The sequence below is a fragment of the Lepus europaeus genome, chromosome 20 (assembly GCF_033115175.1).
Source record: "Lepus europaeus isolate LE1 chromosome 20, mLepTim1.pri, whole genome shotgun sequence".
Taxonomy (NCBI): Eukaryota; Metazoa; Chordata; class Mammalia; order Lagomorpha; family Leporidae; genus Lepus; species Lepus europaeus.
The window spans coordinates 37,542,183-37,676,703 of record NC_084846.1 but is presented as its reverse complement, the minus strand read 5'-3'; the positions used below and the strand labels follow the sequence as shown (position 1 = coordinate 37,676,703).

Below are 134,521 nucleotides of genomic sequence, written 5' to 3'. Positions count from 1 at the left end.
CTTCCATACACTGGTTCATTCCTCAAATGCCTTTATCAGCTGGGGCTGGAATAGACTGAAACCAGGAGCCCAGAGCCCAATCCCAGTCTCCCACATGGGTGTTAGAGATCCAAGTAACTGAGCCATCTCAGGGAGCACACTAGCAGGCAGCTGGATCAGAAGAAGAGATGGGACTTGAACCAAGGAACTCTAGTATGAAATGTAGGCATTCCAAACAGTGGCTTAATTGCTGTGCTATGGTGCTCCATGGAGTTAATGTATTTTAACTTTAATGTATTATAGATAAAATGTATTTTAATTTTAATGTATTGAAGATAAAAAATATTATGACCTTCCAGGAATAATGCAGCTTTTCAAAAATTACTGACCAGATCATGCCTAGGACTTTAAAGAAAGATTTCATTCATAGATATTGTATGCTAATTCACAATACTTTTTTTTAATAATTCAAGATAAACAAAATCATATGGCTTCATCATTGCCTTAAAATAGCCTCTCGGTGGTGAGAATTCTGTTTTTGCAACCCAAGCCATCAGTGCATTTGATAGCCTTTGTATATTTCAGATGGACGTGTTCTACCAAGGGAATCCCCGTGAGGCCACAGCACAGTTGAGAGAGGGGCCTTCCTTATCCATGCCACACCCATCCCACCTCCATTTGCAGCCTCATCAAGCGTGTGGTCTAGAATGGAGACAAGTCCTTTGAGAACGGACTTAAGAAATAGCAACAATGCATCTCACACTTCTACGAAAATTCAAACACTGAAATTTGCTCACAATATTACTCCAGGCAAAGTTGTTACTTAACTATTGAAGATATTAGATTTTCATTGCAGACTTGTGGAAAACAAAACTGTCTTCATCTGAACTATACCTCTGTTCTCTTCCCCAGACTGAAGCAAATGACTTACTGTATTTTAAAACCTGGAATGATTCCTTTTAAGATACATGGGAGGAAGCCCACTAAAAACTATTACTGGGTGCAAAATATTTATTTTATGTCTACTTAGTGCCATCTGCTGGCTAGGAATTATTATAACATTTGTCATGAAATGACCTACAAAAAGTGCTAAGGCCCTGGGTGGCACCCGTTTTCACACAAAAATGCAAGACACCAAGAGAACACTTCCGGGTAGTTGTGCCGGCTGTCAGTGGAGAGGACCTCTCCTGGCTCTGCCTCCCTCCCCCACCCCAACTGCCGGCCCTGCAGCCCATCTCCCTCTTGTGCCCCCCCGCTGCACTCTTGCTTTGGTGCCTGCCTCCTCCAGGATCACTGACTCCAAGCACCAGACCCTCAACTTCAGCAACAAGGGATGACTCCAAATTGCCAGCCACTCTTTCCCCAGACTGTGCTCACACTGTCCCCACCTGGGCCTGTTGCAATCTCTGATAATGTTCCTCCCACTTCCTCCCCTTTCCTCCTTGGCATCTCTCCTCCAGAGGCCCCTCTTCCTGGAGGGCGGGTTCTGGCCATGCCCTCTGTGCTAATGCCACCCCATGTGTCCTATTTTTGATCATCTAAAAATGATCTGTTAACCTTTGGAAGTCTCTTACCGAGCTGTGAACTACTGAAACCCAGGGTTTGTGTCTTGTTTTCCACCCAGAATAGTATCTGGCACATTGTATGTGCTCAGTAAATGTTTCACAAAGGAATAACATGGAAAATAACTGGCTGGTGATTCCATTGGGACACTTTTACTGTTTGCCGTCCCTAAAACACGACTGAGTTATCCCCAAAATGGACCAGCATTTTCTTAATTCTTTTTTAAGTATCCAACAGTGTACTGACCGCTCTGGGGACCAAGTTCATATATTAGCATGTAAATGAAGATGACTTTAATCCTTGCTTTACCATTTACTGACTTAGCAATGAATTTGATATTTTAAAATTTCAGCATCTGCAAAATGGAGATATTAAAAATGCCTCCCTCAAAATGTTGTTTTTAAGGAAAATAGGTTATAGAAAGGGCCTTCAAAAGCTCATGGAGAGGGGCATGGGACTAGGCCGCACGTCCCCAAAGCTAAGCGCCTGGATCTGAAATGGCAGAGGTGGAGGAGACACTGAAGCGTCTTCAGAGCCAGAAGGGGGTGCAAGGGATCATGGTGGTGGACATGGGAGGCATTCCCATCCACAGCACCATGGACAACCCTACCACCGAACAGCACGCCACCCTCACGCACAACTTCATCTTGAAGGCCCACAGCACCGTGCGTGAAATGACTTTCCTTCGAATTCTCTCCAAGAAAAATGAAGTTATGGTTGCACCAGATGAAGACTACTTCCTGACTGCAATTCAGAATCCAACTGAACAAGCCATTCTCTTGGATCCACATCATTCCTTAGTTTAATGCCCCCCCCCCCAAGTAATAGTGTTAACCATGTCAACCAGCTGGAATGTGGAAATCGCCTTGCAGCCCACTCAAACCAATCCATGGCCAAGGGGGGGCCGGCCAGCCCTGTGCCCCCCCACCCCACCCCAGGGGCCCCTCTACTGTGCCAGCCACTTCTAGAGTTCCTGGAGTCGGCTTGCTTTGCTCACTTCCGGTTTTGGAACAAGAACTTGTAAGAAGCCCACACGCAGCTTCCTTCTGACCTTCACATCATCTTGTTGTCCTTGAAAAAAAAAAAAGGCTGTTTTTCTTTAACAAAAAATAACCAAAATGCTAAGAAAAAAAAGCTCATTGGAGAATGTGTATTATGAAAATAATATGTATAGATTTCAAAATTTCGGAAGTTAATATATAGAGTATAAAATTTTTGCAGATTTCATATTATTTGGTATAATATATAAATATATAAAGTCTTCACTGAATTATACTATGTACATGACCATATAACCTTCTTTCTTGTTATGATCATTGTAATGAATTCCACATTCTGTGACTTTTTTTTAAAGATTTATTTTATTTATTTGAAAGTCACAGTTACATAGAGAAAGGAGAGGCAGAGAGAAAGAGAGAGAGAGAAAGGTCTTCCATCCCCTGTTTCACTCCCCAATTGGCTGCAACAGCCAGAGCTGCACTGATCCGAAGTCAGGAGCCAGGAGCTTTCTCTGGGTCTCCCACGCGGATGCAGGGGCCCAAGGACTTGGGCTATCTTCTACTTCCCCTAGGCCATAGCAGAGAGCTGTATTGGAAGAGGAGCAGCCGGGACTAGAACTGGTGCCTGCCTATATGGGATGCCGGTGCTTTAGGCCAGGGTGCTAACCTGCTGCACCACAGCGCCGGCCCCCATTTTGTGACATTAATATCTCTCTTTTCAGGAAAAAAACAATATAAAAGTACCACATATGAAGTGAAGATAGAAAATGTTAAAAATTATTTGTATGTACTGTTTATATATATATATATATATTTTCTGAATAAGGTATCTCTTTTGAATTTATCTTTAAAAATTGTAAGTGTATAGGTACCTGTATGTATGTGTAAAGAGTGTGTATGACATTCCATAAATTTAGCAAGAGAGGAAGAAAGGTAGGTGTGTGGTATGTAGTCAATAAAACAAACGGGATTAAAATGTTCCAATATTTGAAAATAAAAACCCTATCTTGTATTTTCACTTTTCCATAAAGTTTTTGAGGTCCTCTTCTACGCGGAAAGCATGGGAGGTCAGTGGGAGCTCACTGAGTCCCTGCTTCTTGTTGCTGTTGCTAACGTGCAGGAATTTAAAGATCCACCCGAGCAATTACTCTGGGTGGGATTTCTTCCTCCACTCAGCCATTTGCTTATTCCTCCAGGGCTGTGTGTCCCCTCTGGATTCTAGGATCAGTATTTCACTGTGCCAACGTGGGGTGGGGAAGCGTGCTTCATTATGGCGCTCTCTCTCTAACAAGGGCTAATTCATACTGTAATTTTAAGCAGCCATTACACTGGGAAAAATGCACATGGCCTAAATGCATGAATGCATAGCTTCTACTGCAAGAGAACTGGTTGCTACAGTGTCCTGGCATCTTGTGTAGCTCTAAGATTTAAAGTCACTTTGTGATTACTGGGGTGGGCTAATTCTCCAGGTATAACACAGGAAACAGCAGTCCCGGGAGCCTGGCTGCTAACCGACTTCTCACCAGCACAGACACAGCCAATCAGAAAAGGCAAGTAACTGCTTCTCAACTGGAAAGCAGTCCAAGCACCATCAAGCATGTTGATGTTGGTGTATAAATGTCGCACAGGTGCAGAGGATGGGCCAGGGTTTATTTTAGAGGTAGACTGTTCATGTTTTCCCAGATTCTTACTTTTGTAGCACACGATTTGCCTTGTCAGAAGACAAACAGGCAAACAAGGGCAAAGGTCGTGGCTCGGCCCTGATACATGGTCCGATGGCTCTTTTTCCCACCTCCCACGGCCAGCACTGAAACACGGTGAATAGAAGGGGAGGGGTGGTGACAGACGGAGATGTGGAAGTCTGGGTTAGGAGGATGACCGTGTGTGCAGCCCCATGTTGGAACGGTTCTCAGAACTTCTCACCCAAGTGACTGGCTGGAACTCTGATGTGGATGGTTACAGCAGGGCATGTGGGTTACAAGACCAAGCTCTCAGAGCGTCCAGGTTGGGGGTTCAATTCCACCCAATCTAGCTTTTCCACACTCTGCTCCCTGTATAGATCAGAGTTTTACCAAGTTTTACCACAGCAGAACAGGAGATTTTCCCTGGGCATTCTTTTCCCAACTACCCCACAACTGAAGAAAACAGTGAACTTCAGCTTCAACTTCAGAATACTTTAGCCAATGCCATTTTCTCACATTAGATGGTTTGTAATTGTGGATTACTAGCTTATATGAAATAATATCTCATCACAGACTTCTGTACTTTTAAATCTTTGGACACACACAGTGTCACAGAGGCATGAAGAGACTCTCAATGGGAGACATTTTTTTCTTCAGAACCACTTCCCCCTACAGGAAAGCTAATAAAATTCACCATGGCAATGACAAGAAATCAGGTGTTGTGACAACTGTCTTTACTGTTTGAGACTACAGTGATATCATATTGAAGATCAATATGAAAGTATAGCAAAAGTATGCAAAGATTTTTTTTTTTTTTTTTTTTTTTTACAAAGGTGACTGTTTCATTCTTCAGATCAGAAATATAAGCAGGCATGGAATTTCTGCTTTGTGGATTAAGTCTCCACCACACTAACACGGGCTCCCATTCCAGCATCTATGACATTTTAGTGCCTTTCACTCTCTGCTCTCTTCACTTTCCTTAGGACTAAGGGGAAGCAATATCTTTGCATGCTCAAGGCCTGGCTCTTTATACACAACTCGGCAAATGCTTTCAGAGTAAACGGATACAAATAGAGCCCACATGCCTGAGGACTCGAGACTAGGCAAACAGAGAAATCAAGGGGGCCTTGAAGTGGAAAGGTGAAAAGGAACTGAACATCTCACACCATTGCTTTGATGGAGTCGGCTCCTTCAGGCCCAGGTTCGTCTTTCCTGTCCGCAGCTACTTCTGCCTCGCCTGACCAGCAGGAGGCTGCTCTCACCGACAACCTTTCTGGCTGGAGGAGCTCTCAGGGTCTTTGGACTCTGAAAAGCCTGTGATCCGGGTATGACTCATGGGCACCAACACGTTTATTTCAGGAGAAGGTGAAAGGAGGAGCGGTTTAAAATAGACGGGAGGAAACCGGTCAAATCAACGGAAGCTTTTCAATGCAGGTGCAAAATATGTGTGCTCCGTCCCCACGGGACGCCTTAGAAAATAGATGAAATCACAAAAACACTTATTGCTGGGAAACACGAGTAGTTTAAAATGGATGGGGAACAACTGTACAGCAACATAGCATCTTTCAAAAATTAAGATGTCCATTCAAGCTTTTTCAAGCAAGGCCCTCCAAAAGCTCATTACTGATTCAGTTTTCCTCTTTTTAATGACACACTTAGGTCCTGCATCCAATCCAGCTGGACTCAGGTAGGTACCGTGTAAGCCCCTCTTCAGTGGCTGAGAACAGAGAGGAACATTGTTAGAGGAAAATGGTGGACACAGGGAACTAAGCCTCAAAACCATGGCACCACTGTGCTCCCAGAAACGGTGGCACCAGCTGTGGAAAAACATGGGTTTGGGATGAGCTACCTGGGCTGTGGGAAACAGGTAGGCAGACACTGCTAGAATGCAAAGCTCTTTATACATCATATGCTTTAATCTTCAGAACATCTTTGTGAAGTCATTCTAGAGATGAGAACATTGGGTCTTAAGAGATGTCAGGTGCCTTTTTTTTTTTTTTTTTTTTTTTTTTGACAGGCAGAGTGGATAGTGAGAGAGAGAGAGAGAAAGGTCTTCCTTTTTCTGTTGGTTCACCCTCCAATGGCTGCCACAGCTGGCACACCGCACTGATCCGAAGGCAGGAGACAGGTGCTTCTCCTGGTCTCCCATGCGGGTGCAGGGCCCAAGGAGTTGGGCCATCCTCCACTGCACTTCCAGGCCATAGCAGAGAGCTGGCCTGGAAGAGGGGCAACCGGGACAGAATCCGGCGCCCTGACCGGGACTAGAACCTGGTGTGCCAGCGCCGCTAGGTGGAGGATTAGCCTAGTGAACCACAGAGCTGGCCTAGATGCCTTTTTAAAAGATACCCCTGGAGTGGAGGATGGCCCAAGTGGTTGGGTCCTGCACCCCATGGGAGACCAGGATAAGCACCTGCTCCTGCCTTCGGAACAGCAAGGTGCGCCGGCTACAGCGCACCAGCCGCGGCGGCCATTGGAGGGTGAACCAATGGCAAAAGGAAGACCTTTCTCTCTGCCTCTCTCTCTCACTAGCCACTCTGCCTGTCAAAAAAAAAAAAAAAAAAAAAAAAAAAGATACCCCTGGAAAAGGGCAAGACTTGGCAATCAAGTCAGCTGTGGGTCTATCCTATCCTATCCTATCCTAACCTATCCTAACCAAACGGAAATCAGGGGAGGGGACTGGACCTAGCTTTAAGATGCCCACATCTTAAATGTGTTTCATTCACAGCTCTGGCTCCCGAGTCCAGCGTCCGGTTATTGCAGACCTTGGGAGGCAGCAGACGACGGATGGCTCCAGATGATCCCCTTCCACCCATGTGGGAGATCTTGGCTGAGTTCTGAGCTCCTGGCGTCAGCCTGGCCAAGCTCTAGCCATTTCAAACGTTTGGAGAGTGAATCAATGCGTGGGGGCACTCTTTCTCTCTCTAATAAATAAATACACTGAAGAGTCCTAGATGGAAATCATTTAAGAGGACACAGAATTGGATGACTGACTCCTCACCCCAAACCTGAAAGGAGGAGAGCTGACACAGGAGGAAATTGTAGCTCAGCATCCATGGAACAGGGGAGTGGTGTGGAGGAGCAGGGAAATGGGACCAACTCGCTCACAACAGGTTCTCTTCCTGCCAGGGGCTCCCCTCTGTCCTGGACAGGCAAGTCTGGGCTTAACATGAGCCTCTTGTCCCCAGGAGGAAGCTGGGGCATTTCTGGAACTCTCCTTTCTGACTTGAGCATCTCTTTTTAAAGGAATCAGAAATTAGCCATGGGAGGCAAGCAAAGGCCTGTGAAAATGGAATGGGAGTTTGAGGAAGATCAAGGATAGGTTAGGCAGCCAGCCTGAGGCAATACAGGCACGGGACCTCTGGTATGCGATACGCCAGGGTTCCCAGGACTTGAGTGCAGGGGGAAAGTGATGTTCAACTCAGACTCTATCTCAAAGGTTTTCTTCCTGTCAAAAAGCAGCACTGTTTGCTGTAGAAGACCTCTGTCTACCACGGTGAGAATCGTGCTGCCCTTGGCCTAACAGGGAACCTGCGGAGTGCACCCCACAGCTCCCAGCTCTTGCTGGACCTGAGGGTTTCTCCACATTGGGTCATGGGCTCTGCTCATGCCTTTGGTTTGGTCTCCTCTGGCTTCTACCGGAGGACTTTGCAGGGCCTCCAACGTGTGAACACAAATTGTGAATCACGGAGGGTAGTGGGCAAAGGGGGAGATGCAGCTTTCCTAAACCTACCTGAAAAATAAGTCTGTTTAGAAAGCGTGAGTTACCGTCTTAGGGAACTGCTGTTCTGTGAAAGATGCTTTAGGAAGATCTGCTCCATGTGTGTCTCTGCCTGCCTCAGGACTGCGCAGTGGCTAATGCGCTGAGATTGTCATTTCTTTCAACCGTAAGCCAGATAATAAACCAGATGCAGCATCTGGGCAGCCTTCCCCTACTCCCAACACGCGGACTGTCCTCTCCTACTCCTCCCCACCCCATCGCTCTCCTCTTCTCCCCGTCCTCTTTCTCTCTCCTCCTCCTTCCCTTTACTATATAGGTATCCTGGGAACAAAGGAAACCTGGAGAACAGAAATACACATTTGGCAATGATTGTTTTCATTGGACTGTGACTTCATAACAGGCAAAAATAAGAAAAAAAGGAAACTTAATAAATCAATATTTGGGATAAATGTGTTGATTTAATTCATGAAGCATGTAGCTGTTAAATGGGAGTACCAGGAATGAAAAAGATGACTTTTTAAAAAGATTTCTTTATTTAAAAAAGTTACAGAGAGAGATAGAGGGAGGGGAGAGACAGACAGAGACAGAGACAGGACCATAGGATGCCGAGGTTCCATCCCCTGGTTCACTTTCCAAATGGCCGCAACGGCGAGGGCTGGGCAAGGCTAAAGCCAGGAGCCAAGAGCTACACCCGGGTCTCCCACATGGGTATAAGGGCCCAAGTACTTGAGTCATCTTCTGCTGCTTTCCCAGGCATTTTAGCAGGGAGCTGGATGGGAAGTGCAACAGCCAGAACACAAAGCTGCACTCATACGGGATGCTGGTGCTACTGACAGCAACTTAACCCATTATGGCCCCAGTAACTTGTTTCTGCCCAGGGCACAGAACCTCAGTGCTCCTGTACCCCAGGAGGTGCCACTTGTGTGTTGTCCTATGTAAGTGGCCCAGGATAGGGCAGCCCTGAGTTCATCCTTCATAAAAATGACTCTTTTTCTCAACTTTATACCTCTATACCAACCTCTGTGGAAGAAGTAGATGAAACGTAGAATTTTTACAGGGAATGTTTACCTTAGCACAGAAGCGAGAAGAGAAGATCAGCTGGCACTCAGAGCACACGTGTTTTTCCTATGGAGCCAGGCAGTGTGAGTCCAGGGCCGGGGCATGATCCATCAGGCCCAAGCAGCACTCAGCAGGCAGGTGCACGGCACCCAGCTACTTCTGCAGTGCTGCTTGTACGCAGTTCCAACACTGCCTACCAACTCCTCGAGGACTGGCAAGAAAGCCAAGGCTGGCAGCCGGTGTGGTGCCACCTTTCCATGCCAGAGCCACCTGCACACAGCACGGTGCAGAGGAAAAGACAGAAAACCTGGCTACTGTAGCCTGGAAACCGGCAGCAGTGGTGCCCATCCATCGCACTTAGCCCTGGCAACGGGGAGTTACAATGGGAGGAAGGCAGAAAGAGGGGGCCCAGGTCAGCAGATGGGCTTGGGTGGGGGGGTACTCCACTGTTCTCTGCTCCCCAGGGCCTACCACAATTGTCTGCATGGTACTGCCTTGAATGGTTGAGTTTATCCTTTCCCTAGCATCACTGAAAAATCCCTGAGTGGCCTTGGAAAGTTACTGCCTTTGGGTTTTGCAGCACAATGATCCACTCCAAAACACAAGTACTAGTATCGATTGCTACTGTCTTTCGCTGATTTGGGGGTTGACTGTATTCCACAAGGTACTTTTTGGTCTTCACGCCATGACAGGTGAGATAGTATCTGGGACTTGAGTTCGCCTGAAGGCCACCTTCCTGTTCATAGGGTCTGTGCCCAGCTCGGGAACACCTGCACAGCTGGCAGCTGGGACATGCAGGGCTTGGGCTCTTCCCCCATCACAGTGTGGCCCCTCCCTGTGGATTCCTCAGGGTAGCTGATTCTAACAGAGGCCCAGGCTCTGAAGGCACCTGTCCCAGAGAGAGGCAGGTGAAAGTCAATCACCCTTTGTGATCCAGTCTCAGGCACTCAGACAGTATCACTTTTCCCACACCAGATTCACAGAGGAGGTTAAAAGTGTGCCCATTCTCCAGTAGATGGAACATGGATCCCATTATTGATGGGAAGAGTACCAAAGACTTTATGGACATTCTTTGAAACAGCCACAGAATCTCAGTTTCTCTATATGTTAAATGGGAATAACAACACTTCCTGGATTGGATTTTTCAAGGGTACTAGGGAAAAATTGGGGCTAACAGAGTAATTTATGTTTTTTGAAAAGTCAGGTGCGGTCAAAACACAAGAGACAGAAAAAGTTGTGGGTGCCAGTTCGAGTCCCAACTGCTCCACTTCTGATCCAGCTCCCTGCTAATGGCCTGGGAAAGCAGCAGAAGATGGCCCAAGTCCTTGAGCCCCTGCACCATGTGGGAGACCTGGAAGAAGCTCCTGGTTCCTGTCTTTGGATCGGCCCAGATGGCTACTGCAGCCACCTGGGGAGTGAGCCAGTGGATGGAAGACCTGTCTGTCTCTCTGTCTTTTAACTGTGCTTCTCAAATCAATCAATTGATCTTTTCAAAAAAAGTTGTATTACAATTCTCAAATGGCACCATATTATAATATTTCATTGTCTCAGACACAGTTTCTTCACTGGCATCCTTCTCTTCAATATACAAATCACCTGAATTGTAAAAGTATACTTTCCCCAAAGGAGCAACAATAAAGCTACCTTGAATGAAAGAGAATTATAGCCTGAAGCATTTTTTTGTTTTTCCTGAAACTTCCCTTGATCTAAATAAGGCTGCCCACCACTATTTGTTATACCCATTCCCAAAGCTCAGTGACTTGCAAATATTGTTGCATGTTGCTGTGTGTTTATAGTGGAAAGAACTTAAGAACAAAAATGAGTTGTCACTGGCTTATTCATCATTGCATATAAAGGTTACCTTTACTGAATTGGCATAAATAAGATAGGTTAAAATTTTTTTGCTGTACTCATTTAAACTGTTTCACCAAAAATAATTAATTGTACTCATCTATTAGTTAAGGGTTTTTGTTGCAAACATTAAGCACACACACACCCTAGTCTGAGGAAGCTTAAACAGAAGAGAGAAATGCAGGATGTCTCTAGCACTTGAGTGCTGAAACGTGGCTCACCCTAGGGAGGGTTGGAAAGAGTAGTAGGGGGGAATCTGCATTCTCCAAGATTCTTGCATCCTCTCCCCCTCCTGTTTCACTGTGTCTGCTCCACCATTCTTTGTGCAGACTGATTTTCTTTTTCCTACCTTTCCACTGCCCTGACAAGCTGGCAAGCAGAAGTGGCTGCCTCATAATTTTCTAGTTTGAGTCTTCCGTTCACAGGCTTGCTCACACCTCGTTAGCTGCAGGTACAGACTCTTGAGAGACACAGTATGTGTGGCCCTGCAGGGGTCAACATTCATTCAGGGGCAAGTCGCAGAACACAATTCTGCTTTAGGCTGCTGGGCTTAGGTGGAGACATGGGGGCTAGTGGGGAGAGTGTCAGGAATTCTTTGGGAAATGAGTGACATTCCAGAAGGTGCCTGCTACAACTAATCTACTCACATTTTCCTGCTCTACTAGGCTGAAGGGAGGCATTTATGTTTTATTTGTCTTTAACCTCAATATCAAGTCCACTGGGTTGTTCTTAGGTCCTTTGGGTTCCTAGGAAGTCCTGCACAGTGCGCTTATGAATCAAAGTGTTTACAGTCACACTGCCTAAATAAAACCACCTAGAGTTTGGGTGCAGACTTTGAGATACTTGTGATAATTAGCACAGTAAATGGGATTTAAGTCCATCTTGATTATCTAAATTGTAACCAAAAGGCATATATTGATGTTTGAAAACAAACTTCCATAACATAACTTCTTCTCTTTGATGAAATAACACAAAATGCATTTTAGGTGGGAACGGACTGGGAAAAGAAAGAGGGCATACTAACCAAGGGAAATTTGTGGACCTAGCATTTAGATATATAGTTGTGTCTTAGGTTTTAATCTAAATAATGCTTTTATGGGTTGAATCCAAACAATGTATGTCCTGGTATCTGTAGGTCAGAGACACAGTAGGGCTTTTTGAAAAAACAAATTCATTTGAAATGAAAAATAAAACAACGTGGAGGTGGACAGCTGGAGGAAGATTGAAGGCAGGAAGAAAACAGGTGATGGACGTCTAGTAATCAGAGCTAGCCTTCCTCCACGGGAATCAAAATCACAACCAGCCACTTTTTTTTTTTTTTTTTTTTTTTTTTTTTTTTTTTTTTTTTTATTAAACTTTTATTTAATGAATATAAATTTCCAAAGTATAGTTTATGGGTTACAATGGCTTCCCCCCTCGCATAACTTCCCTCCCGCCCGCAACCCTCCCCCCTCCCGCTCCCCCTCTCCCTCCATTCGTGTAAGGATTCATTTTCAATTCTCTTTATATACAGAAGATCAGTTTAGTATACATTAGGTAAAGATTTCAACATTTTGCCCACATAGCAACATCAAGTGAAAAAACTACCATTGGATTACTAATTATAGCATTAAATCGCAATGTACAGCACATTAAAGACAGAGATCCTACAAAAATTTTTTTCAAATTAATTAATTTTCTATGCCATTTCCATTTTAACACCAGGTTGTTTTTTTTTTTTTTTTTTTTTTCCTTCCTTTTTTTTTTTTTTTTCGTTTCCAATTCTCTTTATATACAGAAGATCACTTCAGTCTATAATTAGCAAAGACCTCATCAGTCTGCGCCCACACAGAAACGCAAAGTATAAAAATACTGTTTCAGTACCAGTCATAGCATCACTTGGCTTTAAACGACACATTAGGGACAGATCCCACATGGGGTGTAAGTACACAGTGACTCCTGTTGCTGACTTAACAATTTGACACTCCTGTTCATGGCATCAGTAATCTCCCTAGGCTCTAGTCATGAGTTGCCAGGGCTATGGAAGCCTTTAGAGTTCGCTGACTTTGATCTTATTCCGATAGGGTCATAGTCAAAGTGGAGGTTCTCTCCTCCCTTCGGAGAAGGGTACCTCCTTCTTTGATGGCCCTGTTCTTTCCACTGGGATCTCACTCACAGAGATCATTCATTTAGGTCTTTTTTTTTTTTTTTTTCCATGGTATCTTGGCTTTCCATGCCTGCTATACTCTCATGGGCTCTTCAGCCAGATCTGAATGCCTTGAGGGCTGATTCTGAGGCCAGAGTCACAACCAGCCACTTTTAATCAAAGCATCCCAGGCTTTCTGAACGGGGTGGCACTTCAGGAGTCACATACTTCATCCCTCCTGGTGTCATTAAGTGATCTGACCAGGGCCATACAGCTGACCTGGAGGGCCGGCAGGAAACACGCAGAAGTCCTGGGAAAAGTGGGCCTGTCGTTTGCTCCTTCAAAGAGGGACAATCTCGGCCAGGGCTGAGTTCATCTTCTGTAATGCCACGGCTTCAGGGACGTACATCCTGTGATCTTGCCAGGCAGCACGCATCCCAGAGCTTCACTCTGCCGGGCCATCTGCACCTCTGTGATGCGTTTGCTTTCCCGCCAGCTCCTCTTCCTGCCTGCTTTTCCAGGGAAGCTCTAAGCTGGGAGGCCTGACATGTACTGTGGATGCCTAGTTTCATGCACTTTCCAGCTGCCTTTTCCAACACAATTATATAAAGACCTTTCTGCTCAGGTTTATTTTCCAAGCCAATGGTTCCCCACCCTGGTGGTGTCACAACACACTGAGGTACTGCAGTGGGCTGTCAGCAGCGGTGCAAGTCATTTGTTACTAACAACAGAGTTCCAAAGGCTGCAAAAGAGTTATTTTTAAATGTATAAATTAAAGAGAATTCACAGTAATCCTATGATACGCCACACTCCATTGCACTGAATGTACTTTCTTCGGAAAGCTTGTGATTGTAGGATGAGCTCTTGTGACCTTCATTTTTAATAAGCAATTTTTAGGGGATAGGCACTGTGGCATGAGCGCTAAGCATCCTATTTCAGAGTGCCTGGGACCAAGTCCCATCTCTGCTTCCATTCTAGCTTCCTGATAATGCACGCGGAAGGCAGCAGAAATGGTCCAAGTACTTGAGTCCCTGTCACCCAGGTAGGAGACCCAGAGGAGTTCTGGCTCCTGGCTTTGGCCTGGCCCAGCCCATGATGTTGTGGCCACTGGGGAATAAACTAGCGATTGGAAGATCTCTCCCTATTTTTCTTTTCCTCTCTGTCACTCTGCCTTTTTTTTTTTTTTTTTTAGAAACTTTATTTTATTTTATTTTATTTTTTGACAGGCAGAGTGGATAGTGAGAGAGAGAGAGACAGAGAGAAAGGTCTTCCTTTTTGCCATTGGTTCACCAATGGCCACTGCGGCCGGCGCATCTCGCTGATCCGAAGCCAGGAGCCAGGTGCTTCTCCTGGTATCCCATGCGGGTGCAGGGCCCAAGCACTTGGGCCATCCTCCACTGCCTTCCCAGGCCATAGCAGAGAGCTGGCCTGGAAGAGGGGCAACCGGGACAGAATCCAGCGCCCCGACCGGGACTAGAACCCGGTGTGCTGGCGCTGCAAGGCGGAGGATTAGCCTGTTAAGCCATGGCGCTGGCCCACTCTGCCTTTTGAATCAATCAATCAGTTATTTAATTAAAGACTTTTAGGTCCTATGCCTGTCTCTTATGAATTTTCCATCTCACAAAATAGTGTATAATAATGGCCATGGCTGCTCATACCCCAGCGTCATCCCTGACCATACAAACCCTGAGCAAATCACCCAGCCTCTCTGTAAACTGTGAATAATGAAAGTTACACATTGCAGGTTGTTGCGATAATTAAACAATTAACATATGTGAAAGATTTCAAATGATACCCAGAACTTGGGAAAGACAAGTTTTGTAGAAGCTGTTATATTCGCTATGATAAAGCTTTTCCCTTTCCTTGACGTTCTATCAGTCTTGTCTTTGGGCACAAAGAATGAAACGTCTCATTACTGTATTGAATCACACCCATACATAAATATGTAGGTGGCCTACGCCTGGATTTCTTTTGTTTTCATGATGCTTAAAATTCCATGAGGCTTCTTCCTTGGCTGGGTCCCCAGATGTGTCTTGTGCTCCGGTAACCCCAGGAAAAATGGGATTTGGCACAAGGAGCTATCTCCAGAATATTTCGATTCTTCACTGGCTCTCAGACTTGCACCTTGATTCATTTCTCCCTCCCTGCATCCATCATTTTCAGGCTCTTTATGTTTCTGGCTAGTTCAGAGACAAGAGGAGGGGAGATTCCTGTTCAGATTGCCAGAGCTACAGCTGAGCTGGGGCCTTGGAAATGACTCCCTGGCACCCCAGCTGGAAGTTCCAAACTACTTTCCAACTGCTCACGGGCACCTTCTGTGCCCTGCATAAATTACACTAGCATTCATGACCTGATCTACGCGGCTACAAGGAGGAGCCAAAAGGGCCAATGCCAGGGACAAGGTCCTACCTTTGTTATGTAAAACCCACTTCCACATTTTGCTTTGTAATCTGAGACACAATAGAGTCTGTGTAAAGATAAATTAGCATATGTCAAACCTGTTATATTCTAAAGAGTAAGAACAGAGGTCATTTCTTCTTTCTCCAAGCTGAGGGTCTCAGCCTCTACACTTAGCAGACTTGCTGGCGGAACTTCTGAAAACACAGATGGAGTGAGGGCTGAGCATCGGCATTCTCCAAGGCCTCCCAGGCAGGGTTAATGTTGTCAGCACTCAAGGATGAGAGGTGGCAGGCCTGCGGGAATCCACTGATCAGTCACGGGTAACCCCCTCACCCCTCTTCAGGTTCCAAGAAATGGCCGAGTGATGCCAAGCCTCTAACAGCTCTGAAATAATGCAGTTCCACAAATCCCAAAATAACATGCTTGCGTAACCTTTCAACAAAATCTTAGAACTAGCACATGGCGTATTGTTACCTGTTTCATTTTCTTGGCAGTATTTTATGATCTATTTCCCAGATACATCCTTGTTTTAAGATTTATAGGCCAGCGCCATGGCTCAACAGGCTAATCCTCCACCTAGCGGCGCCGGCTCCCTGGGTTCTAGTCCTGGTTGGGGCACCGGATTCTGTCCCGATTGCCCCTCTTCCAGGCCAGCTCTCTGCTGTGGCCCGGGAGTGCAGTGGAGGATGGCCCCAAGTGCTTGGGCCCTACACCCACATGGGAGACCAGGAGGAAGCACCTGGCTCCTGGCTTCAGATCAGCGCGGTGTGCCGGCCACAGCGTGCTGGCCGCAGCGGCCATTGGAGGGTGAACCAACGAAAAAGGAAGACCTTTCTCTCTGTCTCTCTCTCTCACTGTCCACTCTGCCTGTCAAAAAAAAAAGATTTATTTATTTGAAAGGCAGAGTGATGGGGGTAGGGGGTGAAAGGGGAATAGCTTTCATCTGCAAATAGCCACAACAGCTAAGTCTGGACCAGGCTAAAGCTAGCAGCCAGGGGCTCCATCCTGGTCTCCCATATGGCTGGCAAGGGACCCAAGTACCTGGGCCATCTTCTGCTGCCTTCTCAGGTGTATCAGCAGGAAGCTGGGTCAGAAGCAGAGCAGCTGGCACTTGAACTGGCACTTTGATATGGGATGCCAGCCCCTCACAGATACATCTTAAAGCACTAAACAAGAGTTATTATGGGCCAGCGCCTTGGCTCACTAGGCTAATCCTCCGCCTGCAGTGCCGGCACACCGGGTTCTAGTCCTGATCAGGGCGCCGGATTCTGTCCCGGTTGCCCCCCCTTCCAGGCCAGCTCTCTGCTATGGCCCGGGAGTGCAGTGGAGGATGGCCCAAGTGCTTGGGCCCTGCACCCCACGGGATACCAGGAGAAGCACTTGGCTCCTCCCTTCGGATCAGCGAGATGTGCCGGTCGCAGCGGCCATTGGAGGGTGAACCAACGAAAAAGGAAGACCTTTCTCTCTCTCTCTCACTGTCCACTCTGCCTGTCAAAAAATAAAATAAAATAAAAAAAGAGTTATTATGGATGTTCAGTAGGTATTCCTTCAAAAAATAAGTTGGAAAATGGAGGAAGGTAAGCACTGTGAAGGTAAGTATTGTTTTCTCCATAACTGCTACAATCAAGATTTGTTTACTTTTCTTGAATGTGCCTGTAAGTGTATAATTATTAAATATTAGTAATGGAAGAATTTGAGAAAACATTTATTTGCCCAAAGAATACAAAACAGGAGCAAAACTTAAAAATTAACTTACTGAAGAGGGGTATGACTTTCAAATGCTCTGAATTGATTCTTTAGAGTAAGTCTCGAACTGCTGTCCAGGTGAGCAATTTGTAAGGTGTGATCAGGAGCAACATGCATCACAAGCCCTTGGCTAGGCCCACCTCCCCAGACTCCTCCGTCTCCAGGCACAGGAGCCAGTAATCTACATTTTAAATTTCCAAGGTATTTTGCTTGAAAAAAAAAATTTTTTTTTTTTTTTACAGCAGCAGTGTTGTCTTTAAAATACAATTGTACAGGGTCAGCATTGTGGCATAGCAGGAAAAGCCACTGCCTATGAAACCAGCATCCCATACTGGCACCAGATCGAGTCCCAGTTGCTTCACTCCTGATCTAGCTCCCTGCTAATGGCCCAGGAAAAGAAGCTCTTGGCTCCTGGCTTTGGCTTGGCCTGGTGCCATCTGGGGAGTAAACCAGCAAATGGAAGATCTCTGTGTCTGTCCCTTTCACTCTGTAACTCTGACATTCAAATAAAGAAATAAATCTTTAAAAAAAAAGAAAAGGAAGAAAAGAAATTCACAACATGTAAGCTTGCAGAAAGGCAAACAAGTTTTTTTTTTGTTTTGACAGGCAGAGTGGTCAGTAGAGAGAGACAGAGAGAAAGGTCTTCCTTTTTGCCGTTGGTTCACCCTCCAATGGCCGCCGCGGTAGGCGCGCTGCGGCCAGTGCACCACGCTGTTCCAATGGCAGGAGCCAGGTGCTTATCCTGGTCTCCCATGGGGTGCAGGGCCCAAGAACTTGGGCCATCCTCCACTGCACTCCCTGGCCACAGCAGAGAGCTGGCCTGGAAGAGGGGCAACTGGGACAGAATCCGGTGCCCCGACCGGGACTAGAACCTGGTGTGCCGGCGCCGCAAGGTGGAGGATTAGCCTATTGAGCTGCGGCGCCGGCGCAAACAAGTTTTTTTTTTTTTAAAAGATTTATTTACTTATTTGAAAGGCAGAGTTAGAGAGGAGAGTTGGGGGGTAGGGGAGAGATAGAGATCTTTCATCTGCTGGTTCACTCCCTAAATGGTCACAACAGCCATGGTTGGGCAAGGAGCCTTGAACTCCATCTGGGTCTCCTACGTGAGTGGCAGAGGCCCAAGAACTTGGGCCATTTTCCACTGCCTTCTCAAGTACATTAGCAGGGACTGGATCAGAAGTGGGGCAGCAAGACTTCAACTAGTGCCCATATGAGATACCTGTGTCCAAGCAGCAGCTTAACCCGCTGCACCATGCCAGTCCCTAATATTTTAAACATTTGCACAGAACTTGCTGAAGAGTAGAAGGAAAGCAACCTGCCAATCAGTGTCTTTCATTTGCTTGGCTGGAATGAGTTTCTAAGATGGCCAAGTGCCCCGGTTGTCCGGGATGACCTCAGAGGGCTGCCTTCAGGTGTTCTCTATGTTATATCAGGAGACTCGCAGCAGATTCTCCAAGCAAGTCTAACTCCCTTGAACAAAATAATATCACAGGTTAAAATTCTGAGACTGACAATGAAGAAATTGTGTGTGCTCCATAAATGACTTTTTTTTTTAAAGGTTTATTTATTTATTTGAAAGAGTTACACAGAGGGGAAAGGCAGAGAGAGTCTTCCATCCAATGGTTCACTCCCCAGATGGCTGCAACGGCTGGAGCTGTGCCGATCCGAAGCCAGGAGCCAGGAGCTTCTTCCAGGTCTCTCACGTGGGTGCAGGGGCCCAAGGACTTGGGCCAGCTTCTACTGCCTTCCCAGGGTACAGCAGAGAGCTAGACTGGAAGAAGAGCAGCCGGGACTAGATCCGGCGCCCATATGGGATGCCGGAGCTTCAAGCCAGGTCATTAACCCACTGCGCCACAGCGCCGGCCCCCATAAATGACTTCTTAAAGTCCCAGTCCTATTTATTTCATCATGGTTGATGAAAAAAAGAACAAACCCAAGCCTGAAAGCCTGAGTGTGAAGGGCAGTGCTATGACAAGCTGCCGGAGAACCCTCTGGTGGGTCAGTGCCAACTTGGCCACGAGACTGTTTTAGGTCCAAGTGTGACTCAACTCTGCACAAGGCAAGACACAGCATTTGGACCAATCTCTGGGTGGGATTGCTGTGGCTTCTCTTGTCAGAATGTGGAAATTCTGACTTCATTCTCTGAACAAGTGAGTATTGAGAGAGGCTTGGCATCCCAAACACCACTGGGCCTAAAGCATCATTAACATCCCCAGTCACCCCACACAGAGGCAGAGATACCAAAGGCATGGGTGGGAGCCCATGATGTGTGCAGTAACAGGACCAAGAATGGGCTGTGTGCTCACTTAATACCTCTTCTCCCTCCTTTGTCCATGGCACCCAACCATCCGTTTTGAGCCGGTCACAAAAGAGGGAGATAACTTTTATTTTTCTCTGACTCCCAATCCTCTCATGAGCTCAGGAGCACTGGCAATTGGGTCATCGCTCCTTCAGAGGCTGCCCAGAACCCACCAGCACATCCCTCCCAGAGCTCCTAGGAACTTGTGTGGTGCACACTGCTCTGCAACAAGATGCCACGGCGAGTGCACGAAGGATTTCACTGCACTTTGCACGGGGCTCTTGCTGGAGCAGCCTGGGCTCCTCCAGACACAAGGGCCACTGAGTTTAGCTGCAGAATCAGCTGCTGGAACTCATGCCAGTCAGTTTTCTCAGGAGAGCCAAAGATGCCTTACCTGTTGCTCCGCCCGAATCGGTCACCTGCTGCAAATGAGCACCTTAGCAACATAACGCTTCTTGGCAGGTAAAAGTGAGAAACCCACTCACTGCAGCAGTGCTGAGCAGTGTGTGTGATTTGGGTCCTCTGGAGATGGCAATGAATCATCTCCAGCTTTTCCCTTAAGCTTAGTTTCCTGAGACCAGAGTAAGATATGTGGCATTAACCAAAGGGAACTGAATTAATACCTGTGTGGTAAGCAAAACAACTAAACCTCATAGTTTTTAAATGTCTGCAAGATGAATGTAAAATAACTATATTTTAGCAATATATAGTGGAGGGGCCAGCACTGTGGTACAGTGGGTTAAGCCACTGCCTGCCATGCCTGCATCCCATATGAGCGCTGGTTCATGTCCCAGCTGCTCCACTTCTGATCCAGCTCACTGCTAATGTGCCTGGGGAAACAGCAGAAGATGGGCTGGGTACTTGGGCCCCTGCCAAACATGTAGGAGACCCAGATAGAGTTATAGGCTCCTGACTTTGGTCTGTCCCAGTCCCAGCTGTTTTGGCCATTTGAGGAGTTAATCAGTGGATGGAACACCTCTCTCTCTCTCTCTCTTCCTGTAACTCTTTCAAATAAATCAATCTTTAAAAAAATATATAGTGGATACTTTGAAAGGTTATACTTAAACTATTCATTAAGAATTTGTATTAGAGTTGCATCAAACAAGGTGTGATTCACTTATTTATTCAAATTGTTATGGACTATGCATTGGGGTTACAGCATTGCCTTCGTGGAACTTATGGCTAATTCATAGTCCATGTATTTCAAATGGCAAATGTTTGCTTGAAATTGATAAACGAGGTGCAGTACACTAATCACACCTTCCTTCCAAGGAGCTCAGTTAACCTTTCAGCTGCCATGCTCTCAAGCCATCACACCTTCCCTCTCCTGGTTAGAGGAGAAGCCACCAAGTCCCTGGGCTTTCCCCCATGCTGCCCCGTGGCTGCCCGCACCATTTGCTGGGAGTTCCTGTCCTCAGAGCACATCCTCTGGCACAGTGTTCCTCAAGGCCTGTTGAAAATCCATCAGCCTCTTGCTCAGGAAATGTCGCTAGTTTACTACTTCCAAGTTGAAAGTCTATCATTCATTAAGGCTCAGAATCTCAATCAGCGTTTGCTTCCTACGTACTGCAGAGGGCGCTGTGGTGTGTCACCCAGACGCCCCCTCGGGTCTGAAGTCTGTCTTTCAGATGTGGGGGGGTGTGGTGGCTGCCGGCTCCCTGGAGTCCCTCTTGGTGAACTGCTATTGGCGGAAGGGACGTGCCCTGCAAGGTCTTCCCCGTTCACCAGAGGCAGCAGCGTCAGCTCGGCTACGTGGCTGTCCTTGTCGGAGACCCCTGCTGCAGGCTGCACGCTCCTGAAGAGCAGTCTACTTACAGAGCTCCCTGTGGGCTGGGCTGAAGTTCTGCTTCTCTCACCCCTATTCCAGCTTCCTCATTCCCTCACGGGCTCAGAGATCCGCAGTCCAACAGAGAAGTCAACTAAACAGGCACTGAAACAGCATAGTAAGCAATGTGACAGGAGGAGTCCCCGTTACTAGATGTGGGCCCAGGGAGGCCAGGGAAGTTCCTGCCAGACTTGAGTTCTCAGCTAGAGCTTCCAGGAGTGGCAGGGGGTGGGCAGGACGGCAGTGTGGCCGAGCTTAAGGACAGTGCATGACTGATGTGCAGGGCACCAGACCCTGGGGATGGTGGTGATGGGGCTGGAGAAGCAGGAGCAGGGGTGTGGCAGAGTGCACGATGGCCCAGGAAGCCATGTCCAAGAAGCTGGCAGTGCTGAATGGTTTGTAAAACACATGCTCACAGCATCAGCTCTGCAAGTTAGAAATGGTTCTCAGCAAGACCGACTGGCAGCCAGAAAGATCCAAGGGCACAGTGAGCAGATGCTGAAGGCCATGGGGAAAACCGCATGGATAACAGCAGAGGGTGCGAAGGAATGAAGTGACCTGAGGGCAATCTGTGAGAATCACCAAGATTTTGAGAGTGAACCGGTGCTGGGCATAAGGTAAGGAATAAGGTCCCTCTTGGATGAGGGACCAGGGGAATGGTGATGCCATTTAGTGGGACAGGAGACTGGAGAAGTAGGTATGGGTTTTTGGGTTAGAGGTGCCAAAAGGACATCCCAGTCTAAGTGCAGAATGGACAGTTGGGTATGGGAGTCTGAGGCTCAGGGAGGAGAGCTGGGCTGGGGACACAGGTTTGGAAGGCTCCAACAAAAAGACAGTAATGAGACTGCCCAGGGAACGTAGAGTAGAAAGAAAAGAGGCCAGCTTTTGAACTCCAAGGGACATCAACATTTGTGAACAAGAGGAGTCTTTGAGGGAGACTGGAATAAAGCAGCCAAAGAGATCACAAAACCCAAGTGTTCAGGTCAAAGAGACCAAAGGACATGAGTGGTCAGAAGACAAGACAGGTAGGGACTAGTGTGTCCTGTGAACCTAGCAACATGGGGGGGCATCAGTGATCTGGTCAAGAGCAGTGCTGTGGTGTGTGTGTCGAGATGCAGACATCAAACTTCTGTGAGCCCAAGAATGACTGAGAAATCAGTCTGGAGACAGCAAAGTGACTCCAGGAAATCTCTGAGCCAACAGACACAGCAGGTATAAGGAGCTTGATCAAGAATGTCTAGGAGGGGCTGGTGCTGTGGCGTAGCACGTAAAGCCACTGCCAGCAGTGCCGGCATCCCATATGGGCGCTGGTTCGAGTCCTGGCTGTTCCACTTCAGATTCAGCTCTCTGCTCTGGCCTGGTAAAGCAGTGGAAGATGGCCCAAGTCCTTGGGCCCCTGCACCCACATGGGAGACTGTGAAGAAGCTCCTGGCTCCTGGCTTCGGATGGGCATAACTCTGGCCATTGCAACTAACTGGGGAGTGACCCAGTGGATGGAAGACCTCTCTCTCTGCCTCTCCTTCTCTCTCTGTGTAACTTTCAAATAAATAAATAAATCTATCTCTATATAAAGAATGTCTAGGAAGGAAGGAAGGGAGTGATAGGTGGCTGCCTTGGGAAGATGTTTGTGTGGGGGAGGGGTCTTACTTAGATTGCTTTGGCCATGCTTAAAACTGTTGGAAGACAGCCAAAGAGTGGAGAGGGGAGAAACAGTTAGTTTGTAGGAAAAGGTACCAAGATGGCAGGATGGGGTGGGCCAGTCCCTGTGACAGAGGTTGGCTGGGGATGGAAGAGGGGCTCCTGCTATCATGGGAAGGCAAGGAAATGGTTGGATGAGTTTGTAGTACGGAGCAGCTCCTGATGATGATGTCCAGTTCCTCCTTGGAGTAGGAGGAAAAGCCTGTTCCTGGAAGTGCGCAGGTGAGTGACAGGATGGTAGGTTTAAAAGACTAGTGGCCCAGCTGGGGTGCCAGATTCTGTCTCGGTTGCTCCTCTTCCAGGCCAGCTCTCTGCTGTGGCCCAGGAGTGCAGTGGAGGATGGCCCAAGTGCTTGGGCCCTGCACCTGCATGGGAGACGGAGGAAGAGCCTGGCTCCTGGCTTTGGATCCGTGCAACGCGCTGGCCGTAGCTGCCACTTGGGGGGTGAACCAACAGAAAAAGGAAGACCTTTCTCTCTGTCTCTCTCTAACTCTGTCAAAAAAAAAAAAAAAAAAGACTAGTGGGCAAACACTATAACTGCTGTAGAAAATGGGGCCAGAACATGGAAGGCAGCATTCAGGGTCCAGCTGCTGACAGAAGCTAATGCCCCAAGGTTTCCTGCCTTCAAGTGGTAGGGCTTCCCCAGCTGTGTGGGTGTAGACCCAAAGTTGGATGATGAGATTTTGCCACGCGGGTGAGACAGAAGGATTTTGCAGGAATGTGAGGTGGGTTCCTGGCACAGAGGCTGTGGTGATGAGTAACACAGAGACTTGCAGGCACTGGAAGTTGGGGTGTTTGAAGTGTAAAATGCAGAGGCAAAGCCAGATTGGGGTGATGGCAAACTGTAGGACGAGGCAGCAAGAGTGGGTGGATGGCATGGAGTTCAGGTCCCTAGAGATGAGCATGCCAAGGAGCTGAGAGGCCCAGTACTGAATCCATTCCCAGCACTGGCCAGAACTGGCAGGTTTGGGCGTTAGTGCGAATAAATGATGGGGGAGGGGAGGCTGATGGGCAAGGTTTGAGGACACCAATGAGGAAGAGTACGTGACTCGGAGTTCAGAGGACCTTTCTTTTTTTTTTCTGGGCCCACGTTTATCAAAACCCTGAAGCCCACCCCAGACCAATCTTCCTACTACGGGAGGTGGGGCTGCCAGTAACTGGCCTCTCTCCATAGCAAACAGCCCAGGGGCACCTCCCAGCCAAAGCAAACAAAACTGAAACATCTTTGCAGCAGGTGCAGGTGCTGGGCATCCATCCCTAACTCACTGACATCCACTCCAGTCCCATGCAAATCCCCCCAGGCTTCCACCAGAGGACTAAGGAAGCAGAAAGTAGCTCTAAGGTGGGAGGGGGTGGAGCTGGGGGGAAAGGAGCCTCTGGGAAGAGTCAAGAGGTGGAAATGACAGGGAAGAGCTGAGCACATCAGGTGAAAGCCACTGACCTTGGGGAGGAAAAGTCGGATGGAGGGAGCAGCTGAGGGGGAATGGGTAAACTGTGTGATATGTGCAGGTGCTACTCTGGCTCCTGGGGAGAGCCGACTGATCAGGCGACGTCTGAGGGAATGAGTCCAGAGTCCTGCTCTGCACCTAGGGGTGAGGGAGAGGAAGTCTAGGGCTTCTGGCAAGGAGGCGGCAGAGGCACGAGGGATGCACACACAGTCTGGCCCCAATGAGAGGTTGGAGGTGGGCTCTTGCCTCCCAGTATTCCCAAGGCCACCTTCTACTTGGTGGACTCAGCACCCTCGGGGTAGAGGTCCGCTCCAGGCCGGGGCACCAGGCACTCCGCGTTCTACTCATTAGTTACGTCATGCATTCACTCCTTAACCCATGCCTTCATTCTTCAGATGTACATTAGGTATTTAGTCCCTCCCTCAGCTGCTCTCCATTCACACTTGCACATTCTATGCATCAGACCTACCATATGCTGTTCCCTGTCTATAGTGCCCTTTCCACTTCCCTTTTAACAAAACCTATCCTCACAAAAATGCCCAGGTGAAATCTCACCCCCTCCCAGTGAACTGTTCAACCACGTCAACCATCATCTGGTCTAGAGCATTCTTTTACTACTGCTCTGAGTCATGTATTTTGTGCTGGCATGGCCTGCCTCTCCAACAAAACTGTAAGCCATGGGGGAAGGGGACTTGGTACATCGATTTTTTTTTTTTTCCAAATGTTTCTCCTACCTCTTAAGGCACTTAAGGACGTAGAATGTCCCCAGTAACAGAAATTGCATTTTTAAAGAGCCATGCTGCTGCACAGCAGGGTGGTTCCTGATGGTGCACGCTAACTAGGACTAATAACAAAGTCCTGAGTTTCTCAGGAACACCCATTGGAGCATGAACAGTTTAAATTACAAGGTCAGCTGCGAGTAGACAGAAGATAAAATGTGAAGCGCAATAACGCAGCAATTTGCATTTGTTCTCACCAGACTACAGAAATATATTGGAACACAGTGACAAGTTAATGCTGCAGCTCTGCGGCAAGTTGAATGTTCCTCAGATAAACTTTGCTGTACCCATTTTAGGCTTCTATGAAATGAGCTGGGTTCAGTAGGTTCCTCCTTTGCAGTTGAGCAATTGCTTAGGGAGACAATTGTTAGAATCTTGAATTTGACCCTAAGACACTTCTCCAATACAATAATCAAGTGCCCTAGTTCAACAAAATGAGAAATGCCAGATTTCTCATTTAGCTGTCACTCTATAGGTAGAGAGGAAAAGGAGAGCATTTAGACATTCCAAATGGGCCCTTTAAAATGCCAGTGTAGAGAAATAAGGAAACTGGCTCCCAGCATAGTCTTTTTTTTTTTTTTTTTTTTTTTGGACAGGCAGAGTTAGACAGCGAGTGAGAGACAAAGAGAAAAAGGTCTTCCTTTTTCCATTGGTTCACCCCCGAAGTGGCCTCTATGGCAGGCGCGTTGGGCCAATCCAAAGCCAGGAGCCAGGTGCTTCTCCTGGTCTCCCATGCGGGTGCAGGGCCCAAGGACTTGGGCCATCCTCCATTGCACTCCTGGGCCACAGCAGAGAGCTGGACTGGAAGAGGGGCAACCGGGACAGAATCCAGCGCCCGGACAGGGGCTAGAACCCGGGGTGCTGGCGCTGCAGGCGGAGGATTAGCCTAGTGAGCTGCGGTGCCGGCCCCAGCATAGTCTTTCCTTGACCCAATTTACTTTTTTTCACTGCCAATCTGACAATGTTTCTCTGGTTTCTATACCTCAAATCACTAAGTTCTATTTTTCAACATTTACTTTTTTTTTTTTTAATCATTTTACCCACTTACTTACTTTGTGCAATCTCCTCCTTGTAAATCTTGTCTCCATCCCCAAAGCTTTTGTAGAATTGTTTTTTAACTTTTATTGTTAATCTGAAAAAGGGAGAAGGACTGGTTCACTTCCCAAATTCCCTCAACAGCCAAGGCTGAGCCAGGCTGAAGCCAGGAGCCAGGTACTCAGCTCAGGTCTCCCACATGTGTAGCAGCGAGACAAGTGCTAGAGCCATCACCTGCTGAGTGCACCTTAGCGGACGCTGGGTAAGAACTGGAGCTGGGACTTGAACTCAGGGATTAGTACAAGGGATGTGGTGTCCCCAGAGGAGATGTGACTGCCGTGCCAAATATCCACCCCTAAAGTAAAACAAAACCACTTTTTTTTTTTTTTTTAGCTAACAGCTTTTTATTTCAGTGCCCAAAGCACAGCGTATACTGAGAGAACAGTGGGCTTCTGCCCCAGGGTGAGACCAGTGATTCTTCCCGAGTGCCTGTTCTTTCAGGTTCCTTGGCTCAGCATCTACCTGCCTCGTCCCAGAGATGCTGTGATGTCACACAACCAAGTGTGCTCCTGGTACGTTTGCAACTCTCAGGAAGCAACACCCACTAGAGGCAAGTAGTTACATTCATTGTAACCTTGGATTGATTCACAGGATCATCCATGCACAGCAATCTTTGAAAACACAGCTTTCAATTTCGCCAACTTGTTTTTGTTTTTTAGCAGGCACCACTATGTGGCGTTTTTTAGCATCCACCACTACTGGCCCAGGGATACAGAGAGGATTCTGCTGCATTCCTTGTTCTTGTGATCTCACAAAGATGAAACTTGGCAGACAACCTTCCACGACTCTTCCAGACTCTACCGCACCACTCCCGCCGTGTGAAACACCTGCTTTTGGGGGCTTGCTTTTTTACCCCGGTTTAGTGACTTACCTCTTGGCAGCATTTATAAATCACCTGTGGGAGGCGGGGAACACTCAGGGGCATGGACAGCTCAGACGGCTGAGAACAGTGCGGCTGCTCCAAGGATCACGGGCTGTCGGTCCTCTGCTCACCTGTGTCCGTGGCTCTAAGGGGCAGCTGAATGGGAAAGACATCTCGTCCGGAAACTTGAGCCGGCGGGATAAGACACAGGACTGGAATTCCATGACTTTAAGGATGCGACAGCGCAGTGCTATGAACGACCATTCGATCACGTTACTTCTTGCAACACTTCACTTCTCTATTAACCAACAAGCATTTTCTCTGGCAAAACGGTGTAGCTTTAGGGAGGCAGTTCCTGAATGCAGGTCCTATCACATAGAGGGGATAACAGACAAGCAACCAACATTTCAAGTGCTGAACCGTTTTCTCCATGTCTTCATAACTTAAAAAACCAAAAACTAACGAACAAATTATTTGTATAAATAATGAATTAATTAAAAACACTTTTTACTATGAAGGGGGGGAGACAGAGAGAGACAAAGAATCTCCCATTTGCTGGTTCATTCCCCAGATGTTTGCAATGGTCCAGGCCAGGAGCTGCGTCTCCCTTGTGGGTTGCACAAACTCAACGCCTTGAGGTGTAGTTTTTGTTTTTAACTTATACTCCACATTAATCCACTGGACGCAGTGTTTCAGAATCCAAACAAAAAGATATACTAAGAAGGCTCTGAATCAGCAACGCAAACACCTTTTCTTTTATAGCAGAACCCACAGTCCCTTAAAAAAGTCTAGCGAGTGAACGAACGCCAGTGTTAATAAGCTCACCTGGCGGAGAAACACGGTGGGAGCCCCAGTCACGTGGACGCCCTGGACGCACAACGGAGGCGACCAGAACAGCGCGCTCCGGCTCACACCAGCGGGACCTTCGGCGGGCGCTGCCCCGGGCTGCGTTCGCCCACGCACGACCGCGCGGCCGCGGTCCCGCCACGCCGAGTTTCTCCTGCTGGCTGTTAGGCAACAAGGCTACCACGGGTGAAACTCGCAGCGCGCACTTGTTGCTGCCTTCCCCGCTCGGGCCCACGTGCCGCGGGACCCCGGGTCAGGGCTCCCAGCGCGGCGTGCACCGGGCTTCGATCCCTGCGGCCCTGAGGGCGCGACCCTCGGCCGCGCGCGGTGGGGGGACACGCAGCCCGTGGCCCACGCACAGCGCCCCTCCGCGGCCGCAGGCGGCGTCTCCTCCCGGCCTCCGCCTTCCGCGCGCTCCACGCGCAGCCTTCCCCGGCTCTCAAACTTCGACCCGCGCCGCCCGCCCCGAGAGGGCGCGGGTTTTTTCCCCGCCGCCGCCAGGCTGCTTCCGGAGAGCCGTCGGCACCCCAGCCGCGACGGAACCCAGCTCTCGCCCCGAGGCAGGCGAGGGTCGCCGGGCGGCCGGGAGGTCGGGCCCCGCCCGCGCTGGGAGTCTGCGCGTGCGCGCTGGCCGTCTCCGCGCGCGCGCGCGTCCGGCGCGGAGGCCCGGGGGGCGGGGCCGCGGCCGCTCGCAGGGAGTCCCCGCCCCCGCCCCCCGGCGTTCCGCGGTCGCCGTGACAACCCGAGCGGCGGCAACGGCGGCGGGCGCGCGAGTCCGGCGCCGCCTCCCGGCCGCCCCGCCAGCCAGGCAGGCAGCCGCCGCCCGGCCTTCGTGCTCTCCCCGCCTCCCCGCCCGCGCGGAGGGCCGGCCCGCCTTCCGCCCGCCCGCCAGAGAGTGAGCGGCGCCCGGCCGCCCCGCCAGCCCCGCTGTCCCCCGGCCGCCGTCCGGGCGCGCGCAGGAGCGGGCGCGACTATGCCAAGATGGTCCTACAGGCGCGGAACAAGCACCGGGAGGCGGCTCCCAAGCCGCCCCAGCCGCCCCGAGCCTCGCAGTCGCCGCTGAGGGGAGCTCCGGACCTCGGCGCCGGGGAGCCCGGGCCCGAGCGCGCGCCGCCGTCCCCGGGGCGCAAGGGCGCCGCGGGCAGGAAGGGGCCCCGCGCCGAGCCCGCCGCGCCGCCCGCCGGGGGCGGCCTCGGGGGGCGCCTGGTGGCCGGACTGCGCGGGGCGCTGGGCCTGCGGCGCGCGGGGCGCGGCCGGACCTGGACCACGCTCCTGCTAGGTGAGCAGCCCGGAGCGCGCGGCGCCGCCGGGACGCGCAACTTTGAGGCTCGGGCCCCGCGCTCTGCGCCCCAGCCCGGAGCCCCGCGGGTCGGCGCCCGCCAGTTTGCCGGCGTCTCCGACTTTTTCCCTGGGACCGGCTCACCCCCCTCTCCCCGTCTTCCCCTCCCCCTCCCCCGCGCCGGCTGTCCGAAGCTGGCCCCGGGATCCGCAGCCGCCCGGCCCTGGCGGCGACCCCCCGGGCGGCTCTGGGCCGGGACCCGCGGCGCGGCGGATGGGCGCGGGCCTCGGCCCCCCGGTCGCGGGATGCTCTCCTTGCCTTGGCGGGGGTGGGGGTGGGGTGGGGGCGGGAGCGATTCGGCGGAGCTCGGGGCCGGCGCTCGTTCCCGGTCCTGCAAAGTTGCTCAACTCGCGGTGAAACTGTAGCGGGCCTTTTGCGTGCCGGCCGCAGCCCCAGCCGCTGGCGCTTTGCGTGCGGTTCCCGACGGCACGGCACTTGGCAGGCTGTGCGGCTCCCCGCCGGGCTGCGGGCGTCTGACCGGGTCCCTGCCCTCCCGGAGCCTAACGCCGACGGGGCGGTGGGGCCGAAGGACCGAAGGGAAAGAAAGTTGGAGCGACCGCAGGCCGGGGGCCCATCCGGTTTCCATTGTTCCCGGACTGACCTTCGAGGAGGCAAGGTGTACCAGTTTGGATAACAGGCCCCATTTTTCTAAGTCAGCCGCTGAGCTGCTGCTGCGCTCTCTCTGTGTTGCCACAATGGGTTTGGCCGCTGAATTAGTTTAATTGCTTGTGATTTATCACTTCCTAGCTTTTCACATTCCGTTCGTGACCCGGAGTGCCCTTAGCCAAGAGTTTGGGGGTTCGGTAGGGGTGGAGGAACGGAACACAGCGCGTTGGTTTTCCCTGCGATCACAGCCATTGCTTGAAGCCGCTTAGCCTTCGCGGGGTGTGTGTGTGTGTGTGTGTGTGCGTGCACGCACGTGCACGGGGCAGAAAGTTTGCTGCTGTTATTAGGCGGTGGTGTTTTTCCCCAGTGTGGCTAGACCTGCGCGGTGTTCTCGGCGGCGAGCCTGAGACGCTGGCCGGCGTGCCGGAGCAGTTCACCTTGGGGAGGCAGCACGAGACAGTGGATGAGGCCGAGCCTCCGGAGCCAGTGCGCAGTAGTTCAGTGCGGTTCAAGTTTCAACTTAGCTCCTTTGTGAGCCTCCCTTTCTCTGCTGGTGGGAGTAGCATGTGTGCCTACTCCCTCCTCGGGGATGCCCTGAGGAGCAGAACCCAGCGGGCTGGGTGATGCACTGACTACACTGACACATTGTGTCTAGAGCACTTGACACGTCTTAGTGGTTATTAGAAAAATAAATGCATAATGCCGACTTGAGCGCTCATGACCACGAAGTTGGCATTTTTCTTGAAAGGCTAGTATAAGCACAGTGACCACTTTGCCAGAAATTATGGAATGGCATTGCTTCTTCAGGGAGGTTACACTAGAATGATATACTATCTATTGCCTTGGGTTTTTTTTTTTGGGGGGGGGGCATATTTTCTTTTCCTGTAATTGCATTTCCTGTGGATGACCTTGTATTGCTGGCTCATACTTGGATTTAGTAATGTGTGTGAACCTTCAAACAACTTCGTAGCGCTGTAATACAGTCACTCTGCGTGATTTGCCTCTTGGAGCGTTGCAGGAGGAAGAGTGAATGTAGGCCACCACAGTGGCTGCATCCTGCTCAGTGACCAGGTTGGATGACACACCAAGCCTGGGGACTTCCTCACCATCGACAGGAGTCCCCAGGCTACCTCGAGAGATGTCGGTGCCAGATGATCAGACCTGGAATTGGTTTATCCTCTGGCCCTGGATGTGCTCTTGAGACTGATGTCATGCTTATTTGTTCCCTGTCATCATGCTTTGCCAAAGCATCAAACACCAAAGCAAACAAACAAAGAAAAACCAACTCAGGTCCTGAAGAGAGGAGCAGAATTTAGTGTTTGTGAACGCTGCCTCATTTCTTCTTTTCTTCCCTTCCCAGAATGGGTGAGAGTTGAGCTGACACTGTCCAGTGCTCTAGTGTGGGATTTAAAAATAGCTCTTTGCTTTTCCACACTGAGAGGCATTGGATCTTTTTTTGTTCATGAAGAGTTAACTGATATATGAGCCAAAGAGGTGAAGTATAACAACTAAATATTATGCTACCACAAAAAATGGTTTCATTTCTCTTTAAGAAGAAATTTTGTAGCATGAAGTTATGTGTTAGAAGTACAGATTGTTGGGCTGGCGCCGTGGCTTAACAGGCTAATCCTCCGCCTTGTGTCGCCGGTATACCGGGTTCTAGTCCCGGTTGGGACGCCGGATTCTGTCCCGGTTGCCCCTCTTCCAGGCCAGCTCTCTGCTATGGCCCGGGAGTGCAGTGGAGTCCTTGGGCCCTGCACCCGCATGGGAGACCAGGAGAAGCACCTGGCTCCTGCCTTCGGATCAGCACGATGCGCCGGCCGCAGCAGCCATTGGAGGGTGAACCAATGGCAAAAAGGAAGACCTTTCTGTCTCTCTCTCTCACTGTCCACTCTGCCTGTCCAAAAAAAAAAAAAAAAGTACAGATTGTTAAGGGTTGAGACTGATGAGAGATCTATTCTGTAGGTGCTAAGCCCTGAGAAGGAAGACACTGCCCGCCAAGCTGGCACTTTGCATTGTTGGGCATTGTTAAGAGTTGTGTGATAAATGTGTGTTTTTCTTTATTTGATATCAGCCTCATGGTTGCAGACATAAATAAGGGTTCTTAAATGGTATATTTTAAATATTTTTTATTTTACTTCAAAAGGGATATCTCCCATCTTCTGGTTTATTCCCCAAATACACACTATAGCGCGGACTGAGCCAAGTCTAAGCCCAGAACCAGGAACTCAATCCAGGTCTCCTATGTGAGTGGCTGGGACCCAGGTATTTCAGCCATTGTCTGCTGCTTCCCAGGTTGCAATTAGCAGGAAGCTGGAATCAGGAGTGCAGCTGGGACTTGGACACTAGGCACCGCACTGTGGGTCGTGGTTGTCCCAAGCAGAGTCTTAACTGCTGAGCCAAAATGCCTGCCCAGGAATATTTATTTTTAGAAATTTTAATCCATCAGCTCCCTGTATCAGCCAGAGGAAGTGAAAGTGTAGGAAGAACCTGACAGTGTTTCTCAAACTTATTTTGACCACAGCCCACAGTAAACAATACTGTGTACATTAAACCAGGTCACAGTTCTGAAAATGCAGCCCAGACATCCATGTATGTGCTTGTATGGCTGTTGACCTATTTATGTATGTTCGCATTCAAGCAGGAAATAGATGCAATAAATGGGCTATTTCCAGATGAGTGATCAGGTTTAACACACCCACAGAGGATAGTGAGGCACCCAGGGACCGTCCCCAATGGGAAGGTGCCACCGCCTCTGAGTGGGGAAGGGGTGCTTTGTCAGGAGCTGTGCTGTGCGAGTGAGGTCAGTCAGAGTGACCCCAAACCCCCCATCCACCCTCTGCTCTCCCACTAGTGCCTTGCACTGGTCAGACCTGCTGGAAACCCTTGGGCGAAGGGCACAGTGGGGTACTGTATAGGGTCAGCCTCCTGGGACAGAGAAGGGAGGAGAATGGGTGGAAACCAGCCAGTGCATATGTGCATGTATTAGAAAAAAGTGTCCTGTAAAGTGTGTCCCCATGTCATGTGCAGTATGCTCTGATTTCCTCCTCCTCTTGTTTCTTTCTTTCTTTTTTTTTTTTTTTCCTAAAATGCTGTTTATAAACCATGAAGCTGCTTCATGGTCCAGCGTTGTGATACCAAATTTGAAAACGCTTCCTCGGAAGCACTGTTTTCTGTTTCTATGTCTGTTTCAAACTAGGTGGGTATCTGAGCAAAGTGTATGTGTTTTTTCTGAGCCTCAGTGTGTGTGTATGTAAAATGTGAGCTCTGGGCTAGACCAGTGGGTCTCCATCTCAGTGGTCTGTAGAGTCGCCTGGAAACTTCTAAACACCCCGATCCAAGCTGCTTATCAGGGCAACCCAGCGTGACTGTGGGGTGGAGCGATGATGGCGCTCATGGAGGGCTGCGTGAGGGCTTTTTCATGAGCTGACATTCCTACGGTGGCACTGTGGAAGTCTCTCCCCTCCTTAAATGGGGACCCAGAACAGTTGGCTGCAGTTTCCCCAATCTCTATTGTTTCCCCAGAGCTGGGACTGTCAGTTGCCATTTATCATCTGCTAAGGCCGTTATTTTAGTTGGACTTAAGAATGACATGTTTCTTGTACCATGTCCCTTATCAGCAAAGGGAAGACAGAGGGGTAGCTGGAGAGGGTTCTGTGTTTCAAGGGAAAACGGAAGGGCTGCTTTTCTCTGTGGAAGTGGAAAATGCACATGTTAAACATGCAAACAAAGCACGGCTAGTGAAAGACTAAATTAGTGTGTTTACAAAGCAAACATAAAAAATATAACCAGAGCATGGAACAGATACGTTTTTGTTTTCCCCTCCTCCTCCTGCTCTGTTGGACTCATTCTCATTCCCTGCCTGGTGCAGGGGCACCTGCGCTCCTCCAGCCTGGTCCTTTATTGGCAGGGCTTCATGGCCTCAGCAGTGTGAGTGGAGTGGTTCTTTGTTGTGTGTGTGTGGGGGCTGTCCTGTGTATTGCACTCCTGGTTTAGCGGCATCCCTGGTTCTACCTGATAGATGCTAGCCCTGCCTTCCCAGTGGGACACCCAGAATGCTTCCATATATTGGCATGTGTGCCCTGGGAGGCTTGAACCCCCATGAGAGAGTTTTTTAAGAAATTTATGGAAAGGTGGAATTAAGAGTTTATTTTGCTGTTAAGATGTTTTGTAATCCAGGAAGTTTTTTCATAATACATATCTTTTTTTTTTTTTTAACATAAAGGTTTGTTTATTTACTTGAAAGGCTGAGTTAAAGAGAGACAGAGACAGATAGCTTCCACCCACTGGTTCATTCCCTGAAATGGGTGCAACAGCTGGGGCTGGGGCAGGCCGAAGCCAGGAGCTTCACCTGGGTCTCCCATGGGGCTGGCAGGGGCCCTGGTACTTGGGCCACCTTCCACTGCTTTCCCAGGCACATTAACAGGGGCCTGATGAGAAGTGGAGCAGTGGGGCACTCATGGTATGCCATCACTGCAGGTAACAGCCTAACTCACTGTGTCCCGGGATACATTTCATGATGCACGTGAACCTTCTGAAGATCCCTCATACACTCGTATGGTTGCTTAATGATGCCTTCTGAGAAGTACATCATGAGGGGATTTCATCCTCCTGCAAACTTCATGAAGAGTACTGGCACAAACTAAGATGGCTGTGCCGCGATGTCACGAGGTCCTGTGATCTTATGGGGCCACTATGGTGTGTGTGGTCTGTCCTCGACTAGGCACATGACTGTCATGGAAACATTGTGATTTCTTAGGGGCAGCAGGAGTAAGAAACTAGGTGGAGGCAGAGTCTAGGTATTGGGAAGTAGATGGGGGCAGTGTGGTGTGGTCGGAGCAGCACAGCCATTTCAGGACTGATCTGCATTTTCATCTGGTTTCTGCAATCACTGTTTCTCACCCTTAGCTGTGTCAACTTTAAATGCTTTGCCTGCTTATGCCAAAGAATAAATGAGATACATACAGAATAGCACAACAGGTCGGGGCTGGCGCTGTGGCTCACTTGGCTAGTCCTCCGCCTGCAGGCCCCCCCCCCTTCTAGTCCCGGTTGGGGTGTCGGATTCTGTCCCAGTTGCTCCTCTTCCAGTCCAGCTTTCTGCTGTGGCCCTGTACCGGCATGGGAGACCGGGAAGAAGCTCCTGGCTTCGGATCGGTGCAGCGCCGGCCGTAGCAGCCATTTGGGGAGTGAACCAACGGAAGGAAGACCTTTCTCTCTGTGTCTCTCTCTCACTGTCTAACTCTGTCAAATAAATTAATAAAAAAAATTAGCACAGCAGGTTAATTGCCATCTATTGAATACCTACTGTGACAGGTGCTAGTTTTGGGGGATAAAATGGAGTACATGATTCTACCTTCATGAAACCATATGACAATATATGAGGTCTTCAGAAATTTAATGGAAACTGCATTCCAGAAAGAAGGGGGGCAAATAAATGAGACAACTGCACATTCTAGTAAGTGCTTTGGAGGAAAGAAGCCAGCAGCTGAGATAGAAAAAAAAAAAAAAAAAAAAAGGAAATGTTCACTTTAAATAGGGTCAGGAAATGCCCTAGAGTCCAGTTCTGAAAAACCCTGATGTTTCATGCTCAGTAAGTGTTAGCTTTCATGATTCTTCTTTCTTCAAAGGAAATAAGGAAAGGAGGCATCGTCTGCAGAGATCTGGGGAGAAGTGGAAAGAGCATGTTAGGGCTGGCATAAGGGGCAAGAAAAGCTGAGGACGTGTGGGCTTGCTTTCACACGAACCTCAGACACAGCTGAGCACCAGCTGAGAGTGTGTGTCTGTGTGAACACGCAGGCACTTCCCAAGAAAGTCAATGAGCAGTACGGGAATTGGGGATTTTAGAGAATTTCTTCAGTGTTTGAAACCGTTGTTTCCCTCTCTAAAAGAGACATCTGGTTGACAGTAAAGAATGTTTCAAATGACCTAAACATATTGTATTATTAAAAGATACACTTAGAAGATATCTGGACATGAAATGCTCATGAGCACTCAGATAACAAATGTAATGAGTTTGGTTTGTGTAAATATATTCTTGTGTAAATAATGTAGTCTTAGTTTGTGGTTGTCTGTTGGTCAGTAATATGGCATCAATAGAGAAAGATAAAATTTTGATAACATATATACGTATATTTGGACATTGCTAAAATTCGATAGTTGTTACTAGTTTTAAACACGCTTTTAGATTGTATTAATGCCTCTTAGGTGTAACAGTGTCTCAAAATGTTTGTTAATGAGCTATTTACATTATGCAAGGTGTAAGCCTGTGTACATGGCTTAGCTTCAGGCTTTATTATTTGTTGGTTTACTTGTTTTTATAATGATAGTTTTAGGTTTTGTTATTACTTAAAATTATTTATTTGAGAGGCAGAGGGAGAGAGGGAGGTAGGTAAAGGAGGGGTGTGTGGATATCTCCCATCAGATGTTCACTTACCAGATGACTGCAATAATTGTGGCTGGCCAAAACTAGGAACTAGGAACTCATTCCTGGTCTCTCACACGGGTGGAGGAACCTAGGTACTTGAGCTATCACCTGCTGCCGCCCAGTGTGCACATTAGCAGGTAGTTGGAATCCTGAGCAGAACCAGAACTTGATCCAAGCACTCTGATGTGTGACTTGGGCATCCCAAGTGACGCTTTAATTGCTGTACCAAAGGCCTGTCTCTATGTGATTATTTTTAATTTCTTGTTATATGAGTTCATCTTTTGCCAAAAGCTTATCCTTTATCCTTTATCCTTTAAAGCTTACACTTTACCCTTTGGAACTTCACTCTTCTAGTGGACAGTCTGCTAGTGTTCTCACATCTGTTTCTAGGTCCTGACCTTTATGCTGCTGTCTAATCCCATAAAGAGCAGTCTTGTTTCATAGGGAAGATCACTCTCCATGGGTGACCTTTTATAATGAAGTAAAAATCATTGGATGGAAATAAATTGTAAAAATTAATTTTCAGGATATATAAATTATGACTTACAGCACATTTTTGTGATTTGATACTGTTTCTTTGTTCTCTCTGCATTATTACCATGACTTTTTTTCCCTGAGGGCATTTAAATGAACAGTTTGTCTGGCATCGCTACCCGTTTTTGACTTCCTTCCAGAGTAGCCCATTGTCAGGTGTGTTTTTCTGCACTATCACCGTCACATAATGAGTGTTGGGATGGCATTTTGTAATTTAACTTCTTGTAGTGGTAAATGTTAACATAATAGCATAGCTGTCCCCCGAATCACTCACGGAAGTTCCTGTGTGAATCACTGTACTGACCAAGGATGGAGGTGATTTTTGTCTGTAGAGTACAGCAGCACCAGCTGTGTCTTGAAGACAGTTTATAAATCACTTGATAGATTGCTTTTGAAAGCCTGCTATCATAACAAATCTTTAATTTGGGAATATTGTTGTAATTCAGGAGAGTGAGGCTTTATTTATAACTTTATGCTTAATTTGCCTAAACCTCTACTTGTTCTGCACTGTGTTTTCCTGTTTGCTAACAATAATCATTGTTTTTTGTGCTCTAGTTGTCAAACAGCAGAATCTTATTTTCCTAGGCTTTAATACTAATCATAAAGTACTTACGTAACAAGCAGAGTCCTGCTGTTTCCCACTATGTTTACAAGATTTTTGCTTCTCTTTTTTTCCCACTGTATCTGAGACTTTATTTCTCAGATATTATATATTATAGTATAAATATATATATATATGTTGTTTTTGTCTCTGATTTCCTTAGAAATGTCGATTACAAGGTTACCTCTCAGAATTTTGTTGGTTAGTAAACTAAAGTAGGACCAGGTCAATGGCCAACATCATTATTAATCAGTAGGTGAAGCTTGAAGTTAAGGTCTCTTGGTTTTGTTAATCACATCTGTCAAATTGTAGGTTTCAGAGTTAAAGTCTAAGGAAATTATCAAAGATATAATGGGAAGATAACCTAATAGACCTGATAGCTCCTTAGCTAGAGCACTACTTTGTTGGCTTCTGCTTATTTGGGAATCACTGTGGTTTGTATAACTTTATGGTCCATCTGTCAGTTTTCATTTTATTATTATTTTTTGAAAGCTATTCAATTCTGAAATTTTAAAATTGATCTAGTTGTTCAGCTGTGTTCTAAAAACAGAGCACAATAGGCAAAACAGTATCACAACTTTCTTAATCATTTAAATTAAAAGATAAGCAAGATACTGTGGTATCCAGGGACAGTTTGCATATTGGGGCAAATCCAGACTCTTAAGATTATTACTTAATGAACTTGTTAAAATCTCTTGCAGAGCATGATGGGCCTTAATGTATACTCTGTGTGTGTGTCTGTCCGTCTGTCTGTCTTTGTCACCTAGTGAAAAGATGTAGTTTCTCCGTGTTTCCCATCAAGATTGCTAAAGATCTGCAGATTGCCTGTGCATGGTGCTTCCTCCTGGTCTCCCATGCAGGTGCAGAGCCCAAGCACTTGGGCCTCCTCCACTGCACTCCCGGGCCACAGCAGAGAGCCAGACTGGAAGAGGAACAACTGAGACAGAATCCGGCGCCCCGACCGGGACTAGAACCTGGGGTGCCAGCACCACAGGCGGAGGACTAGCCAAGTGAGCCGTGGTGCCGGCCAAGCCCCTTGTTCTTAAAACTTAGAAATACTTCTTTTCAGTAAGAACATTACTTTATGAAAATTAGCATACTTTGCTGTTTGATTTAGAAATATATGTGTCCCACAACTGAGGGTAAGACTTTTATGGGAAGTTGGAATTTATTGCATTTACATATGTTGGTTAATTGTATTAAATATTTCCTACTTTAATACATGTACATACACGAATATTTAAAATATGTGAAAATTTACTTAGAGTATTTATCTGTTTAGAAGCTTAATGTATTCTCCTTGGGCTGATGATACATGTTTTCCAAATTCTGTTGTTTTCATATATTCACTTTAAAATAAACCATTTGTCCTGAAGTTTTGTGATTTCTAAGGCATTTCATTCTGTGTGCTGATGAATCCTTTTGGTTGAATGAACTTAAGATTTTCGTGCATGAGTTTGGAGTCAGAGAAACCTGGGCTCTCCTCCAGGCCTTGCTGCATTCCAGTCATGTGACCTTGGGCCTCCTGGGAAATAAGAACCATATCTGTCTTAAAAAGACTCCTGGATTCTTTTTGCTTAATGTGTGAAAGCGCTCTGTAATCTGCTGTTAGACATTATCATTCTAATTAAGAACTTCCTAATTTTACTAGACTTGTAAAGCATGATTTTGCTTTGCCAAGTATATGAAGGAGGTCCAGATTAACTAAAACTGACTTTAAAATCGTCCTGTAGACACTGGGGGCTTTAGACCTTGCTAGGGGCAGTGGTTTCTTCAGTCGGTATCTCTGAGAAGCAGTCTTGCTTCTCACTTTGAGACTGATTATCTCTATTAATACATTGAAGGCATTTGTTCTTTTCCTATTTGAAATAGATTCTGCCCTCCCCACCCCCCATTCAAAATAGAAAACCAAAGGGCCAGACCTACTAAGACTTTGTAGTTTGGGGAGCAGAAAGATCAAGACGCAAACAGAAAGTTAAAAAAAAAAAATAGCTGTGTAGTTACCTTTACAAGTGGGAAGTGAGAAACTTACAAGTAGGAAGTGAGAAACGTTAGTGCCCTGGGTGCTATTCAAGGTCATGAAGTACGAGGAATAGAAATCTAAGTAAAACCCTTCATTTAACCTTGGTGAAAATCAGACCCCAATAGAGTAAATAACTTATAAATCATACAAAAAGTTAAGGCATTGTTCTTCTTAAGATCGTCTTTCTTACCAGGTAAGAAAGAATTTGACTTTTAATTCTTTCTCTTTTTAAACCATTATTTTTAGCCATCAAGTTTTGCCCATGCTTCCTTCTGAGAATCTTTTGAGTTCGTATTTGCCCTTTCCTAATTAGGCCTGTTTCGTCACTACTGTACATGTCTCTTCATCTCACACCTGTACTGTTGTCTTATTCTGCTCGCTGGACCTCCTGACATCGTGGTGCTGCTCAGAGTCTGGGCTGTATAAAGTCATGAGAGGGTTTGTTAAGAATGCAGGTTTGTGTCCCAGGACAGAACTATTGAATCAGGATCTCGGAGTGTGGAGGCCCAGGCAGGCAGTGGTCATGTGCTCCTCTTCAGTCAGTGCCCTCAGCCCTGGTAGTGCTCTGGACTCAGCCCCATGCCAGACCTGGTAATGAGGAAAGAGCCCAGGATTCCAGCGTGCTGCCAGTGTTGAAACAGTGTCTTTACAAATGTGTGTGAATCACTTCATGGGGCTTGTTAAAATGTAGATGAGGAGTCAGGGCTGGGATAGGATCTGAGACTCTACATTTCCAAACAGCTCCCAGATGGTAAAATTACTGCTTCATGGAAGGGCACTTGGTTTAGCAAGGAGCCATTTTCTTGTTAAACTTTGTAAACAGCTCCTAGGCTTTGCCATAGTCTCCTTACCAATGATAATTCAACTGGATTGTATATCAGAGTCACTTGTAAAAAAAAAAAAAAAAAAAACAGTTTCAGATTTAGAGGCCCTGGATTAATATTCAGGTATTTCTAGTTTTATTTAGTGTCAATTGTGATTCTAATGCAACACTAGGGCTTGGATCACTGCACTTCTAAATTGTTATATTATGATGTTCTCTGTGAGACTGGCTTGATTTCTTTGTTTACTAGCTCAGTGCTTTCCAACCTTTTCCTATTACAGTGCACAGGCAAAAATGACCCTATTTGTGTGGTGTGTTGTAGGGTAGATGACGGTCTCCTGAATGCCCAGACGTGACTGCCACAGGGATGCTGGCTGTCTTGTTGGCGTTCCAGGGCTCTAGCTAAATGCCCATGCTGACAGTCATGGAGCACTGAGAATTTGACACACTGTCTGTATACTGAGTGACCCTCAAAAATATTAACACTTGTTTCTATTATTTATGTTTTTTATTGTGGATATTATAAAGGGAATGCTTTGGCATGTTGGATCAAGTCCACGCCCAGCTGTATTGTATTTTTGGCTTCCCACTGTAAATCCCTACATCAATTGCATCTGTGTCTTGTGGCTTTTCCCCCACCCCCAAACTCCCACTTTAAAGAAATGCACTCTAGGAAAGTTCCATGTGTCTACATCTCAGATTTCTTACAGTCCTTAGGCTTTGTGCCATTTGCTTGAGTGCTTCGTGTGTTTGTTCCCTTCATGTGTATGTTCTGTGCCCAAATTGTGTGTCTCACAGATTTTTATTATTAAGGGTAGTGATATTGGCTAATATTTCTAGGATGTTCTTGTTTTTTAGGAAGGTGTGTTGTGCCTCTAATAGGCATAGGTACTTGTTGACTTGGAATTGTTCATAATGGTCACAAAAATCTAAGCACCAGAGGAGAGGAAGGCTCTGAGCTTGTGGGATGCTGTGGTGTGTGTGACTCCTTGAATGGAAGAATATCCTCCGGTGTGTCTGTGGAAGGTGGGGTAACCTTTCATGGGGAGCCCAATGGAAGCATTGAGGGTGCTGTCCTCAGAAGAGACCAAGGTCATTCTCCTAGTACCCTGCTTCCTTCCCTGAGGGTGTTTTGGAGCAGGACTGACCCCTCCCTGTCTCAACATGTGACACCCCTCACCCCCCCACCCCCTCCAGCAATCACTCCTGCCATGATGGCATCCACTGTGATGTGATGTGGTGAGGGATACCCGTGCTAGAGCTAGTATTGGGCTATGTGGACTTTGAGCTTGCAGAACTGTGAGCTCAATAATCTTTTTAAAATAAAGTACAAGCCCGAGGTGTTTTGTTATAGCAACAGAAAATAGACTGCAACTTGGGATAAGTGATTCTTCACTTTCTCAAGTTGTATCCTAAAGAATATCTTTCCCTTTTTTAAAGATTTACTTATTCATTTGAAAGTCATAGTTACACAGAGAGAGAAGGAGAGGCAGGGAGAGAGAGGTCTTCATCTGCTGGTTCACTCCCCAGTTGGTCACAATGGCCGGAGCTGTGCTGATCTGAAGCCAGGAGTCAGGAGCTTCCTCCGGGTTTTCCCACGCGGGTGCAGGGGCCCAAGGACTTCTACTGCTTTCCCAGGCCATAGCAGAGAGCTGGATCGGAAGTGAAGCAGCCAGGACAAGAACTGGCACCCATATGGTATGTCGGCATTGCAGTTGGTGGCTTTACCTGCTATGCCACAGCGCTGGCCCTTAAAGAATATCTTTCCACTGGTTAGTTTACAACACCTAAACTGGGCCTTTCATTGTAAGTGCCATGAACTAGAAGTGCGATTTCTTTTTAATATATTAGACATATGTATAAACACATACTATATACGTATATTTGTATTTACATATATGCACACCTTCTTGTAATGGGAACCCACTGAATAATTTGGTTTATTGTGTTTTGGTCTTTATTTCATTGAGTAGCTTCTCTAATTTTTCTTTTTTTACAGATTTATTTATTTGAAAGAGTTACTGAGAGAGGGAGAGACAGAGAAATCTTCCATCTACTGATTCATTCCCCAAGGCCACAATATCTGGGGCTGGACTGGGCCGAAGCCAGGAGCCAGGAGCTTCTTCCACATCCCTCACATGGTTGGCAGAGTGTTAAGCATTTGGGTCATCTTCCATTGATTTCCAAGGCACATTAGCAGGGAGCTGGATTAGAAGTGGAACAGCTTGAACATGAACTAGTGCCCATATAAGATACAGGTGTCGCAGGGGGTAGTTTAACCAACTATGCCTTAACGCTGGCCCCTTTAATTTATCCTACATGTTCTCAGGCTGTAGTAACTTAACAGTTCAGCTGTGGTGCTGGTCAGAGGAAGTGAGGTGCCAATGCACATTGCTAAAGGATGTCGTATGAAGGTGAAGTAAACACAGGCCCTGCCTTGAGGCCCTTGCACTCTGGCAGAGGAGCCTGGAGTGTGCCTGATAGCTGCTGAGCTGCTGTCATAGAGGTATTGCAGCTGAGGTAGCCAGGTAAGCATCCCAGATGCCACATGTGAATTCTTTTGACTTTAAAAGACGAATTGATTTTTTCAGGCAGGAAAAAAGGCACAGAGTCACTAAGACTCTTGGGGTTTCTGGAAATTGTTGCCCAGTGTAACATGGGTCTGAGAGGGGAATCAACTGGAAATTAGGGCAGGGGGTGGGCTCTGGGAAGTTACAGAGCTTTTTGTGCTAGGGAATGATATTCCCAGACATGGGAAACTGACTTCAGCCTCCAGGGTGGATTGTTGGTGTGGTACAGGGAAACCTTTTACTGATGATTTCAGCCTTGGAAGGATACACACATGTATGTGTGGGTGTGTGTCTATCAAAGTATATTCAACTCAGGTTATTATGTGGGCCTGATTTAAGGTTGTTGTGTCCCCTGCTCCCTAATTGTATCAAACTGTAGGCATGAATTCAGCTGTTTCCTCTGCTTCCTACTCATTTAAGTACTGTCACAAGGCTTGGTGACACATTGTTTCTTCCTTCAACCACTTACAATCTATATTGTTTAAGTAAGATTCTAATAACAAGAGAATAATTTTCGGTAAAGAGTCCTTTCAAATCCCTTCAGACTGTAAATTGATATAATGTACATATAATCTGGTACAAAGTTTCTTTAATCAGAAACGGTTAATGCAATATCCGAGAATGTCTAATTCAGTTTTAGAGTGTAGGCAGTCTATGTGCGTCCAGCAAAGTCATGAGAGCCTTTCAGAATTCTCAGTCGTAAGGACTGCACCTTTTGAATTAGATTAACAAAGCAAAATTCTGTCCTTGAATGCTTTTTCTTATTTACAGTTGGTGTTCTGAATTGAAAACAAAAACATACTGTATCTTATTTCCTTAGAATGTAGAAAAATGGCATATATGTTAAAGTAGAAAAAAATGTATTATCAATTTTGTTACACCCCTAAAAGATATAGACAGGGTTGATAATCACTGGAAGAAACCTAGAGAACATCACTGAGAATATTTTTTCCTGTGGGCAAGAAGACAAGCAAAGCTCTCTAGATGTATCTTTAGAAGTTTCTGTCATTTCTGCATCTTCATTCTTAAATTATATGCTTTTACAAAGGTCCAGGCTTTACAGCCACTTCTGTTTTTCAAATGGCATATATAAAATGTATTTTAATTTTGAAACAAAGTATATCTAAATTTTTGTATATAAACGAATAGCCCTGGGACTGGCGCTGTGGCATAGCAGGTAAAGCCACTGCCTGCAGTGCCACCATCCCATATGGGCACTGGTTCCAGTCCCGGCTGCTCCACTTGCAATCCAGCTCTCTGCTATGGCCTGGGAAAGAGTAGAAGATGGCCCAAGTCCTTGGGACCCTGCACCCTTGTGGGAGACCCCAAGGAGACTCTTGGCTCCTGGCTCCTGGCTTTGGATAGGTGCAGTTCCGACTGTTGCGGCCAGTTGGGGAGTGAACCAGTGGATGGAAGACCTCTCTTTCTCTCTGCCTCTCCTCTCTCTATGTAACTCTACCCTTTAAATAATAAGTAAATCTTTAAAAAAAATGGGTAGCCCTATAAAATATCCTCTATACCAATAGACGAATTTCATTTCTTTTATCTTTAAAAGGAAAAAAAGAGGAAGGAAGAATAGGAGTACTTTAGGGTGAGGAGGCCTAGGCCTTTGTCTCATCTCTTTCACACCCTCCATGGTTGTGAGGATTGATTGAACTACTAATTTATAATGAAATACCAATGATTACCAAATTATAATTACCAAAGTATGTGTGACAAGTCTTCGGTAGGAGAATGGTGGCGTTTACATTCAATGGAAGAATGATCTGTTCAGAAAATGATAATTGAATCATTGAGAAAATAAAGCTCAGATTTTTTTTTTTTTTAATGATGGGGTGAAATTGTTCTAGACAAACCAAAAAGTGATAGATGAACAAGAAACATTTTGAAAGGTTAAATAAAAAATGTCAGGTGACTAACCAACTTAAATATCTGTAACTTCATCTAACTCTCTTTGTACTTAGTCAGAAAGCAACTGTTTACTCTTATGTAAAACTGATGTTGTCTTTAGCTTGTTTTCTGTCTTCTTTTTTCTTCCATGTCTTTCTTCCTCGTTTCATTTTGAATTTGTTTAAGAAGATCAGGATTTATTGTACAAATTCAGAAATTGCAGCAGTAAATAAAAATGCAACAGTCTGGTCTTTTTCTCCCAGTCCTGGCCTCCGGGGTCACCATATTTCTTTTAACTGGTTCCGTTCTTCTTTCAGTTCTGTTGTGTGGTTTTCCTGAGTTTTCCTGAATAGAATCTGGCAGACAGTAGGACCTCAGATATTTTGTTCAGTGAGTGAATGAATGAGAGTTGTAGAGATATGTCTCGTTTCCTTATGATCCAATCTGCTGCTATTTAGGCATAGCCCTCCTGGTACTTTCTTCTCAGTCAGTATTCTTTCCCTAATCTCTAAGATTGGACCAACAGTTATATACCCGAAGCATTGACGTGCCTATCTTGGCAATGTTTTTCTGTAAGATAAAACATTTCTTTAAGCTAAAATAGTAATTTAAATTTCTTTTTTTCTTCCAGCTGCCTTTGCAGCAGTGTTGCATTGGTAAGATTGTTATTTTATGATATATTTTAATTGTTTATTTATTTGAAAGAGTGGGTGACACTCCCATCTTCTGGTTTACAAATGGTCCCAATAGCTCAGAATGGGCTAGGCTGAAGCCAGGAGCCAGGAAACTCAATCTGGTCTTTGATGTGGGTGACAGGGACCCAACTACTTGAGCCATCACCTCATGTTTCCCAGAGTATGTTGTGCATTAGCAAGAAGCTAGAATTGGGAGCAGAGCCAAGACTCAAACCCAGGCACTCCGATATAGAATGAGAACATTCCAAGTCGTATCATAACTGCTATACCAAACACCCACCCCTCATAGCATATTTTATATGTATGTTTATAATTAACCATAACCATTCCCAGATCTGCAAAGGAATAATAATAGGATGAATATATATTACATTCGATACAATAACCTGAAAAAGCTTAATTGATAAAATCAGAGTCAAAATATAATTTTAATAAAAAAGATATATATTATTAAAGAGTCTATATTTGAGTCTTGACTTCTCTTAATATAGTGTTCATGTTGAGAGGAAGATTAATTTTTTTAATATTCTGGAAGAGAGACATATGAATTTCATTAATCAGACATTTCTGAAATGGGTATACACTATGACATTTATAATTTAATCTGTACTTTTATTGTATTTCACTTAAAATAGCATTAATCTGATTTATTTTAATTTTAAAATCTAGTTTTAATATATTTTCTTATGAAAAAAATTTAATAGACATGTGAGACATACTGAATGAAAAGAAAATATGAATATCATAGCATTTTAGATTCATTACTAAATCATCTGCACATTTGTGGTACTTCTTTTGCTTTTATAGTTGCTTTAGAAAATATAAGACTTTATGTAAGTTTCAACACAGTTGTTTTGTTGCTGCTTTGTTTTCCCAGGAGCCATATAACACACCTGTTTGAAAATGATCGTCATTTTTCTCACCTCTCAACATTGGAAAGGGAGATGGCTTTTCGCACTGAAATGGTTAGTTTTGTGTGGTATTTTATTGAAGTATTTTAAGGGTCTAAAAAAATTAAGCTTTTTATCAGGAAATTTTAAAAGATGGTGTTCCAAAGTAGAAAAAGTAGACAAGCCTTGCTTCTGAGTCCCAGGTTCAACAGCTGCCAGCACATCCCTCCTCACCATTCTCTTTTTAAAGACATGTATCATTTTATCTGCTAATTCTTTGATAAGTAACTCCAAAGACAAGATTTTTTTAGTTTTGGTTAATCACAACAGCAGTGTCACACTTAAAAACTGTTAACAGCAGTTCTTTCATATCATGAAACATGAATCAGTGTTTAATAATCTGATTGGCTCTTAGAAAAGACACTATTGATGTGTTTGAGTCAGTGTCCAAGCATTGCATTTAGTTGATGTGTGTCTTGAAGGTATTTTTATCCTTAAATTTCTCTTCCTACTTTTGTTCTTTTTTTTTTTTTTTGTCATTTATTCATTGAGGAATTGAGGCCATTTGTCCTATGCAATTACCCAGAGTAATTGATCTTGTTTATTGTGTTTGTCTAAAGCTTCCTATAGATTAATAGATCAGAGTTTTATAGCTGAAGATTTGAATTTATTCTTTCACAGTTCTGGGGCTTAAAAGTGGGAAATGTCTTCATATCTGAAGGATCCTTCCTTGCCTCTCTGAGTTTCTGGTAGTTTTTGGCAGTCTCTGGTGTTCCTTGGCTTGTCAGTGCATGGCTCCAAAGTCGGCCGCCATCTTCACGTGGCTGTGGCTCTGGCTCTGTGCACAATTTACCTTTCCTTATGGGGATGCCAGTTGTATTGGATTTAGAGCCCTTCTTAATCCAGAGTGATCTCATCTTAATTTTATGTCCAGATAAGGGCACCTTCACAGGTTCTGGCTGACATGAAAATTTGGGGGAAATTATTCAATACAGGACAGTAGAAAATATAATATAATATAATATAATAATTAAAAATAGTGATGTGAGAACTAAAACAACATAGATAGCATCAAGGTAGATTTTTCTTTTTAAACAAATGTCTGTGTAGGCAAATTATTTTTGAATACATGAGGCTTAAACCAAGTTTAGAGTTTGCCAGGTAATGGTCCCGGCAATGAGAAAAGCTGTAGGTAAAATTGGATGGAGGGTGGAGTTCGTATTCTGTTTATCTGCCTTTCCTTGTACTGCCGTTTAGTCTCTCACTAGACTTCTGATATGTTCCTGGTTTTTGGTGAATGTCTTATTCTACCCTTGCTATCTTTTCAAGGAGGCATGTCAAGCTAAACAGTTATTTCTGTCCCATCTTTACCTCCGTATCTCCAGTTCTTTAGGGTTCTTAATGCTGAGCTGGTAAGGGTGAAATTGATGCTTAAAATTGTTTGGCATCTGATTGAAATTTATATGTAATGCATATAAATCAATGTATATGATCAACGTGCAGCCTTTTCAGCATATTTGCATTTTTGCCTATAAATCTGCAGGAAGGATGACTAATGCTATTTTGGAAATTCTATGAACAGTTAGGGTGGAAGCATTTTTGGCTTGAAAAGGTTTCTTGATTCATGATAAACTTTAATTCCATAATAAACCATTTACTCTGTATATAAGGTCGTCTTTTCTAACACATTGGTTTGGGTTATAGGATTTTTTTACATGAAGTACATGGAATTTGTCTATTTTTTTTTTTCAGGAAAGTGTTTTTGAAGGTGTTATATTCAGTTATTCCAGTTAAGACTAGATTATGCAAAACTATGTGGTTTTTTGCAGCCTAAGAATTTATCAGTGATCAGAAACGTGTGAAATTAATTGTAGCTATTACCTGCTCGATTGCTTTGCTTTCACAAACAGTATATTTTTAATAGTTTTTTTTTTTAAGCTAAGAGGAGCATAGTAATTATGTACTTCTCATTCTAAGTAGAGCTTGTCCTTATTTCAGGGACTATATTATTCTTACTTTAAGACTATTGTAGAAGCACCCTCATTCTTGAATGGAGTCTGGATGATTATGAATGATAAACTGACTGAATACCCCCTTGTTATTAATACATTGAAAAGGTTCAATCTTTACCCTGAGGTAAGTTCCTTTTTTCAATTGTGATTTTCACTTACAAAAACTGCTTTTTTTTTTTTTTAAATGCTGATTCTAAAGTATAACTTAGTGTTACATTGTATGTTGTTTTTTAAAAGAAAATATCTTGGGAAGGAATGTGGAAAATAGATCACTATTGATTTGAGGAATCAAATGAGATAACTATTGATTCTGTGGAACTATTGTGACATCATTGTTTAGAAAATGTGAAAATGGGACCAGCGTTGTGGCACTGTGGGTAAACATTGCCGCCCGTGGTGCTGGCATTCCGTGGGTGCCCGTTTGTGTTCTGGCTGCTCTGCATCTGGTCTAGCTCCCTGCTAATGACCTGGGAAAGGCAGAGGAAGATGGCCAAAGTGCTTGGGCACCTGCCACTCATGTGGAATGAAGAAGATGAAGCTCCTGGCTCCTGGTTTTGGCCTGGCCAAGCTCTGGCCATTGCAGTCATCTGGGGAGTAAACCAGAGGCTAGAAGCTCGCTCCCTCCATTCTCTCTCTCTCTCTGTAACTCTGACTTTCAAAATAAATAAATGCATCTTAAAAAACAAGAAAACGTTGGCCGGCGCCGTGGCTTAACAGGCTAATCCTCCGCCTTGCGGCACCGGCACCCCGAGTTCTAGTCCCAGTCAGGGCACCGGATTCTGTCCCGGTTGCCCCTCTTCCAGGCCAGCTCTCTGCTATGGCCCGGGAGTGCAGTGAAGGATGGCCCAAGTGCTTGGGTCCTGCACCCCATGGGAGACCAGGATAAGCACCTGGCTCCTGGCTTTGGATCAGCGCGGTGCGCCGGCCGTAGCCCCAGCCGCGGTGGCCATTGGAGGGTGAACCAACGGCAAAGGAAGACCTTTCTCTCTGTCTCTCTCTCACTGTCCACTCTGCCCGTCAAAAAAAAAAAAAAAAGAAAAAAAAAAACAACAAGAAAATGTGAAAATGATCTTGATTTGGTGTGCTTGGCGGAATTATAGCAAGGAAGAATCTTGGGTTTTATTTGCCAAGTTAACCTTTCTTGTCTCTCTGAGGTTTCTCATTTAATTGACTGCGCTTGACTGGGGACTGTGGGTCTACCCAGGAGGTGAAGGCGAAAGGTGGTGGTATCCTTAACTTGAAGGGCCTCTCCTTCCTCCCCCTCCCTCTCTGACTCATCCCCAGCGTTCTCCGGTGCCTGTGTGAGCAGCGACTTCTTCCTAGACTTGACCGGAGGCCCTCCTGCGAGATGCTTTCCTCCATGTGCTCCCTGCCTAATGTACTTTTTTTTTTCTTTTTAAAATCTATTTCACCACTTACAGTTTTATTTTATTAGAGGGGCAGAGAGAGAGGGGCAGGTAGGCAGAGATCTCCCATCTTTGGCTTATTACTCAAATACCCTCGACAGCTGAGGCCAGGCCAGGCTAAAGCCAGGAGTCCGGAACTCATTCTGCATCCACGTGAATGGCAGGGACCCAAGTGCTTGAGCCATCACCTGCTGCCTCCCAGGGTGTGCATTAGCAAGAAGCTGAAATTGGAAGCAGAGCTGGAATAGGAGCCAAGCACTCCAATACCGGAAGCTGGGATGTTAATCATTGCCAGAGGCCTGCTGCTTGATGGTAGGGCCTGCTTCTCAGTGGCTGCTCTAGCACAACCCTTAGTGGGAGGAATGGAGCGTCCAGATCAGTGAGTTAGCCTGAGTAACTTGACGTCTGGGATCACAGGGCATGGAAATTTTTTTGTAAGTGTCTTTTAAGAACATTTATAACCATCTTTCTGTGTCATACTTCTTTTACAATTTCATTTTTAGTGGCTTTATGTATATCATTGTCTATTTATCCTTTAGGGAAATTTTGATTACTTTCAAATTTTTAAATCTTCCAAATGAAGCTGCAGTAAGCATCTTTGAAGCTAAATCTTTCTAGATTTCCTTATTTTTTTAAATTATAAATTTATTGATACAGAACTGTTGGATTCAATGAAATATGTAATTTAATGATTTTGGTACATATTGCCATATGCCTTCCAGATAGGTTATACTAACCGAAATTCTCACCACAGAGTTTTTGAAAATATTTGTTTACCTATATCCTTGCTAATTGGATAGAGAAATTAAAACCACATGATATGTTTAATTCATTAATATGTTTTAAAGCTATATATATATATATGTATGTGTGTATGTAAACTGCATTTTCATTTTTAAAAATAATTACTTGTTCAGGCCCTTTGTATTTCTACTGAAATGTTATGAGCTCATTTATTAAATACAGGATGTTAATAGTAAGCTGTATAAAACATTTTTCTCTGGCTTTTTGTTTGCCTTTTAGTTATATAATGTATGTATATATTAATTTATGGTTTTCATTTATATACATATAAAAGCTTCATTCTTTATATTAATATTTTTATGTTACATTTTAAATTTATCCGGAATTTGTTTTGCTCTGTAGTGTAGGATAGAAATCTAACCTTTTTTGTTTTTCAAAATGGTTGGTTGTGTAACCCAACACTGATGGATGAGCTGTCCTTTGCCCACTGATTGGAAGTATCTTTATTCTTTATTTTACTTTTTAAAGATTTATTTACTTATTTGAGAGACTGAGTGATACACACATACACACATCCTCCATCCACAAGGGGCTGCAGCAACCAGATCCAGGTCAGGCTGAAGCCCGGAGCCAGGAACTCCATCCCGGTCTCCATATGCTCTTCTTCCACTGCCTCCTAGGTGCATTAGCAGGGAACTGAGTTGGAAGTAGAGTAGCCAGGACTCAAATCAGCACTCTGATATGGGATACTTCCTTTGCAAGCAGCAACTTAACCTGCTGTGCCGTAACACTGATGCCAGCTTTCTTTTTATATGCAAAATTACCTGCATATGCTTGTCTTTGCATTTAGACTTTGTGCTCAAGATTGCCTTAGATTGAGGTACTGCTCAGTGGACTTAGGGAGGAGGTTTGCATGCAGGAAGAGTATCAAGGAATGCCCTTGGGATAAGCTCATGAGCAAGAATCAAGGGAAAGGTATTAGGATGCTGCAGAAGAAGTTCAGCGGTGATGCTGTCACAACAAAGACCTCGACAGAGCCTGGGGAGAGCTCTGGGGCTGGGCTGACTGCGGAGGTCCCTGGCCTTTACATCCTTCTTTATCGAATAGCAACCATTGGATGCAGGTTGCCCTTGGATGGGGAATGTCCCCTTGAATGAATTTACTTTCTTCAACCTAGGGCATTTTCTAGAGATGGAGTCGGCTGACTGATGTCAGCCACCAACCCTCCTGGCAGCTGGGGAATGAGTGCCTCAGCTCAAAGTGGGGGTCCGGGTGGCTCCCTGCTGCCACCACCACGGTTGCATTGATCTGTGTGGTTATTCTGTTACCACCACACTGTTTAATTATCATAAGTAATGAGTTTTAAAATGTGTTAGGAGGATATTCCCTTTAGTCATCTCCTTGTAATTTTTCTAGATACATTTTAGACACTTGGAATTTCAATTTGGATTGTATTATGTTTATGAATTAATGTGAGGCAAATTCACATCTTGAAAAATTAAGTCTATTCAAGTCAACATAATGTATCTATTTATTAGCATCTTATATGTCCCTTAGTAGAGTTTTATAGCTTTTGAAAAGCATAAATCTTGGATATTTCTTGTTATGTTTTATTCCTACCAGTGGGTAAACAGATGACTGACCTGTGAGGAATATGTGTGGGAGATTCTGAGCCTCATTTAACAAAATTTAAAGGAAGCTCAGTGAATGGTACAGGAAAGGAAAAGTTGATCATTGTTAAAAGAGCTAAAAAAATTTTGAGTAATGAAAACTGTTTAGGATAATATATTTTCTTATAATGTCTTATATTTTTTAAAAATAGGTAATCTTGGCCAGCTGGTACAGGATTTATACCAAAATAATGGACTTGATTGGCATTCAAACCAAGATATGTTGGACAGTTACCAGAGGAGAAGGACTCAGCCCTATCGAAAGCTGTGAAGGTGAGTTTCTTTCTGTGATGTCACCCATTTACCTGCTGCAACACAGTAAACTTGCTCCACGCTTGCCTGGGGTACTACTAGACTTATCCAAAGGCAGTAGTATAAACAACGGCCGTTTCATTATGCACGGGGATCCTCCAGGTGGGAAATGTGGGTAGGCCACACAGGATGGGTTTGTATGAGCTCAGGAACTTGTGCTTTAAGATTCAGATTGCTTGGAAGCCTGGGCTTAACTCGGGCTAGCGTGACTGCAAAGCTGAGCTCCACCTGGACTGTCACTGGGCTGCTCCTCCAGGGCCTTTCCGTGTGGCTTGGACTTGTGGTAGTGGGGCGCCTCAGAGTAGTCAGACTGCCTGTGGCAGCTCGAAGCACCAAGCTGATCCAGCGCACGGCCTCGTGCGACAGCCTCAGGAGTACATAGTGTGGCCTCTGTCATGCTCTGTCGGGGCAGTCACATATTCTACCAGACTCACAGAAGCCACAGCCCCCTGGCTTGATAGGAGGTGTGTCATCAAATTTGCAGCCTGTTTTAAAACCGCCGCAGTTGCTGCCCTGTTCTCACGGCTCTTGCACTAGTGTCGTGTGTTGGTATGGGAACCAAGGCAATCACTTCATGTATCTGGCAGCCATTTTCAAAATACGCACAGTTTAATGTAAATTGCTAGATGTGTAAAGTAATGTATGGTTAGAACATATGTTTTGTTTATTTTTAAAGGATTGGGAGATCCTGCTTGCTTTTATGTTGCTGTTATTTTTATTTTAAATGGATTAATGATGGCATTATTCTTCATATATGGCACATATTTAAGGTAAGAATATTTTAGTAGGTGTTTGTAAGATTTATTAGAATAATAAGAGTTGATTAGTTATTAGGTAACAGTTAATGACCTTGAAGCTTATGCTTCAGTTTTATAATATCATTTCTAAAACATCTGATTTATAAAATTCTTTCATATTTGCATGAGTTTACTGTTGACATGACCAACCATATTTAAGATTGTTGTTGAGGCCTAACCAGGACCTTGTGAAGATATTTGATACATTTTAAGCATTCACAGGCCTTTGAGTGTCTGCCATATATGTATATTTTTTATGTAAAATGTAAGGGAAAATCCTACATATCACCAATTAATGTTAATGGCTTTTACTTTGCTAATGTTGAAATATGACTATTCTATACAAATATTTAATATCGGATCTGATTTACTTCATAGTTGAGTAGCATTCCTAAAATCAGAAGATGAACAATTTTAAAAGGATTTTAAGGATTTTTATTTTTATGTTCCCTCTTTTGACAGCTTATCACATGGTATGTGTGTTTGAAGTCTTTTACCTTCTGAGTAACTTTAGAATTTTTTTCTTTTCTGCTGACTGATTCTTTGTATTACAGAAGTATGAGCATATGTAAATGGTTTTGACTTGGGATAATGAGTTTGAATCTGCTCTTTTCCCATTATCTTCTTTGCTTTGGAAGTGTGGCATTTTCAGTTTAGTAGCTCAAAGATCTATTGAACTGCTGGCTCAGTGTTTGAGTGAATAGCATTTACTTGATAAATATTTGTCAAATGAGTAAGCTGTTAGAAGATAAATTTCAAGAAAGTTCTTTGAATTATTTAACTGGGGAGACTGAAAATGCATAATTATGAGAAGATGTGAGCAATTTTGTTTTAGAATCCAGACAGAAGGAACTGAAGGAGCTGTGGTGATCAGGAAGGGAGGCTGGTGTGCCCGTACCGTAACAAGCCACGGGGCGGGAAACCTGGTGGGCTAGGTTCACTGCACTCAGTGCTCACCGTCTACCTTAGGGCTACCTTTCTCACATTTGGGTGATTAGATTATAAGTAAGAGAAGTTAAGTATGAAACAAGGAATTAATTGCTGCATTGCTTATCAATAGTTATGCTACTTTTTTAATTGAAAAAAAAATTCAAGTACACATTCATTTTGTTTTCTTATAATGCCGGTTCTAACCATTGTTTCAAAGACCAAAGGGACAATATCTGCTGAAGAGAATGCAAAGTTCTGCTTTCGGTTGTGGGGTTCTTAGTGGTCTGGGCTCTGACCTGAACTTTCCTAGTCTTCAGCCCCAGTGGTCCCTGAAAGGCAGTTTTTTCCCCTTGGGGGGAGATACATATTTAAATCATTCAATCAACACATAAAAGTACACGTTGAAGTAGCTTGTTTTTAAGGAGTGTATGTTTGGGCTATGAGAGCACGAGAGTGGGTCAGGGCTGAAGGTGGGGATGGTGGCTGGGTGTGTGTAAATGCAAGACAGAGAGACAGTGAGGGTCTGTGTTCATTTTGTGTTGCTTTGTGAAAATGCATTATAAAGACGAGGTTTATTTAGCTCATGGTTCTGGAGGATGGGGAGTGTCGTGATCTGGTGGCTGTATCTAGCAAGAACCTCTTGCCGTGTTGTGTTTGAAGATGATGGATGGTATCACACAGTAGGAATGTGCAAGAGAGTGAGCGGGTACATGTTGGAGACATCAAGACAGCAGGAGGAACCTTGTTTCATAGCAGCCCACTCCGGAGGTAACTAGTCCAGTCCTGAGAGACCCAGCTCACTGCCAAGACCCAGTTTGGTCTCCAGAGCTCTACTCCAGTCTCAAGAAAGAGATTAGCCCATTCATGAAAGCACTAGTGACACCTAGTGACCCTACCGCCTCCACTGCCTCATTGAGGGCTTACGCTTCAACAGGAGTTATGGCGGGGACAGCCACATCCAAACCAGAGCAGTAAGGAAGATGAAGTGCTCAGACTTCCACAGGCAGGAGAAATTTGTTCTGCGTGGAGGAGCCACGTTGGCTGGACATTGGGTGTTCAGAGGGATCTGGATAATTGGAAATCAATGAAGAGAAGACACCTTGGGGTGGGCAAGGTGGGCATTCTGGGAAGCAGTGGTTAACTGGAATACGCCTGAGGGGTGTTGTGGGGGATTAAGACTGGGAAGTGGTAGGGCTGGACGATGAGTGGGCTTCACGCTAGGCTGGTTTGAGACATGCTCCAGAGCTCGTAAAGGAGATCAGAAATTGGACCGGTAGAGGGACAAGACTCAAGTTGGGCTGTGATGCCACGGGGCCTTTGACTTTCACTTTCAGCAAAGTCAAGTGGACACTGCTCCATCACAGAGTTTGTCAAACTGCAGGACGCAACCTGTTAGGAGTTTTTAAAATCAGTTTAGTGGATTGAACGCAAACATTATTTTTACATGGAAAAAGAAATAATACAAATGTAAACAACAACATACACTAGTCTTAATAAGGATAGATGTTAGACTTGGTTGTGCATATGTGTGTGTACCGAGTTGTATAAAGTCTTAATTCTTACTGTCGTTGTAGGATAAAAATGCTTATAGATACTGTGGAAGGTGGCACGAAGAAGCAACTGATACCCAAGAGTGTTTGGGTCTTTCCAGATCGCTGTCTCTGGTTCTTCTCCCAGAATCAGGGGCTGTAGCTTGTTTTGTATCTGTCCTCTTCCCTGATTTGTGGACCACCTGGCCCTTATGGTGTTGTCCAACCCTTGCACCCAGCAGTGGTCTGTGATAGCAGCACGTATTCCCATTTTTCCAGCTCCCCTTTTGCTGTTTATGGGCTTTTTCTTCACCCTGATCCATCTCTCTAACCTGATCCAAAGGGTCGTAAGGAAGAACACACTTGATTTTTGCTGGTGCTCTCTGCTCAACGCGGTCGCCACACAGGACTTCTGTGACCGCTGAGCACTGCGAAGCGGATCCCTGCAGCGACCAGCCAGTCAGCTCTGCACCACACCCCAGCTGGCTGTCTTCTGATTCGTTTCAGTTCTGCCACTGTCTATCTGAAAACTGTGTCAGATCCAGAAATTGAGGGCTTAGACTCCCGCTACCCCCGCTTCCAGTGCCAGTCACAAGTCTCAGGTTGTTTTACCTGTACTTCCTGCTGGCATATGCTGGCGTTTCTGTAACCCTCTTCTGAGGTTCAGTTAATTTTCTTTCTTTCTTTTTTTTTGACAGGCAGAGTTAGACAGTGAGAGAGAGAGAGAAAGGTCTTCCTTTTTCCATTGCTTCACCCCCAAATGCTATGCTGGCTTGCTGCGCCGATCTGAAGCCAGGAGCCAAGCGCTTCCTCCTGGCCTCCCATGGGGTGCAGGGCCCAAGCACTTGGGCCATCCTCCACTGCACTCCCGGGCCACAGCAGAGAGCTGGACTGGAAGAGGGGCAACCGGGACAGAATCCAGCGCCCCGACCGGGACTAGAACCCAGGGTGCCGGTGCTGCAGGCAGAGGATTAGCCAAGTGAGCCAAGGCGCCTGCCGGTTGAGTTAGTTTTCAAGTGGTTCACAGAACTCAGGTAGATGGTTGCATTTACTGGATTATTATAAAAGATATTGCGAATGATACATAAGAAGAGATGTGTAGGATAAGGTGTGTGGGAAGACATCAGCCTCCATGCCTGCACTGCGTGCCTCACCCTCCATGACCCTCCCTGTGTTCAGCTCTCCAGAAGTTCTCTGGATCCTTTTCTTTTTTTCCAGATAGTTTGTTTTGTAAGTACAGTTGGTTAAATCGTCGGCCTGTGGTGGTCAAGTTAGCCTTTAGCTCCTTTCCCCTTCTTGAAGTTGGGGGGGTGGGGGAGGCTGAACAATTTAATCCTGCCTTGGTCTTTTCTGTGAGCAGCCACATCCAGAGTCTACCTAAGGACTACTAGTCACCAGTCAGCTCATTAGGACACAAAAGCATTGATTATAGCCCGAGCGCTTGGGTCCCTGCCAACCATGTGAGAGACCCAGGTTGAGCTCCTGGCTTTGGCATGGCTCAGCCTTGACTGTTGTGGGCATATGGAGAGTAACAACTCTGTCTGTCTGACTGTGTTTATCACCCAGCCCTTCAACCAGTAAAATAAATAAATAAATGAAAATTTTAAAAAATCATATCACTTTGGAACTTACAAATATTTTAGGAGTTCCGTAGTCATGCATTGTTAATGATGGGGACATTGCTGAAGAGTGCATGGCCGGGCCTTGTTGTGCATCCTGGAACCACGTGTACTTTCAGGAGGCCTTGATTCTTCCATGCTCCCTGGGGACAGATGTGTAACTTGCACTCTACTGCTGATTCCAGTGATGCTGTGCTGAACAAAGTCTCTTGCCACTTAGGCCCATTTTTTTCCATTACATTTTTTTAAAGATTTATTTATTTATTTGGAAGTCAGAGTTACACAGAAAGAGGAGAAGCAGAGAGAGAGAGAGACAGAGAGAGAGAGAGGTCTTCCATCTGATGGTTTACTCCCCAGATGGCCACAACGGCCGGAGCTGCACTGGTCCGAAGCCAGGAGCCAGGAGCTTCCTCCAAGTCTCCCACGAGGTTGTAGGGGCCCAAGGACTTGGGCCATCTTCCACTGCTTTCCCAGGCCATAGCAGAGAGCTGGATCGGAAGTGGAGCAGCGGGGTCTCGAACTGGCGCCCATATGGGATGCCAGTGCTTTGTGCCAGGGTGTTAACCTGCTGCGCCACAGCACCGGCCCCTCCATTAAATTTTTTTAAGATTTATTTTATTTATTTGAAAGACAGAATTACAGAGAGAGAGAGAGAGAGAGAGAGAGAGAGCGAGCTCTTCTATCTTCTTGTTCACTCCCCAAATGGCTGCAATGGCTGGAGTTGAGCCGATCCAAAGCTAGAGTCAGCAGCTTCCTCAAGGTCTCCCACATGGGTACAGGGGCCCAAGGACTTGAGCCATCTTCTACTGCTTTCCCAAGTGCATTAGCTGGGAATTGGATCCGAAGTGGAGCAGTTGGGACTCGAACCGGCACCCATATGAGATGCCAGCGCTGCAGGTTGAGACTTTAACCTGCTGTGTCATAGTTCCAGCCCCTTTCCATTACATTTTGAACTGTTTTTTTTTTAACTTTTTTTTTTTTTTGACAGGCAGAGTTAGATAGTGAGAGAGAGAGACAGAGAGAACGGTCTGTCTTCTGTTGGTTCACCCCCCAAATGGCCACTAAGGCTGGCGCACTGTGCCGATCCGAAGCCAAGGAGACAAGTGCTTCCTCCTGGTCTCCCATGCAAGTGCAGGGCCCAAGCACTTGGGCCATCTTCCACTGCACTCCCGGGCCGCAGCAGAGAGCTGGACTGGAAGAGGAGCAACCGGCACAGAATCTGGCGCCCTGACCAGGACTAGAACCTGGGGTACCGGCGCCACAGGCGGAGGATTAGCCTAGTGAGCCGAGGCACCGGCCTGAACTGTTTTTGACATCAAGTTTTTTTTTTTAGCAGTATCAAATTACTAGTTTGTTCTTAATGATATCTTCCTTGATGGTTAGTTTAGTCACCCTTCTAATTTTGTGAGTGGGATAAAGCTGTAGACTTCTTGAAGGATGGGTTAAAGAGAAGGCTGTCTAGATTTTTGCTTGGATTTTTTTTTTTTAATAAATTATGTTATAGATTGTAAAATAGAAGCTGCGATTTATCTAGCAGGTTAGAATTATGACATTTTAAAACCCCAAAGTATGCTTGTCTTTAAATACGATAAATTTTCAGAAGTCAGGCATGCCAGTCCCTTCCAGAAATGGAAAGTTGGATAGAAAATAGAAAACAGCCCCGTGGGAAGGGGCGGGCTGCCACACTGTGCTGGGATGAAGTGCGATGTGCTTCTGTAGACATCGCCTACTCATGGTGGACTTCTTTTTCTAGACTCCTAAGTATTTTAGTCTTTCTTTAAAATATCTATTGTTATTTTTAAAGCTGTAATTTTATTTCATAGAATACAGTTATTTATTTTGTTAAGATACCCTAATGTTTCTGAGTCATAGACTGTTTCTGGAGGCTGGTTCTTAAGATCCAGCATGTGAAAGCCTGTTCTGCTGGGAAGTTGAAACACAAGGCAGAGGTGGTCAGGTGGTTAGGGACTTCCCCTAAAGTTTCTTTTGGGGAAAATTCATGTATTCCATGGAAATGAAATTCTCTTATTGATAAATACAAGCCACTCTTGTGGTTAGACCCCAAGGGCAGATACAAGAAGGTAATACTAAACCTTTTATTCTTTGCAGTTTAGTTTGATTTTAATATTTTTCTGGAGTTTGGGGTTACCTCTAGCTAGGCTGTTGTGCATTGCTGAAGAAGAATATATTGGATGGTATATTTAGATATTAATTATTTACCCTTAGTCAGTGGTGCTCCAGTATTTGTTTTACAGTCAGCTCTGGAAAAAAATACATGCATACATACAGTTTATTATAAATTCCACTGATATAAAGAAGGTGTACAAATATAATGAATTTTGTAAATAGGGTGTGTTTCTTTCTCTTTTGGAAGTAGCACACCAAAAATACTCTGACTAGCTTGAATGAAAGAGTGAGTGCAATACTGGGTTCCAGGGGTCTGTGGAAGCAGAATCGTGAAACCAAAGTATGTGGGCCTGCTGAAAACCCTACGTGAGAATGTGAAATCTCCCGTAACCCAGGAGGCCTGCTCTCTCTGTGTCATGCTGTCCTTCACCTTTGGCTTCCTTTCAGTTTCAAGGTCAGATTTGGTTACTAGAACCTAGTAACTGGGGTTGGCAACTAAGAGAGACAGACACACAGAAACCTGGGATCTGAGGCAGAGGGGAAAGTGACACCAAGAAGTCTAGGCTGAGGTCCATAAGAGGACCCTGCCCAAGGCCTCAGCTAGATACCAAGGAGTCACAGTGCAGGGTGAGAGTGCAGATCTGTGAAGCATGGCCAGCATTGGGTGTGCACCAGCTTTGGCATTGGGAAGGGCAGCTTCCTCTGTGGCCTGCCAGCAAAGCCTTGTCTGTGGCTTGGCCTGAGAAATCACATGCAGGGTTTAAACAGCAGCTCCACTTGTTAGGACATCAGTGAACAGGATCGTGAGTCGGTCCTGGGCTAAATGTAATGCAGTCAGTGAGGACATCTGGCAGAAATGTAGAGTGGCCCAGGGACTGCGTGTCCTGCAGGAATGCTGTCAGGGGAAGGCACCACCGTGTCTGAAGTCACACTGTACCCTGGCTCTCAGGAGTACCTCAGCGGAGAACAACTTCTGTGCACGGAATGAGTGTCTTTAGCTGATAGTAGTAGTAAGGCGTGGAGGAGCAAAAATAAGACAAACACAAGAATCTGTGTTTCGTCCAGGCTCCTCTGCATGTTGTCTTGGGCACAAGTTGGCACCTGGTGGGACGGTCTGCCTTCTGGATTTCTGCCTGCATCTGCCGTCTTGGTGGTTTCTTTCACTGTTCCATTTGGATTTGCTCCTTGGCTTCCTGTTGGACCTTCTGTGCCGTGTCTTGTTTATTCCTCTTAATTGGCTATTTTCTCACTTTGACAGAGCATCTTCTAGCAGTTGTTGAGAGTGGATATATGGGAGGCAGATGTTTATGAAACTTTGCATATTTGAAAATGTTTTTATTTTGTCTTTATATCTCATTTTTTTTTTAAAGATGCTATTTATTTACTTGAGAGGTAGAGTTACATACAGTGAGAGAGAGAGACAGCTTCTATCTGCTGGTTCATTCCCCAAATGGCCTCAATGGCTGGAGCTGGGCTAATCCGAAGCCAGGAACCAGAAGCTTCCTCTGGGCCTCCCATGAAGGTGTAGGGGCCCAAATGCTTGGGCCATCTTCCACTGCCTTCCCAGGCCATAGCAGAGAGCTGGATGGAAAGAAGAGCAGTGCCCACATGGGATGCTGGCCCAGAGTGTGGAGAACCCTCATTGCTTGTTTTGCTCTAGATTTGTGACATTGTCCTTGAGAAGTTTGAAAGCATTGTACTATTGTTGACTTGCTTCTAAGTCACTCGGATTCCTAAACTTTTATGTACCCTTTCCTCTCCTTCCTCTCTGTGGATGATTATAGAATCTTCTCTTTGTTTCTGTGATCCTGAAATTTTTTCTTTTTTTTTAAAGATTTATTTTATTTATTTAAAAGACAGAGTTAGAGAGGTGGAGGCAGAGAGAGAGGTCTTCCATCCGCTGGTTCACTCCCCAGATGGTTGCAATGGCTGGAGCTGCGCCCATCTGAAGCCAGGAGCCAGGAGCTTCTTCCAGGTCTCCCACGCGGGTGCAGGGCTCAAGGACTTGGGCCATCTTCTGCTTTCCCAGGCTATAGCAGAGAGCTGGATTGGAAGAGGAGCAGCCTGGACTAGAACTGGCACCCATATGGGATGCTGGCACTTAGGCCAGGGCTTTAATCCACTGTGCCACAGTGCCAGCCCCAGTCCTGAAATTTCACAACAATATGTCATGGTGTACATCTGCTTTCATCTGTTACCTTGGGTATTTGGTGGATTGTTTCATTTTTACAATTTATACCTTTAATTTCTGAGAAATTTTCTTCAGTGATTTCTTTGTCTTTCTCTGTTTTCTCTTTAAAAATTTTTATTATTTGGATGTTCATTTCCCACTGCTTTCGTTTTCACATTTTTTTGTTGTTTCTTTTTAATCTCTTTGGCTTTTTTTACATTTTAAATTTTATCAGTCTTAATTTTCCAAACCCTCTACTACTGTTTTCACTTTTGTTTTCATACTTTGAATTTCTGAGATTTGTTGCCTAATCATTCATTTTTTAAAGTTTTGTCTTATTTCATGCATTTCAGTATATTTTCTTTCTGAGGATTTTAATGGTTTCTTTTTTTTCTCCTTGAATAAGTTCAGCGTCTTGGCTTGCTCCTCTAATATCTTTCATCTCCACCTTCCCTGTTAGAAGCTTTCCTTAGATATCTAGCAATCCTAGGCTGTCAAGATTATGACTCGAGGACAAAAAAGCTGTATGGAAGCTCTGAGGTGTGGATGGAACCTGTTAACGTTGAGTTTTTGTGTAATTTGAATAAATGATGTGAGAAGAGCTTATTAGGGGTGACTGTCAGCTCTTTGGTTTTGCCTTTAGATATAAAAGAAAATATAATGCAGCATATGTCTTTCAGAGTTGTAACAAAAAACATTTTATCAAGTTAACTGACATGGTTATAGCATAATATTTTTATTTTAGTTATTTTAGATTTATTTTATTTATTTGAAAGACAGAGTTACAGAGAGAGGTAGAGGCAGAGAGAGAGGTCTTCCATCCGCTGGTTCACTCCCCAGATGGCCGCAACAGCCGGAGCTGTGCTGATCCAAAGCCAGGAGCCAGGAGCTTCTTCTGTGTCTCCCATGTGGGTGCAGGGTTCCAAGGACTTGAGCCATCCTCTACTGCTATCCTAGGCCACAGCAGAGAGCTGGATTGGAAGAGGAGCAGCCGGGACTAGAACCGGCACCCATATGGCCAGGGCTTTAACCCACTGCACCACAGTGCTGCCTATTGAATAATTTTAAGAAGTTATTTGATGAGGCTGACAGTGTAGCAAAGCAGGTTAAGCCTCTGCCTGCAACTGCAGCATCCCATATGGGTGCTGGTTTGAGTGAGACATGGTTGTTCTGCCTCTGACCCAGCTACCTGCTAATGTGCCTGGGAAAGCAGTGACGATGGCCCAAGTCCTTGAGCCCCAGCACCCCCAAGGGAGACCCAGATGAAGCTTCTAGCTCCTGGCTTAGGCCTGGCCCAGACCCGGCTACTGTGCCTATTTGAGAAGTGAACCAGTGGATGGAAGATTTTTCTCTCCGTCTCCTCCTCTCTCGGTCTCTCCCCTTCTCTCTGTAACTCTTTCAAATAAATAAAAAACTAAGAAAAAAAGTTATTTGGTAAGAGGGAGAAGATGTAAGTTTAGGAGACACTATCTTCTCTATAGATTAGAAAGCACCCAGAAGATTGGTTGCCTTCAACTGTTTTTGATTGAATGAATTCATAATTATTGAAACAAACTTCACTCATGATTGCCAAATAAGAAAGGCATATCAAGGCTGGTGTTCTGGTGTAGCTGGTAAAGGCCTTACCTGAGACACCTCCATCCCATATCTGGTTCAAGCCCTGGCTGCCCTGTTTCCAATCTAGCTCCCTGCTAAAGCGCCTGGGAAAGCATCCCATATGGACACCGGTTCAAGTCCAAGTTGCTCTACGCCCAATCCAACTCTCTGCTATGGCCTGGTAAAGTAGAAGATGGCCCAAGTGCATGGGCCCCTGCACCCACATAGGAAACCCAGAAGAAGCTCCTAGCTTAGGCCTCGCCCAGCCCTGGCCATTGGAGCCATTTGGGGAGTGAACCAGCAAAGGGAAGATACATCTCTCTCTCTCCCCCCTTCTCCACCTTTCCTCCTCTCTCCCAACCCCCTCTCCCCACCTCCCTCTGTAATTCTGCCTTTCAAATTAATTAATTAATTAATTACAAAGCACAACAAAAAACGTTATCTATCATATAAACCTTAGTAGAATTTACCAATTTAGGATATCTTTCCAAGGGGGCTCATGCTGAAGCTTTCGCTCAGCAGATTCCAGTATATACTTAAGTCTATTTTGTATTGAAAAATACGTATTTAACATTTGTGTGTGGAGCTCTAGTGTAAGCTCTTTACAGTCTTAAACTCATTTAATCCTGTGGTAATCCTGTGCAATGCCATCTTATAGATGAGGAAACTGAAGCCCAGGAGCCGGAAATAACTGTCTCACGATCACAGATCGCAGAGCTAGCTCGTCAGCTGCCAGTTGGGATTTGTGGCCGTGGGGTTGGTGGGACTACATTTTAAATGTTCTTTCCATAGTAGTGAAATCAGCTGCAGCTTTATTAATTTCTATTTAGAGACCCTGAGTGAAAAAGGCCCTGTTTATTCCATTTCCAAAGAGAATGGCCATTTATTTTTTAGTAAAAAATGTTTCACGTGAAATAGTTTCAAAATAGTTTCACTTAGGCGGATCCACACTTCCTGCTCTTTTCTGCACTAATTCAGCATCCCAAGGTTCTGAGTTCTGAGAACTGTTCTTAGGCTAATTTGTATTGTCCCTTTCAGGTTGATATGTAGATGTGTATTATTGCCCTTCCTCAGAATCTTATTTTGTTCCAGTTTTAGGTATCCTACATGTGTTTTTATAGCCATTCGAATGTTTTCTCATCAGTAAATTTTTCTTAGAGTCATTTTATTGACATTCTAACTACCGTGCAGATTTGGAAGGAAATGTGACACGCTGTGTGTGACCCTTTTGTTTCCTTTATGTCTGCGTATGCAACTGTACATTTCTCTTGATGATTCATCCCCCATGTATACTTTAGCTCATAACTCCATAGTTTTGGATGGTTCAGCAGTTTTTGGTTGCTTCCATTTGTTTTTTTGGAAAATTTCTCTCTTAATGAGTTCCAAGACAAAGTTCATTGTTTTATTTCTTCTGGTGGTGAAGAACACTTTTTTTAAATATTAGTTGGAATATTTTTATGATTTTCTTTCTCAGAGTCATATGTCTAACAAATATCAGAAAGTCCCCAAATAAGTTTATCGAATATCTTTCTAGTTATGTACTGTACCCCTGGATATGCTATTTATTGCAGGCTGAATTTCCTTTATCTACAGTGCTTGAGAATAGAGGTGTTTTGAATTTCCTTTTTTTGGATTTGGAATACTCATGCTCATGGATTTCAGAATTTTTTGCACTGAGGCAAACTTATTTTTTTTAAAGATTTATTTATTTATTTGAAAGTCAGAGTTACACAGAGAGAGGAGAGGCAGAGAGAGAGAGAGAGAGAGAGGTCTTCCATCCGATGGTTCACTCCCCAATTGGCCGCAACGGCCGGGCCGGAGCTGCGCTGATCTAAAGCCAGAAGCTTCCTCCAGGTCTCCCACGTGGGTGCAGGGGCCCAAGGACTTGGGCCATTTTCTGCTGCTATCCCAGGCCATAGCAGAGAGCTGGATCGGAAGTGGAGCAGCCGGGTCTTGAACTGGTGCCCATATGGGATGTCAGTGCTTCAGGCCAGGGCGTTAACCCACTGCGCCACAGCGCTGGCCCCAAACTTAATTTTTAATTTAATTTTTCATGAACTTGTTGAAGTACCCTCACATTTACATATCATCATGAGATATCTTGGGGATGATACCAAGTCAAAACACAATTTGTTTGTGTTTCATATACCTTATACACATTGACTGAAGATAATTTTCTGCAGTATTTTAAATTTGTGCACAAAACAGTGTGTACATTGAGCCATCAGACTTGTGACATTTGGTGCTAAACACATTTCATATTTTAGAACATTTCAGATTTCAGATTTTCAGATAAGAACATTGAACCCACAGTATTTTTTTTTTTTTTTTTTTGAGTTAATAGTTAAGAGGTAGAGTTACAGACAGAGAGAGGGAGAGAGAGATAGGTCTTCCATCTGCTGGTTCACTTCCCAAGTGGCTGCAACAAGTGAGCTGAGCCAGGAGCTTCCTCCAGGATTTCTAGTACAGGGGCCTAAGCACTTGGGCCATGTTCCATTGCTTTTCCAGGCTCTCAGCAGAGAGCTGGATCAGAAGTAGAGCAGCCAGAACTTGAACCAGTGCCCATATGGGATCCCAGCAGAGGCTTAACCCACTGTACCACAGCACCGGACCCTCAGCAATTCTAATGTGTAAACCAGTACATATGACTCACTGCTGTCTCGAGTAATATAAATAATTGTTTCTTTGGTAACTTTAACTTTGTCCTGTAGTTAATAATTGCCTAATATTTTGTTTCCTTTAGTTTCCAATATATTAACTAGTCCTTCTCTAGATCTGCAACTGAATGGAAAGCAGTTATTATTTCCATTGTCAGATGTGTGAAGTCCGCATTCCAGTTCTCCCACCCCTCAGACTGCCCCTCTCTGCTTGCCACAGCCGAGGCCGCTCCTCTCTGTTCCCTGCACTTTGTTCACCACTCCCTTCCTGAGCAGTCCTAGGCTTCCTTTTTGGGTGGGAGTGTGGCTGCTGGGGCCCTGAGTTGTATCTTTGTTGTTTATTCCTTCAGTTTGGTGGTTTTCATCGTCAGGTAGCTCCCAAGAAAGAGCACATGGAGGTAATTTTGAAGTACTTGTGTCTTGTGTGTTTGACCATTATTTTACTTTTTTATTTAACTACTATTTTTGATTGGTTATAGACTTATTTCTACTGAGACTTTTGAAGACTTCATTCCACTGACTTCTAAGATTCAGTGTGACTGTTCAAAAGCCTGGCCCTATCTGCCTCAGTTCCTCTTGTATGTGGCTTGTTATCTTCCAGGGACAGCTTTTATGTTCACCTTTGTATTGTTATGTCCTGAAAGACCATGATGTGGCAGATGCTGCTGCTTTTCACTGGGTACTTTGGGCTCTGTCTACCTGGGCTTTGACATTCTTCAGTTTGGAGGAATACATTTTAGCACTATTATTTCATTGATGACTTTTTTCTTAATTTTTCTCTTTTTTCTTGCAGTTTTATTGTTTGCATACTGGAATTCTTACATCCAAATCTACTTTTCTTAGTTTTTTTTTTCCCTGTTACGTTTTTCTCTGTTACATTTTATTGTTGTTTCTGTGAGATTTCCAACTTCCCTAAAGAATCTTGGGTTTGACTTTTTCTTTGGTTTTTGCATTGTCTCTGCCACCTCCAGCTCCCCCTTACATTTGTGTTAGCGCCTGTTTTTCACGTTGAAAACCCGCCAGCAGGTTGGTGACCCTTGGCTCTTTTATTTTGTAGAACAAGAGCTTATAAAAGCTGGTTGTGAGGTTGTAGTGCCCCACTGACAGTGGGTTTGATTACAGAATGATCAGACTGTACGTGGCTCAGCCGGGGAGGCCCAGCTTTGGTCTTCTAGCCCTTCCTTTCACAGCCTCAGCAGCCTCTGCACGTAACCGGCGGAGTTCAGGCACAGCTGATTGCCAAACTGGTAGCTGCGCAGAGTTCTGCTCCCTCACTTTTATGCATAGGGCTTGTGTGCGCTCTCACCTAGGCACAGTCAGGTTTCCCTGTTCCTGCTTTTCATTCCCTCTTGCAGTGAGGTGTGGCTGGCTTTTTGAAGAGAGCTTCTTAGGATATTTTTCATGAAGTTCTGTATTGAGTGCCTGCTGCTCAGTATCCCTGTGACCACCCTGCCCCACCCCTTCACTTCCTCCTCTTGAATGTTTACTCTTGTCTGTCTACTCCGTTCTCCATGGCTTCTCAGGTCTTGTGAGGAAAGCCCGGCCATCCCCTGGACACAGCTGGTCAGCGCGAATGCTTCCTCCTCAGTGCAGAGCAGCCAGGCACACAGGACAGCACGTTCTCCTCTCTTCTCTTACCTTCTTGGGTCATTCATCAGCGGGTCAGAGTAGCTTCTTTGAAACCGGAGAGAATTTTCTAGCTACTTTATTTCTAGATGTGTTCTAGAAGCCCTGAGAGTCTGGAAGATTCATATGTATGTCAAACCCCACTTTTAATTTTACTGAATGTTCCCATTTACATTTCAAGTGAATAGTCATTTAAAGACTTTTTTTTGGCAAGAGGCAGAAATACAGACAGAGTCAGGGAGAGAGAGAGAGAGAGAGAGAACAAGAAAGAGGATGTAAGAGAGAGTGTTCTTGTCTGTTGTTTTACTCCTCACATGCCTGCAGTGGCCAGAGCTTGGCTGGGCCAAAGCCAGGAGCTGGGAAATACAATTTGGGTCTCCCACATGGGTGGCAGGGACTCAGCTAATTGAGCCATCACCCCTTCCCTTCCAGGTTCTGCATTAACAAGAAGCTGTAATTGGGAACCATTGCTAGGAGTTGAACCAAGGGATATAGGGCTCTTAACTTTTTAGGCAGCTCAACCCCTAGGCCAAATGCCTGCTTGCATTGTTAACATAACCGATTTTCCTATTTTCTCTCCTCATGATCCGACCCAAGTTACCCAGGAAGCACTCAGTATGCTTTTTAGTCTCTGTTATAGAATAAAATAGCTTTTTAAATCAATTCTTTACTCCTCCACTGCCCCACCCCTACATGTTTTTAGGAAAAGTTAAATATATACTTTATACTAATTTTGCTTCCATTGTTTTATCTATTTTCTTGTTCTAACTTTGCTAAAAAAAATACTAAGCATTTGTGTTTATATAGGCTGGCTTTTTGGCTAAAAATGTGTCATAAGTAGGCTGTGAATTACACCATCTCAAACTTTTTCAGCTACAGATTTTTTTGAATGTTCTCTGTTAACTTGGCCTGTTAACATGTCTTTTATCAAACCCACTTGGTCTAACAGTTGTATATGAATATTTAAGAGATAAGTATTTCTCTTTAGTATGCACAAATTGATGAAAGTTATTGGTTGAAAATATTGGCACCCTTTCTTCAAAACCTGCTCCTTCTGTGTCCTCTGTATCTCAGTTTGCGGCCCTCTGTCCACGCGAATGCTCCGGTCTTGACTGCTGGGAGCTGCTGTGGCTTTCCTCTTCCCTTACTTCTGCTGTCCAAGCGTACACAGCATCCTGTTGCTGTCCCTCTTCGGAATATCCCTGGCATCCTTCTGCTTCTCACTCTGCCATCACTGTCCCCCGAGGACACTCAGTGTTCTATTACTGGCTTTGCCTTAGCTCCACCACCAGCCTTGCTCTCCTGCAGGCTGTGTTTTGCACACTGCAGTCCAGGTAGTCTTTTCATTGGAGGGAAAGCAGTGAAGGGAATCGGGAGATACACGCAGGGCCAGATTCTGTGAGGCATCGTGATTTGGCCCTGTGAGGTTTACCTGCATGGTGGTGGCTTGGTTGGATTCATTTAGCCTTCAGGATTGCACTAGCTGCAGTGGCAGGGTGGAGGAGGATGGCAGTCTGGGCTGGCGTGTGGGAGCACAGGAAGGAGTTGTGAGGGGGGCTCCAGGGAAGCATCTTCCCCAGGAGAGTGCTGGTTCCAGCAGGAGGAGCAGGAAGCGTGTGGGAAGAGACCCCGGGTGCGGGGAAGTAGTTGTTCAGCCATTGAGTGAATGCTGTGGAGAGCACCGTGGGAAGGCCGGGATGGCTGAGCAGAGCAGAGGCTGGGTCGGAGCTGAAGCTCCACTGAGCACAGGTGCTGGTGAGAGCAGAAGCCCACATCTGGGCCAGGGACCCAGGGCAACAGGGAGATGCACTGTGGTGTGTTTTACTGTGGGCTCCACAGCAGTCTGAACGGGCAGAATGGGATTTATGATTCTGTTGGGCCTCCAGGTAGGTAGCTTTTGATTTTCTGCCATGGGCAAGGTTTGGTACTAGACCTGTGGCAGCATCCATAATGAACTGGAAGTTCATAACCCACTAAATAAAATACTCTTTTGTTTAGTGTGTCAGACAATGAGTTAAGTTAAAGCCATTAAATAGTTTCTTAAGTAGAGCACTTTTCTCCCTCTTTCCTCGCTGTACTATCCCTTACCTTAGTGCACCAGAGACTCCCCACCTGTCAGTATGGGGGAAGGGTCTCAGCTTTGAGATACAGGCTCAGAGAGAGAGGAGCACTTTTTTTTTTTTTTTTTTTTAATTTGACAGGCAGAGTTAGACAGTGAGAGAGAGAGAGACAGAGAGAAAGGTCTTCCTTCCTTTGGTTTACTCCCCAAATGGCTGCTACGGCCGGAGCTATGCCGATCCAAAGCCAGGAGCCAGGTGCTTCTTCCCGGTCTCCCTTGTGGATGCAGGGGCCCAAGCACCTGGGCCATCCTCCACTGCCTTCCTGGGCCACAGCAGAGAGCTGGACTGGAAGAGGAGCAACCGGGACTAGAACCCGGTGCCCACATGGGATGCCGGCGCCACAGGCAGAAGATTAACCAAGTGAGCCACGGCGCCGGCCCCAGGGTCTCAGCTTTGAACCAGGCCTGGTTCGCATTTCTCCATCAGGCTAGCAAGGTGCCAGTGCCTTCAATGCCAGACTCGAGACTAGAAGTTCTCTTGATTCATTTATTTCCAAGTTATTCTTTTTCTGGTTCTCAAGTATTTATACAAATAACAAGCAAACTCAACTCTAAGAGTTATTTAATATAATTTTAAATGAATTATGATTGCTTTTTTTCTTGTAAAGTTGAACTTTATGTTTCATCATTTTTTGCATATAGAGATAAAAATCTTACTTATGAAACCTACTAAAATTTGATGACTGATTTAAATCTATTCAACTTTAGGATATAGGAAAGAGGAGAATTACAGGATTATTTAATATCAGAATGAGAAAAGTATTCTTTAGATCTTTTTGAGTTTTTTTTTTAATACTGCCTCCTTTTATGTCTAAGGAAATTAAAGCTCAAAAGGTGAAATATATGAATATATGTGGTAAATGTTTAGCAAGATTAGAATGTTTGAAAATTTGCATGATAGGAGCTTTTATGTTTCACAATTGATGGTAATATTACAGAAGAGACTTCTTTTTTTAACCACTAGGGAATGCTGAAATATCAACTGATCGCCTGTAATGGAAAAAAAAAAAAAAAAACAATTAAACCAGTTTAAAGTATTCTGCTTACTGCATCTTTTCTGCTTAGCAAAATAAAATGACTTAGGTGGTAGTTTCTTTGAATTGAGGTGGGAGGGAGGTAGATGTTAGGGATGCTATTTTAGATTTATGGCAAGTCACATCATTTCATAGTGATTGTAACTCATTGTAGATAAGCACACTTTGTTCTTCCTTCCCAGCTTTTGTGGGGCATGAAATTGTACCAGGAAACTTGCTTCCTGGTTAACTTAGGCAAAGCTGAGTCTATATTTATGTAAGATGTTGGTCCATAACCTGTGTTTGTATAATTTGGTGGAAAGGCAGTGTTGCTGCATTGGTTCTGTCTTCAGGAAAATGTCTACCCTCACAGCTCCAGGGTTGAATGGTGATTGAGGTGTAGGATTTTGTAGGCAAACCTCACTCTGTGTAATTTGTTGGGAATTCATATTTGTGGCTTTTCTCTCCTCTCTCTATCTTTATTCTGCCATTTAATAAATTGAAGTTACAAGGGCAGACAAGCCTAGCTGTTGAGACCCTGGTTAAGATGCCTGTGTCCTACATCGAAGTACCCAGATTTAAAACTTGGCTCCAGCCATTGACTATAGCCTTTTGCTAGTGCTGACCCTGGAAGGCAGCAGTAATTGGATTCCTGACACCCACATGGGAGACCTACACTGAGTTCCCAGTTCCTAGCTTTGGCCCAAACCCACCCTAGGCCCAATCATGATGGACATTTGTTGAGTGAACCAGCAAATGGGTTCTGTGTGTGTGTGTGTGCACGTGCGCCAAATAAATCAGTCAGTATCTAACAAAAATTAAGGATATGGAATTTCAGTTTTGATCTCATTTTGTTCTGGGGAACATTTAATAGGAAATTTTACTTTAAATTCCCAAAACTTTCTCTTCTTCCATGTTTCTTGGGTTTTAGGTTGCCATGGACTGTAGTCACAGAGTGAGGGGTCTTGTCTCACTCATCTTTGCAGCTAGATGATAAAGGGACTTAAGAAAACATATCCTCTGTATATCTCAAAATCTTTGCAAATTCACAAAATCGAGCTTGTCTATTAACTCCTTCAAATCCTTGGTGTGTTTCCTTTAGCTTACATGACCTGTCAGGTTCTGAAAATAATAAAATGTTCTATTGTGATCAGATTGCATTTCTAGAAGTTTTAGCGTTAGGTACTTGATTACTATATTTCTTGTTCATAAAATTTTTATTTAAAGAAATATAACTAGAATTGAATAAATGGAGAGACATATACTATGCCACTGAATAGGCAATATTATTCTGCTATAATCTTTCCCAAATTATATGTAAATTGAATGTCATTTCTAATGAGAAACCCAACATTCCTTTTTCAAAGGGGATATTCGTTAAGGTATTATGTGTTAAAAATACTTTGATGACAATTACCTAGAAAAATAAGAGTAGTTGGAGGTGGGGAACTAACTTTATCATGTTCTAAAATTGTGATAATGCTACAGTAATAAAAATAGTATGATACTAGAAAGTACAGAATTAAATCAGTGGACTGGAATTGAGTACAATCTGGTATTGTAAGAAATTAATATATAAGCTGAATTTCATTTCACTGGGAAAAGATCTGTTTATTTGATAAGTGGTTTTACTCTAATTGTTATTTCAAAAAGAACAAAATTGAGCTTTACCAGATGAAAGATGTAAGTTGACAGTGTAATGATACTAAAAGACATTTTAGGAGGCTATGTAAGTTTGAAATGGGCAAGATCTCACAGGTAAGACAGAAAGTACAGAAGAAACAAAGGAAAATATCGACATACTTAACTACATAAAATTTAAAATTCTTTCTGGTAAAATACACCATATATTATATCAAAATACTTTGTCTCACGTATGACAACCAAAGGTTTGATAAGCCTGATGTTTAAATAACAAAACAGTCCAATAGAAAGATAGACAAGAATGTAAGAGAAGTAAGTTTTCACATACCTAAAGGACAAAATTTAAAGGGTTTAGGAGCTGGAACAGAGAGTTAAAGCCATAGCCTGCAGCACTAGCATCACATATGGGAGCTGGTTCGAGTCCTGGCTGTTCCACTTCTGGTCCAGCTCCCTGCTAATATGCCTGGGAAAGCAGCAGAGGATGGCCTAAGTGCTTGGGCCCCTACACCCACATAGGAGACCCAGAAGAAGCTTCTGGCTCCTGGCTCCTGGCTTTGGCCTTGCCAAGCCATGGTCATTGTGGCCATTTGGGAAATGAATCAGCAGATGGAAGATCTCTGTCTCTCCTTCACTCTCTTTGTAGCTCTGCCTTTTTTTTTTTTTTTTTTTTAAGATTTTTATTTATTTATTTGAGAGGTAGAGTTACAGACAGTGAGAGGGAGAGAGAGAGAGAGAAAGGTTTTCCCTCCATTGGTTCACTCCCCAAATGGCCGCAATGGCTGGAACTGCGCCGATCTGAAGCCAGGAGCCGGGAGCCTCCTCTGGGTCTCCCACGTGGGTGCAGGGGCCCAAGGACTTGGGCCATCCTCCACCACTTTCCCAGGCCATAGCAGAGAGCTGGATTGGAAGAGGATTAGCTGGGACTCAAACCAGTGCCCATATGGGATGCTGGCACCACAGGCGGAGGATTAACCTGTTTTGCCACAGCACCAGCCCTGTAGCGCTGCCTTTTAAAGAAATAAGTCTTTTTTAAAAAAACAGGAAAGGGTTGAAAAGCATCAGATACTACGTCAGTGATAGAGAAAAGGACTCCTCACACACTGTGGTGGAGTTGGGGTCTGGTGCAGTGCTTCCTGACATAGGTCACTTCTTTGACTTGAGTGTCTCATAGTTAGGCTTGTCCTTTGGAAATAAAAGTACCAGTATGGACAGTAATAAGGAAAGGGCTGAACAAATGGGAGTACATTGGTGCAGTGCAGTATTTGACATCTATAATGGAATACTTTAGCTTGGATAATAGATTAATTATTTACAAAAGGAACAAGTTTCATAAAGTTGTTGATAGTATGATTGCATTAAAATGTATAACTAAAAGGTTTGGAAGGATGGACACACAAAAATGTCGCTGATTATCCTAGATAAAGAGAAGTGGAGGAAAGTAGTAAAGAGGAAGTCATTACTATTAGAAAATTCTGTTCTTTGTGTCCTATAAGAATACATTCAGAATACTCAAATTTATCTATTTGTTGTGTCAAACCCTTTGCTCTGTCTTAACCCCTTTAATTGAAATCACTTTTGATGATGCCTGGCGTTCACCTGTTTGCCTTTCTTTTGAAGATGCTGTAGGCCTCTGAGGAGAGAACCCTGACCTCCACTCTTGGCCTTTGTTATTTCTGAGCTCTTTCATTGGTCCCTCTTACTTCTCTGATCTGTCACTTCGGCCAGGTTCTAGCCAGTATTCTGTTTCTTTGTCCCTTTGCATTTCATTTGTGCCACTCCAGGCTGACAATTGATGGAGAAAAGCCATCATCCTGTAATTAGTGACCCACTGAATTTGTGTCCCAGCCTTCACAGCTCCTTTACAGATGGCTCAGTAACCTTCTGTTTTCCCTGGAGACTTCCCTTCTTAGGTAGAAGTAGTATCTCGGAGTGAACACTGCCACCTTTTTGTTCTAGAGGCAAGTGGCTGTGGTTCCGACTCTGCAGGAAAAACCGGAACTCCAAAAACTTCTGGCCAGCAAACATGCCATCTTCCTCTTCCCCTTTTGCTAAGGCTGACAGGCCGCCTGCTCTGGGGGTTGCAGCCTTGCATATCTCCTTGTCCTTTTCTCCTTCATACATCCCTAGTAGTATGTACAGTGCCTTCATCATCCGGTTCTTTGTTAGCTCTTTGACGTCTTTGTGTTGTACACATACTTACCTTTGGATTGAAAGAAGGAAAGGTATGTGGGTAGAATAATAAGAAAGCAGCAGTGAGTTAAAGATTAAGAGGACTTCAAGAATAAAGATGAAAGGAACAGTGGGACAAACCTAAAAACCCAGAGGAAAGTAGGGAACACATTTCACTGTGCTCAGAGCAAATGATGGTTTAGAACTGCCAGACTATTCCTTGGCTAGAGTTGCAAACCTGGTTGACATATTGAATATAGACCAATGGTAAAGCCTGTATTTGTAAGTTAGTGTTTGCCAAGCATTTTCTGTAGTGTCCAAGTACAGGCAGAAGGTGTGGTGTTTCCCAGCTGTATGACCCTTTGGGAGTCCTGTTTTGCCTTCATCCTCACCCATTTCCCTAATGAATATCGGGTATTCCAGGGAAGGTGATTTGAGAAATGCTGAAGGACACAACCGGATTGTGGTACTGAAGACAAAAAGAGAAAAGGGCAGTTAGGTTGTATGATTCGCAGTAACATGACTACTAGAATTTTCTGTCCCCTTTCAGTTGATTTTCTGAGTCTGTACATTTTGAAGAAGGCAAGCTAACAATATTTTGGAGGGAGTAAATTATTTTCTGAATAAGCATAGGAGAGTTCTAGTGTAGCTGAAACTATTTGTAGTCCTAGAAAGCTTTAAGATTGTGTTACTTTACGGTTTTAGCAGATTGCCATGAATTCCCATTATTTGAGTTGCACTTTCTTGACCTCTTTTTCAGCGGCAGCCGGTTAGGAGGCCTGGTCACAGTGTTGTGCTTCTTTTTCAATCATGGGGAGGTAAGTAGTTGCAGTTATTTTCAGAATGACTCCTGGAAATACATGTTCCTTCTTAAATTTAATTTCAGTCTACAATGGCTTTCCTTAAATATTGGATATTACTGTTTTGATTCAAAATTTAAATACTAAATTAACTTTTCATGACTATTTCATGATCATTATATCTCCTATATGATATATCTCTTAGAGGTTTGAAGAAATAGTGGGTCTATATCAATTTTTTAATTATCTTTTTTTAAAAAAGATTTATTTACTTATTTGAAAGGTGGAGTTACAGAGGCAGAGGCAGAGAGAAAGAGAGAGAGGTCTTCTATCTGTTGGTTTACTCTCCAAATGACTACAACAGCTGGAGCTGGGCTGATCTGAAGGCAGGAGCCTGGAGCTTCTTCCAGGTCTCTCATGTGGATTCAGGGACCCAAGCACTTGGGCCATCTTCTACTGCTTTCCCAAGCCATAGCAGAGAGCTGGATCAGAAGTGAAGCAGCTAGGGCTTGAACTGGTGCCCATATGAGATTTTGGCACTGCAAGCGGCGGCTTTACCCTCTATGCCACAGTGCAGGCCCCCAATTTTTTATTTTGAAAACTATGAAAGCCATGCTCTTAGAATATTAGAAATAAGCCAACGATAGATAATATTTTAACTGCCTCGTGTGGGGATAACTTTGTTATAGGAGTTATACACCAAGTTCTTACTGTAATGTATTAGCCAAATGTGCTTTGTAAAATACTTAATTATACCTGCAAATTTGCAAGTATCCAAGGCTTTTTAACGAGAACAGCATTGTAAAGAATATAGACTCTGGATCTAGGATTCTTGGATTTAAATCCTGGCTCTGGCATTTAGTGGCCATGTGAACTGAGCAAATCATTTCATCTCTCTGTGCCTGGTTTCCTCATTGTGAATGGGTACAGCGATGTTACCCATCTCACAGGGTAATTGCAGAGATTAAATGAATTTATATGTGTAAAGTGCCTAGAGCAATGTTTGAAATACGGTGATTGCAATGTAATTGTTAGCTTGTATTATTAATATTTTAATGTTATTACTAATTTAGTTCAGATTAAACTCTATAATAAATTGAAAGTGCCAACGAATTCCTTCTCCTAAATTAATCATAGTGGTAAATGAATTTCTAGTGATGTATCTCTGTCCAGATTTCTTTCATGGCAAGTTTAATATGAAGGAAAGAAAAGAAAGATGAGCCTGCTTTGAGTGACGTGACCTCGTCCTTTTGTGTGTTTATACACTCAGTGTCTGCAAGGTTTGAACACGCACATGTTATGAAGCTCTAAGAGCAGTTATAACCAAACTTAATGCAGAGTCAAATTTGAACTACTTTTTTAACCAGTAAGTTACTAATGTTTATTCAACTAATATGTACTTAGTATTTAGAATCACAGAATTGTAAAAGCTAGAATAGCCAGGTAGATTAGAATATTTGACTGATGATTGTAGCATGACATAATGATTAGTACAGTATGAGTTTTGAGCCAAAAAAGGAAAAAAGAGAGAGAAAGATTTTGCTTTTTCTTGACTGTGGATGCTGTACATTTTGATAGTGTGGCCCATGAAACATGTTGACCTATTGTCAGATTCTTGTGAGAATGACCTGAGAAATGGGAAATAACTGCTTCCTAGTGAAAGAAAGGAGCATTGCATAACAACAGCGTGTTGGAGAAGAGGGATTATTGAAATTTTTAGAGCCAAGACACAGTTAGAAAGATCACTGTTAAGTCAAAGATCTGTTGTGTTATACTTAGTGTATACTAAAGGTTGTTAATTCCTGATCTCATATTTTCCTTATAATTTTGATCATCTTATAGTGTGAATATCATTCCTTACAAGGGAATCAGGCAATTTATGTGATTTTTTTTCATGCTCATGGAATTTCTTTTTAATACTTTTCAGCTATTCTGTATGTTTAAACATGCTTAGACATCACTCTTAGGAAAAAAGTAAATTAGCATTAGAATTATAATTTCAGTCAAGTAGATAATTGTCTTTATTGTAACTGTAGCTTTGGGGTAGCAAGGGGCTGGCTCTGTGGTATAGTGGGTAAAGCCTCCTTCTGCAGTGCCAGCATCCCATATGGGTGCCTGCTCAAGTTCTGGCTGTTCCTCCTCTGATCCAGCTCTCTGCTATGGCCTGAGAAAGCAATGGAAGATCACCCAAGTCCTTGGGCCTCTGCACCCACATGGGAGACCCGGAAGAAGCTCCTGGCTCCTGGCTTGGGATTGGCCCAGCTCTGGCTATTGTGGCCATTTGGAGAGTGAACCAGCAGATGTCTGTCCCTCTCTCTGTAACTCTACCTCTCAAGTAAATAAATAAATAAATAAATCTTTAAAAATTAAAATAAAATTTGAGAGCATAAACTGCTGTTTATGTTTAAATATAGGTGAGGACTCAAGAATGGAAGTCTTTTATTAAAATTTTATGTCTTATGGTTTTCAGATTATGAGATTTTTTTTCTTGTTTTTAAAAATGCTGTCTAAAGTATAGAATCTTTATATGAGGAAAAGCATCTACTCTGATGGTATCTGTTCATGCATTTGGAGAACTTTGTGGAGCATTGCTCACTGGAATTACTACTTGATCACTAATTGATACCTTACTGTCTTGGAAGAATTACTTTCATCAAAGGAGTGAGCGATTTATGTGCCAAAAAATCATTGTTGTTTGTTCTTTGCACTTATGTTCCACTTAAATTAGTTTTCTTTTTTTTTTGACAGGCAGAGTGGATAGTGAGAGAGAGAGAGAGACAAAGAGAAAGGTCTTCCTTTTTGCCGTTGGTTCACCCTCCAATGGCCGCTGCGGCTGGCGCATCACGCTGATCCGAAGCCAGGAGCCAGGTGCTTCTCCTGGTCTCCCATGTGGGTGCAGGGCCCAAGCACTTGGGCCATCTTCCACTGCTTTCTCAGGCCATAGCAGAGAGCTGGCCTGGAAGAGGGGCAACCGGGATAGAATCCGGCACCCCAACCGGGACTAGAACCCGGTGTGCCGGCGCCGCAAGGTGGAGGATTAGCCTGTTAAGCCACGGCACCGGCCTAAATTAGTTTTTTTTCTCTGTACTAGACTATAAGACAGTGTAGGGTGTACTTTTAAAATTATTTTCCCTCAGATGGTTTTATCAGGAAAGATTTATACCCTAACAAAAGAACTATAATATGTGTAGTGTGAATTGGTTAATCAAATTATGTGCTAAACAGCAATTTAAAACCTTCAAATCTGGGACCAGCGTTGTGGCATAGTGGGTAAAGCTGTCACTGGTGATACTGGCATCCCACATGGACTCCAGTTGGTGTCCCAGCTGCTCTGCTTGCAATCCAGCTCCCTGCTAATGGCCTGGGAAAAGTAGTGAAAGATGGCTCAGGTACCTGGACCCCTACCACCCATTTGGGAGACCTGGATGAAGCTCCTGGCTCTTGGCTTCTGCCTGGCCCAGCCCTGGCCACTGTGGCCACCTGGGGAGTGAACCAGTAGATGAAGATTCTCTCTCTCTCTCTCTCTCTCTCTCTCTCTCTCTGTACCTCACTCTCTCTAACTCTGACTTTCAAAATAAATACATAAATCTTAAACAAACAAAAAAACCAAAACTAGGCTGGCACCGTGGAGCAGCAGGTTAAAGCCTTGGCCTGAAGCACTGGCATCCTATATGGGCTATGATTCTAGTCCCAGCTGCTCCTCTTCTGATCCAGCTCTCTGCTATGGCCTGGGAAAGCAGTAGAAGATGGCCCAAGGACCTTCCTTGGGCCCCTGAACCCACATGGGAGATCCAGAAGAAACTCTTGGCTCCTGGCTTCAGATGGGCGCAGCTCCAGCTGTTGTAGCCATCTGGGGAGTGAACCAGCGGATGGAAGACCTCGCTCTGTCTCTACCTCTTTCTGTAACTCTTTCAAATAAATAAAATAAATATTTAAAAAAAAAAAAACCTTCAAATCTGAAGTACATGAAAATTCAATAAAGGGGCCATTAATTGGTCATGATAATTAGATCAATAATATCAAGTTTATACACTTGATAATAAAATAACATTATTTTCATTTGCCAAGCTTCTTTATTTTAATTCTGTCACTATTGAGAATTATTGCTAAAATAATGAAAGCTAACAATTTTGCTCACTCTTGAAAATGCATCCATGTAAGATAAGGTGCATGTACCCTGGCTTGGTATTCTGAGAGTTGTAGAGTGCAGATGGAAACCATTCACGTGAGTATAAAGAAACCCCTAAATATATTTTTCCTCTAATTTTTGAGTGTTAATAATCCATTTTTCTGAAATAGTATCATTTAGTTTTATCATAATAAGAATTTTAAAAAGTTGCCATGCATGATTTATATTTTACATAAAATATGTTCTTATATATAAAGATATAAACACCTAAAGAAGAAATCCTTTACTTACAATGAAAAAAACTTTTAAAAAATTAATTCAAAGTAAATGAAAAGATTGCCTTTGGGGTTATATCTATCTAATATTCTTGACTCATATTAATTTTTTTAAAAAAATAAGTAATTTGGGGCCAGTGCTGTAGTATAGCGGGTATAGCCGCTGCCTACAGTGTTGGCATCTTTTATGGACACTGGTTCGAGTGCCAGCTGCTCCACTTCTGATCAGCTCTCTGCTATGGGCTGGGAAAGCAGTGGAAGATGGCCCAAGTTCTTGAGCTCCTGTATTCATATGAGAGATCTAGAAGAAGCTCCTGGCTCCTGACTTTGGATCTGTCCAGCTCCAGCTGTTTGGGGAGTGAACCAGCCAATGGAACCTCTCCCTCGCCCTCGCCCCCCCCCCCCTCTGGCTTTCCAAAAATAAATAAATCTTTTAAAAAAAAAAAGAAAATGGAAATTAAAAGTTAAATTTATTTTTAAAAGTTTATTTATTTTTACTTATTTGAAAGGCAGAGTAAGAAGACAGATAGAACTTCCATCTGCTGGTTCACTCCCCAAATGCCTGTAACAGCTGGAGTGGGCCAGGCTGAAAGCAGGAGCCAGGAACTCCCAGTTCTTCCATGTGCGTGACAGGTCCCTAAGTCCTTGAGACATCATCTGCCACCTACCAGAAAGCTGGATTGGAAGCAGGGGTGGGAATATCTCAGGCAAACTGATATGGGCTGCAGGTATGCCAAGCAGCAGCTTAACCCACAGAACCACAACACCCACCCTGTAAGTTTACTTTGATGTAAAAAAAGATTGAAATTCATGCATAGTTTTTTCATAATGTCCATTTGGCATGAACTTTTTTTGAAATTCCTTTGTATTCATGTCAAAAGAATCAGTCAAGCTAATTAACATACCTATTACCTTACCAACTTTGGTATACATCCTGGAGTGGGATAGGTCACTCGAACTTAGTCTTTCAGTCTACCTGAAACTGTGCACCCTGTGATTAACACCTCCCCTTCCTTTCTCTATACCTCCCCCTTCCCAATCTCTGGCACCACGTTCTCCTCTCTTTCTGAGGGTGTTTTCAATTCCACACATCAGTGAGGTTGTACAGTGTTTGTCTTTCTATGCCTGGCTTCCAGTTCGCATTAGATCCTCTAGTCCCATCCAGGTTACCACGAATCAGAGATTTTTTTTCCTATGTAAAGGTTGTGTAGTATACCATTAAGTATATTTGCCTTTTTCTCTTTATCCTTTTAGTCATTGCTAGACACTTAGTTTGCTTCCATATCTTGGCTATTGTGATCAACGCGTAAATGAATGTGTGACTGAAGATAACTTTTCAACATACCAATTTCAGTTCTTCTAGGTATATGCCCAGACTTACATATTATTTCTTCCTTTCTTTCCAGTGATGGCAAATTTTGGCCAGAACACCTACTCTGGGTCTTCTGTTTATCCAGCTCAGATAAAATGACATAGGCTGAGTGTTGTATTCCAGAAATTTTTGCTACTTAGGATGTGTCAGTGAGTAAAACAGACCCCTGACCTTGGGGACAGTCTTCTGCCCAAGGTGGGAGAGAAACTGGCCCTTTTGAGCAGTAACAAGAAGGTCCTTGTAGGAACAGAGAATAATAGATTAGGTCAGGCAGATAATAAAGGGAGGAGGGCTAAGTAAGGAGCGGATTCTAGTCCTTGTGGATCATTGTAACATTTATTTAGTGAAGCTGGCACTGTGGCATAGAAGGCCAAGCCTTTGCTCGCAATGTCAGCATCTAATGTGGGCACCAGTTCATGTCCTGGCCCAGCTCCCTGCACCTGGGAAAGCAGCTGGAGATGGCCAAGTACTTGGGCCCCTGCACCCATGTAGGAGACCCAGAGAAGCTCCTATCATTGGCCTGGCCCAGCTCCAGCCATTGCGGCCATTTGGGCAGTGAACCAGTGGATGGAGGACCTCTCTGTCTTAGTCTGTCTCTCTGTCTCCCTGCCTTTCAAATAAATAGATCTTTTTTTAAAAAATGGAAAAGATGGCTGGCTCCGTGGCTCACTAGGCTAATCCTCCGCCTGTGGCACTGGCACCCCGGGTTCTAGTCCCAGTCGGGGTGCTGGATTCTGTCCCGGTTGCCCCTCTTCCAGTCCAGCTCTCTGCTGTGGCCCGGGAGTGCAGTGGAGGATGGCCGAAGTGTTTGCGCCCTGCACTGCCAGGAGAAGCACCTGGCTCCAGGCTTTGGGTCAGCGCGGTGCGCCAGCCGCAGCACGCTGGCCACAGCGGCCATTGTGGGGTGAACCAAGGGCAAAGGAAGACCTTTCTCTCTCTCTCTCTCACTGTCCACTCTGCTGTCAAAGAAAAAAAAAAAATAGAAAAGATGCATTTAGAGCAGCCAGCCACTGAAGGAGCAAGAGAATGAAATAATTTATTTTTATGTTAATTTGTAAAATAGTATAAATACAAGATGTATTACTTATTCAGGCTATTGATTGGTGTGTCCATGGATTTGTGGCCCTTTATTAAACTTGGGGAAACTCCAGAAGTTTTAAAAAAGAAAGGATACTTTGGATTGAATCTGCTGATACAGATTTGAAAACTAGTCTGTGGTGTAGAAGAAAACTAGGCTGTGATGTCCTTCATGACCTGTCACTTCTGGATTCTAGTCTTGCTTCGCAGCTCTCTCCAGGCTGGCTTTGTTTCAGTCCCACTGGCCCGCCTTCCTCCAGTTCCTAGAAAAGACCATTCCTTTTCCTTCCTCAGGGCCTTTGCACTTGCTGTGTCCTAGGCCTTTTTCCTACTCCCTTGACACCCCACACCGACACACACCTCCTACCTGGTGCCTAATTAAACCCTAGTTATCCTTAATAAATGGACATTTCAGTTAACATTTCCATGGTATTCTTTTCCTTCTGCAAATTTGTGTTTCCATCTTGCATAATTTCTCTTTGGATTTAAGAACTTTGTTTAGCAGTGTGGTGAAAATCTGCTGCCAAGAAATTCCCTTAGGTTTTGTCTGTCTAAAAAAAAAGTCTTTATTTTCTCATCATGTTTTGAAGTTTTTTTTTTTTTTCTGGATAATTTTAGATTTATAGCCTTATTTTTCAACACTTTAAAGATGCCATTCTGTTGTCTCTTGGCTATTGTTTAATAAGAAGTCAATCATTTTTATTACTGTACCCTGAATGTGTCTTTTCTCTGGTGGTTTGAAAATTCTCTTTTTATATTTGCTTTTATTAGTTTGATAGTGGTAAACCTAGATGCCCAGGTTTTTGTGTATCTCCTACTTGAGAGTCACTGAACAGCTTTGTTTAGTGGTTTGATTTTATTGTAAGTCAGTTTGTGGAAATTTTTAGCCAACATGTTCTCTTTGGGTATTTTTCTCTTCCGCACTCTCTCTCTCATTTCCCTTGGCCACTCTGATGACATATACGTTTTTGTTTGATGCTGTCTGTGAGTTTTTGATATCCTGCTTCCTTTTTTTTCTTCTTCATTTTTTTCTCTCAGTGCCTCCCAGAGTTCACTGGTACTTTATTCTTCACTCTGCCAAATCAGGCATGACTGTTCACTGTGTTTGTGGCTTTTCCAGATTCCAGTTTGTGTAGTTAGAAGTGTGTTTTCTACTGGTTCCAGCAGAGAACCTGGATTAGGCCGTTGTTCCCAGGTGTGAAGGCAGGACCAACAGCTATCTTCATCTAGATTTGAGCTGTACCTAGTTCCACTGCAAATCTTTTTTTTTTTCCTCTAAATATTTATTTATTTATTTGAAAGGCAGAGTTACAGAGAGGCAGGGGCAGAGAAAGAGAGAGAGGTTTTCCATCTGCTGGTTCACTCTCCAGATAGCTGCAACGGCTGGAGCTGCATCAATCCGAAGCCAGGAGCCAGGAGCTTCTTCCAATCTCCCAGGCAGGTGCAGGGGCCCAAACACTTGGGCCATCTTCTTCTGGTTTCCCAGACCACAGCAGAGACTGGATCAGAGGAGAAACAGCTGTGACTCAAACTGACATGCATACGGGATGCTGGCTGTACCCGCTATGCCACAGCGCTGGCCTCTTCCACTGCGAATCTTGTACTACAAAGGCAGTACAAGAAAAGCACATGTGTCTGTATGTTATTTTCCTCCATCTTTTTTATTTTGAAAAGTGTTAAGCCCACAGAGAAGTTCTAGGTTCATTTTTTCCTTTCCAATTTAAATATTTTGCTGCATTTGCTTTCTCTGTCTTATGTACACATTCTTCCGACTCATTTGAAAATGAGTTGCAGACATGATGGGCATGTCACCCCTAAATACCTCCTTACACATTTCATAAAAGTAAGGACATTCTCATATATAATCACAATAATTTGTATCATACTTAAGAAACTTACCACTGATAATTATACAATAATATTTTAATATATCTTTTATTTATTTATTTATTTATTTTTGACAGGCAGAGTGGATAGTGAGAGAGAGAGACAGAGAGAAAGGTCTTCCTGTGCCGTTGGTTCACCCTCCAATGGCTGCCACGGCCGGCACGCTGCGGCCGGCGCACCACGCTGATCCGAAGGCAGGAGCCAGGTGCTTCTCCTGGTCTCCCATGGGGTGCAGGGCCCAAGCACTTGGGCCATCCTCCACTGCACTCTCGGGCCACAGCAGAGAGCTGGCCTGGAAGAGGGGCAACCGGGACAGAATCCGGTGCCCCAACCAGGACTAGAACCCGGTGTGCCGGCACCGCAAGGCGGAGGATTAGCCTATTGAGCCACGGCGCCGGCCTATATCTTATATTTAGATTTCTAAAGTTGTCTCAGTAAATCCCTTTATGATTTGTCTTGGATCCAGAATCTGATTAAGGATACCACTTTGTATTTAGTTTTTATTTTATCTAGATCAGTTTATCTTGAACAGTTCCTGTTTAAAAATTTTTTTTCACATTTAAAATAAAATTTTACATCTGGGCGCATGGAAGGCCAGTTTGTTCCTATTAGCCATTTGAAGTTCCCTCATGTTGCATCTTCCAATCTAGATGCATCTCTTCATTTTTGTCTTTAAATTCTCTCAGCAGTGTTTTTTGTTTTGCCTGTGTTTGTTAGATGAACTCCAAGATAGCTTACATGTTTGTTTGTTTGTTTTTTTAATGGCATCATTCTCTGTCCTTGTGATGTCCTTGCAGCCTTTGAACATTTCCTTTTTGTCACAAAAAGTTGTTCCAGGATTGTCTTGAATACAGATATGGCATCAGCTATATAAGGAATTCTAGTCCTAGAAGTGGAAAAATAATATTTAGAGACCACAGTCTGGGTACTCACTGTGCTCATTGCTACTTGCATACAATGACTTTTAGCCCCCTTTCTGCGGAGAGCTAGAAAATGTATTTTATCCTCTGTCTGCCTGTTTACGAGGCAGAGAAGAGAAGTGGAGATAGTGCTCCGATCTGGTGACTTATTCCCCTAGTGCTCACAATGGCCATCTAGCAAGGGTTGAAACCTAGAGGCTGGAGCTCAATCCAGGTTTCCATGTGGGTGCAGGCACTCAGTTACTTGAACCATTATTGCTGATTCCCAGGGTCTGCATTAGCAGGAAGCTGGAATTAGGAGACAGAAGTGGGAATTAAACCCAGGCACTATGATAAGGCTGCAAGCATCCTCACCTGCCTCTTAACTGCTGGTACCAATGCCCATTCTCAGAAAGTGCACGTTTAAAATATCATTAATTCCTATTGATTCCTCCAGTTCTAATCCAATATCATAAGGTTCTTTTCTTCCTTTCCCTACTCCGTATTTATACCGCCCATCTTCACACATTTTAAGTAGATTTACTTACTTGCTTTATTGTATATCACAAATAGTTTTTTCAGAATTATTATACTAATACTATTTCCAATAATAAGCCTACCAAGTAAGGTTCAAGATTTCTTTGTAGGTCTTTTTTCCTAAGAGTATATTTTATTAAGGGAATAAAAAGTAACTTCAGTTGTTTTTTCTTTGTGTTAGCATTTTTGATGATGCACTTGAAACCATTTGTTTCAGTTTGTATTTATCCTGCCTTTTTATCTTGACTAATGTTTATGTTAGAGAGTTTCACAGAGTTTATTTGGAGTAGAAATCCCAAGAAGTATAATTTACAGTCACAGGGTGGAGGTGGTGGGGCCGATATTGATCACATCTCGTCAGATGTATTTTCCATTTTAAATGTGTCAGGAGTGATCAGATTCAAGTCTGCAATGCTGGCTAGAAGTGTGTAGATGCACTGTAGTGCTTTTCCAAGAAAGATGACTGTTCTCACAGAGGTTCTCTGTAAACTTAGGATAAGATGTACTGATATATTGGAAATTCAGAGAGAGAAAGATCTATGTTTCCTTTTGTGGAACCAGCAAACATTCTATTTAAAGATAGTAGAGCTTAATAATAGCAATTACATATCACTGAAACCTAAGACCTTGTGTGAGGCAAAATTGAATTATCAATTCAAATGGAAATATGTACCAGTATATGTTACAGAAACACCAGTATATCATAGTACAGAAATAGACAAAAACTCTAAGAAAGCAACCAAGTTTATGTGCCATCAAAGTGCAGTGCCATCAGCAGCACAAAAGCCCATACCAAGCTTAGGGTCTACCTAGACAATGAGATACCCTGAGCAGTAACATCAAGTAGAGATACTCAAGCCATAGCTGTTGTACTGGGCTTTTTTATGGTTATCCTGTGGCCAATAGGATCCTTACACCTATCCCATTCTCTGAGGAATAGTAGCCAAACCTTTATGTTGGCCAGAAACCTTTAATGGAGACCCTTATACATTTAGTGTGTAAAGCTTTATGATAGCTAATATTGAGAAATATAAAGCAACCTTATAACTAATCCAGCATAGCACTAAGTAGTTAGAGATGGGCAATTTGTTTTAAATCTAAAAGTTATCCCGAAAAGTTGAGATTAAAACTAACAAATATCAAGTCAAAAGTCTTGGAACAAACCTGAAACATGATCTATTTGATACTAATGCTAACCACAATTTATAGGCTGTACTCCTGTTTATCTTGAAATTATGAAGAGAAAGCCAGTAGATTATGCTGTATCTCTTAATATGAACAAATTATTTGAAAGTAGATATTGGAAAATCAAGCTGGGTATTGCTGAAATTGCTGAGATTTTGATTGTTGAATGAATGATTAAACAATTCAGCCTTTGCCCCTTGGAAAATAAAGGAAAGCCTGTTGGCCGCCGTATTTAGACAGTATTACGTTGAAGTACTCTTCAGTGCCGTGAAGCATGTGCTGAACGTTGTATGCTGGATGAAAGCAGTTCCACGTGTAAGAATTTAATTGCTTTCATTTTCACAACCAGTGGGTTTCTTGTATTTAACATCCACCATAAATTTATGCATTTGTATAACCGGTTTTGAAGTATGTCATGTGTATATTTTCTCCTTTAATTCTTAGATTTCAGGGTATTACCTTTAACAAGCAGTGCTCTTTTAAACCTGAAAGTGTAGACAACTAGAAGGTTTTTATGTTCCATCTAAAGTTGTAATTAAGAAAAAAATATTTGTTGAAACTTATGGTATGATTAAGCAAGATCTGTTCTATTTGCACATTATATGGGGTCCTCTGAAACGGCAAGTCTGTGCCAGATGCAGCAAAGCACACTGCGTTATCAGAGAAGCCTTTAAAAGCACTTTCACGTACGTTTGGATTCATTTGCCCTCAGCGTTTTGCAGGAAGAAGACCTTGTTCTTTATTACAGCCCTGTAATTGAGTGTTCCTGCTCCTACTTCGGGGGATGTAATTGAGTTTGAGAGGACGGAGTGACTTTAGCTAGTAAACGAGTTTCTGAGAAATACCGTGTAGTTGATTTGGGTAACAAAAATGGCTTCTGAGCACGGTATGAAGACAATTTTCTTTCTTTTAATTTTTACAATGATCTATTTTCAGTTTATTTTATACTGATAAATAAGTAAATATACTCTACAATAAGTAAAGAGTTAAACAGATGGAAGAAGAAATAAGAAAGGAAGGATGAGGAAGGGTGGGAACGTGGGTGGGAAGTATCCCTGTGCTCCTAAATCTGTAGGTATGAAATTTGTTCACCTTAAAAAAAAGAAAAGGGAAAGTTCTCAAATTGTGTATTAAAGAATTTGAATATTTTCTTATTAGATTTTGCAAGAGACTTAGAGTTTATAAGTTTTGGTTATATGTCTCGCTGTCAGTCATACTAAAATTTCTAACAAACTAACTTTTTATTTTCTTTGTTTAAAGATCTATTTTTATTTATTTGAAAGACAGCGTAGAAAGAAGGAAGGGGAAGCTGGGGGAGAGGGAGAGAAAAAGAGAGGGAGGGAGGCAGGAAAAGAGAGAGGTGTCAGTTTTCCATCTGCTGGTTAACTTCCTAAATGTCTGCATTGTTCAGGACTGGGCCAGGACATAGCCAGGAGACTGGAACTGCAGCACTTGGGCCATCCTTCTGTTGCCTTCTCACGCATGTTAACAGGGAGCTGGGTCAGAAGCCAAGACAGCAGCCAAGACTTCAACTGGCACTCCTTGGGATGCCAGCTAACATTGAGTGGTACAACTTAACTCACAGTTCTTTAAAATTGCATTTCAGTACCTGCAAATACACATTGTTATCAGAAGCATCTTGTGTATGTAGTTCATTCATAAATAGCTAGCTATGTTAATTTCTTAGAGGATAGTAAATTCTGGTAGAAAAGAGGAGAAAAATTGGTTCAGATTTTCTACAGCAATAATAGAAATATCCAGTAGTCTAAGGTCGAGTTAAAATAAAGGAGAGCTATGTTTCCGAAATGGTCTTGGTAATGCTCTGTGGTCTTTATGTAAGCAACACTGCTTGACATGGAAGACATAATGATTTCTTCTAGTGTAACTAACTTAGTAGTTGTAATACGTTTGCTTACGTTTCACACAGCACCATTTTCTTGAAGTGGAAAGACAAACTTCTCACATCTAGAATACATTCAGGAACTTGACTGAATGCTGGAACTCGGAGTGTGCGTTGTTTATTTATCTCCAAAGTGAACTTTTTAGAAAGGCTGATACTTGACTGTTTTAGAATGTTTGCTGTTTCATTCTCCTTCCACTTTTATGTATTTTGTAACCCAGGGTAGCTTGGGCAAAGAAGAAGAAAAAACCAAAAATGAAATGTTCCTTTTAGTAGCACTGGGAATACAAATGCTAAAATTGATGACTCTAAAGAGCTCTGAATTATTGGTTATGGATCATTTTTGCTGCAATTCATAGGAAAGAAGGCAATCTGCAAATAAATAATGAAAGTGAAACATTTCAACATGTTTTTCCTAGAACTTCCCCCCTTTTCCTTTTAGGGTACAGTTGGAGTTTTTGGACACTTTGTTGTTGACATTTTGTGATTTACTGCTTGGCAGGATCTGAAGCCTCTGTGCCCCTTTCTCAGTGATGCTTCTTGCTTCAGCTTGCTGTTTGAGGAAAGTCTGGTGGCCTGTTCAATAACGTGCAGTGTAGATTATGTGTGAGAAGTACTAGAAGCAGCAGCTGTCACTTGGTACGCCTCAGCTAGCAAGGCTAACAAGTGCGCTGCACACTCCGCTGTTTTTCAGTGTACCCGTGTGATGTGGACGCCACCTCTCCGTGAAAGCTTCTCATATCCATTCCTCGTACTTCAGATGTTGCTTGTGACTCACATTCTCAGGTAACTTTGACTTTTTCCTAGGTTTTCTTTTGGATTTTTGCCATAAAGAACTTAAACTAAAAGTTCTTAGGTTTTTGTAATAAAAAAAGTCAACATAATTAAGATGATCTTGTTATGTTGAATTAATAAAGCTATTTTAAGAGTGTAACTTAAAAATACGTAGCTTCCATATCCTTGGCAACTCATGACTAGAGCCTAGGGAGATTACTGACACCATAAACAAGAGTGTCAAATTGTTAAGTCAGCAGCAGGAGTCACTGTGTACTTACGTCTCATGTGGGATCTGTCCTTAATGTGTTGTCTAATGTGCAGTGATGCTATAACTAGTACTGAAACAGTATTTTCACACTTTGTGTTTCTGTGTGGGTGCAAACTGATGAAATCTTTACTTAGTATATACTGAAACGATCTTCGGTATATAAAGATAATTGAAAATGAAAAAAACTTGGTTTTTAAATTGGACATTGCATAGAAAATTAATCAACTTTTAAAAAATATCACATAGGATCTCTGTCCTTAATGTGCTGTACATTGTGATTTAATGCTATAATTAGTACTCCAACAGTATTTTTCACTTTGTGTTGCTATGTGGGGGCAAACTGTTGAAATCTTTACTTAATATATACTAAACTGATCTTCTGTATATAAAGAGAATTGAAAATGAATCTTGATGTGAATGGAAGGGGAGAGGGAATGGGAAAGGGGAGGGTTGTGGTTGGGAGGGAAGTTACGGCGGGGAGGGGAAGCCATTGTAATCCATAAGCTGTACTTTGGGAATTTATATTCATTAAATAAAAGTTAAAAAAAAAATACGTAGTACCAAAGACATTTCCTCCATGTGCTTTCTGATCCTCTTTCTTCTTTTAGTGATTCAGGAGTGATTGCTCAAGGAGCAGCAAATTCACTTTGATTTCTGTCTCCTTCCCTTTCTCGAATCTTTGTCTGCCACCAGTGTAGCCTCCTAAAGAAACCAGCAGAAAGAAGGGAATAATGGCCGTACGAGAGTGTGTCCTGTAAGGCACAGTCCCGCAGAGCCAAGAACAGTTCACAGAATCAGAGCAGTCCGATACCCTACATGGGAAATTGGTCTTCCTACATGGGTTTAGCATCTCTGAGAATCAGGTAGTAGATGTAGAAAGAAACTGCTTCAGTAGACCAAAGATATACCAGGAAAATTCTTTACAGAAATTTAGGATTAGATTAATTTTCTTATGTTCATCTGGCTTTCAGCTAAAGAGACTGAACAGATACTCTACTCAAGCAGCAAAGAGAATAGAACTGTGAACAATTATCTCCCCTTTTGGTTGAAAAATATTCAGTTTGGACAGATGCTGCCTTACTTCAGAGGATAAAAATAAAAGAAAATGGAACCTATAAAAATGTAGAACAAAGCATGATAAATAACCTGAAGAAAACTGGGATAAGAAATCCATTCGTTGATCTGCCGGAGTCAAAAGGAATGTGTTGAGGCCCATTATGTCAGCCTTCTGATCCGTCTTCCTCAGTGGTGATCTGTGCAGGTGCACAGATGTTACATGGGGCAGTCTCCTGGGTGGTATCTTTAGTCAGACCTTTCACACTGTGTGGCATGGGTGGTGGTTTTCTAAGTCTGTGCAACCTGAGCTTTACTGCTCTCCCCTAAATTTCTCTTTTGTCATCGGATGGAGAGCTTCTTTAGAACTTTCAAATAAGGTGAACTCTTGTGAATTCATAACCTTTACCTCTACACTGTTGGTTCTGGGTTACCACAAGACAAACATTTCTGGAAGAAGTGTTATGCTTTTTTAAAGAAAGATTTATTTATTTATTTGAATGTCAGTTACAGAGAGAGAGAGAGAGAGAGAGAGAGAGAGAGAGAGAGAGAGATCTTCATCTGCTGGTTCACTTCCCACATGGCTGGCTGGGCTGAAGCCAGGAGCCAGGAGCTCCCTCTAGGTTTCCCACATGGGAAGCCACTAGCAGGGAGCTGGATAGGAAGTAGAACAGCTGAGTCTTGAACTGGCATCCATATGGGATGCCCACATTGCAGGTCATGGCTTTACCTGCTACTCCACAGTGCTGGGCCCTGTGAAGTGTTGTGCTTTGAGAGTTTTTGATTCACCACTTTGCAAATGCTGTTTCTCTACATCCACATTCTTGATCTTGCCTTTTTTCTCCCATAAGTTGCAGACAGTAGACTGCCTATTCTCTAATTCCTGCTTTTCTGCTACCTCTTCTCTTTATATAAATCCAGTGAAGATGAAGATTACTATAAATCTGTAGGTCAGGAGTCTAAAATGAAGGTTGGCAGGGCTGCACTCCTCTTGGAGACTGAGGGGAGAACCAGTTTTTATGCCTTTTCCAGCTAGAGAGGCTGCCTGCATGTCTTGGCTGGTGGCCTCTTCCATTACCAAAGCCAGCAATGGTGGATTGAGTCCTTCACCAGTCTGTTCATTCTAAATGTCTCTTCTGCCTCTCTTTCAAGGATCCTTGTGATTACATACTGAGTTCACCTGGAAAATCTGAGGTCCTTTCATTATGATCAGTTGTGAAGTGAAATTGATCACTTTGACTAGTGAGATGGCATTGATACATGCCACCTTGATGGGATTGAATTGGAATCCCCTGGCACATTTCTAACTCCACCATTTGGGGCAAGTCAGCTTGAGCATGTCCCAAATTGTACATCTCCTCCCTCTCTTATTCCCACTCTATTTTATTTTAGACAGTAGCTTTTTATGTTTTTGACTGTGATGTGTAAGAGGGAAGAAATAAATTTTACACTGTAGCCCAGAATACACTTACATGTATGTGTGTACACAATTGCAACAACAGTATCATGAGAGTTTTAGAGTTTGAAAATACTTTGTTGGATCAGAATGGCAGAGAGGAATACTTGTGGAAGTAGAGACAGGCATATCACTGTGGTGCCCAGGGCCCCAGGTAGGTGTGTCCTCTGTTTACCCTGACCAGGCTGCATGCTCAGCTTGTTAACGTGCAGACTGTGCTCGTGTGCATTGACTGTGCACTGACTCACAGATTTAAGAGAAAAGATAAAATCACCTCTTAAAAGCCTGCCGAAGTACAAGTCAGTACCTAAGCGAAGCGTTAAAGGTGGCTCAGAATGCCTGCCCAGGCCACCCCTGCTCTTACTGGGGCAGGACCCACCTTTACCCCACAGCCACCCCACATCTCCTGCAGCTGCTTGGCCCTTATTCTGAATGCTTGCAGTGCTTGTCCATATAATACTTAGCACTTAGAATGTTTCATCAACATCCTCTTTCAATCCAGCTATTGAATCTGTTGACTCAACATTAAAAATGTTTATGAATTTGCCAAAATAGAATTTGAAAAAAAAAAAAAAAAACAACTCAATGGATGCAGTAGCCTGGCCACCCCTCCCCTTTGATGGCCTTTGTATTTTTACAGCATTTCTTTTGGTAGGAAATCGTTGTAACTGAATGTCAGGAGGTGTAATTTCGAATCACTTTGTTTATTTTATGTTCAGTTTATGTATTAACCAGATCATATTTAGAGATTCAGCTTTGGAGACATGCTAGATCATTTGTGGTTAAACTTAACATATTTCTTTTATCTTTTCTAGGGCTACAAAACTTTACAGAGGAAGCTTGATTGCACTCTGCATTTCCAACGTATTTTTCATGCTTCCATGGCAATTTGCACAGTTTGTACTTCTTACTCAGGTAAGGTGATTATGTTTTTAAAGATTTAAGCTTAGTGTGTTTGGTTATGTGGACTCATTTGTATAAAATTATAATTGAGATGTTATGAATCTAAGTCCTAAAATGTTTTCTAGTTAATGATTTTGAAGAAAAGTTCAGGGTAGTGAAATATGTAAGATGTACTTATTAATGAGTATTGATTAGTTTATCTTTGTTCTTCAGTGTTTGTTAGTGTGTTTAAAAGAAGACTAGTGTTGTAACTTTAGTATTCATCTTAAATAAACTGTAGCATTTCACTTAAGTAAAATGTATTTCTTTTATGACTAGTGCTATATACTCTTACATGTAGGTTAAATATGTACAGAGTAACAGGATAAATAGCTGGACAGCTCCTGTTTTATATAACTCCATTTGTTAGTCTGCAATTCGTTTGTCAGCTTTTCATACTCTGTAGCTTCTATTCAAATAGAGGTATATAAAGGAGTGTATTTTGTTGAGAAAGGGAGTAAGTTGTGTGTTCATTTTTACCCCACTTTCTATTTTGTGTTGTGCTAGCCATGTTTGTATAGACCAGTTGAAGGGCTGCTTTTTAAATATTCTTTGAAGTGTGTTGATTGAGAAATGAAGTCACAGCTGGATTTGAGTCCTAATTCTGTTTACTAGCTTCTTGACTTGGTCAGAAATCTTTAGTTCCAGTTTTTGTATTTTTGAAATAGAAAAAGAAATTTCAAGAAAAACCTACTTTATTGGATTGTGGTTCAGATAAGGTAATGCATATAAGACTCTGAACGTAGTACCTCAGACTTAGCCAGATACTAGAAAGGTTGACTACCTTTATTATTTTTTAAAATAAGCTTTATTTGTTCTTACTTCCTCCTTTGACCTTATCTTTTAGACGCCTTTGTTGTCTTTAGTTTGATGACATTTTAAATCAATTTCTGGTTTAAATCATCTCCATGAGTCTCTCTGTAAGAAGCTATGTTTGTACAGTTACTGGCTTAGTGCCTGGAGTGTAAGAACTTTTTTTTGCTTTCTTAGTGGAGATTGCCTGTGCGTTTTTGGAGGGTCTATTGTGTCTGTCTGTGGCGCTTCTGTTGAGTAATAGTGCATACTTACCCTTAGGACGTCATGACAGTCACCCCTGCATACTACAGTTTCCCCAGGGGTCACTTTGGATGTAAGGAAACTTTGTTGTTGTTCTTATTGATGGAAAAATTTGTTGTTGATTTCTTGGAGATAAAAAGCTTGATGAATGAAACTCAAGTTTCATTTGGCTGTTTTGCCATTTGTCTGTGCTGTATTTGTATAGTAAGAGAGGTGTAGAATTGAATTTGAATTGATTTTTCCATAAAGAAGGATGAAGAGGAGTAGTTTGAGATAATCTCTTTAAGCAACAGGTATAATATCTTCACTTACTGAATTGATGCATCTAAATAATTCTAGTACTCTTAGAGTGCTTGATAAATACTATACAGTTTTCTTTAAAATGGAAAAAAAAATAAAAACTACCTTTGTGGTGAAAGCACTTAAGAAATTTGATAAGTTTGCTTGTAAGTAGTGCTTGAATATTTGTATTAATGAAAGAAGACACTCATGAAGATATTTGTAAAGAGTGGCTAACAAGCAGAATTGAATGTATTTTATACATATGTATTACATAATTATTTTTGAGTTTAATATACCTTCCCCAATTGTGTGTGCATTTTCATGTGATAATTGTAATCTTATATTTTTTAATTGGACTGGGCTCTTGATCATTGTACAAGTTCACAGTAGAGTCAACCTGATATTAAAATGAGCAGCATTTAGAATAATTCACAAGGCAGGTAATCATGTGACTCATTTAGAGAGATGTGTATAGGAGAATAAAACACCAACTAGGGCTTGCTATGTTAACATATTGATCATATTCAATAATAAATGAGCAGGTAAAAGAAAAACTAAAAAACTCACTTTTTGTATAAAATAAATCCATTTGAAGCAACAATGATCTTCATTTTATGTATTTATTCATTTTATGTATTTTTAATTTAATTTCTTTTTGAATTTCAGATTGCATCATTATTTGCGGTATATGTTGTGGGATACATTGATATATGTAAATTGCGGAAGATCATTTATATACACATGGTAACTTTTTTTATTGGCTGTTTTTCATTTAGTTTGACCTTAAAGTAAACAGGTTAATATTTGATTTGTTTATGGTTGAAACTAGTTGTAACATGATTCCGTAACTAAAACAAATATTGTTCAAACATTGCAATACAGTCAACAAATCTGATTTTAAATAGGCTGTCCAGAAAATTTTAATTTGTGTCATATCTAATTGCGGTTGCTCCTAAATTATAAATTATTGCTAAAATAAATAACTCATGAAGGAGCAAACATGGAACGCTGTGTTATCCAGGAGCTGCCTATTAAAAGGAAGTGAAATGGTCATTCATAGAGCACCGACTTCAGGCATGTGTACACATCAGTGACCAGAACTACAGAGACCCCAGGATTCGTGTTGCTGACATCTCATGCAGTGGGGAAAGGCGGAAAGACAAGATAAATAATGAATTTAGTAAGCGAATGTTGGAAGGTGAAAGGTATTATAGGAGAAAGAAAAGAACAAATCAGGGAAAGCCTAGATGGGCATGCCAGCATGACGGGGTGTGGAGCGAAGATTGGACAAGGAGAGGGAGTTAGCAAAGTGCAGAGAGGATATTCTGGAGCAAAGAATTGGTATTTTTCCTTGGAAAACATTTGTCTCCTGTCACTAGTTTTATAATTTGTGTAAGTTCTTTGAGTTTGATAGAAGTAGTAAGACATGTTTCCACTATTGTAGGATCGTCCAGAATGGTTTCATAGTCCGAGAAATCCTCTGTGCCCTGCCTCTTCATCCCTCTGACCCTGAGTAACCACTCATCTTTTTATAGTTGCCATGGTTTTGCCTTTTGCAGAATGTCGTATGTTTGGAGTCATACAGTATGTAGCTTTTTCTGATGGCTTTTGTCACTTAGTAAAACGCAGTTAAGTTTCCTCTAAGTCTTTCCAGTCTTGATAGCTCATTTTTTTATTTGAAAGGTAGAAGGAGTGGAGGTGGTGCGGCCAGGGATGGATTTCTCATCCACTGGTTTATCCCTCAGATGCCCACAGCAGCCAGAGCTGGGCCAACTCAAGGTTTGGAAACCAGTCTGGCCTCCCACATGGGTGACAGGGACTTAATTACTTGAGCGATTACTTGCTACCTCCTTGGGTGTGCATTAGCAAGATGCCAAAATCAAAAGTGGAGCTAAGACTGGAATTCAAGAATTCTAATATGAAATGTGGGCATCCCACATGGCATCTTAATTACCTGCTGTGAAAATTCCTGCCCCAATAGCTCATTTCTTTCTTTATAGCATTTAATAACATTTTGATCATATGGATATACCACCGGTTTTTTGTTTTGCTTTGTTGTTGTTTTAAAGCCATTCACTTACTGAAGGGCATCTTGGTGAATTCCAAGTTCTGGCAGAAAGCTGCTGCTAGATCGAATGATAAAAGCACGTTCCGTGTTTAGGAAATTGCCAAAATGTCTTCTAAAATGGCTGTACTGTTTTTTTTTTTTTATTCCTGTCAGAAATGAATGAGAGTTCCTTTTACTCTATATCTTTGCCAGTTTTTGGTTTGTCAGTATTTGGATTTTCACCATTCTAATAGATGTGGACTGGTGTCTTATTGTTTTAATTTGGTTGAATAACTTTTCATATATTGACTTGCCTCCTGTATCTCTTCTTTGGTGAGGTGTCTGTTAAGGTCTTTTGCCATTTTTTCAAATTGAGTTATTTTCTTATTGTTGACTTTTAAGAATAATTTTTATATTTGGATAACAGTCCTTTATCAGATAGACCTTTTGCAGATATTTTCTCTCAGCCTGTGGCTTGTCTTCTCATTCTCTTGAAAATGCCTTTTGCAGAGCAGGATTTTTAAATTTTAATGAAATCTAATTTGTCAGTTGTTGCATAGATCACACTAGTGTTGTATCTAAATAAGTCACCACCATACCTAAACCATCTAGATTTTTTCCCCGTGTTATCTTCGAGGCATTTTATAGTTTTGTAATGCATATTTAGATCTGTGATCCATTTTGTGTGAATTTTTGTGAAGAGTATGAAATCTATGCTTAGTTTCATTTTTTGGTATTGTTCCAGTATCAGTTGATTTTTTTTCTGCATTGTATTTATAACCTTTGTTCCTTTGTTGAAAGATCAGTTGACCATACTTACGAGAGTCTCTTTCTGGGCTGTATATTTGTTTTATTAATCAAGTTGTCTTCTTTCACATTACCGTACTTGATTACTATAACTTCATAGTTCAGTCTTGAAGTCAGATAGTGTCAGTCCTCTGACTTTGTTGTTCTTCGAACTTGAGGTGGCCATTCTGGTCTTCGAATCTCCACATTAACTTTAGAATCAGTTTGTCAGTATCCACACAATAACTTGTTGTGATGGTGATTGGAATTGTTTTGAATTTATAGACCAACTTTGAAAGAACTGACATTGTGATCAATATTTTACTGTCTTGTCCATAAACATAGTCCGTCTTTCCATTTATTTAGTTCTTATTTGATTATCTTTTATTGATGTCTTTAAGTTTTCTTTGACATATCTTGTAAGAATTTTGTTAGATTTGTAAGTATTTCAGTTTTAAATCCTAGTTATAAATGGCAGTTTGTTACTAATTTCAAATTCCACTTTTCCATTGCTGGTATATATAGGAAAGCAGTTGACTTTTGTGCAGTAGCCTGGATCCTGGAAACTTTCTCTAATTGTTTATTCTAGGAATTTTTTTTTGGATATGCTTCATAAATAATCATTTCATCTGTACACAAAGACTTTAATTTCTTTCCTCTAAATCTTTACACCTTTTATTTCCTTTTTCATACTGTATTAGCTGTAACTTTTGATTTGATGGTATAAAGAATATAAATGAAGGGAACTTTCTCACCTTGTTCCTGATCTCAGAGGAAAAGCTGCAAGTTTCTCACCGTTAAATATGATGTTAGCTGTGTTTTTTTTTTTTTAAAAATAATCATTCTTACCAGTTGAGGAAGTTTCCTTCTATTCCTAGTTTGCTGAGAGTTGTTATTATGATTGATTATTGGATTTTGACAAATTTTTTCTGCATGTCTTGATAAGATATGTGAGTTTTCTCCTTTAGTCTGTTAATGAGGTACAATAATTGGTTTTCAAATGTTGAACCAGCCTTATATATCTGTGGTAAATCTCAGTTGGTCTGGTGTATAATTCTTTTTGTACATTGTTTGATTCTACTCACTAATATTTTCTTAAAGTTTATTGTGTCTATGTTCATGAAAGATATTGGTCTGTTTTTTTATTGTCTTTGTTTTTGATAATTGGATGATGTTGGCTTCATATGAAATTTGTTCTCTTTATGTAAATTAAAAAAAAAAAAAAAGAAAGGGGGCTGACATTGTGGTATAGCAGGTAAAGCTGCCTCCTGGTGTACTGGCGTCCTATATAGTTGCTGATTCGTGTCCTGACTGCTCCATTTCTGATCCAGCTCCCTGCTGCTGCACCTGGGAAAACCAGCAGAAGGTGGCCCAAGTATTTGGGTCCTTACCACCCATGTGGGAGACTCAAAAGAAGTTCCTGGCTACTAGCTTCCGCCTGTCTCTTCCCTGGCTCTTGTGGCCCCCTGGGGAGTGAACCAGTTAATGAAAGACCTCTCCTTTTCCCTCTCTCTGTAACTCTGACTTTCAAATAAATAGGTGTTAAAAAGAGTGACTCCTTTCCTCCTACCTCTGGTAGAAGCACGAGGGGATTTTTCTCTGATACTCATTGTGGGGACTTAGTGGAGTTTTTAACTCTCAGAGTTGTCTGCCATGAGCCTCTCATTTTGCCATACAGCTCAGGTTTTCCGACTCCTGCTTTTCTGTTCTAGTAGGTCGTGATGCTCTGTGTGCCCAGGCTGTCTTGGTTCTGAGGCAGCAGTTTGCCCTGGCCTCAGTTCTCTGTTGGACCAAGAGGAGTTGTGGACTGCTCAGTTTGTTCAGCTTTTTATTATTGTTTGGACCAAATGGCAGCTGTTAAACTCTTTACATGCTGGACACTTTTTGTGGTTTTGATTTATATTTCCTTGATGATTAGTTATGTTGAGCATCTTTTCATGTGCTTCTTCATCATTTATATGTCATCTTTGGAGAAATGTCTTTTTAGGTCCTTTGCACGTTCAAAATCAGGTTATTTTTGTTATCTTAGGAATTCATTAGATATTCTGGATTTGAATTCTTTATCAAATATATGACTTGGAAACCTTTTTCCCCCATTCTGTGAGTTGCCTTCTCACTCTGTTGATATTGTCCTTTGATACATAGATCTTTTTAGTTTTCATGAAGTCCAGTTTGTCTATATTTTCTTTTGTTGTCTGTGCTTTCTATGTCATATTCATAAAAACATTGCAAAATATCATGATGTGAAACTTTTCCCCTGTGTTTTCTTTGAAGAGTTTTATAATTTTAACTCTTAGATTGAGATTTTTTTGATCTATTTTAGGTTAATTTTTATGTATGTTATTTGGTAGTAGTCCATCTCTATGGCGGTTTCCAATTCTGTCAGCACCAATTGTTGAAAAGATTATCTCTTCTCCATGGAAAGATCTTGGCACCCTTTGTCATGAAGTGTTTATCTATATATCCAACAATTTGCGTCTGGTTTTCTATTCTGTTGCAGTTGTATATATTTCTGTCTTATGTGTGTACCACACTGTTGTTTACTGTAGCTTTATGCTACGTTTTAAAGTCAGGAAGCGTGAATCCCTTAACTGTGTTCTTTTTCAAGATTGTTTTGGCTGTTCAGTGTCCCTTGAGTTTCCATATGAATTATAAATCTTTGGGTAGCATTGTTTTAATATTATTAAGTCTTTTAAAACATGGAATATTTTCTTTAATATCTTTCAGCAGTGTTTTTCAGTTTTCATTGTATGTATAAGTCTTATGCCTCCTTGGTTAAGTTCATTTCTAAGCATTTTAATCTTTGATACTATGTTGAAAGAAATTTCTTGTTTGTTTTCCTCTTCAGGTTGATTGGTTGTATACAGAAATTCAGCTGATTTTTATGTGTTCATTTTGTATTTTGCCACTATGAATTTTTTGTTGTATTTGTTGATTGTAATTGTATGTATGTATGTGCGCCCACCCACACATGTGTGAGCTTTAGAGTTTTCTCCATTTAAAATATCATCTTGGAGCAGAAATCCTTTTACTTCTCTCCATCAATTTGGATGCTGTTTTTTTCTCTAATTTGTCTAGCAAGACTTCCAGTGGTCTGTTGAGTAAAAGTGACATAACCTGGCATCCTTGCTTTATTACCTAGAGAAGATGATTTAAGTCTTTCACCCTTGATTTTAATGTCTGCTATGGGTTTTTCATATATGGATTTTGTTATGTTTATACAGAATCCTTCTACTTGTAACTTGTTGAATGTTTTTGTCATGGAATGTTAAATTTTGTCATATGCTTTTCTGCATCAATTGAGATGCTCATTTTTCCCTTTTTATTCTTTTAAGGTAGATATTACTTGGATTGATGTTCTTATGTTCAACCATCCTTGCATTCCAGGAATAAATTCCACTTGATTATAACATATAATCCTTTCAATATGCTGCTGAATTCAATTTATTAGTATTTTCATATAAGTATTCATGATGAGAGTGGTGTGTAGCTTTCCTTTCTTGTAGTGTCTTTATCTGACTTTGCTGTCAGAGTAATGATAACCTCATAGAATTTTTTGGATAAGTTTGAGGAGGATTGATGTTAATTATTTAAATATTTGGCAGAGTTCCCCCAATGATGCCATCTGGGGATTTTTTGGATTACTGAATCAGTGTCCTTATTAGTTACAGATGTATTTAGAGTTTCTATTACTAGTTTTGGTAGTTTTTTTGTTTCTAGGACTTTGACCATCTAAGTTCTCTAACTTGTGTTACGCAGTTTTTTATAGTACTTCTTTGTAATTCTTTCTAGTTTTTTATAAAACCAGTAGTTCTCTCTTTTTCATTTCTCTGGTTGTTAATTTGAGCTTTTGTTGTCAATCTGGTTTGTCGATCTTTTTGAAAACCAACTTTTGGTTTTGTTGATTTTTCTTTGTTGTGTTTTGTTCTCTGTTTGTATCTGCTCTAATTTTTGTCTTTTTCTCCCTTATTCTGTCTTTGGTTTAGTTTCTTCTGTCACTTACCCCCTCCCTCCCTTCCTTCTCTCTCTTTCTTTTTGATTGGTTCTTTAAGGCATAAAGTTATGTTGATAAGTTTTGTTTTGATTTGTAATGTACCATTTATGACTATATATTTGTTCCTTAGCATTGTTTTCCTTCGTATCAATTTTTGATATGTTGAGTTTTCATTTCCATTTCCTTCTAAATATTTTATAATAATTTTCTTTTGTGATTTCTTTGTTGTCCCTTGGTTGTTTAAGGACATTTTGTTTTATTTTCACAAGTTTTTGAATTTTTCAATTAGCCTTCTGTTATAGGTTTCTAGCCTCCTGTTGTCATCACAGAAGATGCTTTTTATATGGGATCCTTTTTTTTAAGCCTACAGAGACTTAATTTTTAGGTGGCGTGTTTTCTTTCCTAGACCTTGTCCCATGTGCTTTTGAGAAAAACTCCGATTTCTGTTTTTGTTGGCTAAAGGTTCTGTTAGTTCTGGTTGTCTACTATGTTGCTTACGTCATCTATTTCTGTACTTAACTTCTCTCCGTTTCTTTTATCCATTATTGAGATTGAGGTATTAAAATCTTTTTTATTGTGACCAGCAGTGAGAGCATTCTCAGCTGTTTCAGGAGTATTTTTAGCAAGTTAGTGTGGTTTTTACTAGTTTCAACCCCAAATAACTCTTGAAACCTTTAGTACCTACTTTCTTAATACTGTTTTACATTTTCTCTTGAAAACTCTTAGCACTGTTTTGGCTGATTCTTGGTCATGAATACATTTATTCAAAGTGATGATATTCTCCTGATTTTTACAAAAACTTTAGTTACCCTTAGTTCTTAGCATTTGTGGACAGGAAGTATTGTCATCAGTTTTTTTGGAATTTGGTTATTTACCCGTTTAGTAAGTATGTGAGAGGTAAAATACCATGACAAGCAAAGGTCATTACAGGAATACACTGTGAATTCTGTTAATATCACATTAAAAGGTTTTTTTAACAGCATGATCATTTCCTTTGATGCAATAGTCAGTTAATAAAAGTCAACATCTATTTCTGACTCCTAAGATCTAAGATTACTGATACAAAATCAACAGAAATAATATACTTTAGAGTAAACTTCAGCATGCAGGTTCTTTATGAGGGAAACGTATTTCACTAATGTATGTCAAAGAAATAGAAGCAGCATGTATTGCTTTTGAATATAGTATTGATGCAATATTAGACAGATATAAATGTAATATACATTATTGAATAGTTATTTTTAATAAAGATTCTACTTTTTGAAACTTAAGCTAATTCTAAAATTCTTATAGAAATTGGTATATATGCATCAAAAATAAAACTTCTTGAAAGAAATACAGATTACTTATTTTTAAAAACTTTACTATAAAGACAAATCCTGGAGCCTTAAAGGAAATTAATGATAAATTTTACTAACATAAATTAATAACCATAATAAAAATAGTACAAAGATAAAAAATGAACTGTGATATTATTTACAATACATATGCTTAATAAGGAGCTGTATTCTGAAATATATTAATTCTTAAAGAAAATAACGAAATTCCAGTAGAAAAACAAACTGTAGGAATAGGCAGTTTAAACAAATACCAAGTAGAAGAAATGATGCTATGTGCCATCCACTATTAAAAGAAACAGTGAGGTAACACATCTGTCCTATTAGATTGGTGAATATTTTAAATAATGGTACACAGTGTGAGTCACAGAGTGCATTGACAAAAACTCTCCTACCTTATAGGTGGGAGAGAAAAGAGTTCAATCTTTTTTGTAGAGCAATTTGTCATTTTTGTTTTTTCAAATTTAAAAATGGGTATATCCTTGGCCCATTAATTCCACTTCTAGTAATTTATCCAAAATGTATTGACCTAGACATAAGATGTACACTTAAGGATATTTATCATGACAGTGTTTGTAGTATGAAAAATGAAACAAAAGACAGAATGAAAATATTTCTGTTTTGAGCAGACTCAGGATCAGTTAAACAGATTGTGTTGCCTGTGTGGAGTAGGATACTTTCTTCGGTGCTTTCACAGAATGAATCAGGTTGGTTCAGGTTGACACGGAGAGCTCCCAGAAGCATCTTCAGAGTAAAAGCAAGAACTGGTATAGGCTACAGGACACTCTTATTTGTGGCCTAAAATAAAAAGGGAAAAGGAATTTATACATGTTGGCATTTGAAAAGATGCATGGGAGTTGACTTTAGTGGTGGTCATTTCCGGGGGTGTGAGGTGGGGGTTGGAGAGCGGGCCACCTTCAGTGTGTGTTCCCCTTCGAACAGTTTAAACTGCTTCTCATGGGCATGAGTGATTTACACAGCAAAGATAAATCTTTTCCTTTTATGTACATTAATTGTACTTTTTCTTGTGTTTTTCCAGATTTCTCTTGCACTTTGTTTTGTTTTGATGTTTGGGAACTCAATGTTATTAACATCTTATTATGCTTCCTCTTTAGTCGTTATTTGGGTAAGTGTTCCTTAAGCATGTGGCTGCTTTGGAAGCTAATGCTATCAATTTCTTTATCATTGGCTTGGGAGCTGTGAGAAGTTTCTATAAGAACTGGCTCATGTGTCTTACCAAATGCACCTACATGTGACAGAATGTTCAGTTGCTCACATCCAAAATGGGGAAACACACGCAGAAATGTTGATATGAGAAAGCATAGCACCTCGCTTCAGATCCTAGTCTGTCCTTCCTTTTTCTTTGCTCAGTTTTTCTGTCACCTAAGTTTTGGTCGCAGGTTTCATTTCAAAAAGTTTCTATGCTTCTTTCAGTTCTATTCTAACTGCAGAAGTCTTCTGAAATTTAGACTTCTAGGGGTGGTTATGCCTTTTTTTCCATGGATTTCATTATTAGTGTTTTGCAAACCTAAGTTATTCCTTATATTTAAAGAACATGTGCTTTACTGCAGTTTCTTGAAGACAAAAGAATTTTTTTTGCCCTGTATGAATTGCAATGTCTGCTTCTTGAATAATCACTTAAGTTACTCAGATTATTTTTGCTATTTTGATATCTAGAACCAATAACAAATTTGGAACTTCCTGTTTCTTTGCTTCATTTTACAAATAATATTTATTAAATAACCCATTTCCTAAAATATACCTATCCCTAATTTTAGCCACCAGCTTTTTGGGCTGTGTGACTTGAGCATACTTAGTCACAGAAATGTGGCAATACTGTGTTTTAGACAACAGAAGTCATTAACTGAGTTGCTTTGGGATTAATCACTTTAGTTCTTAAAATCAATGAACTCTCTAAATAGGAAATGTGACTGTGTGCTCAATTCTATATTTTACATGCATGCATTGGCAAGTAGTATTACTACCAATGATAAAGTACATAACTCTTGCTACATGTGCACAGAGAAGCTGTTGAAATGAATACTAAATAGGAATAAAATCCAAGTACATGGGAATCCATGTATCTGGAAAGATAAAATTATATGAAGGAATATTTAATTGATTCATTAAAATTTCATCTGTAGTTTATCCTAAGTTTCAGTAGTTTTTAGCTTAAAGAAAGTGTGATGCCTGTATAACTGCTTTCTAAATTCAGAAATTGGTATGTATCTCTTGGTTCTTTGGTAAATAAGCTGTACAGAAATCAATAATAGGAATTCACAAATGGTGATTCTCTTTTTAACCTTATGAAGTTACTAACTGATCCGACTCACCTTGGATAAAATAAAGCTTGTTTTTTGAAGTTATTTACTACAGAAAGGAGCATGTGGAGATACTGGGTGAAAAATCAGCATGTGAGGAATTTAAGAGAATATTATATAGATAGCCTTTCGGAGTTGAATTTACAAGTATTACATGTTATTTTCTCTTTGCAGGGTGTGCTGGCAATGAAGCCATATTTTCTGAAAATAAGTGTTTCTGAACTTAGTTTATGGGTGAGAATCAATCTATTTTAATGCATGTGTTTTTCCTTTTCTAAAATTTATCATTGGTTTTATGTTTTACTTTTAAGGAAATGATCTATATAATGCAAGGAATCTAACAGTTTTAAAACATATTAGGGCTCAATTTTGATGTGCCAAATCACCCTTTTCATGAAGACTGTTAAAATTAATCTGTGGTAGATAAAGAATCCAGTTTATTATCCATGTTTTTCCCTGAATTGCAGTTCTCGTGTAAGAAACACTTGTAGAAGGGGAATTTAACTCTTATTCCTGTATAAATCTTATAAAATATTTAAACTTTTATAATAGGTCTTTATTAATATACATTTTTTTTGGTGTTAGCCTTGATTTTGGAGAAATGGTAATTTAAATTAGAATGCATTTTCTCTAGGAGAGAGAGACTTATTTTACATTTCATATGTATATGATTAAAGCATTACTGTTTCTTCCGAGGCTATGGAATTTCAAGTATCATATTTAGTTTTATTTTTCTTTTGTAGGTTATCCAAGGATGTTTTTGGTTATTTGGAACTATAATTCTCAAGTTTTTGACATCTAAAATATTTGGTATTGCAGATGATGTAAGTGCATTTTTACTTAAACTTGACAGACTTGCAGTAATTAAGCAGACTAAGAATGAATTATTTGAATTATTAAAGTACCACTTCTTAACCAAATTCTAGGATGAAGTCTGTTCACTTACTGTTTTATCTGCATATAGTAGAAAGCAAGTGTGATAATATTTATAGTTACTTTTCTCCAAAATTAATTTCTTGACAAATTCTCCTGTTGTATTAATCCTTCTATATCACAAAGTTTTAACAAGTTTAAAACTAGAAAACTAGAGGGATTAAAGTCCAAATTTTAATGTTCATGCATCCATCTTTTCCTCTCTTTTTAAGAAGATTTATTTATTTGAATGTCAGAGTTACAGATAGGGAGAGACAGAGAGAGAGAGTGAGTTATTTTCCATTTGCTGGTTCACTCCCTAGCTGGCCACAAGGCCAGCACCGGGCCAGGCTGAAGCCAGGAGCCAGAGCTTCATCCAGGTCTCTCATGTTGGTGCAGGGGTCCAAACACGTGGGCCATCTTCCGCTAGCTGGGTCAGAAGTGAAGCAGCGGGGACTTGAGCCAGTGCCCATATGGGATGCTGGCATTGCAGGCAGAGCTTTAACCTGCAGTAGCCCAGTGCCAGCCCCATTTTTTTTTTGCTCTGACTTGAAAATCTGCTTTTGTAACAGATGAAAGCACAATCTTCAGAGCCTTAACTAGAGATCTTATTATAGTCCTATTATTTTGTTCCCCATATTTTCTGGATAATTCAAAGGTTTATTTATGCGGCTTTATAAATAATTTAATTGAAGTTAGTCTTATTTAGAGAGGTGTTTGGGTAGGAGAGAAAGTGCGAAGAATTCTGCTCTATGTATTCTTCCTACGTGTAATTGCTTTGCTTATTTTATTTTGGTGTTGGAATTAGCCCATTTTAAGTCAGGAGGCTATCAGAAATTTAGTTAAAAAAGAGAGCAACACAAGACCCAGTACCGAAAGAGCGAACCACCTTCTTTTCCTGTAGTTTGCCTTCATTGGTGATCTTTCCTCCTCCTCTACTAGGTTATAACTGTGGTTTTAAAGCTGGATTCTGTGAGGTTTGGACTGCTAGTGACTCCTCCAGGAGATCTGTCTACTCCCTTACCCACTCTAGCCCCTCTTTTTACCCAAGACAGCTAAGCTTCAATTTCTTACATATTGTTTATATAGATTTTTATACAAGGAAGGGGATTTTTGCTTTAAAATTGGTTTAAGAAAAACCTGGGCTATTAAACGAGTTTCTATAACCTGTGAAAAGATTTTGAAGACTATAGAACTGTAGTTGAAAATTCATTCACTCATTAAATATGTACCTGCATTGTGCCTGCTATGTGAAGTACACCTTAGAGACAGAAAACTGAGAAAGACACGGTCTGTGGGGAGCTAGGAACAGTTTCTGGCAAAAATAATGGGGTGCAATGAAGACTAGGGTAAAAAGTAAGTACAGAGTGCTGTAGACTGACAGGAGATCCGGGAAGGCACCCAGAGTCGGCGGTGAAGATGGGAACTGATTGGTGATTGAGTAAGCCAGGATGCCAGGGCGAGCAAGATGAAATGCAGTTTCTGTGTCCTTCAGGAGCTAGGTGAGTGTCTCTTAGTTTATCCCTGCTTTCCTGTCAGTATTCTCCTTGACGGAAGTCTGATGGCTACTTTGGAAGTAAAAGTAGGGAAAGAGGCATCCCATGCAAACAGTAACCACAAGAGCTGGGGTAGTTATATCAGTGTCAGGCAAGACAGACAATACTACTAGAGACAAGGAGGAAAGCTGCATGATGATCAAAGGGTCAATTCCTCAGGAAGACATAACAGTTACAAACGTAGCTCTTTCATGCACCTAACAACGGAGTTTCCAAAATACGTGAAGTGAAATTTGAGAAAAGTAAAAAGCGAAAATGGATATTTTAGGAATTAGAGATTGTAATATCTCATTCTCAATAACATAGAAAAAATTATTGGGAAGTGCCTCTTCTGTCTCCTGGTTTTAGAGAGAATTTTTGTAGAATTGGTATTATATCTCCCTTAAATGTTTCCATGTCCTCAAGACTCGGTTTCTTTGTGAGTAGCTTTTTTTTTTTTTTTTTTTTTTTTAACTACAATTCAATTTCTTTAGGAAGTTATCTAACTCATTTGGAATGAGCTGTGGTAGTTTATGTTTTTAGGGGAAATCTGCCCATTGTCATCTAATAGAGCATGGTTTTTAAAAACTTACTGTGGATGGGTGTTTAGCCTAGTGGTAAAGCCCCTGTTTAGGATACCTGTGTCCCACATTGGAGTACTGGAGTTTGATTCTTAACCCCGGGCTCCCAGTTCCAGCTTCCTGCTAATGTAGACTCTAGGGAAACAGTGGCAATGGCTCAAGCAGTTGTATTCCTGCCACCCACATTTTAGACCTGAATTCAGTTCCTTGCTCCTAACTTTGCCTCCTTGGCCTTTACAGGCATTTGGGAAGTAGGCTAGTGAATGGGAGCTCTCTCAGTATGTCTCTCCAAATATAATTAATAATCTATAGTTACTATTGGACTCAGCTAAAATTCTTCTTATTTGAAATGGTCACATGAGTGCAAGTGTAGGAAATGATTTTTTATGTTCCTCTCTTTTCTTATTTTTCATTTTTTTATTTTCTAATATGAAAGATATTGTATATATTTATCATGTACTTGTGTTGAAGTATACATATATTATGGATGGTTAAATCTAGTTAACAATTGAATTACCACGTGTAGCTATCATTTTTGTAGTGAATGTACTCCTTTTACCTTTTTCAAGAGTATGATAATCTATCATTAGTGGTAGTAACCTTGGTATACAGTCAGTCTCTTGAATTTATCTATCCTGTAATACAATTATATATCCTTTGGCCAAACTCTCTCGTCCTCCCCTCTCCCCAGGCCCTAGTAACTACTATTTTATTCTTTATTTCTCTGAGAACAGCTTTCTGAGGTTTCACATATGAGTGAGATCATGCCTGAGGGAAAATGCTTAGTTCTTTGTTTTCAAATATCTTATGTTCTGGTAAATGTTTTTAAAGCTAAAATTTCCCATAAGTTGTAGTATTTTTTTAATCTACCTTACAAGTTGACTATTGTGTGATTTTTCTATTTAATCTAAATACTATTAAATTTTATGTTTCTAACTGAAAGGATTTTGAAGCCAATCCTAATTATTCTGTAGTCTTACTGCAGTATCAGTTTTTGAAATTTGTTGACATGCTGTGTTAACATTTTAAAAAAATATTTTACTGTGTTTAAGAAAAATGTGTATTCTCTCTTTGGGCAGATTATATCTCCTGGTTGTAAGCTTATTAATTACATTATTCAAGTTTTATGTTAATTTGTGTTTTCTTTTTGTATTCTAGGGAACAATATTTAACATTTCCAGTGAACACTGTCAACTTACCTATTTCTTTATTCAATTTCATTGGCAGTTGTTCTTTTTTATACTTTGTATTGTTATCTGCAAATATGTTTGATATTATAGTCTTGCTTTCTTGTTTATCAGCATGTAGCAGTATTCTTTTTCCATGTATTTTTTGCTTGAATTTCAGTTTTGAGACAGTTGCTCACCTGGGTTTCTTTGATTCATATTTATCTGCTTTGTCTTGATCTGTTCTATTTTCAACTTTCCTGCATATTTCTATTTTAATTGTGTCTTGTAGACAACATGGTACTGGGTTTTCCTCCCTTAAATCCACTTTGAGATCCTGTTATTTAATTAATGAATTTAGGCTCTCTACATTTGTGGCGATTATTATACTGGGCTTTTATTCTTCCTTTTTATTTGGGGTCTGTTTTCCTGTGCTACTTTAAGCTGCTCTGTATTTCTCCTTTTGATTTCACAAAGTTGTCAGCATACATTTCTTCACCCAAGAGGACAAAGCATTTTGGAATGCTTCATCACATTCCCACTGTTTGTTGGTTCCTTCTCTCACCCTGATACTTATACTTCATGTGGATGTCATATAGAATTTTAGTTATGGTCTTAGGTATAATTTCCTGTCTTTCTTTGGTCTTTTTAAGATAGTAATGAACATGACAGTTGCAAAATGTTTTATGTCTTTAGTCCCTTGTTTCCTCTTTTATAAAGTAAAAAATATCTACCTTCATCGTGGTGCTTTTTGTGGGAAGGAAATCTGGTGATATAAATGAAGGCACTTGCTAACATGAAGAATTACCATGAATTGGTTATAAGTCAAAGGGTGCCTTGTATGCCAAGGCCTGCCCACTTCCACTTTATTGAAGTTGTTTTTTCAGTCCCCTTTCCCTAATTCAGAAGTAATATTCCCTTCTCTTTACCCCTTGACTCCTTGTCCCTGTGGGACAGAAGTGTGTTCCCAAGCCCATACCTCCTGGTAGACTTCTGTGGGTAGATGCTGGGTAGCCCGTTTTACCAAGGTTAGCACTGTGAGCAGGATAAAGCTCAGGGTGGAAGCCTTTGGTATGTGGATGAGAAAGGATGCTGGAGTGTTGGAGCTATCAGAATCACTTGAGAGCAAAAGGAGGAGGAATTGTGAGGTTGGAAGGTACAGCACTTTGTTTAACAAAAGCAAGTCCAATATGGGAACAGTGGATTTTATAATGTTATAAAAACTATTTTTAGATAGTATTTAAATTAAAATGTATTGTTATAATATTCTGCTCAATGTAATGGTTCCTCTCTATTTCTTGCTAGGCTCACATTGGCAACTTACTAACATCAAAATTCTTCAGTTATAAGGATTTTGATACTTTATTGTACACCTGTGCAGCAGAGTTTGACTTTATGGAAAAGGAGGTAAGCTGTGATTTCTCTTGCTCTTTCCGTGGCTTTGGTCCCTCCATTCTTTATAAAAGGCGCTCCTGCTATTTCAGACACTGTGTGCTCTTATCGCAGTTTGAAGGAAAAGGAAAATCTGGCAGCTTAGCGAAGATGCTCCTGTTTACCTTAGTGCAGCTTCTTGAAGTATGTGGCCGTTTCTCGTTTCGGTAATTTGGAAACAGGCGTTCAGACTTGCAGTAGTTTTTTGGATGAGTAAACACAGAGGCATTTCAAGTTGCCTCTTTTCAGAGAGCGCATTAATACAGTCAAGCTTTCAGATTCTTATATTTCTGCTCATTTTGTGGTGGTTTGAATGATCACATTGCTTTGAAATATCTTTGAGTACAAGTTTTTCATTCCAATGTTGTTTTTCCTGAAACTGTCCTCTGAAGACTGGGAGGCAGAAGCCTGCACTATTACCTAATGGTCTCGAACAAGTGACTCTGATTCTTTGTGTTACAATTTACTAGTTTCTAGCAGTATGCTATGAATGGATATTGTGCAGACAAAAATGTGATAATACATAGGAAAATACTTCAGTATTTTAAATAAAATATGATGTCACAATAGTTTTTGAGCTGGTTTATTTCAAAAACTTGTATACATGTTTTTTTTTTTTTTTACTGCCTCTCATGTGACACTGATTTATTGTATTTTATCATCTGTGACATATTTTCCTTCAAAGCTATTGGTATATGTATATTAAACTGGCTAACGATACTTTCATGACAAATTCGTGTCCCCCACGGTCCTACTGTATTGGTCAGTGTCCTGAGCCCTGGGCCGGTGGACCTTGGTGCACCACATGCAAAGTCTTATCAGCCAGCCATTCTGAGTAGAGTGTGTCTTGCAGATACGATGTTTACCCCAGGGGCCCGTGAGTCTTCATTTATTGTGTTCTGGCAAGTGATTTTGACAAAACATGGCTAATAAAAAGGTGTGTGAGTGGTAGTGTTGACCCTGCTGAAGGAAACAAAGGAAAGGTTTCTTCCAAGACAGGAGATCAAGGTTATTCAAGGCAGCGGTAAAGAAAATAGAGGGTAAATATCAGTAGATAATTAAGACATATCGGAAGCCCTGTAACATTACTGAGGACACATACATGCCACTATAACATGAGAATATGACTCCTCACTTATGTGATGAAAGAAGTTGCTTAGCAAAGCATACGGTGGTTTCAGCTGATTTAAAATAAACAAAGCTGTTTCTTCCTCATCTTCAGAGGCCCCTAGTTCATTGCAACTCTGCTGCAGAGTGCAGTGCCAGTTCAGGAAGTGCATCCCTGTCGTGAATATCCATCCAGTAGGGAAAAGGGGAAAATTCACATGCTATCCCATAACATGCTGTTATCCTGAGACTGTAAGATGCCTCCAATGTATGATGGAGGGAACAAAATGGTATGACTTACATCGCTATAAATAATACACATAAAATAAAAAAGGACACAGTCTTAGCAATGTTTTTGTTGAAAGACGATGAAGAGGCATGTGTGATTGCAGTGTGTGGGGCTTTGTTATTAAAAACATTTCTGTGTTGTTTTCTTTTCCCCCATACCAATAGATCTTGATTTATTCACTATATTTTTCCAGAAAAATGAGAAGGGATGGGAGGAGTCAGTATTTGTGTTACAAAGCGATTAGAAAATGGGAAAGGAAGTTCCCAGCACATCAAAATCAACCTTCAAGTAAACACCCCCCAGTGATGGGGTTCAACAAAGCCCAAGGGGACTTAAGTCTCCTGCCGTTCAGGGCGAGGGGCAGGGATCCTTCAAAGAACAGGAACAAGCTTTCTTACCTTTCTTCCCTCCCCATCAATTCAAGATTTCACACAAAGCTTGGGTTTCTAGCAGTGAACATGGAGTTACATTCATCCGTCTCCTATCAAACAGTCTTGGCCATTTTGACAAGTTTCTTGCACTTGTGTGAAAGTTCCTGAGTGACTTGGGTGTACATTCAGATCCTCCTTCTTGGTCTCCAAACCCCACTTTCTACACAGAAGGTCCCCAGTAGCTACTCTTCTTTCAGATACAAATTAAATGTTTGACCCATCCAAATACATCAGTGTCTTAACTTTTGGTATGAGTCATACCAAGAAATGGTCTTGACTCCAGAGGTTGGGAACAAGGGGTAGAAGTTTCCTATTTTCTTTAGGATTTTTGCATGAATCCTTTAGAGTTGTGGAGACACCCCAAGAATTAAATGTTTATGTGTGGGTGTGTGTATTTCCTTTTGTGGATGGGGGAATGGAGAAGAGGGTAAGGGAGGAGTTTTAAGAATAGAATGTTCAAAATAGGGTAGAAGAAAGGGAACACAAAAGAAAAGATGATTTTAGATCCCGACTCCAAGAAGAGGGTCCCCCCAAACTTATGTTTCCAATCCTTTTGCCTGCCTAGAACCTTCTGTCAAAGATGCTTCAGCTGTTTTCTCTCAATACAAAAAGAAGTTTGTGAATAATAAAATCCCAAATGAACCCAATAATAATAAAATCCCAAATGTGGAGAAAGACCAACACATTATATTTACACAAACCCGGCCACCTAGCGGTCACTGGCTCAGAGACTCAGTGAAGCCTACAAAGCCCAGACAAGTATAGTAACTAAAAGGGGGCAGCGTCTGGGGGAGACAGAACCCAGGACCAGTCTCTCACTACCCAGTGTGCTCTGCTGCATTTGTGCCGTTCCAACACAGCGAGAGAGGCTTGCAGGGATCTCTCAGCATGTAAACAGAACCCCTTTTTCTCCTCTAGTTACGACACTCGTACTCACTACTGTCACAAGGCAGGACCCTGGCTCCTGACACCATGAGGCCCTAGCTTGTCAGCTAAGAATTTGGAAAGGTTAAAGATTTTTAGTCCTTGCTTCACATTTTTGTCCCTGGATGGCACAGAATGGGTACAGGGGTTTTGGTCTTCAAACTTAGCCTTAATCGTCCTTACCTGGTGAAGGATGGATGTGTTCTGTGAAGCAGAATCCCATGTCCTCGGATCAGGCGACCCTGGCCGTGGCTTCCTCTCTGGGCCTTTCCCCTGCTCAGCTTCTGCGAACTTGCCTGCACCACCTTTTCCTGTTCAGACTAATTTCGAGTCTTCCAGTGAGAGGAGGTCAAGTTATGGGGCAACCCAATTAAAACCTCATCTCCCATGAAACATGTTCCAGATAGAGGGGGTTTCAAGAGGATTCTGTGGCAAAAAAAGCCAGCTCTAATTGGCAGAATGGGGTAGTTCAATAGGCTGTGCGCTCCAGACAGTTGCTCTCCATGGTGACAGAAACAGCAAAAACTCTTCCTGCTGTGCAGGCCTCGAGCTGCTGCCCATGTATCCCTGAGATTGCTCGCATACCTGAGAACGCATACAGGAATGACGACCTTAGATTAAAATGCACAAAAATACAAAACCAGAATATTTATATTAAGAAAAACAAGTTAAAATGCACAGATACGTCATTCACACACGGTGCAGTTGGCATCCTGGAGAAAGTGGGCCCCAAGGTGCAGTCATGCAAGGGAGCAAATAGCTAAGATCACAGTGGCCCGGGTCTGTGTCTGTGTCCCCAGCTCCCTTTTTTGCCTGTTGCTTTGGACAGTTCCCAGCACCCTGTCCCAGGATTGGGTTATGAAGAAACAAGATGTGGAAAACCCTGCCTTCCTCCTGAGAGGTTCTCCCCTAGAGTGCAGTGGCTTGCAGGTTGGGCCCTGTAATCTGGTCCCACAGCCAGTCTTTTCACCCTGGCCAGGGAAGTAGTATTCCATATCCTTCCTTGAAAGGAAAACACTTCCCCATCCAGGCTTCTTTCTAAAGCTGGAGATTCTGAATGGGAGGCCTCGGATGAAGCACGTGTGTTACAGGGTGAAGACCAGCCTAAGGCCTCGCTTGTATCTGGATAGAGCTTGGTTGTAGTACCTTTGCCTCACTCCTTCCTCCCAGCACGAGCAGGGGAAGGGTGATGCTGGGAACCCCAGCCCGAGATACGTGGTAGAGCCAGCTGTCTCCAACCCACCCTAGCCCCACTTTCTCTACTCTGCAGTTGATATCTACCCCTGGAAATTTACTGATAGTGAAAGCACCCCGCGGCCACTGTGGCTCAGTTCTGGGCCTCAGGGAGCAGGGCAGGGCTGCGGCCCTCTTCTTCACCCTCTCGGAGGTAGGCTGCCTTTCCCTGGGAGCTGGGGGCCTGCTGGGCCTTCGGGGGCCCTGAGGCCACCAAATGGCTGATGCGCTGGCAGAAGTGGCCCTTCTTGGGCACACACAGCTTGCACTCCTTGGCACGGTGGTCTAGGCCTCCACAGGTTTAGCACTTGTCTCCTGCAGGTCTGCGTTTCTGCACGTTCTTCTCTCTTGGCCGCTTTGCACACCCAGGACAGAACATCCCACCAGACCTGGCGATGCAGAAGGATTCCTCTGCTTTACCCTCCTTGGGGACCTGGAAGCCCTCCATGTGCCCTTTACTGTGGTGCACAGACGTTTACTGGGGGGTCGAGCGGGGCCCTGGCCCGGGTGGTTGTGGACAGGAAGCCGAACCCCATGTGCACGTTGAACCGCTTACAGGTGCTGGCTCTGTGCAGCAGCTGAGGTTCATCCTCCTTGGGCCGCTTCGCCGCTGAGTAGCCACCCATGGTTGTCGGCCAAGCCAGCGGCTCTGGGCCCTTAGGCGGCTGCTGACCCCAGAGAAGTCCCGAGTCAGTGGAGTGGTTTGGAGTAGAGGCAGCTGCGTATTCCCCTGCACCTCTGTGACGTTTTACCTGTTACTAACAAATACAAAAAATGTGTTGTGTTTGCATCATAAACACTGGTCATTATTTTGTATGAATTTGTGTGGGTGACAGTGAATGTGTGCATGCATGCATGTGTGTGTCATGGGTAAGATTTTTATCCTCCTCTAGCACATATATTCAAGACAACCTTAAAGGAACTCTATGGGGTGGGTGTTTGGTATAGCAGTCAAGATGCTGTTTGGCACACCCACATCCCATATCGGAGTGCCTGAGTTTTTCTCCCACACCCTGGAAGGCAGCAAGTGATGACTCAAGTGCTTGGATCCCTGCAACTCATGTGGGAGAACTGGATTGAGTTCCAGGCTCCTGGCTTTAGCCTGACCTACCCCCAGCTGTCACAGACATTTGGAGAGTGAACCAGCAGATGGATGACCCATGGCTTTCTCTCATAAGCAAAAAATAAATACATTTTTTTTAAAAAAGAGCCCTGCTTAACTTAGTTGAATATTAAGTCTGACTTTCCGGTTGGATGAGGAGCATGCAAACAGTGAAGAGCAATCTCTCTAGTCACATTTCATTGTAACAAGTGTTTGGGAACTGTACTTTCAGTGTTTTCAATTCAACGTTTTAGGGAAATTCATTTCTATGGAAATGTACCTTCATTTTCATGATGGGAGTCAGTGGGTAGATCGGAATCTTGATGCGTGAATGTTCCTGCTTCTCTACTTACAGTTTCAGAAAATCATCTGTTTATTATTTGAAATGAAATTTTGTTTGGTTAAAATAATATTTGCCTCTAACAAAACCTCTCTGAATTTCAGACTCCGCTGAGGTATACAAAGACATTGTTGCTTCCAGTTGTTCTTGTAGTGTTTATTGCAATTGTTAGAAAGGTACGTTTATCATTTGAGAGCTCTTTCTTATAAAAGCAGCATTTTCTTGTTTTTACATCATAGCTACATGTACTTGGCCGCATGTTCATGTGATACAGTGCTTTGTATGGGTTTATTGAAGCATGTATTTTCTTGTTGATAGCCTTTCATGGACATTCACAGTTCTTCAAAATATTCTGATATCTACTGGCATAAAATAAACATAGAAAAAGGACGCTTCATGTTTTGATATTTTGGAATATTTGATATTTTGGAAGACAGGTTAGCACATCATGCCCATTACAAAGCAAAGACGCTCTGCACAGGCCCCTTCAGTGGTGTTCCGCTTGGTATTCTCACAACACTTCTCACCTCTAGGCGGTTCCTGCTATGTGTTAAGTGCTGCTCTGTACTTCTTTATACTGTCAGTGGGTTTGCATCTAGTAGGAACTCAAGAAATATGTACTAGGCGTTAGCCCTCCGGAATATATTCAAAAGGCAACAAGCTGCTGGTAAGAAATGATAAAAACAAATCAGATTAAAGAAGCTGAGTGGTTTGGCTTAAAAAGAAGAAATTCATATAGGAGGATAATTACTTTCAAATATTTAAAAGCATACTATTTGAAAATAAGATTATTCTCATGTTAGCTCTTTAGAATGATGACCAATTCCAGGAGACTGGACTTTGACCATCAATGATCTGGTCTGATTCAGGAAATGTTACAGATTAAAACAGCAGCAAGGTGGTTTTTCCAAGGCTGCATTAAAACCTGTCATTGATGTCATCAAAAACATCCGTATTGGGAGTTGGATTTCAGATTGAGTGACCTCGGAGTTACTGCTAAATGTGAACGCACAGTGAAGCGTGTTTTGAATGCATGTTGTTGTAGTTATCAGTTTCTGAGCCAGGTCTCCGATTTTGTATGTATATAAATGAGCAGAGGCATTGCCAATAACGTAGGCAGAGTGGAAGCAGCACTGAATGTGAACTTGAAGCCTGAAGATCAGATTTCAAGTACCAGCAGTGCTGCTTAATAGTTGACTACCTTCAGGGAGATCATTTAATCCACCTGAGCCCATTGTTCATTTACAAAATGAGGAAGTTATACTCTACCTAACAGGTTTGTTGAATATTAGATATGGTCAAATATTGTGCAAATATAAGACTATGTTGTAGTTATTATTTTCTGAGGTATCACTTCTCAAATTTTTAATTAAAATTTTTAAAGTTTGGAAGATATTTTAGTTAAAATTTTGTTTTTCCCCAACAGCTTTTCTAAAATGTTTAAAAATCTATTTACAGATTATTAGTGATATGTGGTGTGTCTTAACTAAACAACAAACCCATATAAGGTAAATATGCAACAATTTTGTTATCTCCTCTATTCATTTATTAAATATTTGCTGTGTGTTAGTTGTACACTTGCATGTTTTACATTTCAGCATTTGGCAGCTGATGCTTCCCATTGTTGTCTTTCCCCTTTTTGACTTTCTCCTTATTCCCTCATTAGCACAATCTGGCAGTTGCCCTGCACGTAAGTTGTATTTGATGGATGCAGCATTGTGATTCCATTCAGAAGAGAAAGTAAATTGTTATGTTGAGTGGTTTTAGGTCTCACGGACTGCCTTTTGAGAAATGAGTAGGAAAATATAAAACTGGATTCAGACGTTGCTTTTTACACAAAATAGATTCCAGATGGAGTAATGATTTTAATATAACAAACAAAAATTCAAGCCCCCAAATTAGCCAAGGGAACATAAAGCCTATCTACTGGGAAGACAGGTTGATGAAGTTGAGTAGAGAAATACTTTGATGTAGAAAAAGTATAATGAGCATTGTTCAAAGAGAAAGATCAAATTGGGGAAAATTTTGCAACGCATGACTCAGGACTAATGACTATCACAGATAATGAACTTCTACAGATTAATAAGAAAAATGCTAAAAACCCATGTGGAAGATGAGTGAAGAACACAAGCAATTGAGAGAAAACTCAATTCACATCTTTCCTTTCTTGCTCCATCTATGTCCCATGGATCTCTTTCTGTTCTTTGACAACAGCAAGTTGTTTCCTGTTTGTGCAGCTTTGCAGGAGTTAGGCTCTGTGCCCATAACTGTGCCCTGCCCCTGCCACCCCCTTCCCGCCCCAGCCTGACTCTGCATGGCTAACTCTGTTAGTTCTCGCTCAAGTGTCACCTTCTTCAGGAAGGCTTTCCTGACCATCATTTCTGATTAAATTTCTTTTCCCTTTACTTGCTATTTTCAATACATTACAGCCTCTGTCTTTCTCTTGCCATTTATCATCGTTTGTTCTTAAATACTGATGTTTTACTTGTATCGCCTGAAGGGATGGATAATTTCTGTTTAGTTCAACTGTTTCTATATGGTGCCTGGGACATGTAAAGAATACTAGTTGAACAATGGATAATTTACACACAGTAAGTGGACACATGAAAAAGTGACCAGTCCTATGGGAAAGACAGATTAAAATGAAAACCATTTATTAATTAGATCTGTAAAAATTAATAATACCCAATGCATGCCAGGGTGGTAGGAAGTAGGTAGGAGAGTGATTTGATCATATAAATACATAGCAAAAAGTACAGTGAGTTTACCCTTTAGTAGTTCCTCCAAGGCAACTGTATCCTCTAGAAATGTACACAGAAATGGTAAAAAAAAAAAAAATTGCACATTGTGGCATTGTGTGTAATATGAACAATGGACACAACCAAAAATATCTATGAAAAGATTGCTTTAATTATGGTCTGGTCATGGAGTGCAATGTTGAGGCATCTTTATGGAAGTAGTTTCATTCGTCATTGAATAAAAGTTAGCCAAACTGTATAGCATGATTACATCTTTGTTTAAAGATGGAAATTTTTTTTAAAATTTATTTGACAGAGTTAGACAGTGGAGAGAGAGACAGAGAGAAAGATCTTCCTTCCAGTGGTTCACTCCCCAAATGGCTGCTTCAGCCGGTGCTGTGCCTATCCAAAGGCAGGAACCAGGTGCTTCTTCTGGGTCTCCCATGCGGGTGCAGGGGCCCAAGGACTTGGGCCATCCTCCACTGCACTCCCGGGCCACAGCAGAGAGCTGGACTGGAAGAGGGGCAGCCAGGACTAGAACCCGGGGTCCATATGGGATGCTGGCGCCACAGGCGGAGGATTAACCAAGTGAGCCACGGCGCCAGCCCCAGAATGGAAATTTTACGTGTTTATTTGTACATAAGAATAATCTATGAGAATAAAACTTTTACCTACTAAAAATATGAGATAGGATAATGGATTGAAAGAAATTTTGTTTCTGTTTTTATTTTGAGGAAGAGGGAATTGTCCATATTCCCTCACCTCCAAATCTCTAGGAACACAATGATAAATTATTACTCCTACTCCTGAATGAATTCTTCTCATTTAGAGACATTTTTCTGTAACTGTACTCTTACTTATTATACACATAGCATTTGAATTGAGGACTGAGGGAAAAGGAAAGTTTCTGGTGTGCAATATAATCATTTCTCTTTGCTGGAGATACTATTTCTGAAGAACTTCGGAAACAGCCACAAGGTTACAGCTGTAGTATACAGTTGGGGAAGAGGAATGGAACTTCTCTCCGAAACGAAACTCTCCTTTCAAGAACAACTCAACTATAGGAATAGTTGTAGAAAACCATTGAGCTTGGGTATTCAATTCAGTAGGATCAGAACTCTTTTCTGGAAGTGGAATAGCTTGCTGACTTTCCATTTCATGTAAGTTCCAAAGTCACATTTCAGATTACAAAGACGAGGGGTAGAAGGTTCATTTTCATTATCAGTATGTGACTACTACTATCCCTTTGTTCAAGAATCCAGGGGAAGAAGTGGAACAGAGGCAGCATGACATGGTAGGCCGTACATTGACTCTGAAATCAGTCCACATATGGTTCTGGCTACCACTTAATAGTTCTGTCCATTCATTAGAAAAAAACCTGAGCTGTATGTGCCAGTCATTGCTCTAGGTCTTGGGACCATGTCAGTGCTTAAAACAGAGCAGACGTGTGTTGTTGTGGGCAAACCTAGGCCAAATTCCTATTCCAGACTTTTGCCTCTTAGAGAAGCATTCTAAGTATAGGCACAAACACGATGTGCAATGAGATGAAGTTTATTTACAAAGTGAGCAAAACACACATGTGCAGGTGGCCATTGTTCAGGGAGAGTGGACCGTGAAAGGAAAAGAAATTTCCTTAGCGTGCTCACTCCGGGTCCACGTGGTGGGAGGAGAGGGAGGGGGGAGGGGGAGAGAGAGAGAGAGGGAGGGAGGGGGAGGGGGGGAAGGAGGGAGGGGGAGAGAGTGAGTGAGTTAGGGGAAGTACTTCCTGGGGAAGGGGTCATCTGATTGATAGGTGGGTGGATAAGATTACCTGGAAGGGGGGGTAGGTGTGGCTTCCAGCTCATGACCCTATCCTAGCTGCCTTATCCCATATCTTTGTCAGCACACGCATCTCTGTCTCTCACCTAGCCTCTTTGAACTCCAGATTTACATGTGTAACCACTCCTCTCTCACCCCTCGGGGTTGAGAATTTCTGTTTTTATGAGTGCAGCACGGAACGTCTGACTGTTGCCCTGCTGGCGTGCTTGCACACAAACCTCGGCTCCAGTCCTGGTGGATCAGCTCTAAAGTCCCGTCCTCGTTCTTGACTGTGTTCTTTATCTCATGCTGCACATCCTGTCCATCTGAAAGTGCTGTCATTGTCACCTTCAGAACTCTCTCCAGACTTTGACTTCCATCTGGTCCGGTCCCTGTCGCTATCACCTCCCCATAGCTACTGCTTCCTGTCTTCCTGTCTGGCTCCCTGCTTCTGCCCTTACTGCCCCAGGGCTGTTCTCTACAGGGCAGCAAAATGGGTCTTTCAGACAGAAGACAGGTCCTGCTAGTGCTCTCTTCAAGTTTTCCAGATGACTTGGAGTAAAACCAAAGTCCTCACCGTGGTCTCCAGGCCCCTGCCTCTTCTGGTCCCCTCTGATCTCCCGTGTCATACCCCTTCACCTTCTCCAATCGCATTGTCCTTGTGGTTTAGCCCATTAGGATGCCCTTACCATGGGGCCTTTGCAACAATCCCCTTCCTGCTGAAATGCTCTTTCCTTGCAGGGTCCCTGGGGCTGGTGCTCCCAGCTTCCCCAGATGTCGCTCAGTTGGCGATCAGGCTGATTATTATGCCTCCCTGTATCTGTCCCCCCATTTCCTGTCCTCCACAGCACTTGTCACCATGGGACATAATGGGTATTTGCTTTCCATCTGTCCCCTTTGACTTACAAGTAACCTCTGAGGGTAAAGGGCTTTCCCTCTTGTCACTGCTCTGTCTCTAGAGCCCTCAGTCCTCAATGAAATTGAGAGGTTGGGGCTTGACTCCTGAAGTGCTCCTTTTTATAGGGAAAGACAGATGTCCATTAAGTAAACCACAAGTGAGAACTTTGTTTTCTGTATGAGAATAAACCAAGGCAGTGGGGTAGGAGTGATCAAGGGGAGACCTCTCAGATGCTGGAAGGAATGAATTAGTCTAGTTTTACTGGAGCTCTGTGATGGCCCTGGGATGAGGTGACTGTACGTGGCTGGTTCAGGATGACTGTATCAGCATGGTGGGATTTGGGAGTTTAACTGTGAAGGGGACCTACTTTGGGGTTTTAAGTGAGAGAGTGGAAAGGTTGCGCCCGCCGCTGGGATGGGAATCCCTGGTAGGGATGTGGTCTGGCCTCTGAGCAGGGATCCTTTCTGAGGAAATTAGACCTGTTCTGCAATGCTAACGGCGGAGTTCTGTGACTGTTTGTGTATTCCACGGCTGGTGCTGAGAAGAGTCAAGTGCGGCCCCAACTAGATTGTCTCCGTTGCATCCTCACTGTGTGTGGGAGCTGAAGGACCACTGGGGATGGAAGCAGGTGTATGGCACTGTGAAAGCATCAGAGCTCTGTTGCACTCTCTGCTTCACTGGGATCTCCTCCACCATGGGGTGCCTCTGTTGGCCTGATAAATACCCTTTTCGTCAAATGTTCAGAGTCTAATGCAGCATTGTCATGTTTAAAATAAACTGTCATAAAGGATTCTAGCACTTGTTTTGATATATAACTTCTAGTTATCTTGACTTGCATATATATATCCTGGGGGAATATTATAGAAGTTGTGAAACTCAAATTTGTAAGCTAAAATGCAAATAAGTGAAGGAAGTGGTTCTAATGAAAATTCACTATATATATTTCTTTTTCCGTTTCAGAAAACACCACTTTGATCATGGAGAGGTAAGGACCGAACATTACTAAAATTCTGCTTATGTTTGTATATATTTACTGTCCTTTCTGGTTCCCGATTCTCAGTCTATTGGCATGTATCATCTTCAGATCAGCCCAGTGTGTGTTTTTATGAGAATGTTAAATTAAGATTCACAGACCATTCATTTGTTGAAACAATTAAGTAGGAAGCTCATCGGGGCTGCTCTGACAGTCCTTGCAGTAATCACAGTTGATTCCCGGAGCCCCTTTAGACGCACGTGGAGACGACTTTCCTTGCTGCTTGCCGGCCCCAAGGCTTCAGATGTGGCTGCTGCCTGTTCCTGTCTCTGGGAACCGCAGCCTGATTTCCCTGGTAGCTCCCAGATGGAGCTCTAGGACCTTGAGGCAGCATCAATTCTCTTACCATGTTCCTGCCTGCCTCTGCTGGTAGCACCAACGTGGATTCAGAAATGTGGGCTTAATGAACTGCATGTTTCACTCCGAGTGGAATTACAGAAACACTCGCCTTTGGGGCTTGATAATTTTAGCCTTTTACTAGAATAGGGAGGTGAATTGTAAGAATTGTTTTAGAAATTTCAGAAATCAGAGTAGTCTTCATTTTTGTTACTAAGAAAAGTACTTTTTCCTGTATATCCACCTGTTTAACTGGATATTCTTAAACCTCACAAATAATAGGAGTAAAAAAAAGGTTTTCTTCTTTCTTTCAGCTGGTTTATCATGCATTGCAACTGTTAGCATATACGGTGCTTGGCATTTTAATTATGAGACTGAAGCTCTTCTTGACCCCACACATGTGTGTCATGGCTTCCTTGCTGTGCTCAAGACAGGTAACTTGGGGCTGATGTAGGAGCTGTAGCTGCCAGGGTAACTTACCCCAGCCTTAGTTGTGTGGCCTGGAAACAATACTGAGTTAGCCTGAGTTCTTCCGGTCATTGTAGTTAAAGTTCTTCCTAGTTCTGTTCTCATCTTTCCTCCAAGGTGAGGGCCAAAGCTAAGCATGGCATATAGCAAACCCTAAATGAGCGCAGGCTAAGTTCATGAGTTGTGACTACAGGTGCTGATAGAAAGTGAAGCTTAATTGTAGAAATAATTTTTTGGTGTTTCGATATACATATCACAAGCAATTCTGAGAATTGAGTTCAAGTCATAAGTACTTTTTTTCAATTTTATTTAAGTTATATAAGTTTCATGTTTCTAATATACACAGATTTAGGAACTCCCTGCCTCCCACCCTTGTCCAACGCTTCCTCCTCCTCCCTCTCCCATTCCCACTTTTGATTTTTACAAAGATCTACTTTTAATTTATTTAATGATCCTAAGGTTAACCCTACAGTAAATAAAAGTTCAACAAATAGTATGAAGGAAAAAAAAAACACTGTTCTTCAACAGAAGAGACAAAGGTTGTAAGCAATCATCAAATCTCAAAATGTCCATCAACTGAAGACAGGATAAAGAAATTATGGTATATATACACTATGGAGTAGTACTCAGCTATAAAAAAAATGAAATCCTGTCATTTGCCACAAAATGGATGCAATTGGAAACCATTATACTTAGTGAAATACGCCAGTCCCAAAAAGATATCATATGTTTTTCCCTGATCAGGGGTAACTAGTCGAGGGTCTAAAATGGAATATATTGGAGTGAAATGAAATGGACATTTTGTCATAAGTACATATTTTTCGTTATCAAACTTTAACAGTTTTTTTTTTTTCCATTTGAGCGTACATTTTGTGTACACATCCCCGATTTTCACTTTGTAAAATTTAGTTCAAGCCAAGCTTGATGATTTGCGGCTTGTGTTTCTTGGTAGCTGCCTCCTGGCTCTGTGTTCTCCACGGTGTCACCTTCTCGTGCCTCTGCCAGCCAGGGGCGGCAGCAGCTCCTTGTGGAAATGCAGAGCATGTTTACCAGGCACCTGCTCTGCTCCCTGGGCATGGCCCTGGAGTAGATGGAGTAGATGGCCCTCCAGAAGCTAGGGATCTAGCTATACAGATGTAGAGAAAGGATATTAGGGAGACGGTAGGGACCAAGTATTGTCACTGAGAGAGGACTGTTGGGAAAAAAACAGCCAACTTCACAATGTGGGTATTATGTTAGGCATGGCTTTCCACTGTCCCGGGTGCTTCCAGTCGGGGGCTGGAAAGGAGGCTGATTGGGAACCTGTCTTAAATCCCATCAGAGTGGCAAACACCACCTAGGCTGGCTTTGATGGGGAGGGTCTCTGCTGTCTTCTCCGCCCAGAGTCTCAAACTCAGAAGGACCCGGCACTGAGTTTAATGCCTGCTCTTGCTGTTTTGAACTTCTTAATGATTTTGAACAAGGGGCCCCACGTTTTCAGTTGTCACTGAGCCTCATAAATAGTTTAGATGGTCCTGGCTTTATGTGGATCTGAGAGTAGAGGGAGCAGGTTGAGAGATAGATCTTCTTAAGTCATGTCCTTTTGGATCCCAAGAATCAATTTGTCTGGACTTTTTTAGGATAATTCTTTTTCTAAGACTCTAGTAGGGGCCATGTTCTTTTCTGGGAAGGACTTTTGTTTATTGGGTACACGCTGCTTTGTACCAACAGTTACCAAAGTATTCTTAATTTGGTTTCAGCTGTTTGGATGGCTCTTTTGCAAAATACACCCTGGTGCTGTTGTTTTTGCTATATTAGCAGCAATGTCGATACAAGGTTCTGCAAATCTACAGACCCAGTGGAATATTGTAGGGGAGTTCAGCAATTTGCCTCAAGAAGAACTTATAGAATGGATCAAATATAGTACTAAACCAGGTAAACAAAAAAAGATCATATTATATAGCTAGTGTTTTTCCTAGAGTTGATATCCTAAATTCCTGTTGTTTCCAACGGTCTTTTTCTAAGCAGTGCAGCTTCTGTATTTAAAAAATGGGAGTTATCAGTGCTTCTTAATGGTTTGCAGGGGAAATGTTATAATATTCTCTTAATAGTCACTATTTTACATAAATCCTCCTTTTTTTCAAAAGTTATCCAATGTTTAAATGCTCCATTTTAAAATAATTTTATTATGCTTATTTTCTTAATGAATTTTTAATAGTAGTCCTCATATTCCTTCTTGAAATGAACTCTTGGAACGTGATATTTTATTCATATATAGAAAGCAAGACTGTAATCATTGGAATATCAGGGACTGAATATTAAATCATCTTCCCGAATTTTCTTGGTGCTATGAAACTTTCCTAGTCAATTTGCTACTTTCTTAGAAATGGGGAAGATTTCTAATATGCTGTGAAACTAAAAAAAAAAAAAAAAAAAAAAGAAATCCTCAGTGATGAGATGATGAACCTGTGTTTTCCAAGGAGAACAGTTGATCTCTGCTTTCTTGGCAGTCCAGTTCGTTCTGGTTCTACCTTTAAATCATTAAGTCACAAACCTTGCCGTGCCTGAGCTCTGTCACCGTGAGAGAACCGAGTGGAGCCTGGAGGAGACTCCGGCTGCTGCTGCCCGAGCGTCTCCCTAAGCCCTTCTTGCCTTGCAGATGCCGTGTTTGCAGGTGCCATGCCCACCATGGCGAGCGTTAAGCTCTCCGCGCTTCGGCCAGTTGTGAATCATCCACATTATGAAGATGCAGGTTTGAGGTCAGTATATGATCTCTAATTGTTAAATATAAATAAATAGTGAGTGAAGAAGCCAGCCAAGTAATGAGGTTTCAAAAAGGCAGTGTTGAACTGAGAATTACAGGGCCAAGGGGAGGAATGCTGAAATCAGACTGCTAACCTAGAACCAGAACTGTTAAGCTTTTTACTGCCACAGGACGGTAGAACTATAACCTTTGGGTGATCTTCTCCACCAGGCAGATGAAGGCTGCCATGCTGTTTCAGTTTCTGCAGGCTCACAGGGCTCCAAATACCGAGGTCCTCATTAGTTGTCATCATCCTCAAGTTCTCCTGAAGATTCAGTAGCTTATTGTTTTTAAGGCTTCTTATAGGCTATTTTCCTTGAATTCTGAGGAATCAGTTGAAATAGAATTACTTTAAAGAGGATTTTATTCTGGTTCTCACTCATATAGCCTACTAAAATAATCTTCGAATTTTTTTTTAATTTATTTTTTGAGACTGTTCATAATTTATAGCCTTGTATTCTCTTCATAAAAGTAATTGATTTAATTTTCATGCAATTTCTAGGGTAGGTGAAGCTATTCATTTCCTAGGCAAATCCTGTTAGTGTATATGTTTTTTTGTAGAGCCGTAGGATATACAACTTATAAATAAAAACATTTTCATTAAAAATCATTTTTAGCAGCTAATTTCCAGGGCAGTTACACTGAGTAAGTTTGGTTTTTCTTAAATCTATGAAGTGGAGAACCATATAATGCTAATTGTTGATATCAGAGCGCTGAGGCTAATGATCTTCAGCACGGTCCTGTGGTTGTGTTGGTTGTAGCTCATCCCTGTCCACACACACAGTGCCTTAGAATTATTTGTGATATATAGAGTGACAAAGCTTTTAAAAACAAAACCAACCAACAGGCAAAAGACATTCTAAGTTGGGAAGCAAGGGATGTGTTAAACCCAGACCTCTTCTCCCAGGGCACATGCCGCTTCACCTGGGTGGAAGTTTCTGGTGACCCGACTCTCTTGTGTGCTCTTTCTTCTGAATATGGTGATTGTATCCTTTTAATTTTGAAAATTTTCTATCCCCTTATTTTTCTTTAAAGAGCTAGAACAAAAATAGTATACTCAATGTATAGTCGAAAAGCAGCTGAAGAAGTGAAGCGAGAATTGATAAAGTTGAAAGTGAATTATTACATCTTAGAAGAATCATGGTGTATAAGGAGATCCAAGTGAGTACTGGACACAGTCCCTATGGTCATGAAATGTGAAAAGCTAATTCACCCTCATGGCAAGTGCTTTTGCTGGTGGTCTGAGACAGATAACAGTTTGCAAACTCTAAGTGGAAAAATCTTTTTAGATAATTATTTGGGTTGGAGTGGTATTTTTTTTTGTTCCTACTCATTATGAATATTTCTTTTATAACCATCTACCTGTGCACACTACCTTAAAGGGATTATATTGGCACTGACTGATAATATCTCAAATTGTTCATATTTGCCTGCAATGTTTTAAAAGCTTTTATTTGAAAGTTGGACGTATTTTTCATTGAAGAAGCTTCCAGAGTCTGAAACTCAGCACTGTCATGAAGTGAGGCAGGCAGCTCCGAGTTGTCTTTAGTGCCCAGACTACATGTCCAAGCTACACTGTGTCCTGTGGATGGATAGGACTTCCTGGCAGCATCAGCTGGTGATGAAACTGGACCTTCTTGCCGTTTAATGTCTTCCTTGGGTGGAAAAATAATTAACTTTATCGTGACATGCTCTTTTGGGTTATAGTTTAAAAACTTCTGTTCCCACAGAGAAGTTCAGTAAGCACAGTGGAAGTCCAGGTGTTTCCAGTCTAGCATATGGAAATGTTGCACCTGGGTGGCAGGACAGCAGGTTGGCAGTTGCTTGCCTTTGGAGTATCAAGGCGTGCTGTGCCTGAAAAGCATGGCACTTGAGCACTTTCATTAGAAATCAAGGGTATTTTGTGGGGCATTATTATTTAAAAATTTCTTACTACTCTATAAACAGGAACCTCCAGGAGATTGCAACATCTGTGGCTTAACTGTATAGCCCATCATCTGTTTCAAGGAAACGCATGGGTAACAACACAAAAGGTTGAATGTTGACTCACCGGTGAAAATAGTTTTGTAGCACAGGAGCTACTCAGCTTTGTACACAAGGGAAAGAAAGTAATTGGCGATTGTGGAATGATTCCAGTTGACTTGACTATAATCAAGATGTATAGAAAATACGTTCTTGTAATTTGGAAAATGCTTTTAGTACTTTCAGATATGTGAATATATGTGAAATTTCACACAGCTTTAATGAATTTTGTTATATAAATTTGGAGCAAAATTATACAGATCTCTCATCTTTATGAGGGAATTGTAATAAATGATAGCTGGCATTTTCAATAGGAAGAATTCCGTTTCTTGACAGGTTTCCACTAGAATTGGAATCTCTGATTTCCTTGGGCTTCTTTTTGCTGAGAGTTATAGGTTACTTGAACGTAAAAACAATTTTCAATCTGTTTTTTTTTTCCTCCAAGCTGACAATTGGACCTGGGTCAAAATTCTTCATTCTTTTTTTCTGGACCCTTGTATAATGTTTTGAAAATGTCAGCATTGCAGAGGCTTTGTGTTATAAGGTGTTGATGTGCTCCTTGGATTTGTGTAACTGTGGTAGTCTCATGTTCTGATCCGCAGAGCCCTGTTTCCACAAGAAGGGTGTAGAGGCAAATCTGTTCCGTGTGGTGATATTATGCACACCAAACAAAGACAGTTGGGTTCAGGTCACTTCCACTGAGAGAGAGGGTGGGGCAGGAGTGCGGTTTCCCCTTGGGGACCTTGGGTGGCCTGTGCTGTGCCTGTCCTGGCGGGACCTGAGAGGGAGGAAGGAAACTCAGAGTAACCTGCTCCCACTTGTTTTCCCAACTCATCACCCAAAGCAACACTTTCCATCCGCTGTAAGGTTTGCACCAGATTAACTGCTTACTCTCGGGAAACCCTGGACAGATCGCTCTGCTGCAGCCTTGAAGGAGAAACAAAGCTGTGCTTTCTGTTCCCACGTGGGGCAGATGGGGAACTCAGGCAGGAGAGGAAAGGGAGAGGGACTGATAGCTGTCCAGCTCCTAGTCTGCCTGGCACATGGGTGAGCACTGAATTCATACGCTCTCCTCTACAAGCGGCTTAGTATTTCTTAAATATTCAGCAGTTGCTGTTCATATGCAAGCTGTAGATGAGGTTTTACTTAACTCCTCTTTTATTCTCAGTTCTCTGCCTTTCTTCATTATTTCACTAATAGAGTTGACATAAAATTGAAATACATGTATTCAGAAGAAAATTATTCAAATGTCCACTGATGCTATTTAACGATGTAGCTGGCTGGCCCGGGGAGAACTTGGGAAACTCAGAGAAAGACTGCGGGCGGACAGAGCTCACAAAGACAGCTCTTTGCCCTCGCTTTTTCCTAAAAGCTGTTGATCTCAGGAGAGCTCTGGGTCATTGTCTGCTTCCTGTACTTCTCTCTCTGTGCTCCCACTGGCCCTCAGCACTTAACAGTTTGGCTCTGGCACTTGTGAGAAAATGTACAGGTAACAAGCCCAAGCCCAACCGTATTGTCTGTCATCTCATAGGCATCCAGCGTCAACTGCAAAACATGTGCGTTCAAATCCTCGTTAAGGGAACACTCGCTGAGAAACAGAATTGTTTTTATGAGGACAGAATTGAAATAATTAAAATATCCATGCCTAAAGGAGTGATTGGTTAATACAATGTGAGTGCTAGAAACTGTTGAAAAGATTGAAATAGGCCTTTATATCCTGGGATGGCAACAGAGACCACATTTTGGTTAAGCAGAGAATCCCAGGATGACCCCATTTTTGTAAAAACAACCCAGGAGCATCTGAGCATGTCTGTATGTTGGTGTCTGTGTGTGCGCACACACGCCTCTGTCCCCACGTGTATGACAAGGTCTCATAGGGGGTTTGCTGAGAATGGCATTGGACATGCTGTTGACCTCATTTCTTCCTTCCTTCCTTCCCTCCTTCCTTCCTTCCATTTTATTTATTTATTTATTTATTTATTTATTTATTTATTTATTTGAAAGGCAGAGTTACAGAAAGGTAGAGAGAGTCTTCCATCTGCTGGTTCACTCCCCAGATGACCACAACGGCCAGAGCTGAGCCAATCCAAAGCCAGGAACCTAGAGCTTCCTCCAGGTCTCCCACATGGCTAACAGGGGCCCAAGCACTTTGGTGATCTTCCACTGCTTTCCCAGGTCGTAGCAGAGAGCTGGGTCGGAAGTGGAGCAGCCAGAACTTGAACTGGCACCCATATGGGATGCCGGCACTGCAGGCAGCCACAGCGCTGGCCTCAACCTCATTTCTTCTACTTTGTTTTCGTTTGTATTTTGACACTTTGACAATGACTGATTACTTTTTTGTAAGATGTATTTGAAAGAGTTAGAGGGCTGTCCCTGAGAAAGCCAGGGAGATCGTCCATCTACTGGTTCATTTCCCAGATGGCTGCAATGGCCAGGGCTGGGCCAGGCTGAAGCCAGGAGCCAGGAGCTTCATCTGGGTCTCCCACTGCTTTTCCTAGGTACATTAGCAAGGAACTGGATTGGAAGCGGAGCAGCCAAGGAACAAACCAGTGCCCGTGTAGATGTGCTGATCTTTCACATAGTAGCTTTACCCGCTACGCCGTGACACTGGCCCCTGATTACTTCCAGGTTAAACATGTTATTTGGAAGGGGAGGCACGTTTGTCTCCGCTGGTGGTGCAGAGTCAAGCTGGACTGGCACGGAGGCTGACGGGCTCGTTGCAACCGTTTTTTCTTAAAGTGAAGCGACTAGGACAAAACATAAGCAGTTGTCAGCTTTCTGTGTCTTAAAATTTCTCAAAAAGCAAGTAAGAAAATGTCAATTTTATCCTGTTCCAATAGTTATATCTGTAAGACAGTTCTTGATTTAAAAGAAGCGCTAGTTAACTTTAAAGGATTTACTTAGGCAAACATCTCATGGTACCCATTACACTTACACTGGTTCTATACAAAAATATACATAGCTTTTAGGGTTTAACTGTGCTCTTAGCTAAGATGTAAGCTTAATACCACCTGACTTTCTTTAAATCGACTCAGTAAGAAGATAATTGTTGCCGTTTCCCTGTGAATTGAGCATATTGTCCAATCACAGTTCTAAAAACACCTGTAATCACTACGTGCCAGGCATGGTACTAGATACCTGATCTCTCTCAACCCTTGCCACAGACCTGTGTCACGGTGTTTCCCCTTTCCCAGCTGTGGAAGCTACCTGTGCGTCTGCCTCTAGGCAGGTGCTGAGGCGGATGTGAACCATGGTCTCTTACTCCAGCACATGAATGTGTGTTCTCCAGATCTGTCTCTTCCTCGTCACCTCGGCCTCTCATTCATCTTGTCCCAAAGAGGACTTACGGCAGTTACAAAAATACAAATAGCCATGATAGGGTTTCTTTTAAACTAAGTTAATTCAAGTAGAAAAAAAAAAGGAAATTGAAGTGGAGAATGTAAAAACTGTGCTCTGCTTTATCTGCAGTTATATAACATACATTGATTTTTTTTTTTTTTCAAATGTGTGTATTCATTTGTCTAGGCCTGGTTGCAGTATGCCTGAAATTTGGGATGTGGAAGATCCTGCTAATGCGGGGAAAACACCCTTATGTAACCTCTTGGTGAAGGAGTCCAAGCCTCACTTCACCACCGTGTTCCAGAACAGTGTTTACAAAGTTCTAGAAGTTATAAAAGAGTGACTGCTACATGAATTGCTGCCTCCAGAGAACTACATCAGTAATGGTTTTAATGTTTTGCTAAGAAGTCATGTGTTGTTTTTAATTCAGATCCCAAAATCTTTTATAGGTAACTGTTTTCAAATAGAAAACGCTTTATTTGGTTAATTTGAATGTCATTCTGATTGTAAAACAACGTATACCTTTATCAATTGGTTACTATTTCAATGCATCCCTTAAAATTTGCTATGCAAATGAGTATATGCTTGTACTTAAACATTTGTGCTAAAGTGAGCTAAGCTACCGGTCTAAAAAAATATGACAGATCATGTCAAGGGGGATGTGAATAGACTCAATTCTAAACCACCGAGGGACACATTTTACAGTGCAGGGGCGACTAACGCCCCTTGCTTTTTTCTTTTGCCTCTTGCTCTTGTCTTTTGGGAACTTTGTTGATTCCTCTAAGCTCTCCTGTCACGTCAGCCCCTGCCGGCAGCCGGGGTGTAGAAGACGGGGCAGACGTGGGCCCTAGCTGTGTGGAATCGTGTGTTTATTTCACTGCTTCCTGTTGTCTGCTGCACTTGAGGGAAGCCTTCCCTGCCCGTTACTTGCCCAGGCTCGTGGAGTTAGTGCTTAGGACCAGGCGCCTGTCAGTTCCTTTACTGTAGGCCTGCGGCATTACTGCCTGAAACTCCCACGTCTCCAACCCGTCTTCTCCCCATCCCTGCCGTTCTTGTCCAATATGTGCTATTTACTCCTTTAGTTGCTCATCCAGTACTTACTCTTGGCTAAAAAAAAAAAAAAAAGAAAGAAAAAGAAAAAAAAAAAGTAATGGTAGCTGTATTTTTCTCATTTTTAATATTATTCAAATGTTTATATTTTAATACCTTTAAACCACTTTTAAATTTTTTCATGTTTAATTGTAGTTTTAAGAAAAACTATTTTGAACAACCCCAAATATAATGTATCTAGAAACTAATGTATATTTGATTAGACATAATTTACAGTGGGATAGTAGCTAGAAGTATAAGGTAATTTTTCTTTTACTATTCAAATATAATTAAAATGTGACTAATTTTTGAGTCAAAAAGCAAATATGATAAATGGAGTTTTTATATTTTACTTTTAAGATTGCCTGTCTTAAATAAGACATAGCCTTAAGCCTTATGTTACAATTTTGGTTCTAAAAACAATTATTTTAGTATGACGAATAAGTATATTAAGTCTTCCTCTTTTTTCTTGCTATTTATTTTTATTTAGAAAAATTTCCAAACTTACTTTGAATTTTTTGTATGAACTTTTTTGTCTCTTAGGAATTAATTTGTGTGAAATGAGATTCTTCAAAACAGTAATAAATCCTCACAGGTCAGAGAAATGGTTTTAAAGTTTTAAACTCTAAGCAAACCATGACTATGACTGAGTATACATTTAATTATCCAGCGTTCTCTGTGTTAACCACAGACAGAGTAACCTCACTGTGGACTGTCCGGGAGCCGCGTCCTCCGGGAGGGCTCCTCGTGCTCAGTCCTGCGAGCCACCAGGAGCTGTTTGCTCTCTGCCAGAGGACACGGCTGGGCTGGGGGAGCACTGGCTTGTTGTATCAGCCAGCTGCTGGGCCAGCACAGCCTGTGGAGGAGGGTGCCCAGAGCCAGCAGCTCCTTCTCCGGAGTCGGCCCTGGAGACTGATTTGGTCAGTGTTCTGCGGACATTGCTGGCTGGCTGCTTTATCTCTAAGACTTTTGCCAGTTTCAGAAAGTAGGGAAGCTCCTGGAGATTGTGGATGAAGGGAAACATTTGAACCGGGACGCAGCGACACGGAGACAGGAGAAGGGCCCTAGTGGCTGAGAAGCAAAGACTGGCTGGAGACAGGGAAGGTGTGCTCTGCTCTCCCTGCGACTGCTTCCCACCCAAGTCTGCCTGACGTTCTCCAGTCACCCCTCTGAAGCTATTCTCTATTCTTCTCACCTCCCATAAATTCCTTTCCTAATAAATTCTGATGTAGGGAATGAAAATTCTGTACAGGGAAACATTAAAATGTTACTATCTCTGTGCTGGGAAACATGGAAGTCAGCTAAACAAGCTTCTTCCAGAAGAATCCTTTGATGACAGTACGGATTGATGTAACCCCACCAACAAGCTCTGGTTCTGCTCTGGACGAGCCAGTGTAGACGGGGCTCAGTGCACGCTCGGCCTTCATCCTGTCTAGCGGCCACCGGCACTGGGGAAGTGTCTGGCATGGCAACGCAGAGGAGCAGTAGCAGTGGGTTCCGTGTGAATGGCAAAGCAGTATTACGGCTCAGTATTTTATATACCTTTAACATTTTCGAATACTTTTGTTTTAGTGTGAGGAAAGCAAGGTTGGGCAGGAGGTGACAAAAATAGTTGTTGTTATGACACTTAAGCAAACCAAGTTGAGGCAGTATTTCTGTTAAAAATAATCCTCTAACAATGTTGGCAGCAAGTGTAGTGTTAAAATAGGCCAATGAAATTAAGGAGAAAATGAAAGGATGTATCAGGAATAAAGTAATATTGCATAGAAGTATTTTTATGAATTTTATGCCACTTGTTTACACGTACTATATATGTTAAATAAAAAAGATCATGAAAAATGTACAAAGTTTTTCTTGTCTTGATGTTATGTTGCATTTCCACCTCAGCTGTGGGTGTATTTGGCCTCATTTTGTAACCATGTAGCCATGAACTCGGTTGAGACATGTTGCAGTCACAAAGACAAGGGGGAAGGATTCTAAGGGTGGGCTCCATGAGCCTCCTTGGCTCATCATTGGTGGGTGGTATTCACTGGAATTTTCCAGGTACTTTTTCTATATAGGGTAGAGTCACATTATTTTA

The 134,521-nt window shown here is 42.5% G+C and overlaps 2 protein-coding genes and 1 pseudogene across 2 annotated transcripts; 2 read left to right on the top strand and 1 right to left on the bottom strand.

Moving 5' to 3' along the window:
• The first annotated feature begins 2,039 nt into the window (after positions 1-2,039).
• Positions 2,040-2,348, top strand: LOC133749387 (dynein light chain roadblock-type 1-like). The gene has a single exon (XM_062178546.1). It carries the CDS (start codon positions 2,040-2,042, stop codon positions 2,346-2,348), a length of 309 nt encoding a protein of 102 aa, XP_062034530.1.
• Positions 2,349-28,898: 26,550 nt separating this feature from the next.
• Positions 28,899-134,279, top strand: DPY19L1 (dpy-19 like C-mannosyltransferase 1). The gene is made up of 22 exons (XM_062179273.1): positions 28,899-29,252; positions 45,415-45,439; positions 46,356-46,443; positions 48,367-48,504; positions 52,353-52,473; positions 53,189-53,282; positions 75,269-75,326; positions 89,264-89,355; positions 92,939-93,038; positions 95,070-95,147; positions 103,607-103,693; positions 105,063-105,122; positions 105,632-105,712; positions 110,388-110,489; positions 116,044-116,115; positions 117,398-117,447; positions 122,333-122,357; positions 123,056-123,175; positions 124,949-125,123; positions 125,848-125,947; positions 127,027-127,152; positions 131,539-134,279. Exons 1-22 carry the CDS (start codon positions 28,955-28,957, stop codon positions 131,693-131,695), a joined length of 2,247 nt encoding a protein of 748 aa, XP_062035257.1. The 5' UTR covers positions 28,899-28,954; the 3' UTR covers positions 131,696-134,279.
• Positions 114,592-115,123, bottom strand: LOC133749947 (protein lin-28 homolog A-like; annotated as a pseudogene).
• Positions 134,280-134,521: the final 242 nt, after the last annotated feature.

Excerpts from the sequence above, each read along its gene's own strand:
- LOC133749387 (XM_062178546.1), top strand. The coding sequence starts at position 2,040 with ATGGCAGAGGTGGAGGAGACACTGAAGCGTCTTCAGAGCCAGAAGGGG.
- DPY19L1 (XM_062179273.1), top strand. The coding sequence starts at position 28,955 with ATGGTCCTACAGGCGCGGAACAAGCACCGGGAGGCGGCTCCCAAGCCG. Across the intron at positions 46,444-48,366 it reads TGGCTTTTCGCACTGAAATG|GGACTATATTATTCTTACTT; the intron begins GTTAGTTTTGTG and ends TCCTTATTTCAG. Across the intron at positions 89,356-92,938 it reads CTTGTGACTCACATTCTCAG|GGCTACAAAACTTTACAGAG; the intron begins GTAACTTTGACT and ends TATCTTTTCTAG.